The sequence below is a fragment of the Ziziphus jujuba genome, chromosome 2 (genome assembly GCF_031755915.1).
Source record: "Ziziphus jujuba cultivar Dongzao chromosome 2, ASM3175591v1".
NCBI lineage: Eukaryota > Viridiplantae > Streptophyta > Magnoliopsida > Rosales > Rhamnaceae > Ziziphus > Ziziphus jujuba.
In genome coordinates, this window is record NC_083380.1 from 1,107,598 (window position 1) to 1,236,936 (window position 129,339).

General features: G+C 33.1%; 18 protein-coding genes, 1 non-coding gene and 1 pseudogene across 25 annotated transcripts; 9 read left to right on the forward strand and 11 right to left on the reverse strand.

Annotated features, from left to right (window-relative positions):
- The first annotated feature begins 330 nt into the window (after positions 1-330).
- LOC107417634 (phenolic glucoside malonyltransferase 1-like) lies at positions 331-2,178 on the forward strand. Its single transcript, XM_016026251.4, has one exon. It carries the CDS (start codon positions 601-603, stop codon positions 2,002-2,004), a length of 1,404 nt encoding a protein of 467 aa, XP_015881737.3. The 5' UTR covers positions 331-600; the 3' UTR covers positions 2,005-2,178.
- Positions 2,179-4,597: 2,419 nt separating this feature from the next.
- On the reverse strand, positions 4,598-10,258 carry LOC107417669 (putative RING-type E3 ubiquitin transferase C3H69). Of its 4 annotated transcripts, XM_016026298.4 has the most exons (8): positions 9,806-10,255; positions 8,978-9,065; positions 8,082-8,875; positions 7,818-7,887; positions 6,194-6,282; positions 6,024-6,084; positions 5,407-5,486; positions 4,598-4,916 (listed from the first exon to the last, which is right to left on the reverse strand). In XM_016026298.4, the coding sequence occupies exons 1-6, from the start codon at positions 9,814-9,816 to the stop codon at positions 6,048-6,050; spliced, it is 1,089 nt and encodes a 362-aa protein (XP_015881784.3). In that variant the 5' UTR covers positions 9,817-10,255; the 3' UTR covers positions 4,598-4,916; positions 5,407-5,486; positions 6,024-6,047. The 4 variants fall into 4 exon arrangements, with proteins under 4 accessions (XP_015881784.3, XP_048329513.2, XP_015881786.3 ...); XM_048473556.2 differs by lacking the exons at positions 4,598-4,916; positions 5,407-5,486 and adding an exon at positions 6,519-6,585 and having other exon boundaries at positions 6,047-6,084; positions 9,806-10,257; XM_016026300.4 differs by lacking the exons at positions 4,598-4,916; positions 5,407-5,486; positions 6,024-6,084; positions 6,194-6,282 and adding an exon at positions 6,783-7,211 and having other exon boundaries at positions 9,806-10,258.
- An 874-nt stretch (positions 10,259-11,132) lies between these two features.
- LOC107417603 (thylakoid lumenal 19 kDa protein, chloroplastic) lies at positions 11,133-12,221 on the forward strand. Its single transcript, XM_016026211.4, has 2 exons — positions 11,133-11,607; positions 11,709-12,221. The coding sequence occupies exons 1-2, from the start codon at positions 11,220-11,222 to the stop codon at positions 12,083-12,085; spliced, it is 765 nt and encodes a 254-aa protein (XP_015881697.1). The 5' UTR covers positions 11,133-11,219; the 3' UTR covers positions 12,086-12,221.
- A 279-nt stretch (positions 12,222-12,500) lies between these two features.
- LOC107417604 (uncharacterized) lies at positions 12,501-14,195 on the reverse strand. The gene is made up of 2 exons (XM_016026212.4): positions 13,297-14,195; positions 12,501-13,106 (listed from the first exon to the last, which is right to left on the reverse strand). The coding sequence occupies exons 1-2, from the start codon at positions 13,565-13,567 to the stop codon at positions 12,877-12,879; spliced, it is 501 nt and encodes a 166-aa protein (XP_015881698.3). The 5' UTR covers positions 13,568-14,195; the 3' UTR covers positions 12,501-12,876.
- Positions 14,196-16,610: 2,415 nt separating this feature from the next.
- On the reverse strand, positions 16,611-19,809 carry LOC107417648 (zinc finger protein WIP2). Its single transcript, XM_016026264.4, has 2 exons — positions 18,780-19,809; positions 16,611-17,284 (listed from the first exon to the last, which is right to left on the reverse strand). Exons 1-2 carry the CDS (start codon positions 19,422-19,424, stop codon positions 16,847-16,849), a joined length of 1,083 nt encoding a protein of 360 aa, XP_015881750.3. The 5' UTR covers positions 19,425-19,809; the 3' UTR covers positions 16,611-16,846.
- A 6,413-nt stretch (positions 19,810-26,222) lies between these two features.
- On the forward strand, positions 26,223-29,753 carry LOC107417672 (ADP,ATP carrier protein 1, mitochondrial). Its single transcript, XM_016026302.4, has 4 exons — positions 26,223-26,400; positions 27,691-28,193; positions 28,276-28,647; positions 29,125-29,753. The coding sequence occupies exons 2-4, from the start codon at positions 27,702-27,704 to the stop codon at positions 29,419-29,421; spliced, it is 1,161 nt and encodes a 386-aa protein (XP_015881788.1). The 5' UTR covers positions 26,223-26,400; positions 27,691-27,701; the 3' UTR covers positions 29,422-29,753.
- A 3,657-nt stretch (positions 29,754-33,410) lies between these two features.
- Positions 33,411-38,061, reverse strand: LOC132800524 (putative disease resistance protein RGA3; annotated as a pseudogene).
- Positions 38,062-47,986: 9,925 nt separating this feature from the next.
- Positions 47,987-52,662, forward strand: LOC107417579 (E3 ubiquitin-protein ligase BIG BROTHER). Of its 2 annotated transcripts, XM_048473063.2 has the most exons (11): positions 47,987-48,232; positions 48,377-48,432; positions 48,678-48,735; positions 48,887-48,983; positions 49,088-49,288; positions 49,900-50,128; positions 50,502-50,536; positions 50,700-50,744; positions 51,636-51,763; positions 52,106-52,214; positions 52,360-52,662. In XM_048473063.2, exons 5-11 carry the CDS (start codon positions 49,145-49,147, stop codon positions 52,399-52,401), a joined length of 732 nt encoding a protein of 243 aa, XP_048329020.2. In that variant the 5' UTR covers positions 47,987-48,232; positions 48,377-48,432; positions 48,678-48,735; positions 48,887-48,983; positions 49,088-49,144; the 3' UTR covers positions 52,402-52,662. The 2 variants fall into 2 exon arrangements, with proteins under 2 accessions (XP_048329020.2, XP_048329019.2); XM_048473062.2 differs by lacking the exon at positions 48,887-48,983 and having other exon boundaries at positions 47,988-48,232.
- Positions 52,663-53,462: 800 nt separating this feature from the next.
- On the forward strand, positions 53,463-56,359 carry LOC107417580 (uncharacterized). The gene is made up of 6 exons (XM_016026186.4): positions 53,463-53,836; positions 53,978-54,030; positions 54,343-54,398; positions 54,509-55,042; positions 55,655-55,823; positions 55,962-56,359. The coding sequence occupies exons 1-6, from the start codon at positions 53,689-53,691 to the stop codon at positions 56,112-56,114; spliced, it is 1,113 nt and encodes a 370-aa protein (XP_015881672.3). The 5' UTR covers positions 53,463-53,688; the 3' UTR covers positions 56,115-56,359.
- A 780-nt stretch (positions 56,360-57,139) lies between these two features.
- LOC107417643 (uncharacterized) lies at positions 57,140-57,838 on the reverse strand. Its single transcript, XM_016026259.4, has one exon. It carries the CDS (start codon positions 57,606-57,608, stop codon positions 57,408-57,410), a length of 201 nt encoding a protein of 66 aa, XP_015881745.1. The 5' UTR covers positions 57,609-57,838; the 3' UTR covers positions 57,140-57,407.
- Positions 57,839-59,525: 1,687 nt separating this feature from the next.
- LOC107417622 (ATP synthase subunit O, mitochondrial) lies at positions 59,526-62,437 on the forward strand. Its single transcript, XM_025073656.3, has 6 exons — positions 59,526-59,755; positions 60,335-60,385; positions 60,825-61,068; positions 61,390-61,502; positions 61,904-61,990; positions 62,080-62,437. Exons 1-6 carry the CDS (start codon positions 59,627-59,629, stop codon positions 62,206-62,208), a joined length of 753 nt encoding a protein of 250 aa, XP_024929424.1. The 5' UTR covers positions 59,526-59,626; the 3' UTR covers positions 62,209-62,437.
- A 3,143-nt stretch (positions 62,438-65,580) lies between these two features.
- LOC107417581 (transcription factor MYB83) lies at positions 65,581-68,077 on the forward strand. Its single transcript, XM_016026187.4, has 2 exons — positions 65,581-65,974; positions 66,649-68,077. Exons 1-2 carry the CDS (start codon positions 65,646-65,648, stop codon positions 67,406-67,408), a joined length of 1,089 nt encoding a protein of 362 aa, XP_015881673.3. The 5' UTR covers positions 65,581-65,645; the 3' UTR covers positions 67,409-68,077.
- Positions 68,078-68,428: 351 nt separating this feature from the next.
- Positions 68,429-68,510, reverse strand: TRNAS-GCU (transfer RNA serine (anticodon GCU)). Its single transcript has one exon. It is a non-coding gene; the product is annotated as a tRNA-Ser (tRNA).
- A 2,412-nt stretch (positions 68,511-70,922) lies between these two features.
- Positions 70,923-72,910, forward strand: LOC107417607 (uncharacterized). The gene is made up of 3 exons (XM_016026215.4): positions 70,923-71,745; positions 72,195-72,380; positions 72,499-72,910. Exons 1-3 carry the CDS (start codon positions 71,188-71,190, stop codon positions 72,781-72,783), a joined length of 1,029 nt encoding a protein of 342 aa, XP_015881701.3. The 5' UTR covers positions 70,923-71,187; the 3' UTR covers positions 72,784-72,910.
- Positions 72,911-84,322: 11,412 nt separating this feature from the next.
- Positions 84,323-91,208, forward strand: LOC125420376 (protein DETOXIFICATION 42). Of its 2 annotated transcripts, XM_048473060.2 has the most exons (15): positions 84,323-84,482; positions 87,581-87,725; positions 87,814-87,935; positions 88,149-88,397; positions 88,493-88,648; positions 88,766-88,965; positions 89,093-89,228; positions 89,336-89,432; positions 89,553-89,653; positions 89,770-89,933; positions 90,030-90,101; positions 90,224-90,340; positions 90,469-90,564; positions 90,689-90,810; positions 91,007-91,208. In XM_048473060.2, exons 2-15 carry the CDS (start codon positions 87,694-87,696, stop codon positions 91,059-91,061), a joined length of 1,719 nt encoding a protein of 572 aa, XP_048329017.2. In that variant the 5' UTR covers positions 84,323-84,482; positions 87,581-87,693; the 3' UTR covers positions 91,062-91,208. The 2 variants fall into 2 exon arrangements, with proteins under 2 accessions (XP_048329017.2, XP_060669961.1); XM_060813978.1 differs by lacking the exon at positions 84,323-84,482 and having other exon boundaries at positions 87,494-87,725.
- Positions 91,209-92,053: 845 nt separating this feature from the next.
- LOC107417583 (serine carboxypeptidase-like 18) lies at positions 92,054-95,670 on the reverse strand. Its single transcript, XM_048467002.2, has 13 exons — positions 95,549-95,670; positions 95,271-95,416; positions 95,064-95,140; positions 94,863-94,985; positions 94,588-94,690; positions 94,313-94,350; positions 93,960-94,061; positions 93,585-93,671; positions 92,961-93,032; positions 92,722-92,858; positions 92,407-92,520; positions 92,240-92,294; positions 92,054-92,137 (listed from the first exon to the last, which is right to left on the reverse strand). The coding sequence occupies exons 1-13, from the start codon at positions 95,668-95,670 to the stop codon at positions 92,054-92,056; spliced, it is 1,260 nt and encodes a 419-aa protein (XP_048322959.2).
- A 1,266-nt stretch (positions 95,671-96,936) lies between these two features.
- LOC107417584 (serine carboxypeptidase-like 8) lies at positions 96,937-102,125 on the reverse strand. The gene is made up of 14 exons (XM_048473061.2): positions 101,217-102,125; positions 100,876-101,021; positions 100,621-100,697; positions 100,274-100,396; positions 99,928-100,030; positions 99,639-99,676; positions 99,424-99,525; positions 99,121-99,207; positions 98,823-98,996; positions 98,597-98,668; positions 98,356-98,474; positions 98,087-98,200; positions 97,849-97,903; positions 96,937-97,220 (listed from the first exon to the last, which is right to left on the reverse strand). Exons 1-14 carry the CDS (start codon positions 101,417-101,419, stop codon positions 97,125-97,127), a joined length of 1,509 nt encoding a protein of 502 aa, XP_048329018.2. The 5' UTR covers positions 101,420-102,125; the 3' UTR covers positions 96,937-97,124.
- A 233-nt stretch (positions 102,126-102,358) lies between these two features.
- LOC125420377 (serine carboxypeptidase-like 2) lies at positions 102,359-108,780 on the reverse strand. The gene is made up of 14 exons (XM_048466999.2): positions 107,842-108,780; positions 107,529-107,674; positions 105,538-105,614; positions 105,246-105,368; positions 104,953-105,055; positions 104,695-104,732; positions 104,343-104,444; positions 104,039-104,125; positions 103,756-103,932; positions 103,505-103,576; positions 103,269-103,387; positions 102,993-103,106; positions 102,787-102,841; positions 102,359-102,598 (listed from the first exon to the last, which is right to left on the reverse strand). Exons 1-14 carry the CDS (start codon positions 108,006-108,008, stop codon positions 102,506-102,508), a joined length of 1,473 nt encoding a protein of 490 aa, XP_048322956.2. The 5' UTR covers positions 108,009-108,780; the 3' UTR covers positions 102,359-102,505.
- Positions 108,781-109,828: 1,048 nt separating this feature from the next.
- Positions 109,829-113,991, reverse strand: LOC107417587 (serine carboxypeptidase-like 18). 2 transcript variants are annotated; one of them, XM_060814667.1, is made up of 13 exons: positions 113,588-113,991; positions 113,335-113,480; positions 112,260-112,459; positions 112,009-112,111; positions 111,771-111,808; positions 111,570-111,671; positions 111,367-111,453; positions 111,089-111,262; positions 110,901-110,972; positions 110,690-110,808; positions 110,419-110,532; positions 110,261-110,315; positions 109,829-110,150 (listed from the first exon to the last, which is right to left on the reverse strand). In XM_060814667.1, the coding sequence occupies exons 1-13, from the start codon at positions 113,761-113,763 to the stop codon at positions 110,067-110,069; spliced, it is 1,470 nt and encodes a 489-aa protein (XP_060670650.1). In that variant the 5' UTR covers positions 113,764-113,991; the 3' UTR covers positions 109,829-110,066. The 2 variants fall into 2 exon arrangements, with proteins under 2 accessions (XP_060670650.1, XP_060670651.1); XM_060814668.1 differs by lacking the exon at positions 111,771-111,808 and having other exon boundaries at positions 111,570-111,649.
- A 1,219-nt stretch (positions 113,992-115,210) lies between these two features.
- LOC112491666 (serine carboxypeptidase-like 17) lies at positions 115,211-120,709 on the reverse strand. The gene is made up of 14 exons (XM_048474017.2): positions 120,369-120,709; positions 120,070-120,215; positions 118,637-118,713; positions 118,158-118,280; positions 117,877-117,979; positions 117,657-117,694; positions 117,445-117,546; positions 117,062-117,148; positions 116,776-116,943; positions 116,585-116,656; positions 116,322-116,449; positions 115,849-115,962; positions 115,678-115,732; positions 115,211-115,529 (listed from the first exon to the last, which is right to left on the reverse strand). Exons 1-14 carry the CDS (start codon positions 120,515-120,517, stop codon positions 115,446-115,448), a joined length of 1,446 nt encoding a protein of 481 aa, XP_048329974.2. The 5' UTR covers positions 120,518-120,709; the 3' UTR covers positions 115,211-115,445.
- Positions 120,710-129,339: the final 8,630 nt, after the last annotated feature.

A 129,339-nucleotide genomic window follows, 5' to 3' on the forward strand; every position in this document is an offset into this window, starting at 1 on the left:
ACAAAAAACAAAAAACAGAAAGTAAAATAGTTTTTGGCCATGACAGCGATCTCCTGCCTAACATAATTTGGTCAAAATTATAAAAAAAAATTGACAAGATGCTGTCTTAGTTATTTTTTTCTTTTTTGGGGTGAAACAAGATGATATCTAGTTCATGTCTAAATTAAAAGCTCCAATCTCATCATATTTTGAGGGGGAAAAGATGTATTAGTTTTTAGTGTAATTTTAATTTAATGGATTAAAAACATTCACATTCTCATCCAATTTTAAGGCAGACCCTCAACACAGGTCACAACAGCTTCATAGACGTGCCAGACACATAAAGGCTCATCAAAATTCAACTTCCAATACATCAAAATTACCCTTAAAACAATGTATATTTCAGATTTCTAGTTTTTACAATTTTAATATAAACTAAAAGTTAGATTGCAAGAGGATTTAAATATCCATCATGAATATATATATATATATATTTATATATATATATATCCTCAAATTTCTCAGTTGCCACCTGAACTTGTTATACACGAGTTCCAACACTTCACCAAACCACGATCTCTGACTGTCTATTAATTTGCATCTATTTTCTCTGAATCTGCCATGGCTAAGGCCTGCACAGCCAAAGTGATCGAGGAGTGCCAAATCTCTCCCAAACCCACATCATCTTCATTTTCATCTTCTTCTCCTTCTCCACCAACAACCTCACTCCCTCTAACTTTCCTAGACATTCCATGGCTTTTCTTCCCTCCAAGTCAACTCCTTTTCTTCTATGAATTCCACCATCCCACTTCTCACTTCACTTCCACCGTTCTCCCAAACCTCAAGCACTCTCTCTCCCTCACTCTCACTCTCTTCTACCCTTTCGCCGGTACCCTCCATTTCCCTCCCAAACCCTCCAAACCCAACATCCTCTGCTGCTACCAAAACGACTCTGTTTCATTCACCGTCTCCGAGTCTGGCAGCGACTTTCTCTACCTCTCCGGGGATTACCAGAGAGACGCTAAAGATTTCCACCCACTCGTCCCCCAGCTTCCACTTCCAGCAAACAATGGGACCCACCAACAGCTTCCATTGCTCGCTGTTCGAGTTACGGTCTTCCCGAACTCTGGAATTTCAATTGGAATCGCCTACCACCACGTTGTCGCCGATGGTCGGACTTTCAACAATTTCTTGAAGACTTGGTCCGCATTTTCAAGTAATCTTAGAGATTCATCTTTTACACCCTTTTACGATCGAAGGGTCATCGTGGATTCAAATGGTTTTGAACCCATTTTCTTGGATGAATGGTGGAAATATCAAAATCCAAAATCCAAACCGAGTTGCGGAGAAAAAATGGTCCGTGCCACGTTTGTCGTGTTTCCAACAAACATGGAGCTGATTAAGAATTGGATTCTTTCCCGATGCGACGAAAACAACGAGCCACACCCAGTGCATTTGTCTCCGTACGTGCTCACATGTTCATTCATATGGGTTTGTCTTCTTAAAGCTCGGGAATTGCTAGGAGGTCTGAAAACCAAATGTGTCCGTGAAGATCCGAATTACTTCGGGTTCATTGCGGGTGGAATAACCCGAATGGATTTTCCGGTGCCAACGAGTTATGTGGGTAACTGTGTGGGATTTGGCCGATCAATGGCAAAGGTGGATGAGTTGCTCGGAGAAGATGGGATTGTGGTAGCGGCAAGAGCCATTGGAAGTACGGTTAAGAGGTTGGATAAGGCAGTTCTTGTAGGGGCAGAGAAATGGATTTCGGATTGGGAGGTGTTAATTGGGTCGGAGATCCACCTGATGGCATCCGGATCGCCGAAGGTGGATCTTTATAGCAGAGATTTTGGGTGGGGGAGACCAAAGAAGATAGAGGAGATAGCAATTGATAGAACAAGGGCTATTTCATTGACTGAGAGCAGACAAGTGAAAGGTGGGATTGAAGTTGGGTTGGTGTTGGAAAAGCCTCAAATGGATGCTTTTACCTCTTTCTTTATCAAGGGTCTCAATGCTCTTTCATGATCTAACATTGCAGTCGCTTATTTAACTTTCTTTGTTGCTTGTCCAAAAAATGAACAATAATGTTTCTTTATTTCTTTCTTTCATGCTTCTTTGGAGGTGGAAAATTTTAGAACAAGCATGAAAAAAGTTATAAAAAAAAAAAAATAAATAAATAAAAGGAACATTTTGTTGATCTGTGCAAGTTGCAAATTGGTCCTGACTTGGTGTTTTCTACTACGAATCATTTAGAAAGGGAAAAGAGTAAAACACCCACATATAAAAAATAGAGTTAATTCTTGTTGGCATGCACTTTTCGGTCGATTCATATCTAATAATTTGGTTTAGACTTTTTGAGATTATAAGATTGAAATTAAAAAGATTCTTTCTAAGCAGTATAAATTTATAATAATACGTTCAACAAGAACATGGTTATAATATAACACTTTGGGGGAAAAAGATACTTATGATGCAATCGGAATATGTGCGCCCCATAATACAGCAATGGAATCCATATGCTCCCCTTTTAATACAGAAGTAGAATTCAAGTGTGTATAGATCCCATTCTTATATTTAAGGGAGTAGAATTCACATACATACTCTGAAAGTATTATAAATACATCCGTTATTTGAAATACAGCTCTCTCGCTGCTACACCACATTCATCATGATAAAGCCAACAGTGTTCAAACAATAACAACAATAATAATAACGCAAATTGACGTATCGACGTGGTCCCTTCTGAAACAGACGAGAAAAGCTTCAGGGCCACATAATAATGAGTGGGTCCCATAAAGCATTATCCAAATGAGGCCCGTATCCATATACAAGGCCCAATTTAAAGAAGGCCCATGAAAGAGGATCCAACATACTTAAGCCTGACAAGACCCCAGTTGAAATCCACAAATGAAAAAACTAAGAAAAAGAAAAGTCAAACACGGTACATGAAAAACAGGTAAGCAACACCGAACCGCTTTCCTGAGGCTTCGAGTGTGGTGAGCGTGAGCCGTTTCCTTGTTGGACTCGCAACTTTTCTTTTTGGTGTTTTACAAATCCGAAACTAACAAAAAGTCCGCAACGTGGCCAACACCAAAGGCCACCTGTCCACGTTTTCTTTGGGTCCCACACTCGTTGGCATCTTATAAATATTTTTAATACCGTAACCGTAGTCCCTCACCCTCTCTCACCACATTTTACAAACAAAACATATCTTCCTCAAAAATCTGTGTGTGTGTGTGTGTCTCAGTTTGTTTTGTTGGTGTGTGAAATGGCGCAAATTGGAGGAATGAAGGCTGTAGTTATGGTGGTTTTGGTGGTGGCTGTGCTGGCAGTGTCTGGCTCAGCTCAGGATTTCGTTGCGCCTCCGGCTCCAGCTCCTGGACCGGATGAAGGAGCTGCCAACTGGCAGAGTCCATTGTCTGGGGCTGTTATCTTCGCCTTGCTCTTCCTGTCTCTCTTGTTGCCCTTCATAAACCATTAGATTTTTATTTTTATTTTTTTATTTTTTCTTTTTTTTATGGGTTCTTCAGAGATGGATTTGATATTCGTTATTTTTCCATTTCGTAATTATTCATTTGTCTTTTATATATAAATTATGGTTTGGTTATAGAATATATATATATATATATATGTAGAGTATACACACACATATACATAGACTAGTGTGTGGAATAAAACAGAGAGTCATATAGGGTTGTTGTCGATTCCATGTATTTCTTTTTATTATTATTATTATTATTATTTTGTAAAATATGATTTGCATAATACAGTATATTGGATTTTTATTATATTGGTTTGCTGGGTTTGATGTTATACTGGATTCTTGGGAGCATCTTGTCTTCAAAAGTTTGTTCTCTTTTAAGCTACCGTAAAAAGCCGTAAAATCAAAATTACTGAAAAAATAATAATACACTACTGAACAGCAGAAATATGATTTTACATATGTATATATATATATATATATATATTTATATGTATATGTCTCTCTCTGTGTGTGTGTGTGTGTGTGTATGTATATGTGAATGATACGAGGAAAGCTGAGGAAGCTAATAGAAAGCTGCCAATACATGGGAACAATTGTTCCATTTATTCGATTTTGTTAAGTCTTTTTGGACGAGAGAAATCTTTAAAAGGGATTGAAAAGCATATTGTATCTGTAACACTTCAAAATTCTCGTACTTTTCTACTCGATCTTATGATACAATTCATTAATATATAAGGTGCACTCTGTGTCGTAATTAGGCAGCAAAATTTAACCAACTCCAGCATTGGGGAACGATTTTCGAATAAGAAAGAACAAAAAAAAAAAAAAAACACAAAAAAAAAACAGAAGGGACCAAATTGAGAGTTTTTTTCCTCTTTTTTTTTTTTTTTTTTTTTTTTTTTTTGGGTTAATTGGAAGACCAAATTGAGATTATTTTAGGTTCATTGCGGGTGGAATATCCATTACAATTCAACGGCAACGAGGAATGATTCGCACATCCTTCTTGAGAAAGAAATGAAACCATTCTCCTTCGTTATGGTGGAAATAGAGATTCATATCATATATCATTATTCGGTTGTAGAATATGAATTTCGCTATAGAGCAAAATGGATTATAGAAGATAAAGATAAAAAGTGACTTAAAAAGAGACTAGAATTTGAAGTTACTTGGTTCCTATGAAATATAATATTCCTTTTCATTATGAGAATTTAAATAAAATGGGGAAAAAAAAAAAAAACTGATGCCAAAAAAACATTATAAACGGTAGCATATATTTAATTTCTATAATGGATCCTTTTCTTTTGGACCCCAGGCAAAGGCAACTTTGGCCCTGCCCTTTAGCCGGCTATGCTCTCCATGTTTTTATTGCAATTTTAATAAAAGGTGCAGTGCGTACTTCGTCACATAACCAGGCATGCACTTCCACGACTGGCTCGCTCCCAGGAACCCGAATCTGCATCAGAAGGCCGTATTGGGGTCAATATGGTAACAAATTATAATAAAAATAAGCAAGATATTAACATTGCCACAAATATATATGACGTCTGGCTTGAGGGCAATACAATTTCAACAGCTTTAAGTATGAACTCAATCATATGGCGTAATAGAAGATATTTATCAATGGGGTTGTACCATAAACTGTCTTAATATTAACACACTTTTATGGGAAATTATATATGTGGCTTTAAAATTTACAAATGTGTTTCATTGTTAAAGAACCGATAGATACAGAGACTAGTCAATAAATACCACCAAAACTACAGAGATAGGATAGCAAAAAGTTGTATGCATGATGCCCTAGACTTTATTATTAACTTAAAAGCGCTTAATATAAACATAACTTTCCCAGTATATGAGGAACAGATATAATGACGGGAACAATTATTGGCAACGGCAAACAAATAAAACTGCAGGATCAATGATTAAGCATGGGAGTATCATACCTTACAAACAACAGCAGTGAACACAAGCAAAAGATAACTCAGCAATGAAGTCACACATATTTCCTGATGACATCTATATCCTGCATATTAAGACAAGAAGCAGTCAACGCATTTTTGACAGTTGATAAGGCATGACTAACTTCAGCTTCCACATTAATGTGTATCACCAGATCATTTCCCCAACATGATGTGTTCATCACATATTACTAATCATCTGGGTGCTCGATAAATAAGTAACACAATAGTGGTGAAGCCAGTGATCTCTTATGCTGTCACTCTTTAAAGGTGAGATTCCTCTAGGTGTTTAGAGCCCTATCCATTCATCAAATTGCCAATTCATTTCAGTAGACATGAATGATTACTAAAAGGAGCTAAAAGCCCACTAATCTTGGCATGATATGGCTAGTCTTTCCCCATATGCGCAAGAATGATGAGACAGCAAGGCAGGATCAAACAACACAGTTAAAATTTAGTAAGTTAAGCGTGCACTCATATCAATGCTTTATGTCAGAAATGAACCTTCAAAACTGGAAGATAGTCATGAACGCAAGATTGCATATGTTGATTTTTCATCAGCGATAGAAGCAAAATAAAAGCAAATGACATTAAACACTTACACTAGAATATAGAGATGGCTCCTTTCACTCTATATGCAAATCACCAAGGAAATCTGACAGCCTGAAGTACCATAGCGAGAAAAGTACCACAAGTAAATTTAAAAAAAGAAAAAAAAAAGAAAAAAGGAAAAAAGAAAAAAAAGGGGTAACCAGAAAGGCACGGATGTAACCTAATATGTTTAGCTATCACTGCTTGACCATCTTCATTTCCTAGATGACGCAGGACAACCTCCTCCAAACGGCCATCACGGTATGCATGCTGCAATTGAAAGAAACACCAATGTTACTGCATACGGATTTTGTTGTTACTGTAATCATCACAATGATAAAAAAGTAAACTAGAATAGAAGAGACGACAAAAATAGCCATAAGTAATTAATACTGCAAGCCAAGAACAAGAAGACTAAAAACAGGACATATATGGTTACAAACAAATAGTTCCATTAGAGGGGAGCATGTAATCAATCAAAAATGATTACATAAGGTACTACCTACCAAGTCTAGTGCATCCTCACAATTGAGAAAGCCATTTCAGCGCTAAATTTGACAAGCTTTGGCAAGCCTTTAAACCACCAAGAACGAATAATTAAAATAACAGAGAAGAAAATTTGCATAATATTGTAGGAATTCTTTTTCCTTTTTGGCCAATGATTTAATTGTATGAAACCAAATTCTAGCAAGGACCAAAAACATGAGATGAAAATGTTACAACTTGGGCAGAGATGCCACTAACACTAGCAGAGCATAGAAACCTTGATCCCTCAAGATAATTCTAATTTTCACTTTAAATTAACATAAATTATTGTCACAAAAGTCCAGACACTACAAACTTGATATTTCCACCAATGGAAGAGGTTGCCAACGAGGTAACGGCAACAATTCCGCACTCCAAGATAAAAATTAAAGTGGTTACGACTTGAACTACATAATCTACTAGCTGAAAGGGCTATATATTAATCTCCTCATCACTTGATGAGTCGCTGCTAACAGCCAGCTGCCTTAGTACGTAAGCTATCTCAACAGGGTCTAAACAGAAAATGTCTAAATCTTCAGGACTATCAAACATCATTTCTTCTAAGTCCGCAACCATATCAAATAGGGTATCCATATCCAAAGCATTGGATCTGCGTTGAGTTGGTCTCCGTGGAGGTGGCCTTTGATATTTCCATACATATGAGCCAGGCTTGACTGTATGCTGGAACACAACAAACATTCTATCCATTAAAGGAGTCATAAAGTTAATGCCTTCCTAGATGAGAGTAAACGGCAAAAAAACAAAGAAAACCCCACTTGTCTTGGGCTTAATTCAAGTTAATGTGTACATTAACCACCAAGCTGTCATAATCGAAATCCAAAGGAAAAATAAGAGTATAACATCGAATTTTTTCATACGCACTTGGCTGGAATTAACTCAAGCTAGCTAATGCATTCATAGGCCACAGCGCAAAATGACTAGGCTTAGATTGTTTAACCAGTTAAATTCATTTCTCCCTAGACATCAATTAGTTGAGTCAGTTCAATACGGTTAACACAACTCCTAAAGTCCAACTTATTTTACAAAGAGAAGTCAACTAAAGCCAATTATGTCTGCATCTTCACAGTTATATTTCAACAAACAGGAGAGAAAATAAAAGGTAATAAAACTTTAATATAGTAAAAAACAAATAAAAAACAGCACAACGGAGAGCTAACATCTTTAGCTGGTTGGATTGCAATCACACATGTAAAGGGCATAACCATTTGAGGACGGCAAGAAAAAAGAACCATCTATATGAAAAAAGCAATTAATATTACCTTATAGAAACAACTAGTCCCAAATGGGCAGTTCCCATTGCCAAAGTCAAAGTGCTTGCAATCAATTGACCTATAACAGGAAAATAATTAATTGTGTTGCTGAATATTTCCATTAAGTAAATAGCACGAAGTAAAAGAAAAAATTCTCTAATGAAGAAAAAATATTTGAACACTTACACTTGAAAAAGTTTTAAATAGCTGGGAAATATATCCAAGTTAGGAAATCCAAGACAATTATTTGCACCGGAAGTATAGAAAATTTACCTAAGCTTTGCCTTGTAGTTATCAATAATTTCCTGCTTTTCTTCTTTTGTGCTATACCAAATGACACTTGGAATGACAAAATATGAAAGCTTGCGACAAATTGGGCATGCCCTCAAAGCACTATTAACGTCCATGCCAGAAGTGGGGGAACTACTACGCCAATTCCTAATACAAGATATACAAAATGGATGATCACATTCAGAGAGCAGCCCAAACTTCCGTTCAGCTGCTGTAGGCTTTGAAAGTACACGTTCCAGGCAAACGCTGCATTCTATTTCTTGACTATGTTTCAATGCCTCAAGGTTCTTCTGCTTTTTCTCACATGTCTTCAGATGCTCCTCTCTTTCTTCAGGTCTAAAAGGATGCAAGCATTGTTTTCCACAGATGGGACATATGTTTCCATGTATATGAGGACAATTTTCTCCACGAGGACAATTACCAGCAGCAGCAAATGAACAGATAGGCCGGTCAGCTGGTCCACTAGTCCTAGGCCCTCCAATATTACCAGCATCTACAAAATCAAGTTGCTCGGACTCTACCTTCCATGCAGGTTCTTTTGAAGGAAAGAAAGGTCTACTTAAAGCAGAGAGCTCTGTAAGAACTCCTGGAGTTAGAAAAACTCCGCCTGATAAGTTTTGTGAATGATGACCTAAAGGTGAAGAATCAGAAACCAGCGACTGCCTGGAACTAGTTGAAGAGGATGAACCAGGAGACTCAGAACGCAAAGGCTTAACATGTTCGTATCTGCATCGGCTACCATATGCACAGACTCCTTTCAGATAGAAGGTGCAAACCTTTGATTTTCCAGGAAATAAATATATATGAGGAAACAAAACATTGTGAAAAAAATTCTAAAAGCGCATATAAACAAAGTGAATTCAAACATGAACTCTTACATTATTTGAAGGATCCTTCCAATCATGTGAAAACTCGCAACGCTCCCCTTTCAGACATGCCCCATGGGCAAAGAACTTGCAAAGAACCCTGCAGAGTATTAGAAGCATTTCTTTATCGCAATACCAATAAATCAATAAGCAAAATAAGTCTTCTGTAATTTGGTTGCATTCAAAAGATGAGATTTCAAAAAACCATCATCATAAAACTTGAATACATCGCACATAGACCGAACAAAATTCATCAGCTTTTTAAGTAGTTCCTTCTACTACGGATAAGAAACTTGGAAACCAATCAATTTACGCGCAATTCCCCATTAAGATGGAAAAACCACTCTACTGACGACGAGACTACATTGAAGATTGCCCAAAAACCAGAAGCAACTGGAAAAACCCCATTTTTTATTTAATGCAGAAACACAAATTTTCACACTTACACCAGCAGTAACAAACATCAAATTACTTACCTCTATTACATTTTCTCGCCAACCAAACAGAGAACACACCAGATAAGGCCTGTCTCAGCATTATGTAGAATCCAATTTCAAAAAACCCAACATGGGTATTGATTAAGCATCACAAAAACTCAAAATGCTTCACCCAATGCCCCCTATAATCCCTCCAAAGAGCATAAAAATAAAATAAATTTAGCACAGAAAGAATATACTTTTCCCCATTTAAGAGCCGCAAAAGAATTCCAAATAAACTTCATCCAAAAAAAAAAAAAACAATCAAAGGTGCTAACTCTCAAAAGAAATTGATTCAAAATTGTAAGCATGATCAAAAGAAAAGAACCAAAAACATATCAGCGCTTAAAAGAAAAAAACCGACCTCTTAGACATGGCGATTGAAACCGATGGAGAAACCGAGTTCCACCAATCACAAAAAGAATGAAAATCGTCAACGCAATAATCAGAGAAACGCAGCGAGAATCGAGGTGTGCGACACGTGAAGTGCAATCATTCATTCAAGGAAAGAAGTCAGAAAGAGAGAGAGAGAGAGAGAGAGAGAAATCTCTCTGCGTGTCTCTGAAACGATGAATAGCTAGGGTTTTTGGCGGTCAGTGCTAGGCGGTTACGGAATGGCCATCGGGTTTCGCATATAATTACTGTAATGCTTGTTATCACTGTTTTATAGCGAAAGGGCAGCGACGGTATTTCAGATAAAAAGCGCGTCTACAGTTTGGGGCCCTTCGTACAAGAGTTTTTGGGCGTTTTGTTTGAAATTGGAGTCGTCTCTCCGCTATGACCTCCCAGCAGAGCACCATTCCCCGTTAAACAGCTTTTTAGGTGGGGGGGGGGGGGAAGTTTTTTTCTTTTCTTTTCTTTTCTTTTCTTTCCTTTCCGTTACTTGGTGGAAAATGGTTTGGATTCCGACCGTGCAAAATTTATGCTCTATTATTATGCATTCCAAACACAATGTTTCTTAAATTGACAAAACTAACACATTATGGTATTTTTTTTATTATTATTTTTTATTTTTTGCTTCCAACAAAACATAGCTTTACTCACAAAATTACTTGTAGTGTAAGGCATGCAACATTCTTCTTTAACTATGCATGAAAACTTTTACCCCAAAAATAAAAAATAAAAAATGATTGGCTCTTTTTGTCTTTGAATAATGCCTATGGTTACTTCAGCCAAAAAAATAATAATAATAATAAATAAAGAAATGCTTATGGTTACACTTTGATAGTGAAACTTTAATTTTTATCACTTTGGTTTCCAATTTAATTTTTATTAGTTTTGAGACACAAAATACAATTCCATAATTTAAAGATTAAGATGCATTAAAGGGCTAACGTGTAAAAAAATAAAATAAAATACAAAATCTAAATGCAATCATGCGTCTTATTCAAGACTAAAAGAGTTATGACAACAATATATATCAATTTTTTTTTTTCATAGTTATATATATCACCTTCTAACTTATATATGATACTAAAAAAAAAAGTAAATATAATATAGTTTTGTCATTATTGGTTGGTAAGAATTAGTACTTTTCAAATATTCATATAGCAATCTTGCTATTAAAAAAAATAAATAAATAAAATTATATAGTAAAATATCTCTATCCTAAAGTTCCCAAACATTAGGGGGAAAAAAATAAACCTCTAGTCCCAAAAGAAAACAAAATAGCAATATACCTTACTAGAGGTTTGGATAAGGAAAATCTTCCATTACAGATAACACACAAAAACAAAAGAACGAACCACAACCTTCCATTTCGATCCGAGCCACCCCCAATGGCCACCATTCTCTCACCCTCAGCTCTCTTCTCCAACTCCACCACCGCCACCGGAACCACCTCCGGCACAAACATTCCAACCATCCCACCAACCTCCTCAAAGCCACCGAACCTCCAAACCACCCCACCAACCTCAATTTTACCATCGCTTTCTACCTTATCCTCTGCTACCTTAACAGCCACTTTTGCCGCAGCTACCGTCCTCTCCATAACTCCTCCTTCATTAGCAGCAGACTCCCCCAACTATCAGCTCTACTATGGCACCGCCGCCAGTGCTGCCAATTACGGCGGTTATGGTGGAAACTCCAACAAGAAAGACTCTGCTGAATACATCTATGAAGTCCCTGATGGTTGGAAAGAGCGCTTGGTTTCAAAGGTCGAAAAGGGTACTATATACTGTTCCAAGCCTCCAATTCTCATATCTAATCTGCAAATTTTTTAAGCTCTTATTATAGAATGTTATGGGGTAGTTGTTTCTGATTAACAGGTACTAATGGGACTGACAGTGAATTCTATAACCCAAAGAAGAGGTCAGAGAAAGAGTATCTGACTTTCTTGTCTGGGTTCCGACAGCTAGCACCAAAGGATGTGGTTTTGAACAACTTGGCATTGTCGGATGTGGAATTGCAGGACTTGATAGCGAGCGCAGACGGTGTGACATCGGAGGAGAAGAAGGACGAGAACGGCCAAGTTTACTATATTTACGAGATTGATGGGGTTGGGGCTCATAGCTTGATCTCTGTTACTTGTGCAAAAAACAAGCTTTATGCTCATTTCGTCAATGCTCCAACGCCTGAGTGGAATAGGGACCGAGATGTTTTGAGGCATCTTCACGAGTCTTTTAAGACTGTTGGATCATATTAGTCTGTTCAGAGGGATTGATCATTGATGGGTCACGTTGTGGTTGTTTTTGTGTGCGTCTTAATGTACAATTTTTGATTTCATCGAAAAAAAGAAATGTACAATTTTTGCTTTAAAGGAGAGAAATTGCGGTACAAAATTGGCCTTTTTTTTTTTCTTTTTTTTTGTTCTTGCACTTCTGGTTTGGAGTTTCAATTCAAGTTCCTTAACAACCTTCTTGAATTTGGGATAGAAGTAAGTAAAGATTCAACGAGAGAATTTGAAGCAAGCTTTCAATACTGGACAAAAAAGATAATATATTCCTGCAGCTCAATAATCTTTTTCCCATCCAATCAAATGGGCGTATCGTTACACACACTCATACAAGTACTACCACATTCACATCATAGAATATTCACTGGGTTCTAAACCAGATTGGTAATGCCCAAAGAGAGAAGATTATACATGCAAATCTTCAACCAAAATTTACATGAGGCTAGTAATAAACTGAAGCATAAACAAAGAACAGAGCGTGTATTATATAAATATTGGTATCAAAGATACTAACATCTACTAGGAAACCCACATCATATGATTTGCTCAACCATGCAAATGGCAATATTATATAAATATTGGTATCAAAGATACTGACATCTACTAGGAAACCCACATCAGATTATTATGGTCATCCAAGCAAATGGGAATCCTTTGACCTCTGTACACAATTCATTGCGTTCCAAACCAGATTTTCAGTGTACAATTTTATCCAACATGTTCTTATGTTGCTCAGATGGCATGGTATTATTAATTAGAGCTCAATATAAAGTGGATCCATCATCATAAGAAACATGCCATCCTCGTCGACAAGGTGGGGCATTCTCATCGTACTCAGCACAGCAACTCCATCTTTTCTTCCAATTGGAACTTCCAGTGTTTGGCCTGTTGTTCTTCTCATTCCATCTGTAAACGATTACTCCAGACCCATCACTCCACTCTCCATCAATCCCTTGGTGTGGTGGAGCCAATGAAAATAATCCCTTCTCTCCTACCAAAATTTTGACATAGAAACGAAAACAAAATAAACGAAAATGAGAAAAATCCTCACTTTATCAATACAAATATTCGACCTTTAAAAGTTTCAGCTTCCATATATTGGAAATTATTGCCCAAACCACCAAAAAGTTCAACAAAGTGAGCAATAAGAAGAAGAAAATCCATATTCCATATTCACATACCAGTGGTGTGGCCGTGGAAGGAGCAAGCGGTTGGAGAATTGTCTTGGTCGGAGTAAAGAGTGGAGCATCTCAAGCATCTCTTCTTTGTTTGGATTTGGGATGTGATTGGTCTGCTCTCGCCGACGCTGTTCCTGCAAGACTTGATCTTTAAACGACCATGATATCCAAATGGCTTGCAAGCGCATAAGAGGCTTCGAGAAAGATTGTATACCAATCCCATCATAGAAAAATACAAGGGGAATTCGGCCCAATACCCAAATTTGAAAGCCATTGACGAAAACTACCTTCCCATTCTTAATCTTTTTTGTTTTGCCCTGATGTATCTATTCTACCCTTAATAAAAGTTAAAAATAACGTGAAAATCCTTTTCTTTTCTTTTTTTTTCTGGTTTTTTTCCTCCTTTTTTCTCAAACCCGAGATCCTAAATTTCATCTTCTGCAACTCAATATCCCTTGCAATTTTGGAGGAGGAAGACAAGAAAAAAAACGGAGCAGGAGAACCAAGGCAAATAGCAAGCAAGAAAAAAGCAAAAAAGAAAAAGTAGTGACTGCAACAAAAATGTCTTTCCAAGATCGGTGCAGGGCTCGCATAAATTGTTACTTTGGCAGGGACGAAGTGGATGAGTTTACATGGGGAGGGCATACTGTTTGGAGCAGTCCAAGGAGTAGGACGACATCAAGACTGAGATTGAGAATCGGAAGTAGTAGTAGTGATTACATGACTAGCAACCCTCGATTAATTCCTATCTTCTGCACATAGGTTGATAATGGTTTTGGTGAGCTTTTGATTTAATTGAGAAACCTAAAAATTCATCTAAAATAATTATAGAAACATAAAACGTCATATGTTTATAATGTGCGCATATCCATGTTTATGGTATAACTAGCTTTCGAATCTTTTTTATTTTTATTTTTTTCTGCTTGAACTGGCTTTCGAACTGAATTAAGCTGTTTGAACTTTATTTATTCCTTTGTAGAAACTATATAAAATCCAACAAATCAAAATGCTACTTAGCATTGTCCATATGCCATGATTGTCTAAATATCTACGAATTATTTGGCTCAATTGAATTTTCTCTTTCTCTTCCTCTTTTCTTCATACTTTGTTCAGATTTAGCAGAAAAATAGAATACATTTTTATTTTAATTTTTCTTTCAACGTTTGAAAAGGATAATTTAGAAATATCAAAAAAATAAAGGGTAAACCAAAAAAATTTAGAACCAAACGGGTAGATATCTTGAAGGGCCTTCAGATAAGGATATTGGGTCAAATTTTCCAAAATTAAGATAAAAAGGTGTTCTATTTTTCTGCTGAATCCGAACAAAGTATGAAGAAAAAAGAAAGAGAAAGAGAAAATTCAATTGAGCCAAATAATTCTTAAATATTTAGACAATCATGGCAGATGGACAATGCTAAGTAGCATTATTTGATTTGTTGGATTTTATATAGTTTCTACAAGGGAATAAATAAAGTTCAAGCAGCATAATGCAGTTCAAAAGCCAGTTCAAGCGGAAAAAAAAAAAAAAAAGGTTCGAAAGCCAGTTATGTACCATAAACATGGGTGTGTGTGCACATTATAAACACATGACCTTTCATGTTTACATAATTATTTTAGATAAATTTTCAGGTTTTTCAATTAAATCAAAAGCTTACCAAAACCATTATCAACCTATGTACAGAAGATAGGAATTAATCAAGGGTTGCTACTCATGTAATCACTACTACTACTTCTGATTCTCAATCTCACTCTTGATGTCATTGTACTCCTTCGACTGCTCCAAACAGTATGCCCTCCCCCATGTAAACTCATCCACTTCGTCCCTGCCAAAAGTAACAATTTATGCGAGCCCTGCATCGATCTTGGAAAGACATATTTGTTGCCGTCACTGCTTTTTCTTTTTTGCTTTTTTCTTGCTTGCTATTTGCCTTGGTTCTCTTGCTTCGTTTTTTTTCTTTTGTCTTCCTCCTCCAAAATTGCAAGGGATATTGAGTTGTAGAAGATGAAATTTAGGATCTAGGGTTTGAGAAAAAACGAGGAAAAAAACCAAAAAAAAAAAAAACTTTCACGTTATTTTTTATTTTTATTAAGGGTAGAATATGTACATCAGGGCAAAATAAAAAAGATTGAGAATGGAAGTGTAGTTTTCGTTAATGGCTTTCAAATATGGGTATTGGCCGAATTCCCCCTTGAAAAAAGAGGCTGTATTCTTGACATGCTGCACTTGGGTTTTTATGAGACAGCTCTATTCAATTGGGCCATGTTTTGGTCCATTTTTAGGATTTTAGGCCATGGGTCCATTTGCATCTATAATGTTCTTCTAAGAATTATTTTTTTTTGTTTATTTATTTATTTATTTTTTGAAGGGTGTTCTTCGATAATTTTAGACATCGTAGAGAAAAAGGTTATACCAAAAATATATGCCATTATTACATTATCCTTTGTAATAATCTCTTACCATTTCTATACTTGACAATTGAAACACTTTTGTATATAATAGATGTAAAAGATAAAACTATGATATGATATCTAAAGGGATGGAAACTGTTCTATTTTTGTTCATAGTAGATTTGATGTCGTCTGATCTTGTCTCCATAAGACAAAAGAAAATTGGACCTAATCTCAATACCAGTGGGGATATATAGCAATTAATTTAATGCTGGATAAAAAATTCCATATTTTAAATGTGCGCCCAAAAGATAAAGGAACAGGCTACAATATTTTGCTTATTCATGCTAAAACAACAACTTTATTTTTGAAGTGCTTAGATAAGTGGACAAGATATTAGTCTTTTTCATCTAATTGGCTTCTAGAGATTCCAAAAATTAAGAAAATTTTGGCAATTCAAATATTACATAAGAAAATACAATAAACAACATAGAAAATGTATATTTAAATCCTGATTATTTCATACTTAAATTAGATTGGAAATATACATATACATATATTATAATTCACAATGAGGCAATTACATTTCATATTGCCAATTGCATTCACGTCTTCCTTCTTCATTATATATAGTCATTGGATGTCGTAAATGTTTCCTTAAACAGTAAGTGAACGACTTGTTTGTTTATGATATTACTTATATTCCATACAAGTAAATATGTTAATTTACATGAGAATGAGCCAATTACATTCATGTCTTCCTCCCTCATTATGTATAGTCATTGGATGTCGTAAATGTTTCCCTAAACAGTAAGTGAACAACTTGTTTGTTTATGATACTTCTTACATTGCATAAAATTAAAGATGTTAATTTAAATGAGAAGGAATTGAAGCTCTTCTTTTTATTCATTGTTTTTTCATGATAAATATGATTTAAAAGGAAACAAATTTTCCAATTAGATGAAAACAAAAAAGCCAAACAATAATAATACACAACTTTCATTTAGACGAAGACCATCACTCCCTTATATAGACATAGGTACAATTAAACACATGGACCAAAAAAAAAAAAAAAAAAAAAAAAAAAAAAAAAAAGGATAGTTAATTCATTAACAATTGATGCACAAGCTCTTAAAGACTAAATCAAATCTTGAAATTGCAAATATCAAATTGAGGCCTCGCCATCAAGTTCAATTTCAGAGGCAGGCTCATCTTCATCTTCGGGGCAGTCAATGCCAAAACCTCCATGGCCATGACCAAAAGCCTTCATGTGGTCTTTCAGTGACCTTTTGTGCTTAAAATCAGAGCCACAAATGCAATACCAAATCTTGCCACAGTTCTTCTCATGAGTCCTCCAATCACCTTTAACGGCAAAAGTTTTGGCACATTTCCTGCAGACAAAGGGTTTGATACCATGCTTCCTCTTGTAATGAGTTTGGAGAGTTCTGAAGTCTTTGAGTGGCCTTGATGTTGGGTGGTCAATGTTGTGCTTGCAACCTGGTGAGCAACAATAGCAAGGGAGTCTTAGCATTGCTGTTGGTTGAGATCCTTTTAGAGAATCTGGTCCTTTTCTATATTGAGATCCATGTCCCCACATATGCATCTGCAATTTCCCACCCCATGCACAAAAATTAAAATTATATATACGTAACAAAATGTTTACCTACACACTACAGTGAAGGGGGGAGAGAGAGAGAAATTTTGATGCACATAGGAGGCAAATAGTATGGACTGGACTGTATAACCAAGAAAATACATGTAAGTTTCAAAATTTTGATTTTGATCCACTTAGAGGGATCAGTAAGTATGTGCAGTAGTAGCGTGCAAACAGAAGTAAATAAAGCCATCTATGTGTTTGTGGAGGAGAAAAGGAAAAGGGAAGGAGAAGATGTGGACTTCCAAGAGTAAGAAAACCCAAAATTTGGAAAATTTTCAATTTCACAAGAAGAACTAGGACATATTATATCTATTTATAAGCTGTTAGCTTTTAATTCTCATCTAGACTGTTTTTGATAATATGTGTATGCTCGACCAACTTTGGATTTTAAAAACTGTCCAGAATACAAAGTATATGGAAAAAACTTTTCAAAATATATGCAATGTACTGTTTCACCCCGAAGAGCAACAATTTGATAAGATTAACTAGAAATAGTTCTATTTTGGAAGCTGTGCTGAACAGGTTATTTAATTTCAGTCTCACAACACTCTCTAATAGAACAAGATACAATTCACCAAAAAAATAAAAAAAGAAAAGAAAAACTGATAGAACAAGATACAAAATTGTCCAACTTTGGCAGTATGCCAAAGACCAATAATCAATTAATTCATTGAAGACTAACCTTTTTATTTTATTTCATTAAACCCAAGGACTTATATAAATTAAGCATTGCATATATATCATTAAACATATACATATTCAGTGTATGAGTAAATCATGTTAAAATATATATAAAAAAGCTTTGTATAGACCAGAGAACTTCCAGTCCAGACATGGTGAGATGCATGTCTTTGTTAACCCTACTGTTCTGACACATGTGGTCGTTAAAAGTCTGTAGTGTTCAGAAACGAAAACAGTGGTTTCTTGGGGTGTAAAAGCATATTTCAATCAGTTTGTTTTTTCACGAAGACTATTACTGTGCAATAATATTGCACATATAGCAGCGCATTGTTTCAGATAGCTAGGAAACCCAGGCTCTTGATGAACATCATCTGAATCATGTAAATCTTTTTCAGTTTCCGCATGTTAATTAATTAATTTATAAAGCATTTTAACACCATGTGCAAATTAGTGTAGCACAATCTTCAAAGCAACAAAAAATACACAAAGGAACATTCATCAATTTTAATTAAAACCAAACAAATAAGTCTATCCAGTCGGACCAGATACAAACATATATATGTTCCAATTTTTAACACAGCTTATAATTTTAAATAATTGAAATATATAAAAATGCAAAATTGGGTTCTTGTTATAAGGGAAAACTAATCAAGCAAGGATATGGAAAGCATGAAATGCAGAAGAAAAAAAGAAAAGAAAAGAAAAGCTAGGGATGAGGATTTTGGGGTTCATGATGCGTTATTTTATTTTGTCATGTTACCTGGAGGTTATTGTATCTGTTAAAGGTTTTGGAGCAAACTGGACAAGAAAACTGAGTTGGACCGATGAGAATCTGAGAAGGGGTTGGAATCCAATATTGACCCTTGTTTAATCTCTCAAAAGGGTGGCTCGAAACCACATTTGCTCCATCTTTGTCTGTCACATCCTGATCTACTGAGCTGGAACAGATCATCTTGCTAGATCCCGCATCATCAGAATTAGGGCTTGGCAGCCCTATGTTGAGTGCAACAGTCACATTATTACGATACGCTTTATCACCATCATTCCCATCACCAACATTAATATCATCTTTGTTATTATTTCTTATATGATCTTCTTCCTCTTCCATTGCACTGCTGGAGGAGTAGGAGCACTCATATTCCTGATCTTGTCCTTCAGACCCCCTGATCAAGTTGTCTATCAAAGGAAGAGCTTTCAGAGGTGGTGATGAAGAAGGTGGAACATGTTTAAAGGGTCGTTGGGTTTGAATAGAAGATTTGTTAATGTTAATGACCTTGTTTGGGAAAGCGTACTGATGAGGAAGCTGGTTGAAATTCAAAGAGGGATTGGAGTAGTAGTAGTGTGGATGGAGATGAGTGAAGTTGATCCATCCATTGAAGACATTATTGGAATAAGGGTCTGTCATGGTGATATAGGAAGAAAGAGAGAATAGAGAGATAGGTTAAGTAGGAATGGGATGGTTTAGTACGGTATAGTGTGGCTCTCTGAAGATTGATTCTATTTATAAACACTAAGAAAGAGAAAATGGTCTTAGAGTAGACTCGTTTTAAAATGTGAAGGGCAACACAAAATTAAATTGAAGATTGGAGATGTGTATAGAAACGTCAAGGCATTTAAATCTATGAAAAGCAAGAGATGAAATCGACAAGGAGGGTGATCAGAGAGATAATTAGACTTGTAATTATAGAAGGTTGCTATCTTGCTTCCAAAGGGTGAGAAAAAGAGACAGACCTGGTTATTTTTGCAAATGTAAAAGAAGAAAGCTGAAAGTTTGTGTAAGAAAGTCAAGGAATTACCCTTCCCTCACTCTGCAAAGCAAATAAAAAGATAAAAAGTCAGAGATTACACAAGCAGGTTGTCTACAAGAGAAGAGAGAGAGAGAGAGAGAGAGAGAGACAATATTCTTTTTTTCTTTTTCTTTTTTTAATTCTTAATTCTGAATTTTTATTTATTTATTTATTTTTTGGTTGGGTCTCGTTTTCTCCTCAAACAATCCGGCATTTGTTTAGATGGGCGTGTTTAATGTTTCGTAATAAATGCGCTCCCTTTTTTTTTGGCTTTTTGCATAGTCAATAAATTCAACAAGGTCAACAAGCGCTCATTATAGCAGGTGAAATACATGCTGGGTTTTAAATATTAATGACCAGTCTAATTAATTGAAATCACCACCACTAGAAACTAATTTAATTTGCACTATTAATGCAATAACATTTGAAGGAAATAGTTATTTATCATTCATTGATTGTACTATTCATGGTTAACATTAATTTAGTCAAGCAGAATGCAATAAATATTTGTGCTACATACATGTATATATATATATATATTATTCCGGTAATTCACCAAGAAAGAAAAAAAAATTATTCCGGTAAGGAAAAGGACAATTTATACTAATTTATAAATTATAAGCCTTGCTAATAAAATACAGTCAACATGATAAATTGATATGATAAGCATGCATTGATATATTTTTATATGAAATACACCATTCCATAATTAAGTACGTAATTATATTACAAACCATGTTATATGCATTGATTACATTAACATTTTTAAGCATCATGATATATATCTATATATATATATTAAGGTCACTTATATGGGTAAATGTTCATGGAAACGACAATTACAGGGTTGAGCATTCCATAATAACAATTAAGGTTCTTTAAGCATCCATAATGAAGTCTTTTTCTTCCATGTCATTGCAATTGTAAAGTTGGTTAAGTGATTTCATTTTCAAATTGTGAAAAGTAATTCCAATGTAACACCAAAACAGCACTATTTAGTACGTATATATATATTAGTACCTTGTAGTGATATATTACTTTCAGTTTTTTCCACATTGAACCTTCCAAAATATATATATTATATATGTACTTAACGAGCAGCAACAACAAAACAATTTCTTAGACAAGGACATTTGCTATCCTAATTTCATTTGAATTACACCAGAAACTTTTGCATTTCAAAAGTTCCAACAGAAGTTTCCAGAGGCAACCCGATTGCGACACGTGGAAGCTAGAACAAACACATACAATTAATCAAAATAAAGACAGATTGGACACATGGAGCTCAAACTATGAGAGCTAAAATGATAGAGGCAAAAGTTGAAGGTTGTGGCTAAAAATATAAGGACTATAGTTTGGGAATGGAAAGCAACCGATATTAAAGGGGGGAAAAAAAAAAGCACCTATATAATATATAGCTATATGTAGTTGTTTTTTGTGTCCAAGAAGCAAGGGTAAGGCAAATCAGGAGTAGTACTGTAGTTTTCTAACACAAAAACTTGGAAACATCTTTTCCAAAACTAGATCCTTCTCAAGCTAACCCATCAGTGCCACATTTGTCTGTGTGAGTGGAGAGAAAGCTGGGAAGAGATAGGACATGATGATATCTTAAATGAGATATATGGAAGAGACTCTGTGAAACTTATGGTGAAATAGGAATGGGACAAGGCAATGGGGGACAATTTGAATTATTCGTATCTTTTTTGACTAATAAAATATATGCATACAAAATTATTGCACAAGCATTCAATATGGCACTGATTTTATGTTATTATATATGATATCCCAACCTGAAATAAAAGTCTTTACCATGAAAATTGAATATGTATGTATATATATATATATATTGAAGCTAGCTCTTAAAAGTTTCTATTATCTAGATTATTTCTTGTATGACTGCCTTTCCCTAAGCCTTGATTAATTGATCGATGCAGATCTAAAAGGATTTCAGGCTATGCAGATTTTGGTCATTGAACAAATTTGGAACTTCGCAAAAGCAGTTCTTAAATAGATCTGTTGACTTGAAAAACTGAATAAATTTATAGTTAAATTAATGAAAGCAAAAGTCTCTATAAACAATCACCACCAGAATTTCAACTAGATTTGCTAGGTGGTCAAGTCATAAGAAATAGATGTTTTATTTAGAAGCAGAAAACTCTTCCTTGGGATGCTATTTTGACCAGTGACCATAATCAAAAACCGCACCCCAATGCTGATTAAATTAATTAATTTGAATATATAACTTATCTCAATGCTACTGTGTGATTTACAAAGATATGCATTACGGTGGAAATTATTAACTAAACCAACTCTATTAATTATTAAAGATAATTATGGAGTATGTTCTTTTTTTCGGGTGGACTTTCATAATTAATCTGTTTCTTTACCTTGTCTGTCTTTCTGCAAGATTCACTGTGGTAAAGCTTTTGGATAGCCAATTGAATCAAACTTCTTAGCAGTATTTTGTACTCATTATAAATAGAATAAAAGAAAGAGATGGAGATGGAGATGTGCTTTAGAAAGCCAGTAAAAGCAAATAATATCTCTTATATACAATTGGTAAAAGCAAAAGAAGTTGGTACCCTAATCATAAATTAGTGTAACTCTTTGAATATAAATTTTTCATTTTTAGAGTTTGACTCGAGTCCATGCTCATAACTCTCTCTCTCTCTCTCTCTCTCTCTATATATATATATATTGTATATATAAATTTAATATCACCAAGAGTGCACGAGTGTGTGTGCTTGGGAAACTGAGGTGGTCATGAGAGCTAGCTTTTGGAGTTTCTATGTACATCTCTTGTTTTGAAGTTTCCAAACAACTATGCCTCCCAATTGTTTACAAACTCCCATAAAAAAAAACGTACGAAATTTTTAAATCACATTTTTTTTTTTTGCCTGAAATTTAAATCACTTTTTTCTTTTGTTTGTTTCCCTTCCCTATTAATAATATTAATAAAAAAACGCATATAAAATAAAATATTCACCTGCTTTCATTAAATTTGCTGTATCGAAGATTCTTGATTGCTCCTCCTATGTGATGAAAGATTGCAACCTCAATGTTGTGATTCTTGCATATATTATTGTCTTGTTAATGTATGAAAGTATCCATGTTAATTATACAATTATATATCTATATATTATTCCCTTTTATCTCTACATTTTTGAATATAAATACTTAGAGGCAATATATAGTTCAATCGGAGTACTTCAAGAGTGTGACTATAAATAAGCATGAATAAAGTATATATCTTATGTATAGAAATAGTAGATAAAAATTGCAAGTTAGAATAATATATGGCTGGATGGAATTCATTCAAGTATGAGTAAATCAGAAGCGACCTAGCTAGCAGGTTATGCAAGCAAGCTTTGGTTGAAAGGGATTGGGTGAGAGAGAAAGAGACCAGCACTAGCAGCTGCTAGATAGAGAAGATGATTAATTCCGTTGTGTTAAAAGTTCAAACTAGAAGGTGGTAGCAATTTAAACCAGGCTGAGTGGTTTTTTTTATATGTGTTAAGTGATTGAGAAGAAAAAGGGCATGCATTAATTAGAGAGTTGATAAATATGAAGAGGGAGTGGAAGAAGTAGTAGACTAGTAGTACATATATTATACAGTGAAGTTGACAGGTCATGAGGACTTGCATCAGATGTTAACAGAAGCATGATTGAAACTCACTGTTTGCATTCAAATATTGCGTCATTTTCTTTTTTAGTTTCATTAAAACATTAATTATGCCATCTTCTGTCTTTTGCTTAATGCATGAAAAGGACAGCCTTATCTTTTTCTTAAGCTTCAATTTCACACTCAACCTCACTTGCTTTTCACCTATTATGTACTCAAATTCCTTTTAGTTTTTTTCTAAAGAGGTTTTGGTGTTTTGTATTCTTTGAATTGCAAACATCCAAAGTTAGATGGAAATAGCCAGTTTGACACTATATGTAGCTAGTACTTACTCTAAGCTCAGCTTTGTCTTTCAAGTTACGCAACAGTGAAGTTTTTTGTCTCCATGAGATAACCCAAGTCCCAAAAGTTATCTTATTTCCAAGGTAAATCGTACTCGAAGCTAGTATTTTGTTAAATAGTTTCACAAATCGATGAATATGAAAACTGCAAGATCCTACTAGAATTAGATGGGCAAAAGGTGTAGAAATAGGTCCAAGCAATTGGTGGGCTCTGCGATGAGCTTCTTCTACATGGAAAAAGACAAGTTAGATGGTCCAAACCACATCAAGTTGGTACAAAAATAACAATATCCTTAATCCACATCCCGCCTTCTCTGCTTCAAGTATTGCCATCAAAACAAGCCACACACAGGCTTGGCCTACAATTATTGCTTCTGCATGAAATCAGTCTTTTTTTTTTTTTGGGTGAATACATGAAATCAGTCATGTGTAGCAAACCAAAACCATCAATTCCAGTGCATTCTTCTCTGCAAAAATGTCAGAGTACCCATTTCCATATATATTTAATTAGCACCTAGTTTTTTAGCCAAAAAAAAAAAAATTTAATTAGCACCTAGTGAGAACTTCCTAAGTTTCTAAATAAACCCCCCCTTTTTTTTTTTTTTTTTTTTTGGTAAATGCAAAACAATTTCAGAGCAGCATTATCCTTATGAAAAAGGCAATTAAAAGCGTGTTTATGCATATTCATATTGAGAATGACAACTATGAATTATCTGCTATTGCTATGTATTTGATATAGTGTGTCTCTGAAAATGTGTTGCTGCAGAAATTGTTTCTACGTAATTTATACAACAAAAAGAGAGGGAGAGAGTTATTTCCAATGGAGCATTTAATTATAGTGAATAAGAGATGAGAAAATCAAACCCACAATGTCTTGCAGCTGGTAAACAAACTCCATCAAATGGTATCAGTGTTTGTGCTCAAGATTGATGCTGAGTTTAGTCCTTGAGAAAACAAACATACAAGTTGTCATGGTTAATAACCATCTTGTAGGGTAAGAGCTAAGAAGAAAAAGTGTGGCAGAAGAAGGACCTTTCAATTAGCTACGACCCAGTGTTAAGATCGAAAGTGACATCTTCTTCACTTCCGTGATCTCTCTAGGCCATTTGACCTCTTTGTTATCATAATCTACACATTTTATATTGTAAAATTAAAAAAAAAAGAAAAAAAATGAGATTTCTTTTTTGTGCTGATGATCCCAACTTCTAATATTCATTTTCAACATCAAAAAGAACGAAAAAATACTAAAATAAAAAAAATCCTAAAGCACGCAATAAGTGAAATGAAAAGAAAAGGGTTTTCTTTTAAAGTTATGATTATTCTGTGTACCCATCGAAAACAAAACATATCCCGCAAATCCAGTACGAAAATGAACATTTTCTTTGAGCTCATGAATTCAAGTGGAAGCCAAAATACACTACAAAAGATGACTTGCTACTGGCTACTCATGTGGTGTGGTGGTAATGGGCCACAGAACCCATCATTATGAATTTAATAGCATGAATGGGATACTCTTTTCCATCCCTTTACCAAATGAAAAATATTAAGAAAATAAAAAAGAAACTCTCAATTAATAATAATATTCCATTAATATTCATAGAATTTATATATATTCCAACAAGCTATATTAGCCAATAGAGGACATGGTCAATGCCTAAATCCAGAGTTTTTGATGCGGGGTTTACATGATGCAGAATTTGAGGAATGATTCAGTTGGAAAATGTAGGAAACATACAATTTATACTATTTTCCATCTGACACGAAAACAAATTAAGTTATAATCACCCAATTTTCCACACTTCAACTACAAAAAAAAAAAGGTAGAAACCAATAAAAATGGTACATTTCATGAATTTGTGGCTAGCCATCCTACTCAAAAGTCTCTCAATGTGGTCCTCTTTTTTTTTTTTTTGGATTTTATTGTGAATAAAAAATATACCGTTCATGAGGTCAACTTACTCTCTATAGCATGTCGGCAACATCTCCTTTTATTTTTAATGACTTAAACTTCCATACAATCGAAAGCAAAATTTAAGCAAGTCTTCTTTAGCAAGTTCAATATTTATTTGTTGTAATAAAAAAAAAAAAAAAAATTCAATGTTCATACTTCAGCAAATACTGGGCCTTGGGCCTAAGCAAAATATAAAATTATGGCAAAATTAGGCTTTCTCTCAAATAATCTAATAGATTGGCAGAAATATTTGTCCAACCCAGAGGAAGCCAGCCCAGTTTGTCCAACATGGGCTTCATGAGAGGGTGGGACGGAATTACTCGGGTAAAACCCAATAATAAGTTCCCAAAAAATCACAGCCGAACATCAACAGTGAGAATCTGCACCACCGATGGTGGACCGTTGACGACATCATTTTACGGTGGTTGATACAGTTCACCTGTACGATCAGACAAGATGCCTTCAAAAGCCTCCAATCAGAGCCGTCCATCTGGATCCTCAAGGGGTAGCTTTTAGCCAATAAAAAGCGACTTTTGCTTCTTTCAAAGCTTCGTCTCCGCCACCACCACAAGAAATATCCTCACGCTTTCTCTTTCTCTCTCTCTCTCTCTCTCTCTCTCTCTCTCTCAATTGGAGACCCTGCCAAGAAAACCCTCGCAGCCACCAATCTTTTAGCCGAGGTAATATGGATTTAAACTTTAATAGCTAATCAAAGCAATGTTTGTCCTTTTAGATCTGTAAGTCTGTGTTTTTCAGCATCTGTTTTGTCATTCAGATCCATTTGGTGCGTTGTGGTTTTATTTATTTGTTTTATTTTTTATATGTCTCTGTGTTTGTTCTCTTTCAGTCATTTTCCATAGGTCAAGTTGATTTTTCAGCATTTGCGATCTGATTGACATTATGATGTATTTTTCTTCGTGACGTTATATATCAGATCTGTGTTTCTGTTTTCTTTGATTACGTTAGATCTACATTATTATTATTAAATTTATGTATATGCATTAGAGATTCAAGTATTCTAGTCAACCTGTTTACGATTTAGCACTTTTGTTCGATCTGTAATCTGATCTATTTTTATGGCGGATGGATGTGATTTGCATTTTCTTTGACTGATTGAATACTAGTTTTGACTAATAGTAGGACTGATGTTGTATAATAACTCAAACGTACTTTATGTGTAATTAAAAAGGTATTATTGACAATGGCAGGTTGTTTTGTTAACCGATCATTGTATTTATTGTGTATGGATTTTGCTTTAAGCTTATATTGGGTTTTTCCATGACAAGTTATACGAACTATGAAAACATGGAAGATGAAAATCTTCAAGGAACAGATTGCGACTTTAACTCTTCATTTTCTCGGTTTTTCTTTAATGACCATATCCTCGAATCTTTGACAAGTTTGATTTGTTGTGTTATATTCCTTTTAGAAGTCTTGCTAGTATTTTCAAGAGTTTCATGCAAGCTTTCTGGTTTCGTTGGGCTAAGTTTGAGCTGACTACCATTGATCTTGATTTTAGTCTGAATAATTTACATCATCGTATTCACTGTTTGTGGACAGACCTATTTCATTCTTGTCCTTTTCTTTTTTCTTCTACCTAGAATCGTGGTTGTTGTTTTGCTGTTTGAGTACTGTTGATTGTGTGAAATGCTAGTTTTCTAAGTTTATCATTCTTGTAAAGTTGTAATTGAGGAACTATGATTTCATCAAATGTGAAGATACCAGTGAACACAGTTTTCTTTTTTTCTTCTTTCTTCCCTCTTTTTCTGTGTGTTCCAATGTCAATTGATTAAATTGTCGGCAATGTACTTATATGGTATATGGAAAGCTAAATTTTTAAGTTATTATGTTCATTTCATAATAGCTCTGCTGCTTTTCCCGATCATATGGTCTTTATACATTTATTACTTTATCTGTAAATTGTTTGGATCAAGTATTTGACAGTGTTACTGTAATTTGTATCCTTGTAGGGAAAGATAAAATGGTTGATCAGGTTCAACACCCTTCTGTCATGGAAAAGGTAGCTGGCCAGTTCCTTCATCACTCTAGTCTTTCAAGAGAAATTCAGGGCTATGATGGTGGTTTCCAACGATCTGCTATGTATCAAAGACATGCTGCTTATGGAAACTACACCAATCCAGCAATGAGGTATCCAACTAGAGCTACCACAGATCTATCCATGGTTGCATCAACTGCATCCCCCATTTTTGTTCAAGCCCCTGCAGAGAAAGGCAACTTTGTTATTGATTTCCTTATGGGTGGTGTTTCTGCTGCTGTCTCCAAGACGGCTGCTGCCCCAATTGAGCGTGTTAAACTTTTGATTCAGAACCAGGATGAGATGATTAAGACTGGCCGTTTGTCAGAACCCTACAAGGGCATTGGTGACTGCTTTAAGCGAACAATGAAGGATGAGGGCATTGTTTCATTGTGGAGAGGGAATACTGCAAATGTCATCCGTTATTTCCCCACTCAGGTTTGTAAGTTGATTTGTCTTTTAAATCAGAAAGCACTTTATAGTGCCTGATGCTAAAATGATTACCTGAAATTTGTTACAGGCCTTGAACTTTGCATTCAAGGATTACTTTAAGAGGCTTTTTAACTTCAAGAAAGACAGGGATGGTTATTGGAAATGGTTTGCTGGTAACTTGGCATCCGGAGGTGCTGCTGGTGCCTCTTCCCTTCTCTTTGTCTATTCATTGGACTATGCGCGTACCCGTTTGGCTAATGATTCTAAGGCTGCAAAGAAAGGAGGAGAAAGGCAATTCAATGGTTTGGTTGATGTTTACAGGAAGACGTTGAAGAGTGATGGTATTGCTGGTCTTTACCGTGGATTCAACATTTCTTGTGTTGGTATCATTGTGTACCGTGGTCTCTACTTTGGAATGTACGATTCTCTGAAGCCAGTGCTTCTGGTTGGAAGCTTGCAGGTTGGTAGATCAATGATTATTCTTTTCATTTTTTTAATGATATACAAGTGTTTTAACCACTACTTAATGTCGATGGTATCATAACAACTTAAGTGATTGCTTTTTGGTCATGCCCTTGTTTTCCAAAGTCAATGATCTACTTGCTATATAAAAATTTTAGAGTAACGTTTGTATGAATACATTCACTTCATATTCAAAACTACTTTTGTGAAATCTGTTCTCTTTATTATTTCATGTAAGGCATTGGTTTTAACGAGCTGGAGATATTCTTTTAAGTGATAATCAAACATATACCCACTTATTTCAGTTCATTGAGCCAAGTAGATATGCTCTCATTTAAATTTGAATCTGCTAATCACTTTCTTTTATCATTTCTTGTTACCCCTGGGGAGTATGCAGATGATAGGTATCAGGTTCTACTTGTGTCATATTTTTGTTAAGATTCATGACATATTTCCATGTTTTTGATGATTACAGGATAGTTTCTTCGCTAGTTTTGCACTTGGTTGGCTCATTACCAATGGTGCAGGTCTCGCTTCCTATCCAATTGACACTGTCCGCAGAAGAATGATGATGACCTCTGGTGAAGCGGTGAAGTACAAGAGTTCTCTGGATGCATTCTCTCAAATTTTGAAGAACGAGGGTGCCAAGTCTCTCTTCAAGGGTGCCGGTGCTAACATTCTCCGTGCAGTTGCAGGTGCTGGTGTTCTTGCTGGTTATGATAAGTTACAGCTGATCATGTTCGGGAAGAAGTATGGATCTGGTGGTGCTTAAGAACATATTTTCTATCCTGTTAGAGTTAGATGGTGATGAAAATCTGAGTTCACAGAATCTTTTTCGGCAAATTTTTCATTAAATAATTATCAGTTTAGTGGGATTTAATCCCAAAAACAAATTTATTTTTGAAACAGGCATTTAATCCATCAACAGGATTAATTAGAGTGGCGGAAATTGCCACTATCATTACTTTTGAGTTTTCAGTTACATGATTTGCGGAATATTTTGTATGAATGCACCATTACTTTTGGCAATCCACTGCTTACGTGGTTTTCCTTTTGGAATGCAGTAAATGGGGATGGTATCTATTTCCCTGTTGCTTTGCTCTAGTTTGGTTGGAGGTTCTGTGTTACATTCACAGCTCTCATTTTGTTTTGAAGATCATTGTATTTGTGGTCTGGTGAAAATGGTATTTCTTTTTGCAGCCGTCATTTATCTATTTTTTTCCTTTAGACACTGAAACTTTTCAAATCTACGATATCTACTTCTCATGCTTATATCTATTTATGCTGTTGGATTAGAAAAGTCTTAGAAGATGAAGCCAACAAAAAAGTATACATGTGCAATAGGCTTTTTACTTCTCATGCTCATTTCCATTTATCCTGTTGGATTAGAAAAGTCTTAGACAGAAGATGAAGCCAACTAAAAAGTATACATTTGCAATAGGCTTTCGATTCGGTTAAAAGTGGACTGAATTGGAAAAAGCGGTGTTGAAAATCTAACAGGTATTTTCCTACTCTTTAGAACCACATTGGCTTGCTTGTTTAATCTTGATGCTTCCCGATGACTGGTCAAAAAGTTGTGTGGTAAATAGTCGCTTGAAATTGATTGGAACCACACTGTGACACAAGCTCACTGTAAATGCAAAGTCGTCATTGATGAGATGCTTATTGTTCATTACTTCATCAATGAGTGCAGGGTTGTAGGAACTACTACTAGCTCTGAGAAATACGTTCTGGCCTTTGCAAGAGACAAAAAGTGAGAAACGCCACAATATTACAAACCATGTAGAAGCTGTAGAATGTATTGGAAAATATGCTTGATATAACATTATTCTTGGATCTACTTCTTATTAACTATAGCTTTTGGGATTAGTGAGGTTTCTGTGTTCAATCTTTGATACCCTATTTGTATCGGTAAAACAGACATAAGCTTTGAAGATGTTGTTTAGGGGTGAAATTTCTTGTCCAATGTTATTATGGTTTTCATTGTTACACTTTGCCGTTACACGACTCAACTAGAAGAGATTACAAGTAAAAGATGATTTTTCAAACAACTAGTTCATACTAGAACAACCAACTATAAAATAACTGATGCAAGAAATATGTAACGGACTGCCTTTGACAACCAGCTAAAGCCTAATCGTTATAGTATTTAACTTTATAACTAAAGCCTAAAACTTCATATTTAACTTTACAATCCAACGACTGATATGAAGGGAGTTTATTAATAATAAAGCCTTTATCAAAAACAAAAGTTGGTTTAATGACATACATGGATGAAGAATTGGAGAAGGGAGAATGGTGGACTTTGAGAATCCTATTTTTTGGAATGTGAATAGTTGGAAATTCTGGCAGCCTCCTCCTACTGCAGTGCAGTTCTTTAGTGCAATTTTGATGCTTCTTTTACTGAGAATCGATATCGTCAAAACAAACTTTGACGTGTTTCTGTTTCACCAAAGGTTGTATTTCTCAGACTAAAGTCGATGACTTACCAATGATGATTCTCTGTCAGATAAAGAAAGGAGTCATTCATTCTATAGTACTTACCAAGTCCAGCAAACCATAACAAAGGCCCTGTGGTTTTTAACAAATCCGAGTTATTAACGAAATGATTGACTAAAAAAGAAAATGAAAACAAGAAAAAAAATCCAAAGTTTTTCATTGAATTGTCCTTCTTAAGACAGAAGATGCTGATTGCACGTGATGCGTTAAACAATGTCCAGAAGATAAGAATGCTGACGATGAGAGACCATTAGGTAAGACTTCCTAAATTACAAAATTACAATTCCAATTTCATATTTCCTCATGAAGGGCTATGGTTGTTAGTTACCATTTTCTCTAAGTTTGTTCACATTGTCTTGGTCACTGCAGAGTATTCTTTTCTTCCAACAGCCAACCTGCAAGTCATACGTATAAGGCTTATCCTAACAGTATGAACACAAGGTATTAGAAACTTACTTCATCATTAAAAGTCAATCATTACCATTTCATTCATTTTACTTCATCATTAAAAGTCAATCATTACCATTTCATTCAATTAGATAGGATTGAATTGGAAAAGAAAATGTGTGAACCTCTTGAAACCTGGCATGTTCCTTTTAAAGAATCACTTTGGCTTCCTTGTGATGCTTCCCAATGAATGGTCAAAGATACGTATGATGATTTGAGTCATTGAAACTGATTGGAACCAGCTACTCTGTGTTAAGCACAATCTCAGTATTGTTGAAAAGCTGCTATCAATGCTGTAAGAAGAGGGGGAGTTTGTTAATACCTTCATATAACAAATTTCTGGATACTTATAATAAAACGAAAATATTTTTCATTTATGCTGATTTCAAAAACAAATATTGGAAACCATATAGAAGGAAGATATTTAGAATGAACCTGTATAAGCAATGGAGATTTTGAACTTTCTCATTGTATGTTGATTATTGGAATGTGGGCCATCTTGTTCCAGTCCTTGCCAGTTTCGCTGTTGCATGTTTCTGACAATTCAGGACAATTCTCAATATGTAATTTCTCTAAAGAGGTGAGATGACAAATCCCTTCTGGAAGTGATGCCAAATTCGGGCACCTCAAAATGTAGAAGCTAATGATTCTGGTTCCATAGTATCTTCAGTCATTGCTAGCACCTGCTGTAATAGCTTGGAGTCAACTTCTGCCAGAGTTAAGGTTTCCACAAATGGAAACAGTGGCATGGAACTTAGACCAGGGCTATGCCTTATTACCATATGAGAAAGACAAGGGAATGAAGGTTGTTGTCCATGTATTAACGTTGTTATTGTTGTTGTTGATTCAAGAGCTTCATTTTTGTCTCCAGTATCCTCTCTCGTCCTCCACCACCCTCTTCAATTTGGAGCAATACAAAATTTCCGGACTTTAGGGACGGAAAGAATGGTGTTGTTGTTGAAGTTATAGAAGAAGCAAAGAACTCGATAGGCCCATTTTCTTCTGTTATGTACTCCAGATCAGTCATCTCGAAAAGCTCAACTTCCTTGAGATAAGTTAATTGATGCAATGGTGGGAGATGTAGGCATTTTACACAGAAAGATAACTTTAACTTGACAAGAATAATGAGGCAAGAAAGCCAACTTGAGAACCTTGTGCTCGAGTACCCTTCCACCAGCAATGATTTTAGATTTGAATGCGGCAGCAGGCCATCTAATAATGTTTCATCATTCTCCACACTACTATCTATCATACTGAACTCTAGACATAAGCTTTGAAGATGTTGTTTGTCCTTTAAATTCGCAACCTCCGAATGTGATGCAACATATTCTCCTGTCCCAAGTTTGTAATGGTTAACTCTCCTCTTTAAGTTATTAAGGCTGCTCAGTTCACCAATTCCACCATTCTGTCTTGACTCAAATTTATTATTACACACAACCAAAAGTTCTAATGTGTGCAGAGAAGTCAACTTACCAAGCCCACATGGAATGCGAGTCAAATTTCTTGAACCCTTTATCCCCGGATGCCTCAGGTTGATCAATTTGCATATATCATCAGGCAAGCTTTGAAGATTGAAACAATCAGAGAGAAGTAGATTCTGCAAATTGTGTAAGATGGTTATGGAAACCGGAAGCATCTTAATCTTACACCTTGAAAGATCAAGATATCTTAAATGTCTTAGTTTGCTGAAATTATCTGGTAATTCCTTGAGAAATAAATATTTCAAAACCAACACTTGTAAAAACTTGGAAGTTTGATAAAATTGACTTACAATTTGTCCATCTCAGTTTCTTTTTGTAATGCAGCATTAAATCATCATATTCTGTTGCCCAAATTTGTTCCTTCTCTGAAAGTGCTGTTCGGGATCTTGTTTTGCTCAAGTAAGGATGCTGGAAATTGCAATGACAGATCTACTTCAAAATCAAAAGATACATGAAGTACTCTTTCATGTAGATTCTCTACATTTTGGTTCAAAATAGCACTGTCCTTCTTTGCTACGGAAATTGCAAGATCATGTATGAGATCATACATTTTACAGCTTGTGATAGTACCCCATGCATCTTTTTCTACTTCTTGGAAAAAGGATCTCCAAAGTAAATCCATAAAATTATCATAACCAATATCTTCTATGAATTGGTTTTGGTTTGAGGATGTAATGAATCCTTGTGCCATCCAAAGATTTACCAACATTCGTACATTGATCCTATGATCTTTTGGAAACAATCTACAATAAGAAAAACAATGTTTCAAGTGGGAGGGAAGGTGATTATAACTTGAGTGTTGGTAGAATATCACTTTCTCCTTGATAAGCTTATTATTCTTAAAGTAAAACAACTCAGTTTCTGGATTTTTGAAGTACAGTACATTTCGAATTGTTCTTATGGCAAGAGGAATGCCCCTGCACTTTTCTATAATCTCCATCCCCACTTCCACAATTTTTGAATCCTCCGGTTCTTGTCCTTCCTCAAATGCCATTCTTTTGAATAAAGACCAAGACTTATCTTTATCCAAACCCTGTAAGCAAAGTTGCTGAGTTATATGCGTTATTTTGGCAACCTTTTCACTTCAAGTAGTTATTAGTATTCTGCTACCTCTTGCAACTCCCATTAGTAGGTTTCTTAAACTAAACCATTTTTCAAGATCCTCATTCCACATATCATCCAAAACAAGGTTGTATCTCTTTCCCTCTATTTCTTTCCTAAGCTTATATTGCAAATAATCCATCTCAATGTTTTCTGGAAGCTTAGTTGTTTGAGAATTGACAATTTTCTCAAGAATTAATCTCATGTCAAAAGAAATCAGAGACACACACCCATATTTTTGGTTCAAAATGCTTTTGAATCCTTTGCATCATTATATACTGAGCAAGTGTAGTCTTTCCTAAGCCACCAATGCCAAAAATGGGAATGACTGAAACATTCTCTTGAAACTCAGAATCCAACAAAAGCTGTATGATTTTCTTCTGCTCATCTTCCCTCCCAATGACTTCTTCATCTCGTACAAACGAGTGAGTCTCCCTTACTCTAGCAAGAGACCTGAGTCTCTTCGAGCCGCTCCAATAAGTAAAATGGCATAGTGCCTCTGATATCAAGAGTCTGCCTAATTGCTTTGATCACATGAGCCATCTTTAGCGGAAAATCAAACTGTTTGGGGTTTGAAAAGAAAGTGCTTACCTTCGTGGTCATTTTGTACTCTGCAGGCATTGATTTACGCCACAAAATTTCAGTGTGAAACTGATCCAACAGAGCATCAGCATCATAAACAGCATCCTGAAGCTTCTCAAGCCAATCTCTGATCTGCTGGTTATTTGCCCTCCTCTCCTCAGCCTCAAGAAGTATGGCTTTGACCCCAGAAATTGTGATCTGCAGTTTTTTAAGTTCGTCTTTCACACCCAAAAGCAATCCAATCTCTTTAAATGCTGCAGTCTGCAGAACCCAAGGTCACAATTATTTCATCAGCAATGTTAAACAGAATAGCTTCTGCCTACAGCTAGTTTGTGAAGAAACGAAATGTATAGGAAAAGGTGGCTATTTACTTGTTCTGAATTTATTAAAAAACAGTTAAATTTGTTCACATGGAAGAAATCTGTAAAAATAATGGAAAAGGTGGAGCTTCAGCTCCTTGAAAATCAATCATTATAAATTGCTGGAATCTGTCCTTGCCATGTCCCAAGTTTGTATACAGCTAGCTCTCCTCTCAAGTTACTTCTTAGACACAACAACATAATTTGTTTGCGGTGAGGACACAAACCAATCTAATGCATGAAAAGAAGTCAAAAATTCACCAACCCCACAGGGCATATGTCTCCAACTCAAAACACATCCATATATCTCAACCTGCCTCAAACTCATCTAAACTTTTTAATCTGTAAATTGCTTACGGATTTTACAATCTCAATTTTTCTTGGTATTGATCCGATGGAATGGTTCTGCAGAATCAAATTCATAGGAGAGAATAAATTATATAAGTATATTTACATAGTGAATGAAAATTAACAAAACAATACTTGGGAGACTAATTGATATTTAATTTTCTATTCTCAATGTGATTCAAAAACTAAAATTATTAGATCAACCTCAAATACTAACTCTATATATATATATATATATATGTATATAAGAATTCTGATAAGATGTTAAATAATTGTTTTGGTGATTCCAATAAATGTAATACGTAAAGCAAAATTATCCAATATGGCAACTTCATAAATAAATAAATAAATAAAGATATATATATATATATATGTATATTTATAAACTTTATTCAATATGGTATGTATCGAATTATAACTACTAGTGCATGAAAAGGTATGTGGGATTTTCAGAAGTTGGGCAATATCTTGACATGCTTTTGAATAATATTGCTTATCTTATTCATCGCTCAAACCTGCCCAACACTTTGATTGAAGAAACTGAATGATTATTTTCTCCAATGACGGAGCAATCTTAACAAAATTTAAAACAACCTCAGCTTCTTTTTAAAACCCACTAAAACAAACCGACCTTACCGCCTCAATATTTTGGTGTAACCCCCAATGTTTCGTTTTTGCCTTTGCTTTCATAGGGGTATCTTTCTCAGCCCACTGCAACACCAAAATGATAGTCAAATATATTATGTATAGGAATATGACAATAATATTTAAATAGTAATAATAAATTTGGAATTTAATTGTGAAATTAAAAAAAAAAACTTGAATAAAGTTATTTTTATGTTTTGTAAAGTAATAAATGAATTTGAACAAACAAATAATATTTTTTTGAAATAATAATCATTTTTTGGAGCAAAATAAATTTAAGTAAGGCTAACTATTTATTTTGGACATAAAAATAACACTTTTTTTCCTTGAATGAATGAGAAATACTAGGTTCATAATATTTAGATTGAAAAAAATGATAGCCATACATTGTTACTTTTCAAATTGATTTAATTAAATAATAAAAGAAAAGGCTTTGATTGAAACTATTGGCATGATTTTAGAAATTGAAGAAAATTTATATTTATCATGCAAAATAATATTTGTATCCTTATCAAGTTTTGAAAGTCTCCATCTATAAATAAACAATGAAACTAGTGATTTTTCAATTCTCTACTAAATGGATAATACAACTATTGAACAATGTTTTTTTTTCTATTTCAATTTTTATTATAATTTTTTTATTCTCTAAAAACGTTATTTTTATTTTCTCATTGCCTTACCTAATTAACTAAATTTATATTTAAAATCTTTTTTGTTATGAAACATTTAAGAATCTTTTTTTCTCTACAAATTAATATAATTGTCTAATTTTTATCTTTATGTAATTTTTATTATTTTATTATCATATTTTCTTTATTTTTCTAAGTGAAATTTAGAATGTCACACCTGCATCCATTAAAAGATATATTCAACTTGTTTGATTTTTGCAAAACTATCAAACATTATCAATGACAATTATAAAATTGATTATAAATTTAAGCTCTAATTTTAAGTTTTTACACATAAAAAATAATATGATTAATTAACAACGACACATGATTGAAAACAAAAAATCCATGTAAAAGCTTAAAAATAAAAACCAACAAAAATCCATGTAAAAGCGTCCCAAATCATAAAAAACAAACAAAAATCCATGTAATAGCATCTAACAGAAATCGTTGACAAGAAAACGAAAGAAAGTTCTTTCAATCTTTCTGTGTATCTGAACATGATATCACGAACTCCACCTCAAAAGCTTAATAGTCCCATAGACTTCATAAATTCTTTGCTTTTGTCTTCTGTGTCCTGGTCATGAAATGATCCAGCAGATACTAAAAGGTGCTCCTTGCTTCTGTCAAAGAGTGGTCAATTCTAGCTTTTAGAAGCTTTTTGACTTCATGGGTAAGCAACAGGTATTGACCATCTTTTCAGTGATCGAAAAAACGACCAGATTGTACCGATATTCCAGGATAGAAACAACCATTTTATGCATCACGAACTCACCAACTATTTCGGGTTTTCCTTCCATGATAAGCTCCCAGTGAAAGCATTCAGAGACATTGGTGGTTTCATTGTCAACTTCCATTCTGTCCATTCCCATTTCCATTAGTTTATAGGAGAAAGATTTGAGTAGGTCGGTCATACCTCTTTACCAACGATTACTGTCCAAAGAATCCATTTGGAATCCCGGGAAGAAGTAGGAAATCTCACTACGTGACACATAAGTTTCAATCCTTCCTCTTTTTGCATTTGCATAAAAACCGACTGGTTCTTCCTCTGGAATTCCAGCTTCACTTTGAATTCATCATCGTCTCCTTTAGCTTCAATCAATTCCTTCATCTTCTTGTGTGCTTTCAATTCACCAGCTTTTAGATGCGACAGCATTCTTGGAATTGCATTGACTATCCATTTGTCATTGGTCACACGTAGTAGCCCCTCAATCTGGTTTGCCTCAAATTGAAGATGGGAAATGTAGCGATCAATGGCTTTAATTTTATCAATTTCTTTCATGTTTTTGTGCCTTGTTGAACAAGAATCTCCAAGAAACCACTTTTTTATTGTTTGTTTTCTGAGAAAGTTCTAAGAGGAAGAAAAAGCAAGACTCAATGAAAAAGAGAGCCTAACTTCTCTATGTATAGAAGCTAGCTTATACATACAGTTAAGTAATAAGCCAATCAAACTAAGATAGCTGTCAAAACTAAATAACAAATAGTACTAACTAATTAACTGCTTAACTAGCCTAAAACAGTTAGGAACAATCAGTATATCTTTGAGAAGTAATGAATAACCAGATTCACAAATAACTATAGTAGTGCCAATACCTACTTTGACCATTTTCTATCAACAACTTGTTCTTACCATTATAACTAGTAGGCCTGGGTACGGTTCGGGTTGGATCGGTTCCACCCGAAAAATCCAACCGAACCGATAGTTCGGTAAGCTTTAAAATTGAACTCGAACCAACCCGATGTGAGAGTGGAACCGGATATTTAACCGAGTAAAACGGGTCGATTTGGTTCGGTTCAAGTTTTTCAGTTTAGGCTTATAATTGGGCTTCTGAATTTGGGCTTGTTCTCAATTTAGTGGGCCTTAACTTTTTTTAGGCGTATAATTTTGAACCTATTTTTGAACTGGTCGAGCTAGGCCTATTTTTGGGCCTACAATTTTGGGCCAACTTTCATACCTATACTTACCTATCTCATCCAACGTTTTAGGTATGGAATGGTCAATATTTAGGTATCAAATGGGCAGTTTTTTTTGTTTAATGGGCATATTTGGAGTGTTGAACGTTTTTTGAACCTAATAATCAAATTATAGTTCTTAAACAAATAAACAAAATTGCATTCTGTATTGCTTTTACATTTGCTGCTGCATCAAATATAGGCAATTAACTAAATATTAGAAGCTTACAAATTACAACACATATACAAATTGAAGATACTAATGTTTAATAATACAAATATAAATTGATCAAGAATTAAACATATAAGAAAGGAAAAATTGAAGATTGAGAAATGCAGTGCCACTACCAATGCCACGGCCAAAATTGAGAATGAAAAATGCAGACACAAAACACAAATATCAAAATAACAAATTACAATTCCAAAGTGCCATTGCCATTGCCATTCCAACAGCCTCTGCCCTTTTCCTACTACCACTGCCAAATCCTCCAAAAATCCAAAGCCACTCTTCTATTGCCACTGCCAAAGCCTCCACTGCCACTGCTACAAAGCCTATAATCACAAAGAAACCAAAATAAATCAAACCAATACAGTATTAATTTTAATAATGTGATAATTATTAAGAAATAAAAAATAAAACAAAGAGAGTTACTTTGGTGCTGTTGTCAAGTTTCAAGTCTATCCACTCCACAATGCACAATCAATCCTTTTTGGTGTTGCTGTCCAGAGTTGCTGCCATTGGTTGGCTTTGGCATAGGTCTTGGAGTGACAACAAACAAAGGCAAATATTATAAAAACAGTAAAAAATAATACAATTTGCATATAAACAAAAACCTGTCTTGGTTGCATATTATATTACCTGCATCTAGGCTTTTATAATACTCAATTTCTTCTAAAAAGAATCTGTCCAAACTTGAAGAAGCATTAAGCCAATTTTGACAACACATTAAAGTCTCCACTATTTTAGCAGTTAAAGAGCTCCTAAAAGGATCAAGTATTCTGCCTCCAGTGCTAAAACCACTCTCAAAAGCCACAGTGGAGACTTGAATGGCGTATACATCCTTTGCAACCTTCTCTAACAAAGGATATTTCTCTCCATTGACCCTCCACCAATTTAAAATATCAAAATCCTTATTTAAACTAGATTCACAAGGGTCGGCCAGATACCTATCCATATCATCTTTTACTTCCTTACATTGGCTTTGTTCTCTCTTCTTCAAATAAGCAATCCAAACCTGGTCAGCATAGTTGGCCTGTTCTAATCCACTGCGATTACAATCCAAACTAGTTTCACAAGACACAACACCAATGGAAGATTGGCAACTAGTATCTGAATCCATTTCTCTTTCATTATACCAATTATACAGCCTCATTAAAGTCTTTTTCAAACTATTTTTCAATTCAGTAACCATACTTTCATCATTATCATAAAGCATCTCATAGCTAAATGACACATAATCCAACTTATATCTTGGATCAAGCATTGCTGCAATTAGAAGTAATTTATTGACATTTTCCATGGAATTCCAATATTTATTATATTTTTCTCTCATTTTCCTTGCCATAACACACAACCGGTCATCCTCACTAACACACAAGTCATCCAATTGTTTTTGTATGGAAGAAATTTGATGGAAATAAATATTGGAGGTAACATGCAGAGAGGCACTAAATATAAGAATCACATCATAAAAGCCCTTAAGAAATTGGACAAAAACTTTGGCATCATCCCAATGCCAAGCAAAAGGAGGTCCAACCTTCTTTCTACCACTATCATCCTTTCCAAAATAGGAAGCATAATGTCCATCTTCCTCCTCCATTCTCTCAAAGGTTTTTTGAAATTTCAAAGCCGACTCTAATATTAAATATGTGGAGTTCCATCTTGTTGGAACATCCAAACATACTAAAGCTTTGCTATCAATTTTCTCTTGACTTATACACTCTTTAAATTTTTACAACCTAGAAGGAGAGGATCTAACATATCTCACAGCATTAGGAATGCTAGCAATTAAGTCATCTAATTCTTTCAAACCCTTACACACAATTAAATTGACAATGTGTGCACTACGTCGAATATGCAAAAAATCAGCATCTCATACACAACTTTTCCAATGTACCGTTTTCCTCTTAAGATAAGCAATTACAATATTGTTTGCACTTACATTATCAAGGGTTATTGTGAACAATTTCTCAATACCTCAATCATGCAAACAAACCTCAATTAGTTTTCCAATTGCCTCTCCTTTATGATTAGGAACCACACAAAAACTTAAAATTCTTTTATGTAACATCCAATTATCATCAACATAATGGGGAGTCAATGACATATAACAAACATTTTGAATGGAAGTCCATGTATCAGTTGTAAGGCTAAGTCTTTGTTGCTTTGCAACAAACATTGATCTTAAAGCCAATTTCTCATCCAAGTACAATTGATAAATGTCCCTCACGATGGTTCTTCTAGATGGAGGATCAAACTTAGGACATGCGACACTACAAAAGTGTCTAAACTCACGGCCTTCTACAAAACTAAAAGGCAACTCATCCAATATTATCATTTTGGCACATGCCATCCTACATGTCTCTTTGTGGAAAGCTGTAGCTACCAAACTGCTACCACTGCCATCAGACTTCCTATCAAAAGTTAAGGTCTTTTGTTTCTTTTCATCTACTTTATAAGGATTTTTCAGACATTGCTTCAAATGATTCCTTAGAATACTAGTTCCACACTTCTTAGAATCACATGCATAATCCTTATGGCAATATATGCATTCACATCTAGGGTCATCGGGATCACTATCTTCTATTTTGACAAAGTGATCCTATACATCACTTGCTGGCCTAGGAGGTTTTTTTTTTTTTTTTTTTTCCCCCTAATGAAGGTTGTGGAGGTAATGTCGATTTGGCATCAGATGATGTAGGTTTTGACAGTGGTGGTGGACCTAGTGGTGATGGACTTTGGCCTATTGAGGTTTAAGAGGAAGGTGCATTAACTGATGATTGGGAATCTAGGTCCATATCAAGCATATATAGGACACTGCTTACATAAGAGGAAACAAACAAAAACAAGACAGCAATTACACAACACTTCAAGGCAAAACATGTACTAGTTACAATGTAATGAACTAAAATAAAAGAGAGACGATTTTAAAGCTTTGAAAAAATTGTTGTCACTTAGACTCCTAGTACTCAATAATGCTTAAAAATTAAAACCAATCAGCTGCTGTATGATACAATATTGAAACATAACTAACTGGCTGGTTCCCTAAAGAAAATTGCACAATTCCAACTACAAGCATGCCAAAACATTGTTTAAACAGTCCCAATTTCAACTTCAATTCCATTACACAATATTCAACAATTCCACAAACATTACATATTCAACAACAATTTCAAATTTCAGAGTCACAAAGACTTTGAAATGTAAGCTAACATGTTTCACAACTCCAACAACAAACGTGCAAAACATTGTTTAAACAGTTTCAATTTCAACTTCAATTCCATAATATTCCACAATATTAAGAAATTGCACAATATTCAACAATTCCACAAACATTACAAATTAAATAGCAATTTCAAATTTCAAAGTCACAAAGACTCTGAAATGTAAGCTAACATACTTAAAATTGTACAACTCCAACTACAAACATGCAAAAACCTTGTTTAAACAGTTTCAATTCCATAATATTCCACAATATTTAAAAATTGCACAATATTCAACAATTCCACAAACATTACAAATTAAACAACAACTTCAAATTTCAGAGTCACAAAGACTTTGAAATGTAAGCTAACCTGTTTAAAATTGCAATTTTAGAAATTCAAAGTCACAAAGACTCTGAAATGTAAGCTAACATTTTTTAAATTGAAATTTTAGAAAATTTGGAGTCACAAAGACTCTAAATGCAAGCAATCTCACGATTTGAATTCAAAATTTCATAAAAATAGAGTTTCAAAGACAATTCACAAATACAATTTAGCATTTCAAATCCATATGAAATTTCACACTAAAATCATATGAACTGTCATAATAAAACTATTTTATAACCAATTCAACATTCCACAGAGACAATTCAGTGTCACAGAAGCAATTAATTTCTGAATTTTGAGTCAAATTCAGAGTCACAATCATAGAGAGTCTAAATTCTGAAAGTCAACTCAACTTCAACTACAATCTATCCATCCACAACCATTGAGAGTTTAAGAGAACAGAACACCTTACCTTAAGCTTTAAGCACAGAGCCAGTGCCACACACGAGCACGACACAGCGTCCCACAAGCCACGGAGCTACCTCACCCTCACCTCTTGAATCCGTCAACTGGAATAGTCAATTTTCTGAAAAATTAAAATCCAACAGTCAGTAAACAAGTAATATTTGAGAATTGAGATCATCAAAATTTTTTTTATAATTTTGAAATAGTGATTTTTTAGAAATTAAACCCTAAAATGAAAAAAATTAGGGAAAATGAAAATTTGCAAAATTACCTAAGAAATAACGTGATGGTTGATGACTAGATGATGGTAATCAAGGTTGTTGATGGTTTCACAGCCACTGACCCATCGCAGAGTGTAAAGGTGATAGAGTTAGGGTTTTAGTCAACCACCTAACCTGAGAATGGATAGATTGGAGTGTGAGAAAGTGAAATTGAGAGTAAAAAAGATAGATTTAATTTTAGAGTAAGAGATAGAGATAAAGAGAGTGAAGAGGTTCGATCGAGAGGGTGAAAATTAACATGGTGAGAGAGATTGGGAGTGAGAGAATGGAAGAAAGAGATAAGGAAGATTACCGTCGGTCGTAGGAGAGATGGCGGGTGACCGGAGGAGCTGCTCATCGGTAGTCGCTTGTGACCGAGAGTGACAGTAAGTTAGGGTTTTTTTTTTAGAAAGCTTTACCCTTTTCTTTATTTATTTTTTTTTTTTTTTCAGAGGAAGAGAGTGAAAGAGGAGGGGTAGATTGAGAAAGGCCCGACACCAGTGAGATAGAGAGTGTATTATATATATGTAAAAATGTAATTATATATATTTTATAATATTTTAACTTATTCGGTTCGGTTCGGACGGTTTAAGAATATCGGTTTTAAACCCGAAAATTGAACCGAACTGTCATTTATTCCTTCTTAAATGAACCGAACAGCCCGACCGACCCAAACCCATCCGATCCATAAGTGCTCGGTTCTATCGGGTTTACCGGTCCGGTTCGGTTTCACCAGTTATTTGCCCATCCCTGATAATTAGAGTGTTGGAGTAACCCAGTGCTTGTTGCTGCTATATGATTTGTTGCTCCACTATCAATGTACCAATTCGGGTCTCTAACCAAGAGAGGAGTAGTAAAGAATGCTAAATTATTCTTTAGAGGTTTATTAACTCTTATGTTACTGGTCCAGGATAAGTATGCCATTGTGGCATAGTAGGAATAAAGGTATGACTGGTTGATGGTAGTAAACCAGGTATCATATATGTTGAATTTCTCATTTGCTGCCCAATCTGATTATTGAATGACGTTCCATACTGAAAGGGTGATGATGCTTAATATCCTGAAAATTGAAGAAGATTACCTATAGCAAATGGTGGTATGGTTGAGCTGGTCAAAGGTTGAGGGGATTTGCTATATCTAAAATAGCAAACATCAGCAGTGTGTCCTACACGTTTACAGATTTGACACTGAAGTCTACCATTTCTAAATTTGTTCTTGCCTTTAAACTTGGAGACAATAAAATCATGTGAAGCATTAAAACCATTGCTGCCGATACAGAGGAAGTAGAACTGACTGGTAACAAAGTGGTATCACAATTAAAAGTATTTCTGTTCTTCAAAGAGTGTTCTTGTGTGGCAGTGAACAGCGAGGTAGAATTAGACTTTGAATTTAACTGTAAATCAATTTTCAACGCTAGGCTTGCCTTGAATATTAATGGAATTTGAATTTGACATTAACAATAATAATAATAATAATAAATATATTCCATTAATATTCATAGAATTCACATATATTCCAACTTTCCAACAAGCTATATTAGCCAATCGAGGACATGGTCAATGACTAAATCCAGAGTGATGCAGAAAGATGACTCAATTGGAAAAAGTCGGAAACATACTATTTGACACGCTGACATGGAGCTGACATGTCTCTCTATTGTTGGACAGTTTGACTATGATATTAAGAAAGAATCTTAACAAAGAAGTCCAGATGACAAATCGTTCAGAATGCCTCATTGAACCAATGTTTGAGGTTCACCTGGACAAATTTGTCATACTCTCTAGGTTTTACCTCCTTCCTTCGTGAACGTTATGGGAGGTCTAGATGGTGTTCATCCAGCATCCTAGATCCCTCCCTTATACTCCATAAAATAGCTCAGGTTTCTTCTCTTTATCATTTTGGTTTCTTTTGCTATCCTTTGCCAAATTTTTTTCAAAGATCCTTTTCCCTTTTTTCATTTAGCTAAAGAACTAAATTCCAACTAAAATCGTCATTAAGAAACATAATAATAACAACTAAAAAACTAAATGCCTCAAAAAAAAAAAATATTAATAACAACCAAAAACTAAAAATTGAAATTCCCATGGCTCCTGGCAAAGGTTTTCCACGTGCCTTTGAGCAATTGTTTGTCTTGTGAGTTACTCAAAAGAAAATTCTTTGCAAGTGAATTACAAACTAGAGATGCCTTTTTGTACAAACTAAAAGCTGAAAACCAAAAATTTGATAGATCAAGAATCTTCATTTATTATGGTATTGAAATCTCTACTAAAACCTTCAAAAGGTGAAAGGTGGCAGTTCCACGAGAAATACTTTAAAATTAATTAAGTGAGTTTCTTTTATAATTAAAATTTTCAAAATTTAGTGCAATGCTTGTTTTCAATTCATAGCAAATTAATTTCAAGTAAAAAGTCTCAAGAGGTTACTCCTAGAAGATGATGATCAAAATACTTATGCATTCAAAATCTATTGGCTAGCTAGCACAATCAAGACAGAGCTAAATTCTTCAAAATCAAATTTATATGAGAGAAGAAATTATACAAGTGTCTTCATATATTCAACGAAAATTAATAAAACATTGCATAGAGTTTTTTTTTTTTTTTTTTATATTTTTAATTAATTAATGGGATTAAAAAGGTGATCACAAATTAGGTGAGCTTGTCCTCTGATTTGGCTATGGATTGAAAATTATATATATACTTATTATTGGATAAACTTCTCAATACTGACTTGATTAGCCGTCATCAAAACTATGTATTATAACTTATTTGTAATACATAAGCCTTAAAAATTCACTTTATAAAGTCGATGACTCACCCAAACATAAATGCGTCTTTGGAATAATTGTTGTGTTCCAACAGAACACTAATATAAATCTTGCTTGAGTCGTGCATTTCAATCTTTTGTTAATTTTTGACCAGCTTTTGAAAACCGCCATATGCTTCTCTCTTTCTGGATCTCAATATCCCACCTAACGTTATAAATTATTGTGTTTTTTTTTTTATAAATAAAATATGAGAATTCTTTGCTTGGAAACCAGGGCATCTATGGTCCCATGAATCTCATCAGTACTAGAGGCACTTGCCTCTATTCAACCATTGGATGACCTTCAGGCTCCAGCTATTAATATCATGACCCAAAATTAAAACAAATCTATTTAATTTTTTTCATTGTATGTATGTATGTATGTATATATATATATATATATAAGATATATACATTGGAGAACCAAAGCAGGGTGCTCTCTTCTTTTTATTGCTTTCCTTATATAATTTTTCCCAAGGATTTGTTGTTGTTGTTGTTTTTTTTTTTTTTTTTTTTTGTTATTTATATTTTTTTCCGGTGGTCCCTTGTGTTCTGCATTCCCCATATACATATTTAATGTAAAAGATGAGCAAGAATTCAGGCTATATAAAATTGTTGGATCAGAATTCGAAACTTAAAAACCAAAAGTTGTATTCATATTGGTCTATTATTGGATGTATCCCTCCTCTGCTTTTGAATCAGAAGCAAACATGCTAAAAAAAACTTTACACGATTACATTTACCATAGATATATATATATATATATATATATAGGTTATATTCCCTTTCATAATATACATATAGGTTGTATTTTCCTCATAGGCTTCCTTCCAAGCCTACAAGCAAAAAAAAAAAAAAAAAAAAAAAAAAAAAAAAGGGGTGGTTTGTCATACTTGCCAAATTTGTCAAAGTAAATTCATAAATTTTAGTTTGTAAAAATCAGCATTTGTGAGTTGTGTTGATAGGAGTTGAGAAAGAAACAAGGAAAGAGAGTAACAGTTGTTGGGTACCTTTCCAACAGTTAGACCAAAATTTATTACTTTAATATTTTTTCGATTATTAAACCTTATCCTGTTTTACTTTAAAGCTTGTGTTTTGGATTTTTCTTTTTTAATTATATTAATAATATAAAATGAACAATTTGTAGTGATCAGAGGCTTTGGAGGATTGAATACAGACAGATTTCAGCTAAATGCGGCTGCTTCAGTTCTCATTCGGCTGTGCAATCGGCTTTATCCATCTCAGTCAATACCTTGCATTTCCCCCCTTTTTTTTTTTCTTTGTTTTCTTTTTTGGTCCAAATATAAAGTTATTTATTGGTTTTTTTTTTTTTTGTTTATATATATATATATATATATATTTTCAAATAATCTCCAAAAACATCCCATTTGACTTCCACATTGAGAACTAGTTCTGAAATTGCTTTCTCTTCAAGATAGACAATTTTTTTGGTAAAAAAAGTACAAAATATTCTAAAGCTGAAAATGACAGCAATATCTTATATCTTGTTTGTTTGTTGGATTAATACGATTCCAAAAAGAATAATAATAATAATAAAAGAGGAAATTCGAAGAATGCCTTTATGTAAGAAGATTAAAGAGAAAAATTTTAACCATATATTAATACAAAGAAATACGTTTGCATGGAAAAAAATAAAATTAAAACCTACTAAAATAAAATAAAAACAAAAAACAAAGAAAACTTTTATTTTCCTATTAATATTTTCATATAACTCTCGAAAATAAGAGAAATTAGTGAACAAATTATGATATTTATTTTTACATTATTTTATTTTATTTTATTTTGGGTGTAAAAATAAAGAGTCATCAGTCTACGTGTTGAAAATGAAAAACGTGGTACATTTCAAAAGAACGAACTCTGCAGCCAAAAAGAAGACAACTAGACAGTTAGAGGGATAATACGGCGTCGTTTAGAAGTCCGCTAAAGGTGGAGTCTCGGCGTGTGTCTGAAACTAAGCATAGAAGTAGACAAAAACAGGAGAGAGAGAGAGAGAGAGAGAGAAATGGATTAGAAAGAGAGAGAAAGACTGTTTGTAAACTGAGAAAACCCATTACCTTTCACTTTCTCGCTCCCAAAATCTCTCTCTCTCACAAAACACAGACTCATACTGTGTGTGAGAGAGAAAGAAAGTGTAAACCATTTCGCCATTTTCTGCTTGCTTGCGCTTCAATCTCTCTCTCTCTCTGCCTCAAGTTTATCAATGTCTGCTCTCTCTCTCTTTTTCTCTTCCTTTCTCTGTCTTAGAATTTGTCTTTATTAGTCTGTTGTTGTTTTATCTAAACCGCATTAACGAATAACTTGTTTCTAGTAATTTCTCATTCCGTCTCTTTTCACTCTGATTCTCAGATTTCCTCTGTACGCTTCCTTAGGAAATGTGAAGCGAGCCATTTTCCTTCTGTAAGGTACCGATGATGAAAAGAGATTTTTATTTTTCTACTATATGCTTTCCTTTTTCCTTTTCCTGTTTGGTTCTCCGGAAAAAAATATAATAATAAATAAATTAAAGGTGGAAATTAAATAGGAAAATGCGATTTTTATTTTTCTTTCATATATCATATTTCGTGAACTAGAGCTTTAAACTTATGGCTGCTGTTCAGTTATATAGGCAAAAATGTGATTTAGTACATTTCTTGTATTTTCTCTGCAGCCAAACGGGGCCTTAAGATAACAAGCTGAAGTTTAGCTTTAAATGCTGGTCAATTTCTGTGAGTATTAGTTTTTTTTTTTTTTTTTTTTTTTTTTTTTTCCTTATTCGTATATTTAACATTTCGTTTGGCATAAAAGAAAAGGCGTTCTTTCGTTTTATTTTGCTTTTCAGATGATGAAATTGTAATTATTCTGTCCTTCAAATTTTAGAAAATTGTTGATGCTTGTGCATTGGTTTCGAACTTTCGATTCCTCTCCTGCTGTTTTCCAGCATGCTGAGATTAGCCTGAAACTAATGGAAATCTGTGTAACCTTGTTATTTTCTTATATTTTTATTCCTTCTTTAAACTCTTTTTTCCAAAAAGATTATGCTTTTTTATGATCGTGAAAGTCATTATTTTTCATTTGCAGCCCGGTATGCAATTTCAGTTTGATTAGTGGCACCAAAAAAAAAAAATAAAAATAAAAATGAATGGAGAAGATAGACAAATGGAAGTGCATTACATAGACACGGGGTTTCCATACACCGCTACTGAAAGCTTCATGGACTTCTTTGAAGGCCTTACACATGTCCCTTTGAGCTATGCTAATGCCGGACCGTTTCAAGATCAGGTACTTCTGATTGGGATTTCAACTTTTATTTTTTTATTTATATTGGGAATATGCCTTTTTTCCTTAACCAAATAAATAAATAAATAAATAAATTTGATGTCTGTACGTGTGATGACATGTCAAATAGTTTTCATGCTTTCAGCAGTGATTAAATGTAAGTTTTTTTTTTTTTTTTTTGGGTCCATGCCGCTAATCAATGCGACAAGTCCGGTGTTGTGCTAATGCATTTATTTTGCCTGTTTAAATTTTGCGGTCAGAGTCTCTACTGGTTGTTAGCTTTGTACTGGAAAATCTTGGGACGAAGTAATTTATTTCTTCTAACAAACATAATATTTTTTTGGACATCTTCTAACTAACATAATATATATGATTAGAATACTGGCTACCATATTAATTCTAGCAAGGTTTTTAAGAATTTAGTATTCTGATTATTGTTTGGCTGTCAAAGATAATGTTTCAGTCCTCTTTATTCATTATGACTCTATATATCGAGATATTTTTTTTTTCTGCTGCACTCAGCTATTGACTTTTTTAATATTCTACATAATACTTAAGTATTGTGCTCATGCACCTCATGATGAAATATTACTTTTTATATGCTATTTGTCCAGGAAAGTGTGTACTGGTCAATGAATATGAATTCGTACAAATTTGGGTTCTCTGGGCCAGGAAGTACTTCATATTATGGTGCTTATGAGGTAAATGATCATTTTCCTAGAATGGATGTCAGCAGAATGGCTTGGGAATACCCTTCAATGATGAACACTGAAGAGCCCCCAACCACAGACTCACAGCTTGAAGAAGATGTGATCATGGGAGTTCATGATACACCTGAAGAATGTTAGTCAAAACTCTGTTCCTTTTTGTGTATTGGTTGTGATTAATTGTCAACTGGATAGTCTTAGTTCCCAATTTGTAATTGCAAACCAGACCATAATTGAGTTGAGTTGAGTTGAGTTTTTTTTTTGTTATTTTTAATTATTTATTTTTGGGTCCATAAGGTGTTTGGGAGTGCTAGAATTATAGCATTGTTTAGGTTTCAAAACCAAAAAAGCATTTGTTTCAATGGTATTCCACACAAAGGCTTTGTTGTCCTTTATTACTTTTAAGCGAAACTACTCTACTAGTTTCAAACTTTATGAGCTTATATTTGACCAATGATTAGTCTTCTAGATCTGTTTCTAATCATAAGAATATTCTTATACTTTTGTAGGCATTCCAAATAATCAAGAGACTAATACTTCCCAGGTATCAAGCTTGTATTGTCGTGTTCAGTTACAATTCATATATATTTACCTGCTTTCTTAACTTTTACTTGTAAAAGAAGTTCTGAGTGGCTAATTGATGGTTTGGAGTTTGGCCAACACTCTGTAAGACTAAATTACTTCTGTGTCTTTTTATATTATTGCAGGTTGTATGGCAGGAAAACATAGATCCTGACAGCATGACCTATGAGGTTTGCTTTATATACGTAAAATCTTACTTCAATTGTCATATTATATTTCTCTTTGAGGAAGACCACCCAAGCGTCTTGTTTGCTGATAAGAAAAAGTGAAGCATTATAGCTGAAGCTTTGGCAATTTTTATTAATATTAACTTGAGTAGAATATCTTTTGTTACAAAATAAATAGTAGGCATTAACAAATTCCTAGGTGGATGCGCATCTACATTCACAAAACTCCGTTTATCAAGTGATGAAACAGTCTCTCATGATGTTGTAAATCTGAACTAAGATGAATACTCTACTAAATTTGTAGATTGAGAGCAAATGTTTATTGGCAACAAATTGTGAATTTTTGTCACTTGTGAGGCTGGGAAAATTAATATAATGGTGCCCAAAACTGAAGCTGACGATTTTGGGGGGGAAAAAAAAAAAAAAAAAAAAGAATTGTGAATTTTTGTCACTTGTGAGGCTGGGAAAATTAATATAATGGTGCCCAAAATTGAAGCTGATGATTTTGTTAAAAAAATAAAAATAAATAAAAAAAATAAAAAAAAGAGTTGCTAAATCAATCATCTTCTTCATTTAGCAGTCAAGAGAAACTCTCGAGCTGTCATTTCTAGCTGAAACTGATTATTGAGTGCATAATGACTCCTTTATTGGTTAGTTTCAATTTTGGAAACATTGATTGGGTTAACCATGTACTCTTAAACTAGTGGGAGGTTTATGGATGAAATTTATGAAACAATTAGGTGTTTTGGCAAGTTTGCACCACCAGCTTACCATTAAGAGATTAGTGGTAATTTTCTTTTTATTTCTCTTGAATGATATTGTGAAGCCTTCATGGTGGATACTGTAAGGTTACACATGTGCTGTTTGTATTTTTAGAAATTTATTATTTTGCAGGAACTACTTGATTTGGGTGAGGCAGTTGGTACTCAAAGTCGGGGTCTTTCCCAGGAACTTATCAGTTCGCTTCCAACTTCAAAGTGCAAGTTTGGAAGCTTCTTCTCAAGAAAAAAGTCTGGAGAGAGGTAACATTCTGGGTTTTAGATACTAGTGAATGATCTAAAGGTTTGTTATCTTTTTTTATACTAGCCACCTTAAAGCTAATAATATATACATTGGCTTCTAATGGAGGAATCTTTTAAAGTCAACCTCCAGAAATCTGATGATTTCTTCACTTGCAGTAGTTGTAGAGTTCCTTTCAACTTTATGAAGTTGGTGGAATTCTCTTAAGCAGTTTTGGCATAACTTTCAGAAATTAGCTGCTTAATGCTTCCTTCTTGTTCTTTTTTATTTTCTCTGCTTTCTTCCCCCCTTCTTTTGGAGCCCCTTTGAGAATGGTCATAATGACAGCGTTTATTTGGAAACAGATGTGTGATTTGCCAAATGAGGTACAAAAGAGGCGAGCGGCAAATGAAATTGCCATGCAAACATATCTACCACAGTGAATGCATTAGAAAATGGCTTGGCATCAACAAGGTCAGTCATACCTTAAATTTTTATAACTTGTGTCAGAGTGTTTACTGAGGACATTTTCTTATTCATTTTTTACTTTTTAATTTGCGTTGCCTTGGCAATAAATCTATGTGTTTTTTTTTTTTTTTTTTTTTTTTAATCTGTTCAGATATGCCCAGTATGCAACATTGAGGTATTTAGCGAGGAGTGAAGGAATTAAAGCATCAATTTTCAAAAATGATCAGAGGGATTCAATTTTCTTCATTTTATGTAGTTTTTTGTCCTCCCCCAACCAAGGAAAAAGATAAAAGAAAAAGAAAAATGAAACGAAAAATCAAACACTGGTCCCCTTTTTGTACACATACGAGTAGTAGTTGATGATGGTTAGATGGTCCTCTATTTTCGTATACATTTTGTGCAGTACTACAAAATCCATATTGCTAACTTCTATGGTAAGTGAAATTGAGTTTGAGATGATGGCCCAAACAAAAAAACAAAACAAATAAGTAGTGACTTTCATAAATTGGATTCTGATTTTGTACAAGTGGGTAATGTTTCATGACAGCGTTGATCTCTCTACTCGAATCCCAATCCTCCTGCTGTCTCTACGCCTTGTTGATCATTTGTCAATGAGAACTTGAGATTATTGGTTTTAATCACGCTTTGAAAAACAATTGGCCAAAACAAAAACACGTTTTGCCCAAAAAAATAAATAAATAAATAAAAAGGGAACTGCAATGAGTAGTCATTTTGTTTGTAAGTTTATGTCGCAATTTTCGTTATGAACACACTGCACGATAAAGGTCATTGCCATCTACTATCTATAAAAACTAGAATGAATATGGGTATTGTGTCTATTTTTTGGTGGATATTGATATTATGTCTATTGTGATTGAAGAGTCCCACAAATATAATAAAAAAATCAATGGAAATTATGAGACGGTGTCTTATTATGGATGAGATGGTCATAATTCGGATACAAACTCCAACACTACAAAAGATGCTTTATATGAACCAAGACTGTCAACAAACTTTTATTTATTTATTTGCAACCTATTAGGGAAAAAGAAAAAAAAAAAAAAAAAGTGAATGAATTTCCATCCAATTGATTGCGGGCGCGTAAGGATATTATTGGTCCGTAGAGAGAGGATCCTTTCTCTCACCTCCAGGATTCAGATCCAATAAAAGAAAAGAAACTCCACCTGACCCAACCAAAAAAAAAAAAAAAAAAAGTTTTAATTAATTGATAGTGGAATAGTAAATGGATTCTCCAACGGTCAAAACAATTAACAAGCCCCCACAAGCACGCATACCCAACGTTCACTCTCCTCCGTCTCCTCCTCCTAACGGTTACATTTACTTCCCCACTGTGTCCCTTCCAAAATCATCCATAGCATAACCCCCCCACCACAAAAGCTCCTTCTCTCTCTCTCTCTCTCTCTCTCCCCCCACTGAACTTCTTCTTCTTCTGTTCTCTCTCTCTCTGTTTGTGTGTCTTATGGAACCAGCGAAGATCGATTGGAAAAACATCGAGTCGAAATTTGTAGAGGACAAGCTTTACGAGCACATTAACGCTCCCAAATGGTTCGATTTCTTGGCACCCCTGAACGACTCTGTGGACGACGACGCTTGGTTCTGTAGGCCCGGTACTATACAAATCCTTTATCCCTTTCTTCTTCTTCTTCTTCTTCTCTTATTTTGTTTTGGTTTCATTTCTCGATTTTCATTCATGTAAAAAAAAAAAACCCACTAACTTCACTTTTCTGTTGAAATTTTCTTGTTTCCAGATTGCAACCACCCAAAGACAGCTCAAGATTTTCTCAACTTCACTCCTTCTAAGGTTTCTCTCTCACACTCTCGCTTGCTTTTCTTTTCTTCTTTCGTTTGTTTAGTTTGCCAAGAATGTGTGAGGAAAAGAAAATCAAGAATGCTTTTCTCATTCATGGGCCTTGAGGATGCACGCACCCTTTTTTTTTTTTTTCCTTTTTCCCCCATGTGTGAAAGTAGATTACATTTGCAGTATTCTGACATTAGTTTTTCTTCCCAATTTCCTCGCATTCCTTTGTTACCAAATAGAGATTTTTCAATTGTATGATTTTTTATTTTTTTTTCTGATTTTTCCCCTCTATTTTGCATAAATTTTTTTTTCAAGCTTTCAAGCGCAGCTGATTTCTCTGAAATCCCTCCACTTGGTGACAGAAACCTAAGGTACTTAATAAAACCCTCAACTCCAGCTTTATTTAGCTTACACAATAGACATCCAGTTCAGTAAAATTTCTTTTCCCTCTGTATTTCTTATAATTAAAAATGTTAAACAGAGAGGCAAAGTTGAAGAGAAGAGCTTTGACTCACGCTTGGACTTCGCCAAGTAGTAATTCCAAATTCAATGAAGATGGTGAAAATCAGAATCCAAACCTATCAACTCCTCCAAATATCGTTGCCAAAACCATCAAGTCCGCAATCAAATCAAGTACAGAGAAGACTGAACCCATTGATGGTGCTTCTTCTTACAACAACAATGCGCTGCCGACTCTGAAAAGCACTCTCTCCGCTAGGAATTTATTCGCGGGGCGGGATATTCTGAATCAGATCACTGAGTTCTGCAATGAATTGAAAAGACTAGCCACGAGATCGAGGGAGAGAGAGAATGAAGATAGGTTGAATGTGAGGAAGATTAGTGTAGAGGGTGTGGAGGAGGAAGAGGTAGAGAAGACGGGGGAGCAGATTAAAGGTGAGGCTTTAAGTGAACTGAATGGGAGGGAGAGAGAACGGAAACCATTGTTTGCGGTCAGTAATGAGAGATCTCAAGGAACTGAGAAAAGCAATGTTAAGGAGAAGTTGAGGATAAAGAAGTAAGTTCAAACTTCTCTGTTTGCATATACAATGTTTGTGTTCATATGTATGCATCCATTTCAATGTTTCTTATCTCCGAATCATTCACATTTATGATATTTTGATCATTCTTTGGTTGTAACGTTGAATGCCAATAATAACTAGATCAGATCCGGGTTGTGCACATTCCTTGCTGAGTTAGAAATTGATGTTCTTTATTTGGTGTCCATTTCCTTATTTTTCAAAGTAGGAACGGAGGGTTAAAGGGTCTGAACCATTTGAATAAACAATATATGTGTTTGTATCTGTGTATCCATTTTAGTGTTTCTTATGTCCCTATTATCTACATCTCTATGATGTTTTGATCATGCTTTGGTTGTACAGTTGAATGCCAATAATAACTAGATCAGATCCGGGTTGTGCACATTCCTTAATGAGTTAGAAATTGAAGTTTCAAAACCTCACATTTAATACAATGTAGTATCCATTTCCCTATTTTCCAAGTAGGAACAGAGGGTCTAAAAGGGTCAATTCTTTTCTGTAGGAGATACTGATTGGCACTGTATTTGCATTTGCATTTGATATGTGATATGATTGAGTGGGTGCCTAAGTTTGACGGTCATATTCTGCAGAAATGATGAGGCAGAGAACATCCCCATCTCTGTGAATTTGGAATATGTAAAGCGCAAAGGGGACGAGAAGTTGCAAATTCGGACAAATCCTCCCTCACCACAATGCTTTTCTGCCACAAAGGGCCCTGGAAAAACAACACCTTCAAAGATTTCCAAATCCAAGCTAATGGTATGTAACCAGCTGCATAACTCTTCTTCTAGGATAGGGATAGTCTTGGAGAGAGAAATCCACGCAAGTCTTTTTTCTTTTTTTGAAATTACAATCAACAATTATTGGTTTGCCTGATTGTTACGGTATGATGGTTAGGAAAGGGGAATCCTTCAAGAACAGAACAAGAAAATGGAGGAGTCGAAGGAGGAGTCCATATACAAAGGAAAAGCTCTTCCTATTGTTGATGGAAGAGAAGCAAGAACTTTGGATGTATTTTGGTTTCTGAAGCCTTGCACAATGTCCAGCTAGATGATCAGATTCATTCTTTGATTCTTTGATTTTTTATTTATTTATTTTTTGCCATCATAAAAACTTCTCTGCATAGTTCCCTTGTATGATACATTAATTCTTTTTCCTTACACCCTCTACTTTCCCTCCCTTCTTTCATCCATTTTGTTGCCAATAAAAGAAACTGTAAGTAATATTCAACAATTATAGTTAGATCAGTTTCTATGAATAATATACATATTATATTTTGTTTTCTTGGATCACCATTTCTAAGGAGTGAAGCTATCTATAAGCTGAATTAACAGGGTGTAAAGAACATAGTTCCTTACAAGAACTGAATTAGCAGATGTTATCTCTTAAAAGAAAGACAGGAAGCAAGTGAAAAAATGAAAAGGATATGAACCAGGGAAATTGTTTATTTTAAGAACAAGGGAAGAACATAAAAGCCATAAAAAGGGTCACCAAGAAAATTTACAGAGATGGAACTAACAAGGTGATTTTCTCACATCTTGGATGAAGTGTTTGAAACAGAATCAAACGTTTTTTCTTCTTCTCTTTTCTCTCTCTTGTTGGTTTTTTTTTTTTTTTTTTTTTTTTTTTTTTTTTTTTTTTCTGGGATGAAAAAAGAAATGAGCTCTGTTTAAACATACGCCAACCAGCTTTTTCTTTTATAAAAATGATTAGATTGTATTTTTATTTTTTTTTAATTTATTGCAAATTGCAATTTGCAAACACATGAAAACATGTGTCGTGAACCGCCACATTTGATATATTGCTTTCTTCTATTTGCCCTTGTGATACCAAAAGCCTATTTATAAGGTGGGTAATAAAACCATTTTCAGAAAAAGGAAGCAACAAACACATACCGCCAAACTCAGCAAAACTAAACTGGATAAACATGAAAAAAAACTACCCCCTCAGGATCACATTATTTGAGAAAGAATTTTTGGCCTTAACTGCAAATGGGAGCTTGAATAGTACCTTAATTTTGTACACACATGACCTACATATATCTCCTTTTCCAAGTTTGTGGATGAAATAATCCATAAACAAACAAACCCATGATTCTGATTTCTTAATTCTGTTCTATATGTCAAAGAACATAAACCAGTAAATGATTCTCATACATTTTCAACAAATTTTTCACTGCATATTCCCGCAACAGGATCAACAAAAACAGCAATAACACCACCCAGAACAACAAAGTTCACACCTTTATTTGAGTACCCAAATAAACAAAAATTTCCAGAGGAAAAAAAGAAAAAAAAGAAAAGAAGATATACAGTGGAATTTGATTGGGAAACCGATCTAAATCTACCTTGTGTTGCAAAGTATACAATCCAAGATCCTTGCCCATATATGCCGTACGCGCGGGTACACCCTATGGGTATATGTTCTTGACTCTCTGAGTAGATCTTCCATGGTTTCTACAAAAAGGTTTAAGCTTCTAATTGGAGGAACATAGAGAGTCAAAGGGACTGCAGAGAAAGCCACAGTGAAGAACAATTGCAACATCAGGAAAACCCAGAAAATCAAAGACGGCTGATCTTCAGGTTAACAAAAAGGTCGAGAAAATTTGGTGAAGAAAAGGGTCCTATGGAACTTGGAAAATAGAAGGGAAAAAATAAATAGAAAAAGAAGGAGTCTTTTAGATAGAGAGAGAGAGAGAGAGAGAGAGAGAGGAAGTTCTGGAAATTCAAAGAAAGTTAGGAATTTTAATGTCCCAAAAAAAAAAAAAGAAAAAGAAAAAGAAAAGAGAAAGTGAAGTATTCGAAGCAGATGTGAATATTATAATGGGTAGGTGCGGTGGCTGACTTTCAAGAGTTTAGATCCTCTGCTTTTGAGTTTATTACTAAAGAAATACTAAAAAAAAAAACCATCAAAATAAAAAAAAAATAATAAAAAGTTTAAGCTTCCAAATCACATTATCATTAATTCATAATACTCTCAATTGAATTAGCGCTTTGATTGTGCTTATGATAACATTATCCAATATTAATAAATATTTATAAAAGTAAAAATCAAAATTTCAAGTTTGACTATGTGGACTAATAAATTTCTGTGATTGGCTATTGGAGTTTTTGTTTGTATTTATCAAAATAAAATAATACCGAATACAAATGATTATAGATTAGAATAGTAAAACATAAAGTGACAAACCAATTGCCTGTGCTTACGTTTTACAATTTGGTGTAAAATTCTGTAAAATTTCGTGCGTATAAGGATTGAATTCCACACACCAAATAACACCATGAAAAAAAATAATAATAATAAATAAAAACAAAGCAAAAGAAAACATAAAAGCACTTCCTCCGTTTTTGCTAAAAAATTATTTTCCATTATTGATTTGAACGCTTCCCATTTTGCTACAATTTTGAATGACATTAACGATAAAATGTAAAGCTATAATAATTAATATATCGAAAACAAAAGACAGTATATTTTATTGAATTTATGTAAATCTCAGTATCAGATAACTCTTTCACAACATTTAAAACTTTTCTATATAAATTTAGTTTTTTTTTATTGGATCTTATTATATTTTGGGGGATTGGGACAGTTGGATTATAAATTTGTAATGGCCAGAAAACAAAAGCTTCTACAGTGTTCCAAATGTCGGTCTAGCATAACATTAACTATGGATTAAAATTGCTTAAACAAAATACAAATAAAATTGAATGATTTTGTTAAACTTGGATAAGAGGGGCTGAGAGAGGTCGCTATCACTGTTCAAATACAGCAAAACTTGCGGCCCAAATGATTCCACGTGGCGTTCTGTGCCTCTATTGCACAGAGAGAGAGACTGGATCCAATGGATGCGTCCGCATACTAGTTACATAGGACTGGATATTATATTACAATGCGTGACATGTGAATCTGAGATAAGGATAAGATTTCTATTTTCCTTTTTAGCTTTCTTTTCTATTTTATTATTTTAATTTTCTTTAATATAATAAAATCTATGCCACATTTTATTTATTTATTTTGATTTCCCGGGAAAAATAAAAAATGAAACAAGCGTAACAATATTTGAGGACCCCAACAAAAATCACTCATGTACAGTGGACTGACACTGGAATGTCGAATTCACAAATTATAAAATACAATAATACAAGAAACAAAATCCTTATATGATTTTTATAATTTCTATTATATTATTTCTCTCATAAAATTTTATAGCTTGTTTTATTGGAGAATCTTTACACATTATAATAATGGAAGATTACTATTGAACTTTAAAAAGCCCAAAAAAAGACTTACACAGTCCTTGTGATAGTCCACTCTCGATATGGGCCAACTGTTGTGCCCACTGTGTATCTGAATACACAAATGAAAAATCAGTATACAACCAGGGCCGAATTTCACACGGTTGTTTTGCACGGCACGTGTGAGCCTAGGCCCATCGCTGACTACTTGGCCTAGCCCTACTCTTTCTTCTCCGAAACAAGCTGTTCATTTGAATCATATTCCCAAATTCTGTTTGGCTACTGAGAAACTATCAGAAAATTTAGGGTTTTCCCCCAACTGTAAAAATGGCGTTTGCTGGTCGTATCAGATCGAGCTTCCCTTTCGCTAAGCTTCTGAGATCGGATGCGATCTCCACTGCCCAAAGATCCTCGCCCCGCGAAGCCCTGCTTTGCTCTACTATCGCCAATTCCGAGGTAAACAAAAAAGTTGGAAAAAAGACAAAAAATAAAAAATAAAATTTGGAGATATGAAGGCAAATGAAACAGTTTTGTTCAAGTGCTTTTTGTTTAAATTTTGTTTTTTTTTTTTTTCATTTTCCGTTTCCGATCTACTGCTATTGCCCAAACAAGTTTTGGCGGCCTGGAAGATAGGATTCACTTAGAAATAGTAATTATATTAATTTATGTGAATTCTTTCATTGGAGTTCCGAGCAATGCAGATTATGGTCTTCATCTTGTTGGTTTCTAGAACACTGCACAAGTGATGTGAAAAAGATTGAAATTGGTTTCTTTGTTGAGACGAATGATTTTTAATATTATAATTGCTTTGCAAAACAGATTCCGAGCATTGGGTTTTATTTATTAATACACGAACTCAACTGGGTATTTCTAAGAGACAATTATTTGGAGAATGTTTTCATTATGTTTCGTAGCATCAGCATGTTGTGAAGGTTTCAGAATTAATGATTAAGTTCTTTAAAATAATGTCATGCTTAATTAAATTCAGTTCTTTATTTGAATGCTGCATAATTTTTGGTCAATCTGTGTTTGCAGTTGTCAAGGAATTATGCCACTGCAACTGGGAAAAAGGAAGAAAAGATCAAGGTAATTGAGTTATTCGCCTTAAATGCGTTTTCAAATGTGCTGCAGTCTTCACTTGAATAAATTACAAACCAAGAATCATTTGTGTTATGTATTGTTATAGATGGCAATGAAACAAGATAACGTTTATATTGCTTAAAAAGAAAAAGTCTCGTTGCCCTGATAGCTAGAGAACCTTAGAAGTTGTTTTAAGTTGTACATAAGAAGCTCAACCATAAATTTGGTTTCCATTGATTGATTTACTCAGCTAATCTAATGTTCACAGGTCTCTGTTCTCTGTATAGTTACATGGTTAAAAGCGTCATTTTCCTGAAACTGTAAAAAGTCTTGTATCAATATGTTCTATTTTTTATTTATTTGATTTTTTTTTTTCTCTCTCCCTGGTGAAACTAGCAATAGTATGTATCTTACTTTATCTTTTCCTCTTGCTGTGACATTCCAGGTGCCTCTGTCATTGTTTGGAGGCTCTGGAAACTATGCCTCTGCCTTGTACCTCTCAGCTGTAAAAGCGAATGCTTTGGACAAGGTTGAGTCTGAGCTTCTCACAATTGTTGAGGCTTCGAAGAAAAGTCCTGTATTTTCTCAGTTCACCAAGGACTCGTCGGTACCTGCAGAGACTAGGGTGAACGCAATCACTGACATCGCTGATCAAGCTAAATTTTCGGATATTACAAAGAACTTCTTGGGTATGATTAGTTACTGTTAATAATTTTGGTTATTGTCAATTCTTATCGAAGTTGGGTTGTGTTTCTGTGTAGCATCTTTCATAACTGTACTTACCTAGTTTAGACTCATTTAAATTGTTCTGTACTTTTCCCCTCTGCTTGACAGAAGAGAATGATATTGTATAAATATCTTCGTGTTATATGTTTCATTTACATTTTCTTTATGTTTTTGCTTTTCTAGTTTATTTGCTCTTTCTGAGATTTTGTTTTACTTCCAATTTTTTAGTTATGTACATGTCCAGAGATGTTAATATTTAATATTACTTCTTAAATTTATGATAGTTATTCTGGCTGGGAATGGGAGGTTAAGATTCATTGAAAGCATAGCAAAGAGATTTTCGGAGTTGACTATGGCACATAAGGGTGAACTGAAAGCCATTGTGACAACAGTCATTGTGAGTTTCGGTCTCATTTATGGAATTTTCTATTACTAAGAATGTATTGACTGCTTCTTTTAAACTTCTACAGTTGCTAATTCTCTGGTATTTCTCTCAAAGTTAAAATACGTCAGTTTTTGAAGAAACTTTGGCATGTATTTGTTATGATTTCTTGAGGGGGTGGTCAAATATATCTCTGATAGGATGGGTGGTATTTTATCATAAAGTTTTCACGAAGAAAAAGATGTTACAACTTCAATTTGTAAAGATTTTATTTCACTTTAAGGATAGTTTTTTAAATGAAACCTGCGACAGCTTTAGCTATTCTGTATGAGAAACAAGAGCTTTATCAGACAGCTTTAGGCAGATTGCTGTATGATTTTGTTAACAGTCATATTTATTTGTTATTTTTGTACCAGCCCCTTCCTCCTCAGGAGGAGAAAGAGTTGCAGGAGACAATCCAGGATATATTTGGACAGGGGAAAAAGGTTACAATTGAACAAAAGGTATGTAGCATAAAACTCGTCTTTACTATTTACGCACCTTTGTATAATGGATTATTGGATATAATTTTGAATTTCTTTCATAATGCCAGATTGATCCCAGTATTTGGGGTGGGCTAGTGGTACAATTTGGGCAGAAAGTTTTTGACATGTCCATCAAGACTAGGGCACGTCAGATGGAGAGGTACTTGCGGGAACCCATACAAATTGGCAACCTCTAAATGGTGTTGAGCTAGACCAAGACAGCCTCCCTACCTCTTACCGTCCTGTATCAGTTTTCTGTTGACAGTGTGAGAAGGAAAAGAATATTATTGAATTCTTGTGCTTGAACGTTATCTTACATATGATGGAATGCCACATTATGGGATGCCATCTATTTGCAAATAAAAGCTTTTTTGTGCACTTTTTTCTGGGTATTTATCAATAGACTACTCAGTTGGATGGTTTTCATTCTTGAAGTTATAAATTTTTCTAGTCAACTTGCTACTCAAAGTTTATAATGAGAGATCGCATAATTCTAGAACAGAGTGCATAGTCGCAATGTTTTTCAAATGTTTTTTTGTTTGCTGCACACCAGTTGGTTTGTATAATGGCACCACTGAAAAATTGAAATTTCAAGTGCTTTGCTGATAATTTTGGTTATAAATTTAAAAATTTATTTCATATCGTCAAAAATCTGTTAGAACAAAACTGGGCTTGTGTTTAATAGTTACAGATTCAGAGTGATAAACCTATGAACTTAATATGATTTTTGTTCTGGGAGTTGATTCCTGAATAAAGGTAAATGTTAAATGCCTCATCAAATGCCCCAAACGAAGCTCCTAATTGCTTTTACTATGCCTATTGGAGATCTACTAAAATAATGAAGTTTCTTTTTGTTGGATTTCGGTTATTTTTTCCCATGATTTAAACGTCAATTAAAATTTGACAATGGTTGTTCTCTAAATGAACCCTATCTTTTTATCTTGCAACAATGCCCTTGGATCACGGATAGGAACAGGGTGTGGATAATGCAATGATGAACTAAAGTGTATATATGTACTTTTTTACTCTCGAAAGCTCTAATCCCATGGCCCTTTTTATTTCTATCATCATGTATTTGCAAATTAAAGTTGGAAAAAAGGGCCAAACCTTTTCTGGGAGAGAAAACCTGGCAGATGTATTCACCTTTTTATTTTTTCATTTTTTTCTCTGGGAGTTTCTTGAGTAGTTCAGCTTTTGAACCCCATGATTTCTAAGTCATTTTAATGGAGAAAAAAGCTGCATATTAAGAAATGAAGATTCTCAAAATGTGAAATAGATTCAAAAATTATGTCGTACAAAGGTGTAGTAAAATAAAATGAATACAGGTGAGTTGGTCTTTCTTGTCTTTGTAACCAAGCACCAGACATTGCTTGCTGCAGGCTCATAAGCAGAACCAAAAACAAAATGGACCTTATCCAGGACAGCTGTCGATATTACAAAAGCAGCTTTAGGAACATTTTGAGTAGCTTGAGAGTTTTCCACTCACTCACTTTTTTCCCTGAAAAAAATGCCGGCAGTCCTTGTTGGCACATAAATAACGAATTTGCCTCTAAAATTTTCATGAATGGACTAAGACTGACTTGTTCCCTTTATACACTTTGTTTTGGCTTGGAAAATGACTGCAGATAGATTTCCCATGACACATAACATTACCATGATATAGATATATTTTCCTGTATTTTATATATGCAGCATGTTGGGAGGACTAGCAGGATTAGGTAAGGAAAGCGAATTCCTGTTACAGAAACATAGGAGATAAGGAAATTTGTATCTCTGACAGCTACTATATATATATATATGTACATAAAAATGTGAAATGAATGAGATTAGTGTCGAACATTTATGAACTACATATATGATCTGGAAATAGTTTAGAATTATGTGAAGTAAAGTATGCTTTTGGTGGAAGAAATGACATGAAGAGAAACTAGCGACCATATTCAGAAGCAAATCAAAAAGCCAGATATATAAACAATATCTAATTAATGTTATATATATATATATATATATATATATATTTATATATATATATATATTTATATTTATATTTATTTATATATATATATATTTATATTTATATATATATATATATATATTTATATAATATTATCGGAAGACATAGATAATGCACAATTAGCTAGTTTTGAATTGGATTTTGGACTGGTTTATTGGCATTTTTGGTGTAGATAAATCTGTATTGTTTGAACACAATTTAAGCAATTAACAACAATGATGGGGATGGTCCGGAAGAATGATTTTGGATATGATTACACGTATAGAGTCTTTAATGGCAAGTCGTAGTTAAGTACAAATCCCTTAACAGATATAAACATATATTTACATGACAAGGAAAACTACTTGATCAATATCATTTATACAGCTAGCAAACCTATCCAATCTATATACATAAATATTTGTATAATATTGTCTACCATTAATTTACCAAGCTTGTTATATATGTTTTTATTAATTATATTGATCTGCATATATAATAATAGAAGTTGCATGTCCATTTTATGGACAAGAAATTAAACACGAAAACTGTAAATCATCTAGCTAGAGAGTTGGCCAACTCTTTCAACTACTTTCGTTTTACTTGGGGCATTCAAAATTCATATATTGAAAATATTTCCTCAATTGGTTAGATATATATATATATATATATATATTTATATATGCTTGAGTTTGCATAAGTAGTAGTTTATAGGTTGTATGTAGTCCTAAAAAGACAAAATAATTATAATGGGGTTTCTTTCCTTTTTATCAATATATAGATGAACGTAATGTGTTAGAGAAGCATGTTTGGTTGTTGTCTTAATAAAATAATCGTCATGCAAGAGAAGAGATCAAATAGAAAAACATCCTAAAGCAGAGAAGAAGAGAATAGTAAAAGAGAAACATATTTCAAATGCGAAAAAAACACTTTTTGAGGCAGCAAAGTGTACCAAAAGTACATTCACATATATACTCTCTCTCTCTAGATCTTGTTGTTTGTTTTCTCTCTCTAGTGGTCTAGGTTTAAACGTGGAATTCACGTGTAGATTAGAGAGAGAGAGGGAGAGAGATAGATAGATAGAGAGAGAGAGAGAGATGATGGAGAAGAAAGAATGAGATGGTTGGTCTTCTTGTGTTTGACTCTTTCTTGTCTTTTTCGGATGCATATATTTTTCTTCACTCACAAGGTAATTATAATCTTCATCATCTTTTCTATATGAGACAGCTACATTTTTGCTTACACTGCACATAATAATCTCTCTCTCTCTCTCTCTCTCTCTCCCCCCCATGGAATGGAGGTCCCCCTCCAATCCGTTTCCCACTCCACCCGTCAACCAACAAACATAAAAATGTTTAAATGTATTCTCTGTATATTACTTCTCTCTCATAATTTGATTTATATTATATTATTCTAATTAATCCAAGCAAGCCCCACAAACCCATCTGCATCATCATCACCATTACCACTCCAAGAAGCCTTGTCTCTCTCTCTCTCTCTCTCTTTATTTTCTTTTATATTCAAACATATATATTTTCAATCCTATATATATATGTTCCTCTCAGATCTCCATCAAACCCACTTAAAGAAACAAGGACTAAATTAGCTGGGTTTCCCAATACCATATTTCAAAAACCGCCAATGAGAAAGCCTGATTCAATGGGGATCAAGGACAGAGCACTCGTAAATAACAATAGCAATACTAACAACAACAACAACAACAATAATAATAAGAGCAAGCTGAGGAAGGGTTTGTGGTCGCCAGAAGAAGATGAGAAGCTGATGAGATACATGTTGAGCAATGGACAAGGCTGCTGGAGTGATATTGCCAGGAATGCTGGTCTTCAAAGGTGTGGAAAGAGTTGTCGTCTTCGTTGGATTAATTACTTGAGGCCCGACCTCAAGCGTGGTGCTTTTTCATCCCAAGAAGAAGACCTTATCGTTCATTTGCATTCAATGCTTGGCAACAGGTAAATTTCATATATATATATATATATATTAATAGATCAAGTGGCTCAACATTAATATCACATGGATAAACAATTGATTTACATGTAATGAGCATGTATTATTCTAAATACATACACATGTTAACACTAATTGCTTGTGCTGTAATTAGTATTAGCCTACTAGAATTAATGTTGCCTCCATTGAGAAGGTTTCTATTGTGAATATATACTGAAAGTGGATCATCGATTGTTAATCAAACACCAATAAAAAATCTTAAACAGAGATTAGCTTCACCGATTCATACAGAGTAGGTATAGATTCTTCAGAGATTAATTTTCTAAATCCGTTTTCCTGCTAGTATGTACTTGGTTAATCTTTCTTACATTAGAGAGAAAGGGTTTCGGAGCTTGGCCTCCATTTATATATCTATTTTTGTATGATCCAGAAAATTAAAATAATCAGCCTAAACTAAGTCAAATTAATAATCCATAACATTTCATAGTTCGTCTGTATAACTTCATTTGCACATCAGTTTTACTTGTAAAGCTCGAACGATTAATATTCAATCCTACAATACATGCATGCATGCAGTTTGCCTCTTCTCTTAACTCGTGTTATATATTGCATGCTACAACATTTTCAATTCTGTTTTTTTCCAATTCTTTTCTTTCTTTCTTTCTCATATACAATTCAGGTGGTCACAGATTGCGGCTCGTCTTCCAGGAAGAACTGACAATGAAATCAAGAATTTTTGGAATTCAACATTGAAGAAAAGGTTGAAAAACAACAACAACAACAATTCCACATCCTCTCCAAATGATAGTAATTACTCATCGGATCCCTTAGATGTTATTGCATCAGGAGGTGGAATGATGCCCAATATCCATGACCATGACATGATCTCCATGCACATGGATTCTTCATGTTCATCATCAGCATCCATGCAAGCTACTACTGGTAATTACCAGTTGGATCCATTCTCTTTTCTCGATAGTCGATATGACCTAACCCATGCGGACAGATTGTTAAACACAATTCCTTCATGCTTGGAACAAGTTGGTGTTGGGAATGGACTTATAGGAGATTATTACAATGGAATTGATCATCATCAAGATCAGCCAGAGAAGATTATCATGGGTTTCGAAAGAGATCTATGTCTTCCTCCACTGGAGAGTAGAAGCAATATTGAATTAGAGATCAACAATAACAATAATAATGGTCAAATTGACCAAGTGAAAAGCAACATCGACCACTTGAATAATAGTTGCTTCAATAACACTGACTTCAGCTTCAAAGGAGATCATCATCATCATCATCATCATCATCAAGGCAGCAATATGTTTGGGTTTGGAAATCATGGACAAGGAGAAAACTTAAGAATGGGAGAATGGGATTTGGAGGGTTTGATGCAAGATATTTCTTCTTTTCCTTTCCTTGATTTCCAAGTTGAATAACTGGCCTCTACTGCTATTTTGGATTTGGATCCCCACTTTTTATTTTTTCTCTCTGAATCTTCTTTTCTTTTCTCTCCCTTCCAAAACGATCTACCACATCCTGTGGAAAGAGTTTTTGGCAAACCATTTCTTTTTTTTTCTTTTTTTTTCTTCCCTCTCAAACACACCTCACGAAGTTTTTTCTTCTTCTTGCTCTCTTTCAAAAAGCTTTTTGGTTGATTCTTTTATTCCATATATAATTTTTTTTTTTTTTTTTTTTTTACAAAGTGGTTTTCTATTGTTATCAATTAGGACAAAGATCAATAATAGCAATATGGAGGATATATATATAGATATATACACAAATATATGATCAGGGAATAGAAAGACAGGAAATTGTAATTGTTGTATGTAACTTGATTTGCTCTTTTTCAGGCCGTTTGGGGGCATTTTGCAGGGAATTGGTGGGTTGCAAATAATCATCGTTCCTAGCTATGCATGAAGAGAAATGTGAGTAGTAGGAGATGAGAGTACATAAAAAAAAAAAAAAAAAAAAAAAATGTAGAAGAAAAAGAAGATTAGTTTGGTGAATATTTTGTTTTTTCGTTTTTGTTTTTGTTTTTATGTACAATATTAGAATAATGAGGAAGTGAAGGAAATTGTTATAAACACACCCTCATGTCATGTAAAAGAAACGTTAATAACGAACAAAATAAACATATTTGCAAATCTCTCTCTGTTATCACTCTCACTCTAGTTGATTTTGGTATGTTCGGACCAACTCCTCCACTATGTAGCTTTTATGTGCATGAACTAATTTTCTTCTCTTCATTAATTTATAATGCAAAGACACTCAGAACAAAAAATTAGAGGAGGATGTAACATATATATTAGTCAACTGTAGGACCGAAAAAAGAGCCCCATTTCCTCCAATATGTAACTTTTATGTGCTTACATGCATGAACTAATTTTCTCCTCTCCATTAATTTAATGGAAAGAGATTCCGAATTTAAATAAATAAATAAATAAAAAATTTTAAGTCGTCGCCTGAGAGATTCGAACTCTCGCGGGGAAACCCTATGTACTTAGCAGGCACACGCCTTAACCACTCGGCCAAAGCGACGTAATGGTATCTTTCAGTATTGACATATTATAACTATTGAATTACTAGACTTGGGCTCACAGTGGCCCAAGTTTCTGTTTTAACCGAATCTTCTAGCCCTCATACATAGTTATTGGGCCTCATAGTTGTTTTGCTTACAAGTAACATCATTTTCAATCACTACTTGAGAGGGTAAGGATATTTGACCATATTTTTGTAATGTTATTGAAGTATATAAAACTGTAAAAATGGATCATGAATTGGCCACAATACCTTGGAACTTCATCTATTATTTCCTTGAAATATTAATTTTATATCTTCCTCAGGTCGTTTTTAATCCCCGCTAGTGAACTTGCAGGGTGTTAGAGTGAACATATATATGAAAAGGAGAAAGTGAAAGGTTTGAAAGTGGATGGAAAAAATGATTCTAAAAGGGTGAAAATGGAGGTAGAAAAATAACATTCGCTTTCCTAGTAATTGTCCCATAAGGGGGAGACATGTGAACTTCCTCGGTTCCTCCTACTTTTCACAACCTAAAAGGAAGGGGACCAAAAAAAAAATAAAAAAATAAAAATCCAATGCTCTAATACAGTGTTGTAGATACATGTACATATCAAAATCCAATGCTCTAATACAGTGTTGTACATACATGTACATACTTTTTGGCAACAGTGAAATTAAAAGTGGATCAATATTTCAATTGGAAATTAAAAGAGAGGAAGGTACACTGTTCCAGAATTCCCAATTGTATAATTGTTACTTGGAATAAAAATTGCCCCTTTCCTTGGCATCACTCTGTGCAGTCTTATCCAATATCCTATCAATTGAAAAGATTGAACAATATTTGAATTCTAATTTAAAAAACTATTGTGACCTTTCAAATTTCCTTTTTCTAGCAAAAGGACCTGGTTTACCCCTGAGGAACATTTGTATAACATTATGGTGCTTTATTTTTTTTATTGTTTCATTTTTTTATCTTTTTCAGCTTGGAGCCTTATTAGAGATGGCAGAGAAGGCTTATCAACGAGTGAGATCTGGCACTGAGCAAGAAAAAAGAGAGAAATATTATATTTTGGTGATGATGATGATGGTAGTGAGTGCAATTCGATCATAATGTCTTGGTGTAAAAGCAAAAGCTCTAGTTTTTCCAAATATTTTAATTTACATTATGTATTATATCCCTTCTTCTCAATGTTACCTTACAATCATGACCATACATGCCTCCTCTTTCAATCCATCCATTTTTTTTTTCTCTTTAAAACAAAGCAATTAATATTCGATCAATTTTGCATTTTTAGTGCTTGTTAATCTCTCTCTCTCTCTCTCTCTAGTATTACTGATTAAGTTTTACTATTAAAGGTGAAGGTCATCATAGATATATACTCATTTTGATTAATACTTGCAAATTAACAATTGGTATTATGATCAAGTGCATGAATGTGCACTGAAACATGATATTTTTACATAATATATATCTATGAATAAAATATAGAGAAAAAAGAAAAAATAGAATGGAGTAGCTATTAGCATGGTAAAATCAATGCGAATATAGTATAATATGTTTTCTGACCCTTGATCTGAGCTCAGAGATCCAAGTCTTTTTTCATAAATAAAAAGTAAAAAGAATAAAAAATAAATAAATAAGGGTTGAAAAAGAAAGGGAGTTAATGGGTATATAAAGCGTGCTTACTTTGCTATCATTCCTAAGATGTAAAAAGAGAGAGACAATTCGGTGTAAAGCAAATACTGGGAGGACTAAACAAAGACCCATGTCTTCCATAATTATCGGATTAGATTTCGTATAAAGCTAGTCCGGCTGGCTCCACTAGGGTCCCATTAGCCTCGTGAATATGAAGCAGCTAGCCTTGTTTTGGAGTATGGGAATTTTTAATTTTGTCCCTAAAAAAAAAAACATTTTTTTTAATATCATTTATATATATCCAACTGATTAATTGCTTGTCTAGAAATTTAGGTGCAATTGAAAATATCTCTACTGTTTATTCTGATCAAATTGGCTCTTCTGTCAGAAAGTGGGGTTTCTTCTTTAACGAATAATTGGGGTTACAATCTTTTCAATCTTCAATTGTGGCTAGTTTCTCTCTGATATATATATATATTTTTTTAAATGACAAATTTTCACCGTTATCCGTGACTGAATAATCTATCTGACTCTGTTCCATTATTGTCATATGCAAACCATCTGACTATGTCCCATTATTGTCATATGCAAAAGTAACATCAGGACAAAAAATATCAACTGGGGAGAGGTTATATATGGAGTGGACCATTTGGTTTTTTCATCTTTTTCTTCTTTGGAAAACTTGATGATCATTGAATGAATTCGGGTCCAATTGAAGGTGAAATAATTGTAACATGGATATACATTATTCGTAAAGTTTGTAATAAATTATTTATTATTTCTTTTATTGAAAATATACGTAGACCTTACAATCTTTACTAGCAAGCAAATTGAAAATAGAAAAAGCACAATACTACTCTGTTTCGATTATAAAAATGGCTCATAGCCTAAACGCCAAGCCACCACCCCACTCTCCTCCTCAAAAGCAATTTGCTTTATCTTTATCCTTCTTAAAAACCCTCCAAAAAACCCTTTTCTCCATATCACATAAAACTCTCTCTCTCTCTCTCTCTCTCTCTCTGTGTCTGTCTCTCACTCTGTCTCTGAGTTTGCATAGAAATGGAGGGTCTTCATGAGGACCAAGAAGCTCTGTTTCACTCTTACCCATGTGCGTACTACGTTCAAAGCCCATCAACCATTTCCCATGCAAACAGCGCCGATATCCGAAACACCACCACCGAATCCGCATTCCATTCCCCGGTTCGTAACGAAACCAATCCGACCCACGAAACCTCTCGTTTGGCTCTTTCACACTCTTCTTCTCGTGGATCCAACCACTACTTCTTGCACCATGAGAAGAAGATCTCTTACGATGCTCGTAGCCATGCCACCGGGACTACTGAGAACGGTGATCACAACCGTTTGATCATTGTTGATCATAGAGTTCACTGTGGTGATCATGATGACAATGATGATGATGATGATGATGAGGACTACTACTCATTTTATGGGAAAAGAAGACCAGGGTGGTGGAAGAGGTATTGCTCTTACAGGAATTCGGATTCGAGTGTGTGGATTTGTTTGCAGATATGCTGGAGGGCAATGTTGAGCTTTTGGATTGCTTTGCTTGTCTTCTATATTGCCACAAAACCTGCACCTCCAAAAGTCTCCATCAAGGTACATTTGGTTTTGAATGGTAGATCAGTAATGGCATTGATTTCCAACATTAGCTAAACATATATCGTTTTTTAATCGAACATGTCGTATATGTTGCCAAAGTTTTGAAGCAGGTACTTTTTTAACATTTGCCAAAAAGATCCCGGTTAAACAATTTTGGGCCTAGAAGAGGCCCAATACTTTGGAATACTATCCAAATGCAAGATCATTACATTTTTTTTTTTTTTTGGTGATAAAAATGCAAGATCTTTACTAGATGATCATCTTAGAACTTGCTTTCAACCCAAAAAAAGATAATAATAAATAAATAAATAAAAAAGAAAAACCCAAAAAGAATATATTAAACTAGGATGATCTTCTTTTATATTTTTTAGTTATCTCCCATCCCTTCCCATGCAAGGGACTTTGCCCTGAATTTGATTACTGATACAATTACTACAATAGTACAGATGGCAGGAATTCGTGCATTTGGGCTAGCAGAAGGAGTGGATGGTTCAGGGGTCACAACCAAGATCCTGACCTGCAATTGTTCTATAAATCTAATAATAGACAACAAATCTAAGCTCTTTGGCCTTCATATTCATCCTCCAACCATGGAAATGTCTTTTGGACGCCTACCTTTGGCCTTAGCACATGTAAGCATGCAGATCATTAATTGATTAATATATTTATACATACATATATATATATATATATATATATGGGGATTTATATCCATGTCTGTAATATGGGACTAAATTGATATGTGTGTAGGGTCCAAAGCTATATGCAGAGAGTGGGTCAACAAGATTTCATTTGTACGTGGGAACGAGGAACAAGCCACTTTATGGAGCAGGAAGAAGCATGGAAGACATGTTGGAGTCAGGGGAGGGTTTGCCTGTGGTTGTTCGTTTGAGATTCAACTCTTATTTCCGAGTTGTTTGGAACCTTGTCAAGCCCAAATTTCATCACCAAGCTCAATGTTTATTGCTCCTTCACAGGTCTTATGATAAGAAGCACCGAACCCAAGCATTCAACAGCACCTGCACACTCATATAATCTTCATCTATCTATCAATGGTAAAAAAATGAAAGTAAAAGAAGATCAGATTTAAAAACAAAACCGATTGAACAGATCTCTCTTCATGTCTTGGCAATTACAAGATATATAATTATTTTTTGCTTAACGAGTTTTGTAAGTATTACAAACATAGTTTAATTTTGTCGCACAAGATGAGGCAAATTACAAAACTTAGTTTAATTTTGTCGCACAAGATGAGGCAAACCTATATATACCCTGTTATTCATTATCATGACCATTACCTGGTTGAGAATTCCCAACAGGCCAACACAATGTGACATAATTACTATATACCACAAATCTTTTGTATCATTTCGGATTGGTATGAATTTCTTGCAGTAAGTATATAATTTGATAAATGAATTGTGGAATATATTATTCACATGCTGTTTTGTGACATTTTTGGATGAATATGATGAGGGATTGAGAAACTGGTGTTACTCTGTTACCACCTATATATATTAATATATATATACATGTACACACACACACACACACACACACACACACATATATATATATATATATATTGTTAAGTACGTAACTGATCAAGGAGATGCAAACATATGATGTACTGCATATATACGGATTGACTTAAGATTCTCTGCAAAACCCAACATAGGCTTCCTACTGTCACGGACTTGTTTGTTTACCCTTCAAGCCGTGCGGCCTTAGTTGCTATTCCGACCCTTTGTTGCAACTAAGTAAGCCTTTTGCCCACTAAAAGAGAAAGCTAAACAAAGAAAGCTATAGGACAAAGAGAGTTTGGGAGAATGAAAGTGTATTGCTTGAAAGAGAGCTTTACAAGTATAGATGGGATGTTCTTGGATTCTTGGATGGTTTGGCCAAATGAGGCCTCCACCTATTTATAGGCTTACAAAGTTTGATCCTACGGCTATAATTGCTTTAATCCTACGGTAGAGAATGGGTGTCTAGATCCTTTCCACCTCCTTTACAAAAATATCTAAAGAAACATCTAGAAATGGATATATACATGGCTTGACCTAGAGTTCTCCATAATGTTCTAGAGAATTCTACACTACTCTAGGTGCTTGGCCCATTGTAAGGCCCAAAATGGATTATAAGGCCCAAAATGGAGAGAATGCTCACCAAGTGTTTGATGAAATGCCCCAACTGTGACATTCTCCCCCACCTATGCCGTCGACGTCCTCGTCGAGCTTGCTTCATGGAACCTCTTGATATGATCTTCAAATTGCCAAAGCGCGATAGCAGGTTCCCAACTTGCTTCGCTATCGGGAAGTCCCTTCCATTTCACCAAGTACTCATGACTCGGATGGTTGTCCCTTCCACGAACTACTCGATCAGCTAAGATGCTCTCCACATCCTTGTCATAAGTGTTGTAGACCCCTATTGGTGCTCGCTTGGACTCCCCTCTTGTTTGGTCTTCCTCATCCTTGTAGTATGGTTTCAGACAACTTACATGGAAGACCGGGTGAAGTTTGAGTGTAGGAGGTAACTCCACCTTATAAGATACCTTGCCCACCTTCTTGACGATTGGAAATGGTCCCTTGTATCGGCGAACAAGGCCTTTGTGTAGTCCTCGGGTAGACTTGTGTTGGGATGAAAGGATTTTGATGAACACCAAGTCTCCCACTTGATACTCCACGTGCCTTCTTTTGGCATCCGCCCATTTCTTCATTTTCTTGGTGGCCTTATGGAGGTACGACCTTGCTAAGTCCACTTGTTCATGCCAACTTTTGGCAACCTTGAATGCGGCAGGACTCCTTCCTCCATACTTGGTAACGAGTGTTTGTGGAGTGAGTGGTTGTTGCCCCGTGGCTAACTCGAATGGACTCCGATTGGTGGACTCGCTCCTTTGCAAGTTGTAGGAGAATTGGGCAACATCTAGCATTTTTGCCCAATCATGTTGATTGGCACTCACAAAGTGCCGTAGATGTAGCTCCTCCTTTAGCTCCGGGGGAGACATGCGACATGGTGCCATTGCGGGTGGTTTGGCACCGGGCTCCAAGTTGATGCAATGATCCACCTCCCTCCTTGATGGAAGTCTTTTAGGTAGCTCGGGTGGCATGACATCTTTGAACTCCTTGAGGACTTGGCTAACCTCCTTCGGTGGCTCCTTGGAAGTAACCTCTCCTTCCTCGCGTAGAGTAGCAAGGAATGTAGGCTCTCCTTTCTTTACTCCTTTCTTGAGTTGCATGGCGGAGAGGCGGTTGGAAGTACTTGGCTTGTGCATCGTTGGAATCATGCAAGGGCCTCCCTCCATTATACACACCGTGTTGTAGCGAGGGAGTGGTACCACATTGAATTGCCTAAGAAATTCCATGCCAAGTACAATATCAAAATCATCCATAGGAGCAATGGAGAAGTTGACTTTACCTTGCCAAGTGCCAATGTGTAACTCCACGTTACGAGCTATGCTATCTAATGGTTTAGCTGCAGCATTCACAGTCTTTAACCACCCTTGACCCTTGTCAAGTTTTAGGCCAAGCCTCATGGCCTCCTCCCTCTTTATGAAATTGTGAGATGCTCCGGTGTCCACCATGACTTGAGCATCCTTACCATTAATACGTGCCGCCACGTACATGAGGGAGTTGTCCTTTGCATTGTGAGCTGGTATCGGTCTAGCCTTCAATGAGTTAAGGAGTTGTAGACAACCCATTTGAGTTTGCTCTTGAGTTTCCCTCTCTTCGAGCATAGCATTTAATGACTTCCTCTTTGGACAATCTCTTGCCCAATGGGGACCGTCACATAGGAAGCAATTTCTCTTTGGCTTTAGTTCGGGCTTGGCTCCTTTCTTCCAATCTTTGCTAGGTAATGGTGGCCTTCTTTGATGTTCCTTACTTTGGGGAGTTTTATAGAACTTGTCTCCCCCACCTTTAGTATAATTATTCTCAGGCTTAGGGTTAGAAAACTCACCTCGCCTGTATTCAACAAGAGTTTCAGCTCTAGTGAGTGCAGTTGAGATGTCTTGTACACCCCTTCGTTGAAGCTCTTGACATGCCCATGGTTGTAATCCATCCATGAAGTTAAAAAGAAGATCCTCCTCACTCATGTTGGGAATTTGGAGCATTAACCCAGAGAATTGCTCCACATATTCACGGATGGATCGTTGGTGCTTCAACTCCTTCATGCGTTTCCTAGCATCATTTGCCACATTCTCGGGATAGAATTGCTTCTTCAATTCACTCTTTAAATCTTCCCAAGAATTGATAGCGCATATGCCTTTCTTCATTTCTTCATGCTTTCTACGCCACCATACCGCAGCAAGATTAGTAAGATAGAGGGTAGCGGTGTTTACCTTTTGCTTCTCGTCTTGGAAATCCAAGGCCTCGAAGTACCGTTCCATGTGCCACATGTAGTTGTCCAACTCCTTTGCATCCCTTCTCCCACTAAACTCCTTGGGTTTGGGAGCATCTACCCTTGGAGTAGAGACTATTTGTTGGGTAGTGACGGTGCCACTAGTTGCAGCTCTCTTGCATAACGCCCAATCCTCACGTGTCTCCTCTAAACTCTTTTTAAACTCATCTAATTGAGCTTGCATAAGGGACAAGGTTTCAATTACCTTTGTTTGGAAAGCTTGGCTTTCATGACGCCATGCCTCGGTGTTGGCCTCGTTGGTGCTTTGCATGGAGCCTTTAAGCTCCCCCACTTGGTCACCCACACGACCATCGAGCTCCTCCATGCCTTGTTCCACACAATCAAGCCGCTCCAACATGTCGGCAACGGCCAACTCCATCTTGACCACCTTGGTCTCCATGGCGGTGAGAACGTCCTTCGACTTTGAACGCCCACGTCCCTTCCTTGCAGCTTCGGGGATGACCTCCCTTCCCCTTGCTTCTTCAATCACAACCTCTGATGAAGACATTGTGCTCTAAATGGTAGCTTTAACCTTGGCTCTGATACCACTTGTCACGGACTTGTTTGTTTACCCTTCAAGCCGTGCGGCCTTAGTTGCTATTCCGACCCTTTGTTGCAACTAAGTAAGCCTTTTGCCCACTAAAAGAGAAAGCTAAGCAAAGAAAGCTAGAGCACAAAGAGAGTTTGGGAGAATGAAAGTGTATTGCTTGAAAGAGAGCTTTACAAGTATAGATGGGATGTTCTTGGATTCTTGGATGGTTTGGCCAAATGAGGCCTCCACCTATTTATAGGCTTACAAAGTTTGATCCTACGGCTATAATTGCTTTAATCCTACGGTGGAGAATGGGTGTCTAGATCCTTCCCACCTCCTTTACAAAAATATCTAAAGAAACATCTAGAAATGGATATGTACATGGCTTGACCTAGAGTTCTCCATAATGTTCTAGAGAATTCTACACTACTCTAGGTGCTTGGCCCATTGTAAGGCCCAAAATGGATTATAAGGCCCAAAATGGAGAGAATGCTCACCAAGTGTTTGATGAAATGCCCCAACCGTGACACTACCTAGACCAGCCCAAACGGCCCATCACATTCATAAGAGAAATAGTACATTCTATTATATATTTTTTTGGGCTGAGTATTTTGTATAGATGTTGGAGCAGAGTCTTTACAAGTGTGCATGGCAGAGGCTCTGGCTTATGATTCAAAGTTTGTCCAAGAATGAGAATAAAGAATACCTACTAACACAGAAGAAACCTGAAAGTCCCACCCAAAATTGGACTAGTTTGATTTTTTGAATAATTTATAGTCCCACTTGATGAACTTCCTTTTATTTATTTTTTATTTTTGAACCTTAAGATTCTGAGGTTTATAAATTAACTAAGTCGGTGAATCAAACCCCTAAAATAAGAATCTTGTGGGTGTGGCCTACTAAAATTTTAAAAAGAAATCTGCAGTGTTTTATAAAAAGGGCAAAAACTATATGCAGTATTAGTTATATATGTGTGTGTGTGTGTGTGTGTTTATATATATATATATATATATGGTGGTCCTTCGTCAAAAACGTTATCTCTTCTCAAATATTAATGATTCTTCATCACCAGATAGTTTTCTAGAACAAAGGAAAATGACTTGTAAATGGGAAAAAGGATTTAATTCCCACTTTGCCTTATTGGCCACTTTTGTTTAATTAATAGTGCACTAATATTTGTAGACTTCTTGGAAGGCAATTATTAATAACTAATAAGCTTCACTTTATTATGAATTTGAGTCCCTCTCAAATAAAACTGTGGGTAGCAAGTTAATAACATTTGGCAATGACCAGCTTTACAATTACTTAATTCCTTGCTTGTTATAATTTAATTTCAAATGTTGAATTTTTCACAAAAACCAAACTTGGGTTCAGTGTGTTACCTCATATTCCAATTTCATTAGTGGAGTAGTACAGTTGTAAAATTTAATATACTTGTCCAGTCCTATATTTAATTAATTTAATCAAATGCAATCTTCTGCCGCACAAATTAGCTAGCATTCGGGCTGTCTCTCTTAGTTTATTATATATTTGAAATAAGCATTTATTTTCAAGTGGTTATAAAATATATAATTATAATTAAAAAGAAGTAAAAGAGTGCTCCACCCCAATGATCATTGTGTTAATCATATAATTTGAATATTCTCAGCTATATGACTGATAGAAATACCAGCAAATAATGTTCGTAGATTCTAATGCTTCTGTCATGAATAAAAGTAGATGAACACCCTATTATGATCACCACATATATATATATATATATATTTATGTTTATATATTAGTATGTATATATATGTTCACGGTACAAATATAAATCTTGTGACCGACATTGACAAATTGGGGAAAAGAAATCGATACTATTTTAACTAGGATGGTTAGCTAGCCATCTAGTGTTCGTTATTTGGTAAATATCCCGTTCTAATTAGATAACTAAAACAATATGCACTAGTGTTTAATTTTCTAAATGAAATAATTAGCCACTGTCTAAATGAATATATATATATACATTGATATTTATCTCAGTGCGAACACTTCTTTTCACCATGAAAAGAAACTCGAAAAGGGGGAATGATAAGAAAGTAAATTATAGAAACTAATCTCGATCAGCTTTTGCTAAAGGACTAAAGATTTGTAAGTGCCTGTTTCTGTGTAGTAATTTAATTGGTGCATTTATAATATTTGTGATGAATATAAAATACTGTAGGCTAAATCAGCTGGCCGTTGTTACATATATAATAAACAATGTTATCATCATAGTTAGAGAACGAATTAACATATATGGGTCATGCACTTATCATATATAAAAATGGAGAAGTGAAAAATATATAGATGGGCAACATTCATAAATAAATAAAACATACATATTATAAGATTATTTACATGGTTGCTATTAAAGTGTTTATTTTTATGATTTTAGTATTAAAAAATAATAGAGTTAAATATTTCAATTAAAACTTATCACGTAAATTACTAATCATCATTAATGATGATAAATAGTAATACTTTATTTGCATATATATATATATATATATATTCATCAGTAATTGTTATAAAATATTAATAAGATACTTTCAAAATTTGATTGATAATGTATTATTTTCTATATAACAAGCAACATAAATATCATAACTTACCATGTAAGATGTCTTTATTATAACGTTCTTAGCTTAACATATAAGATATCTTTACTACAAAGTGCTTGTCATACCTTACTATATCAATTCCAATGTCTAATATTAATATGCATATCCATAGAATTTTATTGATTGATCATTATGTCTCCATTTACCACTATAAGTTTATGGGGTTTGAAGGTCAATATCATCAACAAATCCCCTATGTTGTATTTGGTTCTTAATTTGCTTCAAAAAATTACAACATTCTAACGTTTAATAATATGCAAGATGTAACAGTACAGTCCATCCGCATGAGATATTGTCTATTTTCAGCCCAGTCCGCACGATTTTGTCAAAACGGGTCTCAGTGGTTAGGGGTCCCACCCCTTCACCTGTCAGTCCCACTGGCCCAGGCCTCCCAGGCCCAACCAAGATATTGTCAGCTTTGGAAGCTAGATGGTGAGCCCAATCCTACCTCTCACGGTTTTACCTTTCTTCATGGGAATGCATCTCAAGGGAAAGATATCCACACCTTCATCTCAAGGGAAAGATATCCACATTTTCTTATAAAGCATGCTTTGTTCCTCTTTCCAACAAATGTGGGATCTCACAATCCACCCCCCTTGGGGCACAACGTCCTCATTGGCACACCGAAAGCATGCTTTGTTCCTCTTTCCAACAAATGTGGGATCTCACAATCCACCCCCCTTGGGGCACAACGTCCTCATTGGCACACCGATCCTGGTACTGGCCCTGATACCATCTGTTACAGCCTAGACCACTCGCATGCGATATTGTTCGCTTTAGATCCAGCCATTACGGTTTTGTCAAAACGCATCTCAGTAGTTAGGGGTCCCACCCCTTCACCTGCTAGTCCCATTGGTCCGGACTTCCCAAGCCCAACCGAGATATTGTCCGCTTTGAAAGCTAGGTGGTGAGCCTAATCCTACCCCTCATGGTTTTACTTTTTCTCATGGGAATGCGTTTCAAGGGAAAGATATCCACACTCTCTTATAAAACATGTTTCGTTTTTCTTTCCAACCGATGTGGGATCTCATACAAGATGCATCCATCTTCCCAAAAAAAGAGACTTTCAACACATATTATCATGTCGCTAATATAGATATAAATTTTTTAATTCTTAACTAAAATTAAAATTCAAAAACAATCTACATATGCTAATAAGATGGACAAATGAACTTGAACGTATTAACGTATATTAATGGTTTCTAAACTTGAATTTTATTTATATTTTAGATAAGAATTTCACTGCATATATATGTATATATATATACATATGTGTATATGGTGAGACTCTAATGTAGGATTCTTGACTTTACTAAAGTCCAAGAATTTAATCATTCCCATAGAAGTTTACCAATGGTTTCGATTCAGTTTTAACTTTGATCTTATATATGCCTCTTTTTGCAGCCCGTCTGGCTGCTTTGCAGATCAAGTTCATTGGGTGTGGGTGCGGCAAGTGATTAAATTCCTAGACTTTAGTAAAGTCCATTTGTCTTGCATTATATGTTATATATATACACACATATATATGCAGTGAAACTCATTTGTCCATCTAATTAAAGTTTAGAAACCAGTTACATGCCTTTATGGGTTCGGCTCATTTGTCCATCTTATTAGCATATATAGGCTGTTAAATTTAATTTTAGTTTAGAATTCTGGATAAGAAAATTTATTCATGTGTATCAGAACATTTGTTTAAAAATCTCTTTTCGGAAAATGGGTGCTTCTTGAGTATTATTACAAAATTAAATGTTGCAATTTTTTGAAGCAAATTAAGAACTAAATCCAAAGAAGGATATTTGTTTATATTTACCTTCAAACCCCACAATTTATAGTGGCAAATGGAGACATAACGATCAATTAAAAAAAACAAAAAAATTCTTTAGATATGCATATACATACATATATATATATATATATCTATATAAGTAAAGTCTATTTTATTTTATTAAACTAAGGTATATTTTTCATAATCATTAGATTCTCATTTAAAAGATAAAATTCGATCCATTGATAAAATTTAATAATCATAAAAAATAGATTTTAATTTGATAAAACAAAATGAACTTTATTTGAACTTCACTATATTTGTATATATATATATATATATGTAATGTGACTATAAACAAAACAAAATATTTACATACATACATACATACATACATACATACATATATATATATATGTATGTATATACATATATATATGTATATATATACAGGGAGCATTTTTACACGCAAAGTTTTTTGATAAAAATATCTGACAAATAATTTAAACCTTTTAATTAATTTAATCTAAGAGTTAATATTTATTTTTTAAAACCCTTAAATATTTTATATCCATATTTAAACATCATTAGTTGTTTACTTAAATTATAAAATTACTCTCCAAAATCAATTTCTCTGTCTCCGACTTAGGTTCAAATTCATATGCTCTTTCTCTTTTTTACTTGATTTCTAATCTCTAATTTTAACACATAATATTTTCTTTCTTCTCACCATGAACCAAAAAAAAAAAAAAAAATTATATATATATATGAAGAAGAGTTTCATGGCTTTAACCAAAAATTAAAATTATATATTTTTCTCTTCTAAAAAAAAGTTATATATATATATATATATAAAAGAAGTGTTTTAGATTCTTAGATAGAAAATATTATATATATATATATATATATATTGTTGATCTTGTAAAAGATTTTCTACTTTATCATTTAATTATTTAAATAGTATATTGTAGAGAAGTTCTAAGAATATAAAGATCTAGTTTTAAATAATAATAATAATAATAATAATAATACAAAGTAAAAAGGAAAAAAATGGGGATTAAAGAGAGAGAAAGATAATTGAGATTAAGGAAAGAGAAAGATTATTTTAAAAGCAATAAATAATTCAGATAAAAAATAAAAATTGTTTGGATATGAATATGAGATTTTTAAGAATTCATATTATTATTTTAAAAACTCTTAAATTAGATAAATTGAAAGATTAGATTATTTATTTAAAACCTTTATCCAAACCCTTTATATAAGAAAATTTCCTTTTATATATATACATGTGTATATATATATATATATATATTCATTGTAATTATTTACGTGAGAAAATAATTAAGAGAAAGCGAGAAGATGCTGCCGTCCTTTAAGAGCGGGCGAATGTGGCATCCACGAGAAAGTGGAGTTTACGTGTATTAGTTTTACCAAAGCAGGCGTGCAAAGGTTGTGGTTTCCACACGAAAGTGGATTCCATTTCTTATTTTAATCATTTGGCTTTTCATATGTACACCACCTTTGATGATATGTCTATCTAGAAGCCCTTTTTCTCCTCCTCTCCTAATTGCTTTCTCCTCGTATTAATTAACTGAAATATGCACGCACTTAAACTAAAATAAAGTAAGTATGGAAAAGGAGGTCAATGTTTATAAGATTTAGGTCAACAAATGTGTAATATAATATATTAACCTCCCATTGGGAAAAAAAATTATATGTATGCGAAAATTAATGTTGGTTTTTTTAAATTTTTTTTTATCGTTTTTTAAATTTATAGTTATCACTGTTTTAACAAATATAACACAATTACGTATAAGCCTACTTAGAATTACTGGAGCAATAATCAAACACTACTCTGCCAGTCTATTCATTTGATTATTACATAACGTTGCTTGTAAACAATTCATAAAAGCCTCTTTGGACTATCCAATATTCCCCCACCCCCCAAAAAAATAAAAAAGTCTATATATCTCTCACCCGTACACACTTTTACTTTGCTATATCGTAATTTAGCGTACTCTTTTATGAACATACCATATATATTATCTAACACCCAATTACACTCTTACTTCTACGAACATATATGTACAACACACTAATTACCAAAATAGATACAGACACACAAATAGACACACAGACTCCTGCACAAGCACACCTACACAAACACACATGCTCACTTACTTTCATATCGTGAAACAATCTTCTAGCTTTTATGAACATGCCATATTACATGTTTGACAGTCAAACACTCTTTGCTTTTACAAAACTACCATACACCAAACACAAGCATACACACGTATGCGCGCATACACATCCACTTCTACATGTGAAAACAGTATTTGTGAACATACCATATTTTACATATTTGACACCCAAGCACGCTCTTATCTACGAACATACCATATATAATTAAACAATTTATGAACATACCATATATATAACATAGTTATCAAAAAAATACCATTTATATATAACATTTTTTCCATATATGGCAAACTATGAGTATCATGTAACTATAAGATATTAATTCAAGATCCAACAAGTATATTATCTTTCTGAAAGAAATTACTTCATTTTGAATATATATGGGCTCAAAAACCAAGAAAAAAGAGAGGCACATTTTCTAACGGAAAAGAAAAGCAAAACTCCCTAAAATGTACATACACAAACAAAAGTTAATAATCAAAGTAACATAAATTAGATAGCCAGTAAAAGTTAGGTCAAAAGACATGGGTGATAGATTTGTATATATATATATATATATATATGTAGATGGTATTATAATTATTAGGCCATCGGGGTTATTGGGAAAATGGAAATCCAACGCAGCCCACATTCCATAAAAGTTTTTATTGCTACCTACTAAAACACTTATTTTTGTATCCAAAAGTTGAACATTATCACATATCACATTTAGTCTCTAACTTACATGGATTGTGGAATGTCCACCTGTTGAGAATTCTTCTTCTGTCACATGCGAGTCCATAGTTTTTCATACAACACCTATTGCCTATTTCCTAATTGCAGTCGTGTACGGTCTAACCATGTCATTGGATATCAACTTGCATATAAGTCCTAAAATATTTATTAATTTTATTGTTAATATATATATATTAGATCCAATAACTCTTTTTGGGTAGTAATTGAATATTTATTTTTGCGCATGCATGACTTGGATATTTTTTATTTTATGTATTTTCTGAGTTAATAGAGATGGAAAAGAGTACTTATAAATTGAAGCATAGACTGATGGTTGTAGGTAGGATATGCATGTGTAAGTGAGCAAAAGCAAAAGGAAAGTTGGTGGAAAGAAAGAAGCTTTGCAGTTTGCTCTCTCTCTCTCTCTCTCTCTCTCTCTCTCTCTCTCTCCTGATCTCCCACACAACAAATTAACACAAAGGTATGCACTTCTATTCCCTTCAACTATCATCCATAAGCTGCTTTTCATCATCATCATCATCATCCTAATTCTCTTTATTATACATTATAACATTATTCTTCATTCCATAAGTTGCTTTCAGCTTCCTGTAGCTCATTTTTACTCCCTTCTTTCCCTAGGACATGCTTATGCATATGCACATGACAATCTTTATATGAATAGTTATTATTAATTTGTTTTGGACATAAACATTTATGTCTTTAAACGGAACGAAAAGAAACATACAGCAATATATTGGCCAAATTGGTGGCGATTTGAAGGACACCTTGAAGTTGCAACGAATAAGCCTCAACTTTTGATTTTGAAGTCCAAAAGAAAAAATAATAATAAAAAAAAATTGCATGCATGTGTGCCAAGAAACAAATTCTAGATGCTTGTGTGTATATCTTCAAATCTTCACTGCAATTTGGATATTGGAACAAAATTATATAATTTGGGTATTAACCAGTCTTCCCCTTTCTTTTTTAGTTAATTTTATAATTAATTTCGTAATTGTAGGAGAAGCTTAATTGATTAGGGAAAAAAAAAAAAAAGAGGGAAATAAATAATCATATAAAATTAGAAGAGTAATTGATTGCTGACGACTATTCCACTGAAAACGAATGCACGGTTCGTGGGCCAAATTGGGCCCAGGATTAATCAAAACTTATCAAATCAAGTTCGTGCCAGTACGGAATCTACGGATTGAGCACTGAGTTCCAGTCTTTCTCACGCTATGAAAAATATTCTAATAATTATTTGCCCAATAGAAAATGGCTTAATTTTCTGACCTATCAACGACTTCCACTTGTCATGACCTACATTTCTCTTTAATCAACCAAACCCGACCCGAAATTTTTTTCCTAACTCATTACCCGGAATGTCATAACATTTTCTAAAATCAATTTCAATATCTGATTTCTTTTGCAAATATATGTATATATACATATATATATATATATATTCAATAATTGATTCTAGCCAGTTGGCAAGAAGGATTGTTTATTTGTTTAGTTCACTGTTCTTCAGAAAAAGAACCCAAAAAAAAAAAAAAAAAATCACTCTGCATTTTGAAGTAAATAAACAGATGTGAATTTTTTTTTCTTTTTTTCTTTTTTTCTTTTTTTTAACTTAACTATATTATCAAATTAAAAAATTAGAAAAGCAAAATGTGAAAGAGAAGAGTCATGATCATATGGATTGGATTGGATGGACACATTTTTTGTTCTAGAAAATCTCAACTACTCTTCAAAGATTCTTCTTCAAAGTCTTGATCAAACTGCTAAAAAATTTCTGTGACTTTTTTTGGGATTTCCAACATTCTTCAAATAGTGTTTTGAGAGTTTGGTGGTGCAAAATATACCTAGCACAGTGTTTATCTATTGCTTATTTTCCTGGTTCTTTCTCACAAGGGACAAAACTTTCCAAGATTTGGATCTAATTTTTTTCTTCCAAACAGGATTTAACAAACAATACGTTATACTTAAAAACAATCTTAATTCAAGCCTAGAAAATTATCGGACTTTACTTGTTTCTCTCTATAAATTATTCTTAGTCATTCAGCTATATATAAAATAAGATATGTCAAGTTACAAACTTCCAGGTGGCGGGGGAAAAAAAGCTATGATTTTATTTTATAGTTTCCAACATTTTATTCCAATAGAAAGAGGTTTATTATTTGATCTGTGGATATGTGCAATACTTCAAAGCCACAGAAAGTATTGCAGATGGTTTTCCAATAAGATTCTTGGAACTGCAAGAAACGACCATAGAAGTGTAGTCGTTTATATTATTAGTTCAGTTCATCTCCATATAATCTAGAAGAGACAATCAAATCTTTATTACGAAGGAAAGGTATATAGAGACAAATACAGAGAACATTTCTTACTTAAGTCTAAAGACCTTCCGTTTGAAAAGATAGAATAAAACTTGACCATTGTGGGGTACATGAACTAGAAGACAGACTTTTTAATACTATTCAATTTCCAAAAATAATTTATTTTATTTTATTTTTATATTATGCTTGGTGATTTTATCAGGGGATTGCACAACCAAGGGAGGTTGCTGAAGTTTCTAAGTCGGTCTCATATACGTTTCTTACATCTTTCTCTTCTGCATTGATTTTGACAATTATACTGAATTTATGAGCATGGGATTCTTTTTTTAATCCCTTCTTTGAATCCAGATTAGCCATGTTTGCCAAATGTTTGGGGGTACTATATATTATAAACAACAAATTATTAAGTACCCATTTAATAATTGCTCTTATGTGTTCAGACTGCTAATTCTACCGAACATTTCAAAAATTAGATTAAAGTTTAACCCATATGATATATATGCTAATGACTTATGTATCTACCTGCCTACCTCCCCCTATATTATAGATTAAAGACTTCAAAACAATTGAAAAAAAAAAAAAATGATATTGTACTTTTTGAGGTGGAAAGAGGTTGATCCCGTTATGAGATCACGTATAGAGCGTGTTGAGTTTCAACAATTATATATTATTTTTTGTATTACGTTGGACTTTATGAGTAAGTTCGGCCATGTTTCTTACTGATAATTATGTTTTGGAGACTTGCGTTGATGAATGAATGATGTTACATATTAAAAACAACATAACTGAGGAAGGTCCTATTGTGACAGAAGTCATCTGTCAACTTAAATTCCCATTGATGTTCTACTTCATTATCCCTCGTGAATAGCATCGTAGCCTCAAAGGCGATCATTCTTAGACGTGAGCTTTTTGGCTTTTCTTTCATATCTTTATAGCAAGAATACATATATATTTTTTGGTAATATCTTTATGGCACGAATATGATATAGCCATTGTACCTGTCATATTCGATCCTGAATTGCAAATTCTACTTTGTTCTCTAGTCTGAGTAGTTGCTAAAGCGAATAAAAGTTATTCATTTTCAGTAGCAAAAATAAATAAATAAATAAAAGCGGTGCCTAACATTGGTCTCAACTTCTTAACTTGTACCCAACAAAAAAAAAAAAAAAACCAAAAAAAGTCTTTATTTTGCATGGATTTTCTCTTTGCTTTGACACTAACTTCAATACTACTTAAAATGCAGCTTTCGGAGCTTCGATCTGAGACAACTGAATCTTATACAGTGGCACTGGGATTCGATCAGTTTAGTCAGATAATCAACACAGCTCATTATACAAGTAGAAGAAGAAGACAAAAATGCCTCTTGGTGTTTTCTTCAGGGATGCAAGGTAGAGTTTCCAACCAAACAATACTCATGGTGTTCTTTTTTGCTATATATATTTATACATACCTTTCATTGATCATATGTGATTTCAGGCTTGTTTTCAAATTGGATTCACTTGGGAAGGAAATACTTCGTATCGCGTTCCCTGCTGCTTTAGCAGTAGCCGCTGATCCCATTGCTTCTCTGATTGACACAGCTTTCATTGGCCATCTAGGTATGGCTGCTATATATACATCCTCTTAACATTTTCTTTTCACTTTTTAGTGTCTGCAAGTTGGCAATAGTATATACCTAACAAACTCAAAGTCTCCGGTGAAAGATCAAGTTTATTGATCTAAATCACAAACTAAATTGGTTCAAGTGGAGTAAAATATTCAAAACTGTTATTAGATGTTAAAGCTGGTATATGTTTTTTGGTGTATTATAGGACCTGTGGAACTTGCTGCGGCAGGGGTGTCAATAGCCTTGTTTAATCAAGCTTCAAGGATTACCATTTTCCCACTGGTCAGCATTACAACTTCTTTTGTGGCAGAGGAAGATACTATTGCACAGATAAAAATCAATGCAGAGAAAAGTGACAACTTGGAAAAGAGTTCAGATTTCAAATCAGGAGAACTTAACCATCTTGATCTTGATATTGAAAAGGGTGCAGCAAAACCAAAAGGTGATAATTTAGGTAAGGAACATTAATCAATTTCAGCTAAAGAAAGTGAAAATGATTAAAAGGGCTTAAAGCAGATTCTGATTCTGTTTTTTGGTCATGGAATAAAGTCACATCCAATACAAATGGAGAGAATTTGGAAAAGAGCTTATCTGAAAGCAGCAAAAAATTGGAGCTCAAGGTTGTGGAGAAGGAATCTAAAGCTGAGAATACAGAGAAAGATGCAGATGAAAATGCTAATTCAAAAGATTTAGAAGCAGGAAATGGTACTCTTTTCTGTTTTTCTCTCTCTGATTGATTGTGCAATTTTTCAAGTTGCAATGGTGCACATCATTAACATAATACTGATAATTAACAAGATTTGTGATATTGTTCTTAATCAGATTCCAATGCATCAGCATTGCAAAAGGTTCCAAATTCAGTCAACAGCAGCAACAAAAAGAATGCTGAAATCAACAAGGGAAGGAGGCACATAGCTTCAGCATCAACAGCACTGATTTTTGGCACCATACTTGGCCTCGTGCAAGCCATATTCCTAGTGTTTGGGGCCAAAACTCTCTTGGGTGTGATGGGAGTCAAATCTGTAAGTACTTTCATTGCCGCAGAGAAGTTAAATTTGAGCAACCATTAAGAATTTGATACAAGAAAGAAAAGTACTTTTGATTCACAATCTTGTTTCTTTTTTTTTTTTTTTTTTTTCGGTTGAACAGGATTCACCTATGCTAGCACCAGCACAAAAATACTTGGTCACAAGGTCATTTGGTGCTCCTGCAGTTCTACTAACATTGGCAATGCAAGGAATCTTTAGAGGGTTTAAAGATACAACAACTCCTTTATATGTCATACGTAAGCTAATTTTATCTGCCCCGTTTCTCTACCCTTAATTATTTCTACTAGAAAAAAAAATAATAATAATAATATCTTATAGTCCCTATTGGTCTTAATTAATACAGTTTTTGGATATGCAATCAACATTGCCTTGGATCCACTTCTTATCTTTGTCCTCCACATGGGTATCAGAGGTGCAGCTATTGCACATGTTTTTTCTCAGTGAGTAGAATCATCCTATCCCATCGCTTGTATATAATTATATTAATTTTTATGAAACATTTTTGTAACTTTGCAAAATTCATCTTCTCTCGAATTTACACGGTAGATGATCAATTTCAGGTACTTGATGGCACTCATCCTCTTCTTAATGCTAATGAGAAAAGTGGATCTCGTACCCCCAAGTCTTAAATATTTGCAGTTTGGTCGGTTTCTTAGAAATGGTAACAAGGAGCTCTGGTTTTCCTATACTAATTGTACTTGATATATAGCACACTTATTCATTATTATATATATCATGCTCTTCGGTTTTGACTGGGTATTCTGTGGATTGAAACAGGCAGCCTGTTATTAGCTAGAGTGATAGCAGTGACATTCTGTGTGACCTTAGCAGCATCTTTGGCTGCAAGGCTTGGTTCAACACCTATGGCTGCTTTTCAGACTTGTTTGCAAGTCTGGTTAACATCCTCTCTTCTCGCTGATGGTTTGGCTGTTGCTGTACAGGTTAACATTGTTTTTTCAACTTGAAATTGTTGCTTATATATATATATATATATAGCATGACCAGATAGTTCAAACGTTGCCCTGCTCTTTGTTTAGGCTATTCTCGCTTGTGCATTCGCGGAGAAAGACTATAAGAAGGCAACAGCTGCTGCAACTAGGGTTCTACAGGTACTACTCCAACATTTTTTTTTTTTTTTCATTATATGTTAAAAAAGAAGAATCACATAGACACTGCTGCATGAAACTATGTACTAAATTCTGATATGTTTACTGGTTTTTTGATGATGCAGATGAGTTTTGTTTTGGGGATAGGTTTGGCCCTTGTTGTTGGAGTTGGTTTGTACTTTGGAGCAGGAATATTTTCTAGAGATGTCAACGTTTTGCACCTTATAAGGATAGGCCTTCCGGTAATTATTCTAAATATATAAACACAAAGCTGAATTTTCTATTTTTCGTGTCCTTTCTCTTTCTTTATTTATTATCGTTAGTTAACTTGGTTTTATATATGTTTGTAATCCAAACATATGTATTACAGTTTGTTGCAGCCACACAGCCCATCAATTCCTTATCATTTGTGTTTGATGGCGTAAATTTTGGAGCATCGGATTTTGCATATTCTGCATACTCCCTGGTAATTATTAATCTATACATATATATATATATATACATATGTGAACTTAATTAATAATTGTTAAGTTCCATATGCATTAAGAAAAAATATTTCCTTAATTATGAATTAATCTGGTGATGATTAGGTTCTGGTGGCCATAGCAAGCATAGTATCTCTGTTTCTTATGTGTAGAAGTGAAGGTTTTGTTGGAATATGGATCGCTTTGACCATTTATATGGGGCTGCGCACATTGGCTGGTGTATGGAGGTAATCATCAATTATTGTCCCTTAATTTTGAAAAATTCATGCCCATATGTTATATCTAATTGCTAAAAAGCCACAACAGTAATCAAAAAAGCAAAAATTGCAGGACTTGAAGTGAAGCTAATTTATTTCAAAATAATAATAATAATAATAAGGTAATGAAGCTAATTGAAAGTCAAATTTGGGAATGGTTTTGCAGGATGGGGACAGGAACAGGACCTTGGCGTTTTCTGAGGGTCCCATTTTCAGCATAATTAATTAGTAATTAGGCGTTTTTGTAAAACCATAGATTTTTTGTGTATGCCTGAATAACAATTATCATTCTATATAGAGTATAGCTCTCTGCTATATTCCTATAATTATGATTATCGTTGGGCCAAATAAGATTGTTTCTTTTTATATCCCTTCTTTGTTATGTCATATATATATATATATATATATAGTGAAACATTTTATACACAACAAGAACAAGAACATGAAGAAGAGCTAGAAGAAGAAGATTTTAAAGAGGCAGAGTACTCCTTGGCCTTGTACTCTAGAGCTGTGTGAACGCCCCTTCCTTCACAATCCCTATATATATGATCCACTGAAACTTGTTATTTTTTTTAGAATTTTTTTTTTCCTCTTTTGGTTAGTGTACAAAATCATATATCATATATATACTCTTGGTTTTGTTCTGTTGAATTAATTTGCCTTTTTATGTTGCAAATATTTTAGTGATTAAAATATATTTTGTGCTTTTAAAAACAAAAAATATTACGCAATATTTGCAAACATTTTCGTGACTTCTTGTCTTGCAGTTATATCTTGCAACATGAACAGTATAATATACACATGAATATAGAAAAAATAAAAATAAAACCATACTTGTACTATATCGTAGCCAGAGATCCACGTGGCTTACTTTTGCCAAGCCACGTGTTCCACCACAGCTCTCTAGTTATTCGAACCAGGAAGGATCCTATCAATGTAAATATCAATTTGCGATATATATCTTTTACCAAAAAATAAAAGAATATTCATTTTATTACCAAAAAATAAAAAAGAGTATTTTTATTAGAAAGAATTAAAATTTACCCCCTCCCTCCCAAAAAAAAAAAAAAAGTTAAATTATTGGTCAGAGAAAGAATTTGGATTTTTTCTTTTATTAAAGAATTTATAAGTGCATACTTAACTGATAAAGCACACCAAGTAAGAGGAAAAATAAATAAATAAATAACCTATTATTCATTGACTAATATATGGGTTAGAGTGGATCATGAGCAAGCCATTTAGCAACCATGGCAAAGCATTCCCGGGGTTGGTACTCTGGAGCTGTGTGACCCCCTCCCTACACAAACCCAATCTATATCAATAGTCAATATCATATATTTATATGCTTACCACTTAATTTGCTCATACAATTACTATTAAAATGGTGAATAAATCTTGCCTTTAATGTTGCAAATGTCACTTGGTGATTTTCATTTGAATAAAACACTGTGTATCTAAATAAAAACACCCGGGAAAAAAAAAAAGAAAAAAAAATGGTACTTTAATAATGTTATGAGATATATAGCTTTTAGTTCATGAAATGAATACCAATAAAACAAAACAAACCCTGCAACTTGTCCATCGAGGAACCATGGTCTCCAAGGCTGGGCAATAGTCACATTCAGAGTTTCTATCCATGCTTGTGTGCTCAAATATGGAACGAGCAAGTCTTGGTCACCACTATTCATATGAAAATAGTATTAAATTAACTTCAAAGTTTTTATTTATTTCTTAATAAAATCCAAGAGTAACATGCATAGCTATAGGTTATAGCTAGCGTTCCTAAGATAATCACACAAACAATAACACTAAATTTTGTAATTAACCATATTTTAAAGAGTACAAGTGTCCAAATATTGTCTTAAAAATATATAATATTACCTGAAAATTAGAACTTGATAGCCTTTTTGGACCAAATTCCGATGATATTTGGCACTTCCTTCTGTATCATACAAATCGTATATGTACATTTTATCCCTAATAGTCCTATTGCATCTCTTCCATTCGTTAATGCTTCCCTACAAATTCTCATTAATGTACTAATTACATTAAGTAATTACTCAAAACAATTATATAATCTACCAAGAAACTAACAAAATTGATCTTATTCATATATAAACCTTGTGAATGTGAAGAGCTCTCTGAACCGTCGGATCATTAGCCCAGATATATGAGTATACATAGTTATGTTCCTGCGAACACAAAGATGATCAAGTAATTATATTTATATATGATTTGTATATATATATATGCAATAGTAGAGAGAGAGAGAGAGAGAGAGAGAGAGATTTACTCGACATTGGGTTTGATAAGGAAGTTGAGAAGACGAAGGTAAACCAAGTAGGTAGTCCTCTATTAGAAAACCTGGATCCCATTGTAATACTGTGCGTTTGGATGATGACACGTAGTCTACCGGACATTTATTTTCCAGTATATTTCCAATCTCTAGGTATACAAGACACTACAAATTCAATCCTAAATTAACATATATATAATATATGCATGCATTTTGAATATCAGCCTCCTATATAAATTACAATGCAGAATTTACACTCACATCCCATATATATGCCTCTATATTTCCAAATCTACAAAAATAACCACTCACATTTTCGTTTTGTTGCAATGTCACCCATTTTGTATACACTAAAAAAATAAAATACGCAAAAACTTATAACCCATAAATGTCTCATTTTCAAGTAATTATAATTATATGGAATGAGTTTTCGCTGATCAGTACTCACCTCACTAACAGCATTGAAATCGTTTTCGCACAACTCATTGTTTGGATCTCTAATCACGTATTCACCTTTGCAATTGGTTTTAATTGACTGCAAAACACCACAAAATCAGAAGAAAAAAAAAATACAAATTTTATTGGACAAGTTAATTTTGTAACAAACACAAGTAAGAATTCAAAATGTGTACATGCTCAGAGCAAATAGATGGTCTCCCTTGGCAGACATAATTAAACATAAAGAAAATTAATTAACAATTATTACCTATATACACTAATAATACAGAATAAACATGTGTATGGATTTAAAAAATAAAAAATAAAAAAAATAAAAAAGAAGAAGAAGAACGAGAAGAAGAAGAAGAGAGGAAATTTAATTCACCTCATATAGTTGATCTGATATAAGAGCCCTTCGGTGACCAAATTCAATTCTGGAGTTATACTCATCGCGTCGTTTTGTCATTGGATTTCCAAGCATATATCCCTAATTTAGTTCACTATATACATTAATCAAAATCCTAATGATAAAAAATAATAATAATAATACATATATAGCTGAAAATTAGTATAAATTATTTAGCTATGGACATGAAGGTGAGTTATACTCATCGTGTTGATGTGTTGTTTTGTCATTTTGTCATTGGACTTGTTTCACTTTAGACATTAATCAAATGTATAAACACTTATATAGCTGAAAAAATTAGCTATGGCCTTGCAGGTGAAATTTTTTGTCACCTTGAGGTTGATCTTTGGCTTCTCTCCGACTTCATTACCTAAATATTAAACACGGCAATTAGCATCATTAAGCTAAATCTAAAGAATATAATTATTGTTATTTTTAATTTATGTTATACAATTAAGTTAAATAATCGTATAGTTTTTGCCTGATCTCCTAGTCAAACAAATTAATTAGTTCAATCTTGAAAAGGAATTAAAAGAAAGAAATATGAATTACTAATTACTAGTAGTTGATACTATATAATGAAATAGGTACATATACGTATATATACCATTAGTTATCTCCTGAACAATGACTGGGAGAACAACGCCCGAGTAAGAATCACCGGCAAGGTAAAGTGGGTTTTTCCGGAACTTTGGATGACCTATAAGCCACTGCCATATATATATATATATATATGCAGTATTTTTAATTATGAATAACCAAACTCATTTTGTTTAGAAATTAAAAACAAAAAACAAAAACCAAAAACCAAAAACCTTACCAAAAAAAAAAAAAAAAAAAGAGGACTAATATATATTAGTATTAATTTGGTTAGTTAATTACCTTCTTAAGAAAATCATAGTTTATTGCTGCTGATATAGTATCAGAGACATTGTATGCTTCCCATCTCTTTGCATATGAAAATCCAGACCCCACAGGTGCATCTAAATATATTATGTTGGCAAGCTGCGAAATTAAATATAAAATTTTAAAAATAAATTTAAATATATACTATGGTTTAATTAGTTATTAATCATCAAAGACCTTTGTCCATGAGTATGGATTCAATTTCAAAATTGTTGAACTCCAACTGGATTTCTCCAAGTCGATTGACAATGGACCTACAAATGTAAAGTGTAAAATACCAACAAAAAAAAATATATATATATATATATATCATAGTTTTTATTTTCAATTTAATAAGTAATAATTCCATTAAATTCAGAAATAGATGAGGTTTCGTGATTGAACCTATTTCAAAGAGGAGACTGGAAAGGCCAGAACAACCAGGTCCTCCGGTGAGCCAAAGCACAAGAGGGTCTTCTTCAGGACTGTTTTCAGACTCTATGAAGTAATAGAAAAGCTGTATGTCCTCCAATTCACCCACTCCAACATACCTATTGAATATAATATTTAATACCACAAAAATAATATAATTATTTCCAGAAATCATAAATATTTGTTTTATATATATATATATATATAGGTCAATCAATGGCAAAATAAATGAATAAATAAATAAAGCATACCCAGTTTCAAGTTTGAAAGGTAGGGGGTACTGAGGAAATCCAGGCAGGCTGTCGATCATCCATTTTGATGAAGCATTAACATTGTTTGAGACAGATAACAACATAAGGACTAGTGCATACATAAACGGCGTCGTTTTTGAACGAAGAAAACATGGTGGCCGCGAGGAGATTGCCATGCCTTGCCTTGCCTGCCACCTTTATCACCACCACTTTTATTGCTAAAGAGGAGGAGTAGTCTCTCTAAAATTAAATTTACCTCTCAATTGCTAGCCAGATGTGAAATGACGATGAAGAGTGAAGGAGAACTACCAAATCTCTGGCACAGCGTTGTTACCATATAAGTGGTGCAAGAGCCACCTATGATTCATGAATATTACCCCCCTTCAAGTTTTTAATTTTTATTTTAAAATATATAATTGCTTTTTTCTTTTAATTTTAATAATTTTATGTCTAAAGTAATTATTTTATATATATATATATATATATTGTGTCATCAATTAAAATTGTGTAGCAACTAATGAAAATTTTGATATTGTGCTTCATTATATATAAGGTATATGTGGTAATTGTATTATGGGAAAGTATTATGTTAATCCTTCTATATTTCATATGCATTTTCAGAATTTATTATGATTTTCATTTTTATTTTTTTATGTTAAAAATATTAATATAGAAAAGTATATTCTTCAGCTGCACTTAAACAGTCAAATAAAATATAAATTCTACTGGTTAGATGGTGATCACCCATAATAATAAATATCATTTTTCATTTGTAATTTATCAAGATCGGTCAAAATACTCAAAGTCAAAGAAAAAGATTTGGGGTGACAAGAATTTATGGAAAGTTAGTATTATTATTATTATTATTATTATTTTCTCGTTGAACTATTTTTCGATAATATATTTTTTTTCATCTAACTTCTTAGTTCTAAACCAAAAAACGTGGTTCTTCATTTATTTGGAGTCAAACATATGATTGATAATAGACCCAAAAAAAATGATTAATCGTTAATGATTTTGTACTTGATTAAGTTCAATCATATATGAATTCTCTTATCATGCTTTTATAATGACTTTATCATACTTACATTACTTTATATACATATATATTAGAAGTCTCTTACCATTTTTTTGGATTACAGGTTAAAATTTAAATTTGTATTTGAGATTTATATATAATATAAGTCACTTTTAATAAAAAAAAGTATTATAACCCTTGTATCGATTTTTAAATCATTTCAATTGAACTTTAAAAATATATTTGGAATCATATAAATTTGTACATGAATCACTTTGTAATTTTTATATTTCACTATACTAAATAGGTTGAAGCATTAATATTTGAGACAGACATCAACACAAGTAGTACATGGAGAAATGGGATCAAATTGGATTTGCAAATCTACTTATTTCCATTTGCTTAATTATTAGAGTAAAAATATAAAAATAAAAAAATAATAGAGAGAGAGAGAGAGAGAGAGAGAGAGAGAGAGAGAGAGAGAGAGAGAAATTAATGGTGTGGATTATACAAATGAAGATACTTGATCATATTGTTGACAAAAATATTAGAAACCTTCTAATATTGAGTAAAGAGAGGTACATGGGCAAACCACCTATCAACCATGGCAAGGCATTCCTTGGGCCTGAACTCCGGAGCTGTGTGACCCGCATCCTAATCCACAAACCCATTATGGATCTTGTTAACATTTCCTTTGTTGCTTAATTAATTTGCAAAATCATACACACACACACACACACACACACACACACACACACACATATACATAGACTTTTATTTTGCTGGCGTAGTTGCCCAAGTTATGCTAGGCATTGGCAAACTTTCATTGTTGAAAGACATATAATTCATATTTAAAAAAAAAAAAAAAAAAAAAAGAAAGAAACGAAAGTAAATACAAAAATAAAAAATCATTTAGTATCAAAACATCGCCAACGCCAAGTATGCATAATATGGGTGACTATGCGTAGTAGGATGATACTGTATATACACAATCATCCATGCATACATTAAAGAGATATGATCAATTATAATCTAGTAGACTATATTGCTAACATCATATATGGTGGGCAACATATTAAGGGTAGAATCTATAAATTAGAGACAGACCAAAATAATTGTATAATTTTTGTACTCTTTTTTTTATATGTTGTACTGCGTTAATGTTGCCTACCATAATATTAGCAATATGCAATCCACTGGATCAAAATGTATATTTTATAGAGACACACTTGGCATTGCTCAACAAATTAGTTGAGAATTAATTTCACTGGTGAGTTCTTGCCTTTACTGTCGCAAATGTCAACTGGCCATTATCTGTATAATATTGCACTGTGTATCTGAAATATATATGTAGATATATATATAATAAAGACAATTAGTGGTCTCAATAAGAGAAGATTGTCAATTTAAGAAAAAAAATCATCAACTTAATAAAAAGAAAATTAAAAGTTGTTTTTTAAAAAAAAAAAAAAAAAGAATGAAAATTGAGATTCAGAAAAATAAAATATTAAATTACTAACCCTGCAACTTGTCCATCGACAAACCATGGTGTCCAAGCACGTCCAACAGTCAAATTGAGAGCTTCAATCCATGCCAGTGTTCCCACATAGGGAATTATGAAATCTTGATCACCACTATATATTGAGCACATTAAGAGACAAATATATTTTGTTCATATTATACATTAATGAAATGAATCTGTAATTTAATTAATTAAGTACATTAATAATGTTACTAATTTCATTTCTCTGACAAACTGCTACCCTTTTCATGCAATAAATAATATTACCTGTAGACTAATACTCGATAGCCTTTGTTCTTGAGATTCTGATGATAATCGACACTACTTGTGACGTCATGAACGTATGGTATGGTAAGATTGCATCTTGTCCACCCCTGTTTACTTCCCTGTATATTAAATTTTATATATAAATATATAAACTACATATATATAATAATCAATTAATACCAATTAGTATTAATTGGTATTCTTCAATTAAATAGAACTTTAATAATTAATTACGATAAACCTTTCGAATTTGGAGAGCATCCTGAACACTTTGATTATTAACCCAAGCATAAGAGTATAGATAGTGATAATCCTGCACAAAACAGAAATCAGCTGTCATATTATTTAAAATAAAATAAATATAACAATGATCTATTGTCTATTAGTTTAAGCTTTTTAAAATTAAAAAGCAGTAATTCAACTCCTAATGAAAATGAAGAGAGAGAGAGAGAGAGAGAGAGATTTACCCGACACATTGAGGGTTGATTATGCAGTTGAGAAACTGAAAGTAAGAGATGAATTGAATCCTCTGTGAATGTGGTCATTGGGGACCATGATTTTAAAAACACCTTTGGTTTTGGGGAGGCATGAACTGGACACCTAGGTTCCAATATATGTGCGGTAGATAATTTATCTGTGCACTAGAAAAATACCAAAAAAAAAAAAAAAAAAAAGAAAGAAATCATTGAGATCTAATTGATTATATTAATTCTTGCATGAATAATATATATTTATATATATATATATATATGTAATCTCACTCACCTCGTGAAAAGCCTCCATATCTTTATTGCATAATGCATTCTCTTGATCAATATTCACGTCTTCCCCATTGCAATTGGTTTTAATTGACTGCAAATTAAAATATTGAAAATTAAAAAAAATATATATGATTTAAGATAAATTAATATGTTGTTTAACACATATTTGTATGAGCGCAGATATATAGATCACCCACAGAAATTAGATGATCAATTAAAAAAAGAAGAGCATGCAATGTAACCCATTAATAATTGCAAATTAGCATCAATTAATTTTGCTTAAAACCAAATGGGGGTGCTTAAAAACCTTATAGAGTTGATCCGATATAAGCGCCTTTCGATAACTGAATTCAACTTTGGAATTAACATCATCGTGTAGGTATGTCACAGGATTGCCAAGTATATATCCCTGTTTTCGGTTTAAGTAATTATTAATGTATAAACATACAAAAACAAAGTTTAGATAGTCGAAATTAGCTAGAAATTAAGTGATAATAATTTTAGAAGGTGAAATTTTATCACCTTGAGATTCATTGATGGCTCAACACCAGCTTCATTACCTAAAACATATATAATTAACTAAAAAATTAAGTAATTACAGTCTAGATCATCATCATCATCATCGTCATGTATATATAAATGATGAATATAAGAATAATGTTTTTTGATTTTATCTATATATCATATATATATATATATACATATGTATATATATATAAGGGATATATGATTTCCTTAGTTGTCAAAGCACATAACAACAGTACATATATGTAGATAATTTATGAAATTAATTGTTATCGATGAATATTACCATTAGCTATATCCTGAACAAGGATTGGAACAATAATGCCCGAATAAGAATCACCCGCAATGTAAAGTGGATTTTTGAGGAATTTGGGGTGAGTCATTAACCACTGCGTAACATCAAAAAATTAATTCATTAATTCAGATAAAATAAAAATAAACATAATATTATTTAATTCATTGCGAAAAATAAATAAATAAAAATTGAATAAGTAGAAAGATTAAATTAGTGGAATTAATAAAAATTTGTTTTCAATATATATGCAACATCAACTTCTAACTTTTATATAATATTCTTCTTAAATTTGTTTTCAAAGAAGAAGAAGTAGCAGAAGCAGCATGCAGCAGCTAACCTTTCTAAGAAAATCATAGTTTGTTGTGGCGGATAAAGTATCAGAAGTGTTGTATGCCTGCCATGTGGTTGCATACGAAAATCCAGTCCCTACAGGTCCATCTAAAAAAATAATGTTGGCAACCTGCAAATTAACTTAAAAACTAGAATTAATAAAGTATGACTTTTAGTTATGAATTAAATACAACTTAATTGCATAATTAATTTATCAAGAAAAAAAATTTTCAAAATTAGGCTTTCTTAAAAGGAAATTGTAATTAATTAATCAGAAAGAGGGAAGAAGCTACGTGTAATCCTCTATTTTATAAACATAATAAAAAAAATGGAAAAAAGAAAAAAGCCTCTGACCTTAGTCCATGAGTATGGATTATAAATCAAAGTTGTTGAATTCCAACTGGCCATTTCATAGTCAAATGATAATGGACCTACCACAACAAGTCAATTGGATATGTCATTAAAGGAAATTAAGAAGGTATTTTGTGATTGAATAAGCTCTTGTAATTTTAAGATTAACTAAAATCCAAGACATACAGATACATAATAAATATATATATATATATATATGCCCAGAACAAAAGGTCAAAAAATGAAATAAAAATATACCTATTTCATAAATGAGACCGGATAAAGCAGAACAACCAGGCCCTCCGGTGAGCCAGAGCACAAGAGGGTCATCTTCTGGACTTTTTTCCGATTCAATAAAGTAATAGAATAGCTGTATCTCATCCTTTTCCCCAACCCCCACATACCTTTTTATTTAACAAACCTCATAATAATTTAAAACACCAATTTAAATTATTATATGTATATAGTCAAAGATATCAAAAGAGCAGAGAGAGAGAGAGAGAGAGAGAGAGAGAGCTTAATTCATAAGCAATTAATATTGAATAAATTAATCAATTAATGAAACAAGATAATTTTTAAGCAGAGATAGATATATATACCCAGTTTCAAGTTTGAAAGGTAGATCTCCATGAAATCCCGGTAGGATCTTGATGATGTTCTGTGATGAAACAATGGAGGAGATAGCCAATAGAAGAACCGTACGAAGAAGAAGCCCAAATCTTGATTCCATGTTATCACTCTTCTCCATAGCCCACCAAAATATAATATTGTTGATCCACCAAAATTCAGAATTCAAATACATATAGTAATTACTTGGTCAAACTGTGAATTCAAATCATAACCATGTACAAACAGCTATCAATGATTCAGATCATAATCACAAACTATATTTTTGGGCAGATATGTTTTTCTGATTAATTTTTTAATTAACATTTAAAACAATATGTAGGTGTTTCAGCCCCACCATACTACACGTTGAGATAAAATTATTTAATTAATAAATTTATTGATCCTGTCAACATTGTCATTAATTTACTGATCACGTGATAATTTTTTAAATATATTCATTAATTAGGGTGCAGTGCGTACAGAGACCATCTTGATTATTAACATTGTTTGTTCTTTTTCGAGTGTTAGAATATTATCTCAAATTGATTGGAAAAAAAAAACCTTGCGAACTCCACCATATATATTATCTACTTTGTAATAGACTTTTTAATTACAATATTGCTCCACGTGTCAGTATTTGATAGCTGTATGAGCGTATATATAAGAAACGTGTTTGATTGGTGTATAAGCATATATATATATATATATAATATAAAATAATTATGTTATACTTAACTAGACATAGTAAATGGCCCAATGCTATGAGTTACTTTTAATATTGCATTAATAGTTTTTTGGAATACAATGTTTATTTTTTTATATAAAAATTTATTATTTCATTAAATTTATATTAAATTATTTGCTAATACATTTTTAAATCTTAACATTTTAACCTATTCAAAAATTAAAAAATTGATCATAAATCTAATTTTATATTATATATATAGCGCCCAATTAAATTTTGTTCCATTAACTATATCAATCCAACAATAATAGTTAAATTATTATCTATCTAAATATTATTCCTTCCTGTAAATCAGTCCATTTCATATTCAATAACCTTTTCATATATAAAGTATTTACTATTATTTAAATTAGTCCCAAACGGTCAAGTACCTTTTAGGAACCGCGTCAATTACATATAAATGCCTTAAAAATAATAAATGGGATATATATATATATATATATATATATATATCGAATACAAATATAATTCAATACAATTATTTATTTAAATGTTCTTATTGAGTAGAAAGAAAAGAAAAATATGAGGAACCTGCTATTGACTATACACAGGTTTATGAGCCAACCACCTGTCAACCATGGCAAGGCATTCCTTGGGCTTGTACTCTGGAGCTGTGTGACCCGCGTCCTATTTCACAAACCCCAATATTAATTAGCATTTCCTAATTTCATTGCTTTGCAAACTCATATTTTTATATTTATATTTATATAAGTACTTTGCTTTGCACAACAAATTAAGTAATTGAGTGTTTAAGCAATGATAATAATAATAATAATAATAATAATAAACAATTGTCAATTTTAATGAGTTCTTGCCTTCACTGTTGCAAACGTCAAGTCGTGCTTTTTAGATCTATAATGCACAGTGTATCTGAAAAAAAAAATAATAATGGTGTCAATATGAGAAGATTGTTAATTTATGAACAAAATCATCCGCTTAAGTAAAAAGGAAAATATAAAATGATTAATAAGAAACAAGAAAATTTGAGAATAATAATAAGAAGAAGGAAAAGAAAACTAACCCTGCAACTTGTCCATCTACGAACCATGGTTTCCAAGCATGAGCAACAGTCAAGTTGAGAGCTCCAATCCATTCAAGTGTCCCCACATAGGGTACTATGATGTCTTGATCACCACTATTAATAAACGAAGCTACTTTCAGACACAATTCAACACACTGTGTAATTGCTAATTAAATCATATACAGCTTAAATTGATATCCGAAAATTAATTAATAAGTTCCGATAGTTAATTAGTTTCTCCAACAAAAGCAGCCTTTTCATGTATGTTTAATTTACCTGTAGACTAATACTCGATAGCCTTTGTTCATGAGATTTCGATGATAATCCGTACTACTTGACACTTCAAAATTGTATGCTAATGTCCTATTGCATCTGCTCCAACGCTCTTTACTTCCCTGCATATACGTTTATTAATTATTAATTACATACGATATTATACTTGGCCTAATTCACCATAATCATGAATTTAATTATTTAGCATGATTAATTATATAGATTTTTAAATAATTTACCTTGCGAATTTGAAGAGCATTCTGAACCGTTTGATCATTAGCCCAATAACCAGAGTAGAAATAGTGAAAGTCCTGCACCATCAAATTAAGCAAAACCCATTCAATTAATTACTTACTAACTAGTCTTTCCAGAAACAATCAACTGGCAAAGTTTAATTTGAATTCCCAATATATATATATATATATATATATATTACTAATAGATAAAAAAAAGAAACAAGAGAGTGTGAGAGACTGAGAGAGTGTTTTACTCGACACATAGATGGATGATCATTGGGAAGGTGAGAAAGCGAAAGTAAGAGATTGATGGAGTGATCGTCCTCTATTAAAGCTCTGCTAGGATGCAACTTTAATAGAGCTGGTCTTGGGGACGCAGTAACTGGACATTGAGGTTCCAATATATGGGAAATGGATAGATTTGCTGTGCACTACAAACTCATAGATAAATATCAAATAATTCAAAATCCAAAATAAATTTAAAGATCTATTTTATTATGTTAATTCTTGCATTGTAAAATACATATTATTGCTCACCTCATGGAAAATTTCGATATCCTTACGACATAATGCATTCTCTATGTCAATATTGATATATTCGCCCTTGCAATTTATTTTAGCTGACTTCAGAAGCAAAAAAGAACATAAAAATATATAGATCAACACACGCATATTTGAGCATAATAGATGTACTTTATATATTAACTAATTATTAAAATAATAATTAATACTTATCCAATATTCAAAAGCATTCAATCTAATTAATTAAGCCATTATTTGTTAACTAAAAGATTGATCCGAAAAACACAGCAGGTGCGTTTCTAGCTATGTGTTTTTTTACCTCATACAGTTGATCCGATATAAGTGCCTTCCGATAGCTGAATTCAACTTTTGAATTATGATCAACATGTTCGTCCGTCAAAGGATTTCCAAGCATATATCCCTGTTTTCAGCTTAATTGATAAATTAACTTTTTTTTGCAATAATTAATTAACATTTAACAATAATAAATACAAATTACAATGTATGTACACAAACACACATACACACATACACACACACACATATATATATATATATAGATGAAATTGTTTTATAAAAAAAAAAAAAATATATATATATATATATATATATATATATATATATATATATATATATATATGAAATTATAAGGGCAGGTAATCTTTTGTCACCTTGAGGTTCATTAATGGCTCAACTCCAACTTCATTACCTAAAACATAACAAACTAGTAATTAGTATATTATTATTATTATTATTATTATTATTATTATTATCATTATTATCATTATTATTATTATACGGTTTATGATTACTCTATCTATACAGATCGCATGATTAATTTGCCTTCTCAAAGAAAATTCAACACAAAACAGAAACTACAATATAAGAAATGAATATGAAAATGAAATTATTCGTTATTGATGAATTACCATTATTTATCTCCTGAACAGTGATTGGAACAACAATCCCCGAGAAAGAATCACCAGCAACATAAAGTGGATTTTTGAGGAACTTGGGGTGAGTCATAAGCCACTGCCAAAAATTGAAAAAAAAAATTTACTTGATTGAGTGTGTTTTTTTTTTTTTTTTCTTTTTGGGTTCCAGTAGAAGATGTTCGTTTAACTAGTAAATTTATTTTGAGTGACATTAAAATAACTAAATTAGAAAACCATACTTTACCAAAAAGAATAAGAAAATATGTTAGACCTATCTCATTAATTACCTTTCTAAGAAAATTGTAATTAGTTGCGGCTGATAAACGGTCACCAGTGTAGTATGCTTGCCAAGTCGTTGCATACGAAAATCCAGTCCCTACAGGTGCATCTAAAAATATTATGTTGGCCACCTACAACATAACTGAAAATACCATTAATAAAGTACGGCTTACTTATGAATTACCAATTTAATTGAAAAAAAGAAGAAGAAAATTTAACATAATTAATGAACAATTACTTATTTAATTAAGCAGAAACTGAAGGAGTTATATGTGTAATATTCTGCTCAAAGTCGCTGACCTTGGTCCATGAGTATGGATTATATAGCAAAGTTGTTGAATTCCAACTAGATATTTCATAATCAAATGTCAATGGACCTGCCATAAAATCAAACAAAATCATTAATGCAATCAACCAGCAAAAAATCAAGTTGTACTCCCGGGACCAATGGAAATTTGATCATCAACCAGACACATTATTACCCAAAAAAAAATAAAAATAAAAATAAAATAAAACAGTATACCTGGCAATTCATGTTTATGGATCGTGTTCATATCACCTCATTTAATAATCATATCAAAAATATCTATCCCAAACATATCACCTCATTTAATAATCATATCAAAAATATCTATCCCAAACACAATTTATTTATTAATCATGTCAAGTACCTAAAATACTAACCTGATCTGTTTATAAACATGTCAATACGACACGATCCGTTTAACAATTACTTTAACGGATCATGTTGACCTATTAACGTGTTGATCTAAAATTGATTTGTTAACCCAAAAATTAACCTATAACCCGAAAACTAACCTATTTTTCATGTTTTTATTTTTGTTTTGTTAAAGATTTATTTTTTATCTTTAAAAAATTAATAATAGAAAATTATTTTTATAAAGTTTTTAATTTATAATATTTTTAGTGATTAAATATTATATTATATATAAAATTATAATTTAAAATTAAATTTAAATGGATTATAATAGATATATAATTATATCGGATTCAAATTAACACGTTTAATAAATGAATCATAACGAATCAATTTTGAAATAAAAAGATCACTCCAAAAATAATACAATTAAAAATCTTATTAAATTGATTGATCTTATCATCTGAATTTATATATCATAAATTCAAATCACACGTGTGAATCCAAATTGCCATCTCTGCACCTACGTATGGCGCTTAATTTTCTCGTGAATTGTGCAATAATTAATTTGTGGGGACTCGCGGAAATGAAGAATAATTAATATCATCACAAATTGTCTTGTTTATGGTGACAATATTGTAGTAATAATAATAACTGGTCCGTCATAAAATTCAATTAAAGGTGAAATTATTTGACAGATCCAAGAAAGTGGTAAACATACCAGACACCTTGAACTATTACACGTTGTGCACACCTCCCAAACTACAAAAAAAATGTTATATAAATTACCCCAAAATTATTGTTTTCTGTCATTTCAATAATGCATTTTGGTATAGAAGAATCTTATCAAATTAATCATGTGCAATTCAATAGATTCTTTTACGAATCTAATTTATTAGTGTCTATGTCTAATTTTACCAAATTTTCAGTAGGTGAAATTTCATAATTTTAATAACGTGATAAGAAAAAGAATAGTTTAGGGGACAATCGGATTCTTTTTTAAATTTGAAGGGCAAATGTGAAAACTATAATACTTTTTAAGTCGGTAAAGAGTAATTGTTCGAGTATTGTTAGACCCTCCACGTCAGCTTATGAAAGTCAACAAAAGGCTTAAAGAGAGTCACATGCGTAGCTGTTACCACTATTGACAGCTGTTAGCTTAGTCACGTGTTTAGTTTCGCTGTAACTATAGTCCTAAAGAAGTAAGCCTGCGTGGTAACTGAGTGCCATAAATGCATGTCCTGTACTGTACAAGCTTCTGTTGAAAGCTGAAAAAACATTAATACGGAAAATCATTTTTCTTTTTCTTTTCTTTTTCTTCTTTCACTCTGTTCTCTCTGCATTCTCTACCCTTTTCATGCATTTTTTTACCTACCAAACAGTTCTATGAGTAATTAACCTCCAAAAATAATATAATACGTTCTAAACAAAAATCTTACCAAAGAAAAAGGAAAAATGGAAAAGGTTTTTACATATATCTGCATGCGCTAATAATTAATTATTGAAAACCAAACGGTATATTAACAAAATGATGGATGTAATTATGCAATTAAAAAATCTGCAAAAATTGATTGATTCACAGTCTAGAAATTCAATTAAGAGATACCAAAAAAAAAGAAAAAAGAAGAAGTACCTATTTCATAAATGAGACCGGAAAAGGCAGAACAACCAGGTCCTCCGGTGAGCCATAGAACAAGAGGATCTTCTTCGGGATTTCTCTCCGACTCGATGAAGTAATAGAAAAGCTGTATTTCATCCCCATCACCCACACCCACATACCTATTCAACACATTAGTTACCCAATAATAATTATTCAAATTTTTGTTGAATTAAGTAAGTATTTTATATATATATATATATAGAGTAACAACTTTTATACGAAAGCGATATTAGAGACATAGATATATGAAAGAGAAATTAAAGTGGTAGAGAATAGAGATACACACCCAGTTTCAAGTTTGAAGGGTAGGTTTCCAGAAAAACCTGGTAAGCTTCTGATGATATTCGATGACTGTGAACCAACCGTAACAATATTGTACTGTGAGACTGCCAAATGAAGAAGAAGAAGATGCAGAGCGTTAATTATGTGGATTAAGGACCTTGATATTGCCATATGCCCACTGCCAATTAGCTTTGTTTCTTGAATATTATAGACGTTTATTAGACTCTCACAAACTGGATCTCTATGCAGTTCTTACTAATTAATGTTTGATGATGTGAGATAATAATCCTCAAATCAAGCCATGTGTTTTGCTGGTCAGAGAAGAAACAAGAGGAAATTTCCAGGTTCCAAAACGGCAACACTTTGCTGCCACATCAGTTAATAAAGGGTAGAAAGGTTATTTCACAGGTTGCTTGCCACGTTGGAGCTCCTGGAGATTAATTGAACGTTTTTGTTTCTGGAAATATATATGTATTTTGGTCTTCTTCTTCATATAGCATACAAGAAAATAACAGAGTGAAAAAAGCTTAAAAACAGCCTGAGAGAAAGCTTTGTGCGAAGTGAGTCCCTTGAGTTTCTGAAAGCCATTTTTTCTTGTTTTCTTTGTGTTCTCAAGGTGGGTTTGTGAGAGATCTCTGTGGAGATCGAAGAGTAAATGGATGTATTGGGATCTTGGGTTTTGGTTTTAGGAATTCTTGTGTGAATCCTCCATTAGAGAGTCTGCAACTGAGCTTGTAAATATTCCATTTACATAGTGCAGAAGCTCAACAATGCAACGAGGACGTAGGTCTAATTTGACTGAACCTCGGTGAATTTGTGTGTTCATGCTTAGTATTTTTTTTCCTGTTGAAATTAGTTCCAGAATTCAACAACAGATGAAGACCAAGTGTAACGGCCAAATTAATCCAAAGCAGATCCTATTATAATAATATTTTATATATTTTTGGCAGTAGGAACGTGAAAATTAGTCTTAAGCACGTATGTTAAACCAGATTCAATGCAAAACAACAAAATATTGCGGCCAAAGATCTGTTTTTAATTTTTATTTAGGTGTCAGAATTTTTAATTTTTAATTCAGGAATTTATAATATACACGAATGAGATCCTGTAGATCTCTAAAGAAAGAAAGGAAAAACAATTTTTTTTTTTTTTCCACATTGATTTTTGTTATTTCTTTCCAAATGAATGTAAATTATATGGTCCCCTATCATCGGTGGGCCCAAAAAATAGATATGAAGAAATGATGACAGGAAAAATAGATTATATTACTTAAAAATTAATAAATTATTGGTCACATCATAAATAATGTTTATCTCAAACCACGGATCAATTAATTATATTTGTTGGCCGAAGTACGTAATCGTCTTGGTTTCATTTTCTCCACATTAATTATTTTTATTTTTTGTTTGGCTAATTGGATAAGTTATTCACTTTTATAAGTTAAAAGATGATAGGTTTTACAAATTGAGCAGAAAAATATGTTGGGAATGGTAAACAAAAAAATTTATTTTTATCTGCTGGTTAATAATTTTTAATTATTATTTTTCTTGTTGACATATCCATAATGAATTAAGAGGCAGAAAAAATTGTCGGTTAAAAAACAAAACGTCATATCATACGTGCTGTTAGATTCCTCTTTTTTTTTTAATTATTTATTAATATCATTGGTGATAAATTTTTAGTTTTCAGTTTTTTTTTTTTTATTTTTTTTTTTAAGATTTAACTGTCGTTACATGAATTAGTATTGACATGTGTGGAACCACGAGGTCCATTTAAAACTAATTAAATTAATGGGTTTAAATTAGATTATTATTATTACCAGTTCCCAATGTTAATAGGACGCATCCGAATTGGGGCCTCATCAATAAGCATTACACCCAAACTCAAACCGAGAGCTTCTGCAAACCGAGTAGAGAGTACAGAATGTTGGCTGTTTCCTCAAAAGCCCAATATAAAACAATTCATTATAAATGATGAGCAAATTTTCAATATTTTTGGAAGCATAACCCTTCTCTTTCATAAAGAGATGGGATCCATACATTAATATGAATAAAAGGAGTTGTGTTTGAGGAAGTATAACAGATTTTTTAATATATAACAAGTTGCAAAAGAAGATAAAAAATAAAAATAAAATCCAGCTCCATGGTGGTCATTTTGAACAACATAATTAATTTGGAGAGTCAAGATTAACAATGACAAACAATTTTTCTTTCATCAAGAGCTTGATTTTCAGAGAGGATAATCAGAAAACCATCTCTCAATCATGGCAAGGCATTCCTTTGGCTTATATTCTGGAGCTGTATGACCCGCTCCCTATATGTATGCATTCACAATATCATGTAGCTAGCAATAATATAGTTTGCTTTTTGCTCAAGAAATCAATTAAAATTAATTGTCAGAGTTATGAAATGGTTGGATTTTACCTTTACAGTTGCAAATGTCAATTGGTACTTCTCATTTGAGTATTGCATTGTGTACCTGATAAAAGAACAAAACAATTAAATAATAAAATGGATGGAATAGTAATCAAATTAAAAGAAAAAATGACAATTGAAAGTGTTTTTTAAGTCAAAAAGCAAACCCTCCAATTTGTCCATCAATGAACCATGGTTTCCAATCAGCAGCAATAGTCAAATTCAGAGCTTCTATCCATGCATGAGTACCCACATGGGGAATTAACATATCATGATCACCACTGCTTCACCAGATTATATACAAAAAATTTTGTTGGGAAGAAAATTGAAAAAAAAAAATTTACCGACCAAAGAAACTATTGTCAAGTTAGCTAATATAAGTTCCTTTTTTTTTTTTTGGGACAAAAAATTAACTTGGATAATTTATTTAAATGTTACCTGTAAATTAGTGATCGATAGTGTTTATCGATCAGATTTCGATGATAATCGAAAGAACTCGGGACATCTTTTATGTACGATAAATTCTTATTACATCTCTTCCATTGGTTTATGCTCCCCTGAAGATTAGTTGTCACTAATTATCTAATTAGTGATTACCTAATTGACCAGAAAAACTGTAAGCAACAACAGTTTAAAGTTCTATTTATACCTTCCGAACGTGAAGAGCATTCTGAACATTTTGATCATTAGCCCAAGTGTAAGAGTAGATATAGTTATAGTCCTACACCAACTTTATATATATAAGCTGCTTAATTAGTGAATTAAGCTACTAAAATATGATCAAAATGTGTGTGTGTGTGAGAGAGAGAGAGAGAGAGAGAGAGAAAGACTACTTACTCTACACCCTTTAAGTTGATTATTATTTGGAGGTTGAGAAACTGAAGATAAGATATCCAAGGAATCCTCTGTAATTGGAGATCTTTGATACCATTTTAATCTCTTTGGACTGGGGGAATATATATGCTCGCACCAAGGTTCCAATATATGTGGGTGCTTTATCTTTTTTAAGCACTACAATAAAAACTCCATGGTAAAAATATTTAAAGTGATCCTTAATTTAAACTGGGAAACTAATTTGTAATTACTAATTGTATGTGTAGGTCCTTGCTACTCACCTCTTGGATAACTTCCATATCATTTACACACAATTTATTGCTTGTATCAATATTGATAAATTCTCCTTTGCAATTCCTCTTAGCTGACTTCAAAACTCAAAAGATTTTTTAAACAAGCTAGTTAGACAAACAGACCATTAACAAATATGCTACCAAAGAACCAAAAAATAAAAATAAAAATAAAATAGAGTTTAGTTTTTTACCTGATAGAGTTTTTCTGATATGAGTGCCATTCCACGACTGAATTCAATCCTTGAATTATAGTCATCATGTAACGTTGTACCTGGATTTCCAAGCATATAACCCTGTCTCCATTCTAAACGATATTATTTTCTACAAATATTAATGTAGATAGAGCGACCGATTCATTGAATATAAAGTAAATTAATCTTTATATTATGCACCTTCAGGTTCATTGATGGCTTTAGCCCAACTTCATTGCCTAAAATACAATGATTCATCAATAGAAGTATCAATATTAAAGACTTTAATTTGTTCATAAATAAATCGAACATATTATATAATAAATAGATCCCAATCACCCTAAAATTATAACTTGAATATCCCAGGTCTCAGTGCAAACTAACAAAGAACTAGAAAAATTGAAATTGTTTTTCAAGAATTGGACAAATTAGTAATTACCATTAGCTATCTCCTGAACAAGGACTGGGACAATAATGCCTGCATAAGAGTCACCAGCAATATAAAGAGGATTTTTGAGGTACTTTGGGTGAGCCAAAAGCCACTGCATTAAATCAAACAAAACATTTACTCATTTTTTTGAGCTTTGTTTTCATCCAATTCCAACCATTATGTTTTTAAATGAAGTATACATACCAGCATATGTATATATCAAATTTATCAAGTTATTTGTCAAATATACAACTCCCCACCTTTCTAAGAAAATCATAGTTTGCTGCTACTGATAAAGTATCTGAGGTGTTATATGCCTGCAAAGTGGTTGCATACGAGAACCCTGTACCCACCGGTGAATCTAGAAATATTATGTTGGCGATCTTTGTCCATGAGTACTCGTTCAGTGTTAAAGTCGGTGAGTTCCAATTAGAGTTGGCATAGTCGAATAGTAAAGGACCTAACCACAAAAAGTGCCACATGCATTAATTGATCATTAATTAATTTATAAGCTTCGGGAAAAAAAAAATTTAAAAGTTTTGATGTTCGTCAAAATATTTGTTGAAGCGGCTTTATTAAAATCCATCATCTAGTTGTAAACTTCGGCCAACTGTCTCAAATGATTAAAAAATTGAAATGAAATTATTCTCTGTTTAGGGAAGATTTAAAAATTGATTAGAAAAGCCAAATCACATGAGAGAAAACTTTGGCCAACTGTCTCAAATCATTAAAAAATTGAAATAATATTATTCTTTCACTGTTCAAGGAAGATTTAAAAGTTGATTAGAAAAACCAAATCACATGAGAGAAAAGTTTTAATTAAAAAGATTGAAATAAAATCATTATTTCACTGTTTCGGGGAGATTAAAAAATTGACTTAAAAAAAAAAAAGCAAATCACGTGAGAGTAAAGTTTGAATTAATTATGACTCGGAACATCGTTTACTGTTCAATAATCAAATTGAAAAACAGAATTAGAAGTTATTTTATTTTATTTATTTATTTTTTATTATTATTATTTTTGGTAGTTATTGGTTACAATAACTAGAAATTATCTGTTCTTCTTCTAATAGTGCAAAGTGGATTCTACTTCATTTATGATATTTGCATTTTTCATATAAATAAAACAGAGTAATCTGTTTTTATAAAGACACTCTATGCTTCTTCCACATGAATTTATGTAACTCACAGATAATGAGAGTTGAAATAGTATTATCATCAACTTTCCCTTCTGTTAACTGCAAATATGGTCTTACAAACAGAAGAGGGGGGGGGGGGGGGGGGGGGGGGTGTGTGTTGGTGGAGAAAAGGTAGGGGCAATGGAAGAGATACATACCGATTTCATATACAAGACCTGAGAAAGCAGAACAACCAGGGCCTCCGGTTAGCCAAAGCACAAGAGGGTCATCTTCAGGGTTTGTTTCAGATTCAATAAAGTAATAGAAAAACTGTATCTCCTCCACCTCACCCACACCCACATACCTTTTTAACTCAACACCAAAAAAATAAATAAATAAATTGTTCTTCTTCACATTATATTATAACCAACAAAAATGAAAGAAAATGAAGAAAAGAAAAAATATGCATACCCAGTTTCAAGTTTGAAAGGTAGGTTTCCTGGAAAGCCCGGTAGGCTCTTTATGATCGAATGTGATGCAACACCATTAACATCTGAGACTGCCAAAAGAAAAAGAAGAAGAAGAAGAAGAAGAAGATGGGAAAATGTTGCATCCATGAACATGTTGCAAACTCTTGATCTTGCCATGTATGCTTGACGCTGTCTAACTTAGCTGCTCATCTTGGCCGCCACCACCACTCTACTTAAAAGTACAAAGCAACAACTGGTAAATAAATAAATAAAAAATAGTTCAAAGCTTATGAGAGCTCATATCAAAGCTGTTGAGTGCTTTTTCTAACTTCTTTGTTCAATTACAAGGGCAGTTTGTGTGCCTGGATAGATAGATAATTGGGAATCTTTGATGAGATGAAAACCACATGACCAGCACCAGTACTATGAGTAGCAAAGCAATCTTGTACCAAAGATCGGTCCCACCATAGATATTTTCTTTTTCCTTTGGTCACGTCAACTTCAATTTGACTTAACAGAATTCGATGTAATTTTATTTTATTTTTTTGGGTTTACCGAACGGTGAATCTCGAACTCAAGACCCACAATTCGGAATGATATGCAAAGCCAACAAGCTGAGCTCACGGATCGGTAACAGATTTCGATGTAAATAGTATATATATAGACCTCTACAATATCATATAATGGGAATTTCTATGGTAAGACCGGTCTTGTTATAATACGACGGGTAATAATGATTTATAAAATACATAACATGATTTATAAATGTAGTTTTTAATTATAAAATAATAATATTTTTAAATTTAAAATGTTACTTAATTATTTATTAATATATTTTATTAATCATTGTTACCGGTCTTATCATAAGACCGATCTCGTTGCAGATCCGCCCTTTACCATTTGAAAAAAGCAAATTACAAAAAATGGACTTAAAGAGATAATTTGTACTATATATAAAAAGCGGAATCGCCTATACTGTTACAACTTTTCGGGCCCCCATGAATTTACCAAATTATCCATCAGCTGTTAATGAAATTCCTGCTTGCTCTGTATGTATATATTTGTGTTACTCACTGCCCTCTCTCTCTCTCTCTCTCTCTCCTGCTTGACATGTGCTACTCCTATCTGTAAGTGCCGCCCTCTCTACTTTCTCTCTCTTTTTTTTTTTTTTTTAAATACATATAAAATAAATTATTTTTTAACAACGATAAACTTCATATTATCAAAGCCTGCCGGATAAATAGGCTAGCAAATAATAATAATATTAATGCACATAAATATGTTTTTTTTTTTAAATAATAAGTATGTTATATTGATAATAGACATCTATTTTTTTTATTTTTTTATTTTTAGAGATCCTATCTATCTAAGATGGATAGTATAAGGCTCGAAGAATTATGTATTCTATCCCTTCACCTAAGTATATTTCTTGTCAACATATAATAAGCCACAGTTTGTTGCTTCAGGTGATCTTTGAATTCAAATTATTCTGCTTCTGCTTCTTCTTCTTCTTCTTCTCTCTTGTCGCACTGTAAATTTTCCTAAAATTGATCTAATCCAATTCATTTGAAAAAAGAAAAAAAAAATGGATCCAATTTGTCCTTGATCAATATTCTTTCGCTCATAAACAAATTAACAGAACGTAATCGCAGCTACAATGAACTATATATAATTACTGGAACATATTTACTCTCGGAATGATTTGCTAGAAACTGGAATACATAAACTCTAGTTCAACACAGACAAATTTCACTTTTTTATAATTTAACATACACTCAAATTTAGCACAAACAAATTTCATTTTTTTATAATTTAATCGACAATTACAAGAGAAACATCCTATAAATATTGGACCCTGATTATATAGGATATTTAGCAAACCATCTATCAATCATAGCAAAGCATTCCTTGGGATTGTACTCTGGAGCTGTGTGGCCCGCACCCTTCACGAAGCCAATACCAACATTGTAGTTAGAATAAAATTTCCATTATTGCTTAATTTCAAAAATCACAAACACAGACACACACACACACACATATATATATATATGGTTAACTTTGCTAAATAAATAAAATATGGTGAATTCTTGCCTTTACTGTTGCAAATGTCACATGGTGCTTTTTATTTGCATACTGTACTGTGTATCTAATACAAAGTAAAATTGAAAAAAAAAATTTGTTAATTTTTATGAAGAAAATCAACTTAATGAAATCAAAATATTAAAAATCAAAAGTACTGATATCATATATAAAAAAACGAACCCTGCAACTTGCCGATCGACAAACCATGGTCTCCAATCATTGACAATAGTCACGTTCAGAGCTTCTATCCATGCTTGTGAACTCAAATATGGTACTACCAAGTCTTGATCTCCACTATTGTAAATAAGATACAATAATTAATATACACATTCAGAAAAAACATTATCATAAAATTTATTTTATTTATATAACATATGTAGAAACAGAGAAAGTAGGTTTTTCACGAGCAATTATGTAGCATGTGACTTTGATTTTATTTTAAAAGCATATATGTTTTATAAAGTTAGAAAGCAAAAATTATAAGCTGATTTTGATATTGAACATTGATCTAAAATATGCATAACTAATTTTTCTATATGTTGGGCGTTTGAACATCTATAAGCACTAATAGATAACTATAAAATATCGAACATCGATATAAATTGGGCCATGTTATCCATCATAGCAAGGTTGTAATATATGGTAAATATTACCTGTAAACTATTACTTGATAGCCTTTGTCGACATAACTACGATGATAAGGAAAAGCGCTTGGAGTTTCCATCGCATATGAAATTCTCTTCAATGTGCCATTGCATCTCAACCACTCCTTAACGGTTCCCTGCAATATTATTGGCATACTTAATTGATAATATTTCAAACTACAAATTAAAAATAAGTAATAATTAAGGCTATAAACAAACTAATTATTCATTATTCTTGATTAAAATTTTCTTTTTAATTAAGAAAAATATACCTTGCGAATTAGAAGAGCATTTTGGACAGTTTGATCATTAGCCCAATTATAACCATAAACATAGTTATCTTCCTGCACAAGCAACAAGCCGGCCGGCTGGTTTATGCCCTACTCTTCAACAAAGGCAAGCTATCCATGGAAAGAGAGAGAGAGAGAGAGAGAGAGAGAGAGAGAGAGAGAGAGAGATTTACACGACAATTTTGTGGTCGATAAGGAGGACGAGAAACTAAACGCAAGAAATTGAGAGAGTCCTCTGTTTGAGAACTCAGATCCCACTGCATAAGTTCTGTGGGATTTGAGGATGACAAACTCGTACATATGTTTTCTAAAATATTTACAGCCTTCAAATTTTCGAGACACTACAAAATTCAATCACGGTAGAATTATTATTATACTCAAAGCTTATAAAAATACAATTCATTAATTAGTTAGTAAGTACCCACTATTTGTATTATTAAAATTAAATTTACCACCCACCTTACATAAATCTTCGTAATCGTTTGCACATAATACATTGCTTGGATCTCTCTTCACATATTCCCCTTTGCAATTGGTTTTAATTGACTACAAAAAACAGAAGTTTACAAGAAATTATTGCTAATTAAGAAAATTTTCAAACAAGAGGCAAACATATCTCAACATATATGTATATATATATATGTATGTATGTATGTATGTATGTATGTATGTATGATGGATATAGTACCAAATTTACACGATTAGATCTAAATTATGCATACAATATTACCTGATTAATTAATAACATATATATATATATATATAAATATATATACATTAAACATTAATTAGTTAGTACTATAAAAAAAATTAAAAGTGAAAAATAAAAAGATCACGTTCACCTGATAAAGTCTATCTGATATAAGCGCTCTTCGATGACTAAATTCAACTCTTGAATTAGCATCATCATGTTCGCTTGTCAATGGATTTCCAAGTATATATCCCTGCTTACCAGCTTAATTAAGGTCTATATATATATATATATATTTTTTTTTTTTACAGTAGAAATTAGCTAGAAAAAATAAAATAACAAAGGCGAGTGAGTATTTGTAACCTTCAGGTTCATTGCTGGCTTAACTCCAACTTCATTTCCTAAAACATGGTAATCACAAACAAGTAAACACATAGATATTGTTATATATGTATATATTATTGTCTATAAATCAAGTTAATCGATATGATTAAATTTCAACATGATCTTAGTCAAGGAAAATTCAAACTAAAATAATATAAAATAAATACAGAATTAATTGTGGACCGTTGATGAAAATTACCATTAGTTATCTCATGAACAACGATTGGGACAATAATGCCTGAGTATGAATCACCACCAATGTAAAGTGGATTTTTGAGGAACTCGGGATGAGTCTTAAACCACTGCGTATATGTGCATGCATAAAAAAAAAAATGGTACACTTTGTGTGTGAAAGACGAGCTTTATAGTAGGAGAAGACGTACATGTTCAAAAACTAGTAAATTTAAATAACACCACTAGTATTGAAATATATGCCCAAATCTATACATAGATAATGTTTTATATGTATCTAATAAAAACCTTTCTAAGAAAATTATAGTTTGTTGCTGCTGATATAGTATCGGAGTTGTTGTATGCTTCCCAACTCGTCGCATATGAAAATCCTGTTCCCACAGGAGCATCTATAAATATTATGTTGGCAACCTGAAACACAGTGCATTTTCAGTATAACTTCTACATATATATAGCCCGGCCGCTATGGTGCCTAGGATAGGATAGGCCGTCTTTCATGTAATCCATTGAAAAAAAAAAAAAAAAAAAAGGCAATTTTTTTGGTGTTGAAAGATTGTCCATACCCATAGTGTATGGTAGGTGTGCAAATCTATTAAAGTAAGTTTGTATATATATATATATATATATTAGAAAATTCTATCATGTATGTATCTATATTTTATTATATATTATGGTTTATAAAATAATTATCTCTTTCAAACTAATGCATATGTTGCTCTTCTCTTGCCAACTCTAGGGTATACCCTAGCTAGTAGCTAGCGTCTTACCTTGGTCCATGAGTATGGATTCAATTTCAAAGTTGTCGAATTCCAACTGGATTTTTCATAGTCGATTGACAATGGACCTGCAACAATATATATATATATATATAATAGTTAGTCTCTTATATGATCCATGTGTTATATTTCTTATTCATTACCAAAAAAAAAAAAAAACAATTGTGATGATTTTGATAATTAATCGTAAGATCCATGTATCATATTTTTTATTCATTACCAAAAATAAATAAATAAATAAAATAAGAAAGAGAACATGTGATACTATTGATAATTAATCTATGTGTGGTGTGGTGTTATTATAGTAACGATCTATTAAATCAACTTTCTATTCAATTTTAAAACATCGATATGCTCATCCCAGTTAAATATATATATGAGAGAGAGAGAGAGAGAGAGAGAGAGAGAGAGAGAGAGAGAGAGAGAGAGAGAGAGAGAGAGAGAGAGCTTTTGGTATAGAACATTAAATATATATATATATATATAGAGAGAGAGAGAGAGAGGGAGAGAGAGAGAGAGCTTTTGGTATAGAACATGTCTACAAGCACAATAAAGAACGTGTTCTTACGGATTGAGCAATTCTATTTATATATTAAAAATTTACCAGTTTCACTGTATTCTACACATATTCACATATTTGCTTTAATTTTTTTTTTCTTATACTGATAAAATATATCAAGTTTATCCTTACAAATATAGTAGATATAAACTAAATAATATAGATTTGTCTGATATTTATATATATATATATATATATATGTGCATAATTTTATCTTTGTAAATATAGTATACATAAATTAAACGATATAGATTTATCTAATACATGTATATATAAGTGTATATATTCATCTTATATATACAGTCCTAACTTATATTTTCATCTGTTGTTAAAAATTCGATATGCATAGCTTAGATAATATTGGTCATTCTAATACATGTATACCATAGTGCATACATTTCTTCAATTTATACAATCCAAATTTATATTTTCATGTGTCGTTAAAAGCAAGATATGCAAATCGTGAACAATATTTATGCTTATGTATATTTTTATCTTTTTATCCAAAGACATTTTTGAAATATTAAAAAAAAAAAAACCATTAAAAGTATAGTGTATCTTGAAAGTTTTATAGTGTGAATGGCCTCTTTTTCCCTTTAGCTCTTTTATAATTTTTGGAATTTTATTATTTCCTTTTGTCTCGTTCATCTCTTCCCCAAATCAAAAAAATAAAATAAAATAAATAATAAAGGAAATAAAACAAGAAATAAAGAGTAAAAGACACAACAAAAAACCAAAAAGAGAGCATGATGCCTTGACAGGCACCAACCATAATTATAATTCATTTCCCAATGACTTAATGACCTAAGCTTATGGAGAAAGTAGTAATTCATCAACATGAGCCAAAAGAAATGTGCATACATACCTATTTCATAGAGGAGAGCGGTAAGGACAGAACAACCAGGGCCTCCGGTGTGCCAGAGCACCAGAGGATCATTTTCTGGACTTGTCTCCGATTCAATGAAGTAATAGAATAGCTGTATCTTCTCTAACTCATCCACCCCCACATACCTAATTTTTAGTTTAACACCAAAAAAGAGAAAAACCAACGTAGGTAACACAAGTATTTCTATTTCTGTACTACTACTATATGTATTGGGGAAAAATAATTAAAGATAAAGAGCTTCATAAACGATGAAAACAATATAAAGAGCGTTAATATACCCAGTTTCAAGTTTGAAGGGTAAGTCTCCAGGAAAGCCCGGTAGGGTCTTGATGATATTCAGCTGCAATGCAACTATATTGAAAACTGAGACACCCAACAGCAGAAGAAAGAGAAGAAGAAGATCAGGATGCCAAGTTGTTGTATCCATGCGACTCTTTGAACCACCGAAAGAGATATTGATCTTAATTGCAATGCCTTCCAACCATAGTACTTTCAAGGCTTAAACATATATATAAATATTACTATATGTTGATGGCTAGATAACAGTAGTTCGGCTGTTTGATTCACTCATGTGTCATTCAAAATTCAAAATTGACATATATATATATATATATATACACACAAAATATTATCGTAGGAAGTCGTCTCTATCATAATAATTTATAACTGTGAAATTGTATCAATCGTACATATCTTATCGTTATGGATGACAATTGTTTATGATGTGGTGTTCGATTTTGTTCACAATAACAATTATATATATATAATACAAGGGAATCAACATGTCATTCAAAATTATTGACTAAAAGTATTGATCAAATACCCAAGAGGGACAGTAACACTCAATTAATATGTTTTAGGAGAACACGTCTCCTGCATGTTCGTGGTCTTTGCTTCAATTTTAGTTTTCGTCGAGTTTACTATTTTTTTTTTTTTTTTTTTTGGTGAAAGTTGAGTTTATCAATTAATTATGCTTTGCTTATTTCAAATGCCGTGTCAAACATATCTTTTATTTCTAATGTTGTAATTGTATTATTAATTAATTCGTAACTGTATTATTAATTAATTCATAGTAAGTAAAAGTTGCAGCTAATTAGAAACTATTAACACTTATATGTACTATTTGTAATATTATAATATGTGAATTGACCTGATAGAATCTTCTACACGTAAATGAGAAAAAAAAAAAAAAACTAAATAGGGTTTAATAAGGTTAAATGAATACATCATAATTAATTATTAATTATGTAATGTAAGATGCTAATGGCTTAATTATTTGTTGTCGGTCATATTAATACCAATTATCAAAAGAGCCATAAATACATATGTCAATTTCCCTAGCCGAATTATATGAGAAAAGGAGGTAATAAAAAAATATATGGCAAAATAAAAAATTATATCGTGGAAACTTGTGATTTAAGTAAATCCTTTTGTACGAATATTTATTTGATTTGTTCATAAATAATAAAATCTTTCGCTTACTGCGATCCATAAGATTGACTTTCGATGAAATTTAAAAATAGAAAAAAATAAAAAATAATAATAATACGTTTTTTGGGTTCAACTATAATAATACTTTTTAGTTGATAATTAATTTCAGAAGCTAGTTTGCCGGAGACTAATCCGAGATGGTTTTCTTTGAAGGATTTTTTCGATAAATAGTCACCTTACAACTCTATTTTAGAAAAATAGCAAAATTTTTTTTTTTTAAAAAACTAGCCACCTTGGGACAATAATATCCTTGATAAAATTGAAAATTACGCAAAAGGTTTTTTTTTTTTTATCCTTTCCTTTCTTCCTCTACACAGCCGTTCGTGGGGTTTCTCTAAGGTCACTCTTTGCATCTCATCGCCTCTCACTCTCATTTTTTTGTATTTTTTCATATCTCAAACTAAAATCAGGTAAAAATTTTATCTTTTTTCTTATTGGATGAAAGTAAGGAAATATGTGTTTTTTTTGTTTTTTCTCTTTCTCTTTTTTCTTGTAAGTTTTATTAGTTTAGGGTTTTTTAAGCTTTTTATTTGATATGGGTATGCAAGAAATTAATTTATGAGATGTTATATGTGATTTTAAAGATACTTAGGTGGCATATGGTTTGAAAATGGGAGAAATTTTGTGTAAAACTGAAAAATCACGAAAAACAGTAAAAACGGAGGAAATTTGGCGAAAAAGATGAACTTACGCCAATTTCCTCCAGCTTGTCAGTTTTCGCAAAATTTCTGCCAGTTTTCCGCTAGTTTTCCGCCATTTTTCCGCCAGTTTTCCGCCAATTTTCTGCCATTTTTCTGCCAGTTTTCCGCCAATTTTCCGCCAGTAGGAAAAAGCTATATTTGGCCGGAAAAAAAAAACAGAATCAACTTTTTTAATACAGTTAATATGTTTGTTTAGTATTATTCAAAATTTTATATATTTATTGATTTATTTTAACGTTATTCATTTAATTTTGTAGTAAAATGGAAGATGATGACATTGTAATTGCGGTTTTATACAATAGAACATTGGTACAAAATGATAGTGGTAATTGGGAATATCGAAATGGTAAAAATATAATGGTTTCCGTCGGCAAGAGATGCACAAAATCAGAGTTAGAGGATGAGATTTTCAATTCTATTGAGATAGATCGAAATGAATATTTGCTAAAGCTAAAATGGATATATGGACGATGTGCAGAAAAGTTGGATCCTACAGAAATACGATGTGATAAGGATGTGAAATGCTTTCTTCAAGAAGTGAGGAATGGAGGGATGACAATGATGCGGCCTCCAATGTATGTTGAGGTGATTTCGAAAGTTGAACATGTATGTAGAAATGTTCATCAAATAGCATTTGCTTTGGATAGTGGGAGTAATCTTCATTCTTTTTCTTGTCCTCCAATTGGCGCTCTTCTACCACAAGCTTCCGGTACTGAACCTATTCAAGCTACATCTCAAGAAATTATGGTTCAAGAAACTCAGTTTAGAGATCAAGTTGATATTCATGGGGCCTGGACATCATTTAACATCCACGAAGGAGTTGATGTTGGAGGTGACTATGCTGAACGGTTTCCTAACGACGAGGAGTATGAGCAGTTGCATCATATTGATCATGATGAGAATTACAATGCAGCAGGGGATGATGTTGATCATAATGATGTAGATTTTGATCATGAGTTGCCGGACAATGATAATAATATGCATCCTGAAATGAACAATGAAAGAGTTGATGATGTTAGGGTTCATCGTGCTACAAGTGACCACATATCATCGAGCAACAGAAGTGGTTCTATGGCCATATTTTCGTCAAAGTTCACTGCCTGTGAGAGCATAGTAGTTGGACAATTATTTCGCAACAAACGTGACCTACAGAATAAACTGAGTATCTATTGCATGCGAGAAAATAAGGAGTTCAAGGTGACACAGTCAACTACACAACGGTATGAGGTTGTATGCTTGGAAAATACTTGTAAATGGCGACTACGTGCAACCACATTTAAAAATGGAGAAATATTTGTTGTGAGAATTTTTGATAATGTACACAGTTGCTCGTTAGATATCGTGCATCGAGAACACAAGCAAGCCAGTAGCCGGATTATCGGGCAATGTATCAAATCTAAATATGAAGGTATTGCACGTGTTTACAAACCCAAAGAAATTCAACATGATTTTTTGCAGAAATATGGGGTGAATATAAGCTACAACAAAACATGGAGAGGTAAAGAGTATGCACTTAACAGTGTTAGGGGATCTCCAGAGGAGAATTTTGCTAAGTTACCTGTCTACTGTTATGAGTTAGTGTCGAAGAACTCTGGGACTGTTACACGTATCAAAACAGACGATAATAACAATTTTGTATATTTCTTTATGGCGATTAGAGCAAGCATTAGGGGATTTAAATCCCACATAAGACCCGTGTTGGCTGTTGATGCAACTACATTGAAAGGGAAATACAAAGGGTACATGTATATTACATCGGGCATGGATGGCAATAAGCAAATATATCCTTTGGCTTTCGGCATTGGAGATGGAGAGAACGAGCAAGCATATACATGGTTTTTCCAAAACCTCAAGGATGCCATCGGAGATTTTCCGGATTTGGTGTTTGTGAGTGATAGACACCCCGCTATTGAAAGGGCATTACGCAAAGTTTTTCCCAATGCATACCATGCGTTGTGCATGTACCATATAAGCAGAAATATTAAAGCAAATGGACATGCGAAAGATGAATCAATAATACAATGTTTCATGCTCGCAGCTAGTGCATATTTAGTTGAAGATTTTGAGTTTTATATGGGGTAAATTGAGGAAAAAAATAGTAGGGCTGCCCAGTACATTCGATCATGTGACCCTACAAGGTGGGCACGTTCTCTTTGTCCATGTAGAAGGTACACTATCATGACCACCAATATTGCAGAAAGCTTGAATGGCATTCTGCTAGATGCTAGAGAGATGCCAATAATAGCATTAATAGAGCACATATGGGATTTACTGCAAAGCTGGTTTTATGAGCGATGTACTACAGGTGCAAAATTGACAAAGCCTGTGGCTGACCATATGGAAGAGCAACTCAAACTACGAAATTTGGAGTCCATTGGACTACGTGTGAAAGCCATTAATATGCATGAACTTCTTGTGAAAGGTGGGAGTTTGAGGGGTACAGTTAATCTCCAATAAAAAACATGCTCATGCAAAGTCTTCGATCTTGATCAATATCCTTGTGATCATTGTATTGCCGCTTGTAGAGACCGAAAAATTGCTCCTTATGGCATGTGTTCTCATTACTACACCGCGGATGCATATCATGCAGCTTATGCTGAGTCCATTTATCCTTTGTTAGATGAAAAACAGTGGCATGTCCCGGATGACGTGGCAAGTCGCATTGTTCTTCCACCAAGATGGACACGTAGGCGAGCCAGTAGACCGAGGATGTAACGCATACCATCCGAAGGTGAAGATGTTATTGGACGTAGATGTAGCCGATGCGGTGGTGTTGGGCATTATAGGCAGAGATGTACGAATCCATTGTCTTATGCTTCGAATTAGAAAGTTTTAATTTAGTGTTATGGTTTAATAAGTTTTGATAATTATTTCATATATTGGATATAATATTTTCTACTCCACGGTGGAAGATTTATTAGCAATCTTTTTTTTTTTTTGAATTTAATCCCAAATGAAAAGAGGCTTTCTGGAGTTGATTTTAAATCTTTTGTTGACATCTCATTTTATGAAATGTCCAAATGATTTTGAAAAGAAAAACAAATATATATCATTTTTTCTTTTCTTTAAAACGGTTATTGATTTTAAATGTCAATACATTTTTTGTTAATTCCATCTTCATCTTATATAATATTTGTCTCCACTCTCAAATTTTTTACCCTACTATTAACTTAAATAATCTATTAGAAATTGATTTTCCAAGTAGAGGAAATTAGTTTCTGATAGGAGTAAAAATTATTCAATGATTTCCGCTTGGAGGAAATTTTTTCCAACAGGAGGAAAAATTTTCCGCCTAGCGGAAAATTATCTAGAGGCTTCAATTGATCTCCATATGGGATTTCTGACTGGAGGAAAATATTTCCTCCAGGAGGAAAAGCTTTCCGCCTAGAGGAAATATTTTCCGATAAGCAAAAAAATTTTTAGAATTTGCAATTGAGCTTGTAAGACGTTTGTGCATAATGGAATTCTAATAAATAAACATGGCATATTTTCTATAAGGTCAATTAGTTATCCTTACATCAATAACACATTGTTATCTTTGTTAAATGAACATTATAAGCCACCATTATCTTTACAATTAAAAGTCTAATGTAATAAAGAATATGCATCTATAAACATGACAAAAGGAAAGAAAAATGCATCACCACCCAGCGCATATGCTTAGTTCTTTGTTTTAAGCCTCATATGCATACTTCTCCTAAAGAACTCCATGTCATCTTGTGTGAATGTCACTAGTAATCTAGCATGTAAGAACTTGATGGTCTTGAGTGTAAACATGCCACAGTCACAAGTACAAAAAAACAATTATTATAACATATATTAGTATTATTAGAACAGTTAATATTTATTCAACAAACATGTACGTATTAAAGGGCTGTACCCGTTACTTTGCTAAGGGGAATTTTGTGCCAATTCACATGTAAACTCATCAACGGAGTCTATAAAATCTGTCCGCTGCTCATAAAAGGATGCAGACCGCAGTAAATAAGGTAATATAATGCATAATTTCTAGAAATAAATTTCTCCCATGGTTTGGTTGCCAGCCTTATCTGAGTCATATACAGTCATACGATGCTCTTTCAAATCCACATGCCCTACCAGCCAATGTATGTTGCGCTTATTTAGTGAAATCAATAACTGTCAATACATTACAGGATTTCAGTTAGCACAACAAATAAAGGCATATGAATAAATGAATAGTTAACATTACACAATTTGGACATGTATATTGTACATGATTTACGTATTTCCATGGCTTCGACTCCTTCATTCGAATCCCCAATACATATTCTTGCATTGCATATGAGAATTGGAACTTAGATGGATTGGCGAGGAACTTTCCATAACACTGCTCAATATATACTTACAACAAAATAAATTATTAGTTATCCAAAATCACAATAGCCACATATAGGACATCTGGCCTTTAAAACTTCTTTACTTGGAGAAAAATATTTTCCGACAGGAAAAAAATGCTTTCCACTTGGAGGAAAAATTTTCTGACAAGCGGAAAATTATCCAGAAGCTTGAATTGAGCTACATATAAGGGGTTTGTGAAAAATGGAATTATAATAAATACGCCACATTTTGTAGACGGTTAATTAGATATCTTTACACCAAAGCCATTATTATCTTCGATAAATGAACATCAAAATAATCTAGTACAAGATAAGTATTAAAAAAAATAGCTAGAAGTACATTATATATAAGAGCAAACTAATAAATGACTTCAACATTATATAGAAATTTCCCTGTACTTGGCAAAGACATATCGTAAAGACATCTCCATATCAAGTAGAGCTCGGCAGAGCAAGCTTCAACCTGTACCATGTACTGTCCTATATCCAATCTACTTTCCTACTTCTATTTCTTGATTGGCCAAACCATATCCAAATCCAATTTCTCACATCTCCAAAAATCAAGAATTTCAATTCCAATCTTCAGACTATATCTATCAAAATTAAAACTCATGACTTCTAAACGAACCAAACATAGTAATATTTTTTACCCACACTCCACAAAATCATCTCCATCTATGGTTAAAGCCACCACCATAGCCAGCAGCCATGAATGCATACCAAGCTTAAAAATTAACCACCTACCAATTGTTTTGCCTCTTATTATGCTCTTGTATATCTAAAGAGTAATAAAAATGACAAAAGATGATTATAAATATAATTACTTTAAAAAAAAAAAAAAGAGAGAAAAAACATGAAATTTGAGACTAGAAGATGAGATTATCCCATTTTGGAACAATTGTTGGCTGGAAAGAAACTCTAAATTGAGTGCTTGGTGAAGTAAAAATAACTCCTACACAGATTTTATGGTTTGTGTAACATGGCGTTGTTTGTATTTTGATGTAATTTTGCATGGATTAGAAAAGCAAGTCAGCCATTAAAGCAGGACAATAACTTAACTAATAAAGTAATTGTAATGCATATGTACGTACAACAAATAGTGGGGTCAAAAACAAAATAAGACATTAAATATATAATCACGTATGTAATTTTTAGTTACTTGTTTGAAGCATGCTTAATTACCTAGTGCTTAGCCAAAAAAATATTCATAATAAGTGATGACGATGATAATTAATTATTTGATGATTCTGCAACTAGAAATTAAAATTGCATTAAATAATAAAGCTCATAGCCAAAGAGATCGTTGGGTTGTTGAATTTGGAGGAAGGCCTTAAATCCATTTCGAATTGCTAAATGCTAATGTTGGATGGATGGATAACCTAAATTTGCAGCCAAACAGATTAATTAATGGAATACTTGGTGGATCTTGAAGGAGAAATTACCTTCACTTCATCACTGCCTCGTGGGGAAATTGAAGGGCTACCCTCACTTGATAACTACTCAACTGGCTGTGACATTTCAAAGTGAAACTATGAGCCATACTGTTTTTTGGGCCATTGCCACCTTTACCATTTCCTTTTCCTCTCCCAATTTCTACACATGATAAACAAATTCTTTAAAAACTAAACCCTCAAAATATAATAATAATAATAATAATAATAATAAACAATTTTAAATAGTAATAATAATTAATATAAAAAATTTGAATTTGGATAAACAGTGCAATTTCAAATCTTCATACCACCATCCTTGGAACTTGCCTTTTCCCTCCCACTTCCTACAATTTTAAGCATTGTTTTGCAAAAATCATTGCCACATTCAGCAAAACTATACCCAAAAAATAAAAAAAAAGGTTTCCACATTTAGCAAGTTGAAACAGGGAAGAAGATACCTGAGGATAGTACCATAATTATTTTCAACCTTGCTGACATCTTTCCGATGAGAAATAAAGTAAGAAAAGCAACTCATTCTCTGAAAACCCATTAAATAATTAAAAAAATTAAAATTAAAAACAAAATTTGTACAGCCAGAAAACTAAAAATCCCAATCAAGTCGCTAACACAGAGAAAAAAATTTGTACAACCAAAAAATGTCTCTTTAAACGCAAAAAATTGAGAGAGAGAGAGAGAGAGAGAGAGAGAGAGAGAGAGAGAGAAGGAGGTGGAGAGGGGAGATGTGTCTGAGAGTGAGCTACAGATTCAGTCGTGCAGTTTTGGAAGGAAAGTAGAAAAAAAGAAATTGTATTGTTAAAGGGTATTTTAGTTCAAATACGTAAAAAGGTGGTTATTTTTTATAAAAAATATTTTTTTTGTTATTTTTCAATTGTTAATTTAGAAGGTGGTTACTTTTCAAAAAAATCCTTCTTTTGAAAGCCTTATAAATAGCCCAAGACTGTGGACCCAAACGTTTTCCATTTAGCCCATTCCAAATTGCAACTAGATATTTATCAAATTTTGTTTATATAAAATGTTTAATGATAAATGTTTTCGTAGACTGAAAACAGTAAAAAAACAAAAGAACTCTACGCGAATAGTCAAGATGAAGCAAAACAAAAACAAGAACAAAAAAAAGTTTCCTTGAGAGAAAAATAAATGATGAGTTTTTTCTTCTTCTTTGTTTTTTTAAAGTAAAAAATAACCAAATCATATTAGTTTGCAAATGTTGAAAGCACATTGTAGGAAGCATCCTGAAAATAAATA

Bases quoted from the DNA above. Each gene is read 5' to 3' on its own strand.
- LOC107417634 (XM_016026251.4), top strand. From the start codon at position 601: ATGGCTAAGGCCTGCACAGCCAAAGTGATCGAGGAGTGCCAAATCTCT.
- LOC107417669 (XM_016026297.4), bottom strand. The intron at 8,876-8,977 runs GTAAGAGTTCAT...GGAAAATCAAAG, and splicing joins GGAAGGATCCTTCAAATAAT to GTTTGCACCTTCTATCTGAA. The intron at 7,219-7,817 runs GTAATATTAATT...GTTGTGTTCCAG, and splicing joins GGACTAGTTGTTTCTATAAG to CATACAGTCAAGCCTGGCTC.
- LOC107417603 (XM_016026211.4), top strand. From the start codon at position 11,220: ATGGCCACCATTCTCTCACCCTCAGCTCTCTTCTCCAACTCCACCACC. The intron at 11,608-11,708 runs GTACTATATACT...TCTGATTAACAG, and splicing joins GGTTTCAAAGGTCGAAAAGG to GTACTAATGGGACTGACAGT.
- LOC107417604 (XM_016026212.4), bottom strand. From the start codon at position 13,567: ATGGCTTTCAAATTTGGGTATTGGGCCGAATTCCCCTTGTATTTTTCT. The intron at 13,107-13,296 runs GTATGTGAATAT...AAATTTTGGTAG, and splicing joins CTTCCACGGCCACACCACTG to GAGAGAAGGGATTATTTTCA.
- LOC107417648 (XM_016026264.4), bottom strand. From the start codon at position 19,424: ATGACAGACCCTTATTCCAATAATGTCTTCAATGGATGGATCAACTTC. The intron at 17,285-18,779 runs GTAACATGACAA...GGGAAATTGCAG, and splicing joins ACAGATACAATAACCTCCAG to ATGCATATGTGGGGACATGG.
- LOC107417672 (XM_016026302.4), top strand. From the start codon at position 27,702: ATGGTTGATCAGGTTCAACACCCTTCTGTCATGGAAAAGGTAGCTGGC. The intron at 28,194-28,275 runs GTTTGTAAGTTG...AATTTGTTACAG, and splicing joins TCCGTTATTTCCCCACTCAG to GCCTTGAACTTTGCATTCAA. The intron at 28,648-29,124 runs GTTGGTAGATCA...TGATGATTACAG, and splicing joins TTCTGGTTGGAAGCTTGCAG to GATAGTTTCTTCGCTAGTTT.
- LOC107417579 (XM_048473063.2), top strand. From the start codon at position 49,145: ATGAATGGAGAAGATAGACAAATGGAAGTGCATTACATAGACACGGGG. The intron at 49,289-49,899 runs GTACTTCTGATT...CTATTTGTCCAG, and splicing joins CCGGACCGTTTCAAGATCAG to GAAAGTGTGTACTGGTCAAT. The intron at 50,537-50,699 runs GTATCAAGCTTG...ATATTATTGCAG, and splicing joins AAGAGACTAATACTTCCCAG to GTTGTATGGCAGGAAAACAT.
- LOC107417580 (XM_016026186.4), top strand. From the start codon at position 53,689: ATGGAACCAGCGAAGATCGATTGGAAAAACATCGAGTCGAAATTTGTA. The intron at 54,031-54,342 runs GTTTCTCTCTCA...TTTTTTTTCAAG, and splicing joins TCAACTTCACTCCTTCTAAG to CTTTCAAGCGCAGCTGATTT. The intron at 54,399-54,508 runs GTACTTAATAAA...AATGTTAAACAG, and splicing joins CTTGGTGACAGAAACCTAAG to AGAGGCAAAGTTGAAGAGAA.
- LOC107417643 (XM_016026259.4), bottom strand. From the start codon at position 57,608: ATGTTGCAATTGTTCTTCACTGTGGCTTTCTCTGCAGTCCCTTTGACT.
- LOC107417622 (XM_025073656.3), top strand. From the start codon at position 59,627: ATGGCGTTTGCTGGTCGTATCAGATCGAGCTTCCCTTTCGCTAAGCTT. The intron at 59,756-60,334 runs GTAAACAAAAAA...CTGTGTTTGCAG, and splicing joins CTACTATCGCCAATTCCGAG to TTGTCAAGGAATTATGCCAC. The intron at 60,386-60,824 runs GTAATTGAGTTA...GTGACATTCCAG, and splicing joins AAAAGGAAGAAAAGATCAAG to GTGCCTCTGTCATTGTTTGG.
- LOC107417581 (XM_016026187.4), top strand. From the start codon at position 65,646: ATGAGAAAGCCTGATTCAATGGGGATCAAGGACAGAGCACTCGTAAAT. The intron at 65,975-66,648 runs GTAAATTTCATA...TATACAATTCAG, and splicing joins CATTCAATGCTTGGCAACAG to GTGGTCACAGATTGCGGCTC.
- LOC107417607 (XM_016026215.4), top strand. From the start codon at position 71,188: ATGGAGGGTCTTCATGAGGACCAAGAAGCTCTGTTTCACTCTTACCCA. The intron at 71,746-72,194 runs GTACATTTGGTT...ACAATAGTACAG, and splicing joins CTCCAAAAGTCTCCATCAAG to ATGGCAGGAATTCGTGCATT. The intron at 72,381-72,498 runs GTAAGCATGCAG...ATATGTGTGTAG, and splicing joins TACCTTTGGCCTTAGCACAT to GGTCCAAAGCTATATGCAGA.
- LOC125420376 (XM_048473060.2), top strand. From the start codon at position 87,694: ATGCCTCTTGGTGTTTTCTTCAGGGATGCAAG. The intron at 87,726-87,813 runs GTAGAGTTTCCA...ATGTGATTTCAG, and splicing joins GTTTTCTTCAGGGATGCAAG to GCTTGTTTTCAAATTGGATT. The intron at 88,398-88,492 runs GTAAGGAACATT...CATGGAATAAAG, and splicing joins ACCAAAAGGTGATAATTTAG to TCACATCCAATACAAATGGA.
- LOC107417583 (XM_048467002.2), bottom strand. From the start codon at position 95,670: ATGTATGCACTAGTCCTTATGTTGTTATCTGTCTCAAACAATGTTAAT. The intron at 94,691-94,862 runs GTAATTAACTAA...TATATATGGCAG, and splicing joins ACTATGATTTTCTTAAGAAG to TGGCTTATAGGTCATCCAAA. The intron at 94,062-94,312 runs GTGACAAAAAAT...GAACTAAATTAG, and splicing joins AGCCAAAGATCAACCTCAAG to GGATATATGCTTGGAAATCC.
- LOC107417584 (XM_048473061.2), bottom strand. From the start codon at position 101,419: ATGTATTTGAATTCTGAATTTTGGTGGATCAACAATATTATATTTTGG. The intron at 100,031-100,273 runs GTTAGCTGCTGC...GATGTTACGCAG, and splicing joins ACTATGATTTTCTTAGAAAG to TGGTTAATGACTCACCCCAA. The intron at 98,997-99,120 runs GTGAGTGAGATT...GTATTTTTCTAG, and splicing joins ATATGGAGGCTTTTCACGAG to TGCACAGATAAATTATCTAC.
- LOC125420377 (XM_048466999.2), bottom strand. From the start codon at position 108,008: ATGGCAATATCAAGGTCCTTAATCCACATAATTAACGCTCTGCATCTT. The intron at 105,615-107,528 runs GTACTTCTTCTT...ATTTTATGGCAG, and splicing joins CGGTCTCATTTATGAAATAG to GTCCATTGACATTTGATTAT. The intron at 105,369-105,537 runs GTCAGCGACTTT...GTTATGTTGTAG, and splicing joins ATCCATACTCATGGACCAAG to GTGGCCAACATAATATTTTT.
- LOC107417587 (XM_060814667.1), bottom strand. From the start codon at position 113,763: ATGGCAAGATCAAGAGTTTGCAACATGTTCATGGATGCAACATTTTCC. The intron at 112,112-112,259 runs GTGGGGAGTTGT...GATTTAATGCAG, and splicing joins ACTATGATTTTCTTAGAAAG to TGGCTTTTGGCTCACCCAAA. The intron at 110,533-110,689 runs GTAACATTTAAA...CTGGTGAAGCAG, and splicing joins TATCGATCACTAATTTACAG to TGGTGATCATGATATGTTAA.
- LOC112491666 (XM_048474017.2), bottom strand. From the start codon at position 120,517: ATGGATACAACAACTTGGCATCCTGATCTTCTTCTTCTCTTTCTTCTG. The intron at 116,450-116,584 runs GTATATTTTTCT...ATAATATTGCAG, and splicing joins ATGCTCTTCTAATTCGCAAG to GGAACCGTTAAGGAGTGGTT. The intron at 115,733-115,848 runs GTTCGTTTTTTT...ACTTTGTATTAG, and splicing joins GTCGATCGGCAAGTTGCAGG to ATACACAGTACAGTATGCAA.